The 144,179-nt window shown below is 27.8% G+C and overlaps 1 protein-coding gene across 1 annotated transcript; it reads left to right on the top strand.

Moving 5' to 3' along the window:
- Window positions 1–25,303: 25,303 nt before the first annotated feature.
- LOC129961837 (tachykinin-like peptides receptor 86C) lies at window positions 25,304–138,062 on the top strand. The gene is made up of 5 exons (XM_056075418.1): window positions 25,304–26,044; window positions 120,402–120,617; window positions 129,090–129,240; window positions 134,450–134,646; window positions 137,718–138,062. Exons 1-5 carry the CDS (start codon window positions 25,494–25,496, stop codon window positions 137,944–137,946), a joined length of 1,344 nt encoding a protein of 447 aa, XP_055931393.1. The 5' UTR covers window positions 25,304–25,493; the 3' UTR covers window positions 137,947–138,062.
- Window positions 138,063–144,179: the final 6,117 nt, after the last annotated feature.

Genomic DNA, 144,179 nt, shown 5'->3' with positions numbered 1-144,179 from the left:
CTGCCGTATAATAACATCTGACGTCTATTTACTGAATCTATTGTATGATCTTTTGCGAGATTTTTTGCGATTAATACCTGGTATAAGGTTAATAGCATTCGAAAATCGAATTTCTGTTTTCGACACGTTTGTACTAACCATCTGAAAAAAAAATGACACAAAGCTACACTTGTAGTTTAAAGAAACCCATACAAAATATTTAACTTATTGCATTTTTCAATAATCATGTTACATGTTTCTGAAAGTACAGACTCCTTGTTGGCTTTGGCTCAATACTTGGTAGTTGTTACACTACAGATACTAATATGTGTATTGAATTTCATCTATCTTACTTTCTTCGTTTTGTAGTTATGTTATTAACTTGTGGCGGATTTGATGTGCGAGGATAGAACCTGGGACCTTGTGGCTGGCAGTCCAGTAACATAACCAGAACACAAATGCATATGCTCGTGTAGTGTAGTTGTTAATTGGCTTATATGCTATTCACCACAAACTTGTATTTGAATAGCCTGACTGACAAACTTCTCTGAACGTATTTTGCTCAAAACTTAAAAGAAATCTACAAGTGGTGTTTAAAAACCGTGTACCAAATTTAATTCGTTTATCTCAACGTGTTTTTGAGTTATATTTGTCCCAAAGAGACATACAGGCATTTTTCAAAAATTTGTTTTTTGAACTCAAGGGGATTCAAAACTTGGAGATTCATCGAAAGTCCAAATTCGAAGTCAGCAATTTTTGCTCTTGATAGATCACTCCTTGATGCTCCTATTATGATAATCTACTTTTAAAGCAGTATATGTAGGATGGCGGGATTGCTGAAACGTTTCTGGTATGGTAATTGAAGGCAATGTTTAAGATGTCAGAAAAAATAATAACTTTCATAGATTTCCTAAGAATTACTTTTTGGGAACAGGATTTTTATTTTATTTCCAATGCTAATATTTTTATATAATTTTTTCATTAGCTCCAATTGTTTCCTATTATAACAAATAATTTTATATCTCAAAAAGGCTTTCTAATATTCTAAATGCAACACAATATAATGGAAATGCATATGATATTGAGTTTGATTCCTGAGAGGATGTGACTATTTCAGTTTTTATTTTACTTCTTATAAGTATAATTAAATATTTTAAAACATTTTGAGCAACTTTTTTAATTAATTAAAATAAATTATTACGCAACTTTTTGCTTACTCATCTTATAAAAAGATTTTTATTTACGATCCTTTAACTTCGAATATTGCACGAGAAAAATTGAAGTCATTAAAATTGCTATCCTAAGTGATTGCCTGCCTTTATTCATATAAATTTCAATTGAAATATGTTTTATTTTTAGGATTTTAATATGATCCTCTATCTACTGTATTTTAGTTACAGAAAAACAATAAAAATTGATTTGTTTCCCTTGTCCAAAGTAAAATTTTACAACTTACTAAATATTACATATACTTACTAAAATGCTTTGCAATAATTTTTTTTTATCACTGTGTCAAACAGTATTTCTAATCGTTTTGTCATGTATTCCAAGCAATGAATGAAATTATATATATATATATATATATATATATATATATATATATATATATATATATATATATATATATATATATATATATATATATATATATATATATATATATATATATATATATATATATATATATATATATATATATATATATATAAAGTTATATTTATTTCATTTATACCAAAATTATTAGAGTAATATTTAAATTATTTCATGAAAAATATAAATATCATGATAAAGATATATTCACTGTAATAGGAATCGACTTCTTTTTCAGCTAAACCATTATTTTCATGAAATAATAATTTTAAAACCATTAATTCAATAAATATTTTCGTTACAACAACAGAAAGTTCAGGAGAAAAATGAAGGCCGAATTAAGGATCTTCGAGATTTATGGATGAAATTTATTTCAATCATATCATTTCTGTACAGATTTTCTTTTATAAAACATCTGCGAATTACATGATAAATACAGAATAAGATCATTTTAAAATCGATCAAAAGCTAGGATCAACTTACGTATGTTCATTCAACTCGTAAACAAAATGATTAAATATTTTATTTAGTAACAAATTCTGCTGAAATTTTACTTTGATATATAATTATTAAACATACTTTCTACTTAGCTTGGACAAATTTTACTAATAGAATAATGTTTTAGAATAACGAACTAGAATGAAGGAACTAACAGAATGCATATCCTAGTACCCCTTTTCTTATTTTTAGGAATAATTCGTCTAATTGTACCATTAAATCGCTTATATTCAAATACTATTCTTACTACTTTCAAGGTATTAAAAATAATTTCTAATTTCAAAACAATTTTAAGTGTTTTTTATATTTTTTTTTGAAATTTATTATTGTAACCGGGGAAATGTTAATGTTGTTAGAAAAATAAAATGAAATTATACTTAATGTGCTATTGGGAATACAACTACGAATGTACGGTTGGAAGACGTCTAAATTTATGCAAATTACTGTGTGATTATCTCATCCGCTTTTTAAAATGATTAAATGATTCAAATGCCCTTTTCCTATATATATATATATATATATATATATATATATATATATATATATATATATATATATATATATATATATATATATATATATATATATATATATATATATATATATATATATATATATATATATCGAAATATATATATATAAATTCTACCACCATTAAACACTTCTATGGTATTAAACAAAATTTACTCACATTCTATTGAAAGATCTTATTCATTCAAATGGTTTCTTTTTAAATGTTATTTATATGGCAAAGCAAAACAAATTTTATTATTGCTTTCAATATGTTATCTTAAAAGCGAATAAAAAATGTTTTACAAATATTTAATTCCCAATCCAAATGTTTTTAAAATACACAAATATAAAAGACAAATTGCTGTATTTGGAAAGTAATAAAAGCTTGAGTTATTCTAATTTAAAAATAAAAATTTGAACAATTCTTTTGGATAATATTTTTTAGGAGCGTTATCTACTTTGAATTCAAAGACATTGATATTAAAAACGATAATAAAAGTAAAATTTTAATATTGGTTTTCTATGGTTTCCTGCTTGTAGAAGAAAATGAAGCGATAAAATGTGATTTTGCTTTAACTAAAAATTATTTTCTTTTCGTTCTTTTAAAAAGTCCTGATTGCTCTGTATTTCTAACATATTTTTTTTCTATCTTTTATCAGGATACTAATAACGAATCAGTGTACGCGTATAAAAAGTGGTGGCAACAAATAAAGGACTATGGTGTCTTAAATTAGTAATATAATGAAAAAACCTGCCAAGTAATAACTTAGAGTAAAATTAATTATCCAAATTTAATTATAAGTAGATTAATGTAGTAATTTAATTTACAGCATATAAAAAATGGCTAGCAAAAGTAAGACCATTAAGAACACTTGCATATAAAAAAAGTTATTTATTTTAAATATTTTTTAAATAACCTCTTTATATATGACTAATTTCTCAAATCTGAAATAAGATTCTATAAAAAGGAGTTATAAATAATTTGATTATTTTTAATGCTTTTTAATACATTTTGAGTCATGGATCACGGATTTCAATTAACAGAGAATTTTACTATTTTTTTCAGATTTTAATTGAGAATTTAATTTTTAGAAAGTTGTGTACAAAACTTAATAATCATTTTCATACCCATTTTTATTGCCTCCTTAAACTCATGTAAACCCATGGCAGTTTGGAGGTTACTGTTATGAAGCTATATTTATTATGTTCTATTAAATATACGTTTTAATACTTTCGAAATAAATATGCATAAGTCGTATAGAAACAGCATATATAACCCTACGGCTTTATAGATTTATTCTGTAAACGAATTGAATTTTACAGTTAGATGTATAGAGTAGTTATTTCGTATTTAAGTTTAACATTTATATCTTATTATCATGTAGACACCATTAATGTTCAGCTTGACAACATACTATGTCTGTTTGCAGTGAGCAAATTTGTCACTGTAATACTTAAATGGACTCATCTTGAAACTCCATTCTGAAAGCAGCAATGCCAGATTGTGCAATAAATTGATTGGTTTTAGATTCACAGAAAGGTAGACTTTTTCGAAAGTATAAATGTTGTTCTCAAGGGAGAACATTGTTAATCCTTGGAGATGCTACAATGAATTTTACGAACAAATATATCAGATGAACACAAAAGATATGTTCTGATCTTCTAAAGCATGATGCGCAATTGTAAGTAGAAATGTGGCCAATTTGTATTTACATTTACTGCCAGAGTTCCCAGAATTCGGATCTACTGACAATCGGACTGTTGTCTTATATCCATAGAGAACGGTTTTCAAATTTTTCACGCTTACAGAAAAAAATGGTGTAATGGGGAATCTCAAAAGCATTTCAGAACTTCCAAAACTACCCCCAACCAAATGTATCTGGAGCTTTTTTAAGGTTCCGAAAACCGTAGCAACAATGTGGCCAGAACTATGGTAGAGTTATAATAACCAATACTGGCCATAATACTATCCCTCCCGTTAGTCCTATCTCTGGTGGGAGAAAATTTAGATATGTTGTGCTACAATACCCACAATGGTAAAATTTTTATGTATTCTATTACAGGATTACTATTACGGAGATTGCTTTGTCTATCAAGGTAGGCATAGCAATTCCCTATGAAATTAAGGATTTAAAAGACATTTATTTTTTATGTCAGAAACATTCCATGGCATTTTTTGTCTCAAATTTAACTTTTTCTTCATGTTCAATTCTTTAAAACACAATTGTGTTCGGTAAAATTTGCTCAAGGTCATAAAATTCATACATGTTTTTCTTTTTTCTTTCATATCGCATTTTTCTCTTTTTCTCATTTAGAACAACTTGAACCTATTTTTAATATAATGTTTTAAATCAGAATAAAGTTTGTACTATATCTCTGAATTGCATTGCGTTAAACTTTTCATGAAGTCTTAGTTTATTAAACTTTTAAATAGAAAATTTGACGTACAAACTAGCTTCCCATATTTTTATCAATAAAAGAAGGCAAGAAAAATTACTGTCCGATAGGCGAACGTTTTCTGATGCCCACTTTATGTCCATAATGGTGCTTAAATAACCGTAAACATTGCTGTCAATGGAGCATAGACTGATAATATTTTAAGTCTTGAAAACAAAAATGGCTACAGCACAATGTAGCAAATTGATCAAATAACAAGTAACATTCCCAAACATTTAATATACCAATAATTCTACCAAAAATATTTTCATTTCTTTTTGTGATAGATACTGGTGATTGTATTATATTGGGGTGTATGCTAGTTATATGGTGATGCCTGCATTAGATAAAGATGACTATGTGATAGATTTTTACAACGATAGTGAACAATGTTATGAATAATTTCTGCCCTAGGTATCTTTATTCTTACTGGTACACACTCAAAAAAATGAGTTTTATTCTGCAGCATCTAGTTAACATATTTGCAAGAAAAGTGTTGATCAGTTGTTTTAAATAATAAGAAGATATATTTAATTTTAAAATTAAATAATAATGCATAGTATTCTCCTTAGAGAAAACGAGTTACGTTTTTTTCATGAATATTCTTCTACTTCAGTCTTCTCATAATGCCTTTGCTCAAAGGTATAATGCTTTAAGCAAAAAAGAAATATCAATTAATTTATCCTGAAACAGTTTATTAGAATGATTTCGATCTAGAAAGATCCATTTTGCATTTGCATTATACACAAACACACACACAGACACACACACAGACACACACACACACACACACACACACACACACACACACACACACACACACACACACACACATATATATATATATAATTTTTCAAATTAATTGTCAAGTTCCCCTGTGCATGCCATTTCGTTAAAATAATAGAAGACGATAATAGTGAAAGAAAAAAAAATTGAGACAAAATTATATAAATTTTGTTTGGAAATAAAATATTGAAGTTTTTAAACCACATCGAAAATATTTGAAAAATAATATTAAACTAGGGCATTAGTCTGAAGCAAAAATTAAATTACTGTTATTACTAAATGTAGAAGTAAGGCAAATATATTATTAGTATTATTATTACATTCTACAGAGTTGAACCAAAATACTAATAGGAATTGTATTAAAACTGTACTATAATGTATATGAACTAATATTTCTTCCAAATTTTTAATGATTTGGAATCTAATGAAAAATTTATTTTGAATGGAACCATAAAATTGTTTTAATTGATTTCATTTATTAAATTTCATGATAGAGCGTTCAGTTACAAAAAGAAAAGAATTCACATTATTCTGCTATCTAATTTCTTTCCAAAATCAGTCATATATGTTTGATATGATGCGAAACATTTGATAAAAAAAAATCTTATCTTCCTTTCGCTCTGAAATGAAACTATATTGAGCATCTGCTCAAGAATATCATTGTGTCATAAACTTTGAACACGTTACCTCTTTTCAGAAAAACAAAGTAATGCAACGTCTTAAGAAATCTCTTTTGATGTTTTAGTAAACCATAAAGGACTAGAAACCATGTTTATAAGATGGAGCTCGTAACTGGTTCATGTTTCCTGCATATATTGTGAAATGTCAGCGCTCTCGCCTTTCATAAAGAAAAATGTATCCAAATCCTAAGTTTCAAGGAAACTATCTATAATAAAAAAGATATGTTTGAAATTAAGTTGTCAAATATTGTTCTATACAAGAATAGGGATTGCAATGAAATTAATAATGCAAATGTATTCCCTTCTATCCAAATAACGAAAACCTCATTTCATATTCCTTTTTCAGTATCATATGTGTTTGCAACTGAAATAATGAAAAGCACATTATGAATGCTTTATTTTTAATTACAAAAGTAACATATTTTTGATTTTTCTGATTTCACATGCTTATTTAATGATAAAAGTCTGGTTTTATTGATTATGTTTCTTTTAACTGCTTCACAATTAATTATATGAAGCTTCGTCAAAATTAATCATAAAAAGGCACGTCATTTGATTTGATTTTAAAAATTTAAGCCAAATAATCAATTTTGTCAAATGCATTAAAAAAATAAAGATTTTTTTTTCCCGTAGTGTATGTCATTTTAATAGAGAATCAAATATGTAGAGAATTTTATTATGATGATTTATTAATTTCGTAATAAATAAATTAATATATCTAATCTTTAAAAACTTGCTCATCATCAGTCCTAATTGAATAGCCGATTCGGGAATTCTCATTTTTTTAATTTTCTTGTGTCGTCAGTAGAAAGTGATTGATCATATTTCAGCAACTGTTTTATGTATGGTCGATTGAAACGAATTCGGAATTTTGTTGGACTCAAGTTTCAGAACTATGCTAAATCAATAATACAATTTTATGAATAAGTTAAATTACATATTTGCCCACTTAATGTTCATATATATGTAATTTAAATATAAACCATCCTACGTAAATTTAGATGTTATTTTAGTGATGAAATGTTTTGTAAATATTTTTAGAACTCAATTTATCGCTTAGGGTTTTTTTTCCAAATTTCAGAGAGATTTTTTTATTGTATCTCTTCCAACTAGCAACAACAGCAATGCATTCAATGAAAAATAGTGTCTGTTTAATGCAAACACGTCAAATATAATAAAGACAGCAAAACTGGGAAGCTTATCTTTGAGATAATGTGTACCATATTTTTTCACCATAGCAAGTTTTCGATCATGGTTGAATGGGCTTCGTTAACGATATCAGATCTTAGTCTCCACGTTGTCTTAGTTATTAGGCAGATTTTCTCTGTTAAAGAGTTAAATAATTTTCTCTTGAATTTCATTTAGTTCTGAGATAAATATGACAATTACACCAATTATAATGTAAATATATTTCAATTTTAATATATGCAGTTTTATTACCATTTAATTCAAATCACTCGTTTTACCACTCCAATAAAATGAGTGATGTGCTTCATAAATTTTATCATAGTGAATTAACATTTATTTGTGCTGATATTTATATAGTATTTATTTGTACAATTTATCAGTTTTGTCAGAATGGGCTCGCTTAGCAACAATTTATTAACTAAATACTGATTTATTTACTATATGTGTTATTGTTAAGAAAATCAAAATCAAACATCTTGAAAAATGTTACAGTAGCAGTAACGCAACATTATAGTAACGCAATTTTGATTTTTCTTACGACTCTCTTAAAGTTCATAAATCATATTGTATTAGCTGCACATGCATTGGATCGTTATATATATATATATATATATATATATATATATATATATATGAGAAAGTAATCACTATAAGAACAATAACAGATTACTTATAATCGAGCCTCAGTATTAAACTATATTAGGATCAATTTTTCTGATTTACAATATTTTATTGTATACTTATTACAACTATTGAATCTACAAAGAGGCAACAAAAGCAAAAGATAAATGTTTTTTAAAAAATAAATTATCTCTTTATACCTCAATGCATTGAGTTAAGTCTTTTCTCTTATATATTCTGAATTTTTTTTTAAATTGTTGCTTATTATAGTTAACTTTCGTTGCTACACGTTTGGTGTATTCAAAGTATAAATAAATTACATTTTCTTGTATGTTTATCTGCGATTTCAGACTATATTCATTTGTTATTTTGAAATTGTATACATATACATTGTTTGCTTTTGTATTGTTGCCACATTGTAACTGAAGATTGTCGTGACTCACTTATTACTATTACTAGATAACTATTTTATTCTCTTTTATCATCATTGGCTGCATGAGAATTTTCGTATTGTTGCAACATTTTGCATACAGTAATAACAAATATAACCATTAAAGATTGATGAAACATTTAAAAAGATAAAGTAAGCACGGAATATCATATTGATATTTTTTGCCTATTCAAGCAAAAATAGAAGTTTCTGAATATGCGTGTATTCTTTTATTGATAATTTTTGTAAACGTCTTTCTAGTATGCTGAATTTCAATAATCGTCTTTATACTAAAAATCTGATACGGTAAGATATTAGTAACTATTATGCTAAAATCCTATTAAATTTTATTATTATCGAGCTTTAAAACTCCTTTTGTTGACAAAAATAAAAATACAAAGATATTTTCAAATTTTTATTGATTTGATTTTATGGAACAAAGCAAAATTCATTATCTAAAAGGCAAAAAAAAAAAGATTAATTTTTCAAAAGCTTAGAAATGATTAGGATCACAAAATACAAAGCATTTTAGTTAAACAAAGCTAAATAAGAAAAAAACATATAGTTTTTGCCATTTTAAACATAAATTTACTTACGAGGTAAAATTGTTTTTCTTTTTATTTTCCTTTATACGAAATAAAGAGAAAGTATTTTAATCATCAAAATATTTAAACACAAGCATGTTTGAGTCATCTCTCAGTTCGAATAAAGCACTTCTGGTATTAGATTTTCTGGTTCGTTCATCTGCAAACATGATAAAAACGTTTTAAGATAGACGAAAATAATTTGAAATATGAAATTAAGGTCATTTTTGGCAGATTTCTTCCATATTTTGAACGAAATCCAATCAAAGGTAGACTTTCGATTCATGTGTTCGAGTAGAAGTAAGCAATTGGAAACTCTAAAAGTCAGGTCAATAAAATTTCGTACGCAGTTTTAGAACATAAAATACAGTTATTTATCAAATTTTGAACTAAACAATAGATTTGACCATCTATTGATTTATATTTCCACATGCATGTTAACGTAACCCATACACGTAAGACTTAAATCAGGGAAATTTGGCATTATTGCATATGAGGTCCAGCATTTTATGTAGGAGATGGATAATAAGAATATTCTTGGTGTGTATAAAGGATAATTTCGTGGAGGCTGCTTTTTTTGCAGAAACCCAACATAAAAAAAATTATTTTTGAAAAATGCAAATATAGAAGAATTTCAAATGAAAAGATACGAAACGACATTCTGGGTATAAATGAATATTTTATTCAAAGTATATACCTTGGGCCTGAGCACAAAGATCCCATTGATTAACGAGCCGAACGTTTCCTTGCTCCCAGAATTCCTGTGGCCTTGACAAGATCCAGTCCTTCGTAGCTTCCTTCAGTTTACCGTTCGAGTTGAAACGCTTTCTTTTCAGATGTTTTTTCAGGGTCCAAACACATAAAATTCACAGGGTGACATGTCAGGGCTGTAGGGCGAATGGTCGAGCTACTCACTTGAACTTGAACATGGTCGGCTCAGCGCGTGTGACCCTGGAGACGTGTGGACGCGCGTTATCATGGATCAGAACGAACACTCTGTGATCAGTCCCGGTCTTTTGTTCTTGATGGACCTGCGTAGCCTTTGGATTGTCTCACAGTGCCCATCGGAGTTAATAGTTCTGTAAAAACATCTGAAAAGGAAGCGCTTCAACTCGGACAGTGAACTCAAGTACGCTGTGAAAGATTGGGTTTCATCACGGCCACAGCAATTCTGGGAACAAGGAGTCCTTCGGCTTGTTAATCAATGGGATCATTGTGCTCAGTCCAATGGAATACTTTGAATAAAGTCTTCATTTACACCCACAGTGTCGTTTCGCACCTTTTCAATTGAATACCCCTTGTATATATATAAATATATATTGCTTTAAAATTGTATTTAATTTAAATCTGAATTATTATAAACAGATTTTTTTTAAAACTTACATTAAAAAATAAAATTTCACTTTTTCAATATCTTGGCAAAATGCTGCAATTCATATTTTTCTTAAAAATAGGAAATGAAAAAAAAAAAATAGTTTTAAAAAAGGGACATTTATTGACTCAAAAAATTTTAATAATTTCTTGCTTCTCATTTGCTTTGTGAATGAATATGCGCATGCTTTCTCCTCTAAGCAGGTTTCAGCAATTTTAAAGAGCAGTTTATCTAGAATATGATATTTACCTATTTCATGTTCAGACATTTATTATGTTTTCAGACAAAGATTTTTTTATTCTTCATTTTATAATAATTTTTTTCCATAAACAAAATCAGTTTTTCAAGGTATATTTAATGACATTCAAGATGCGAAACATTTCATCTTCTATCTATACTTATATAAAACTCAATGTGTGTGTGTGTGTGTGTGCGTGCGTGTGTGTGTTGGAGCTCTACAGGCCAGACCGTTCGAAATACAGCTACCAAATTTGGCACATGCATACCTTAGAGGTCGGAAATGTGCACCTAGGGTCCCTTTTTTGAATTTTTAATTGTAATTTTAATTATTAATTAAAAACTAACTTTCCCACCGAAAAAATCTTTTCATTTCCCCACCGCCAAGTGAGTAAGGCTTCAATTTTTTTTTCCTTTTACGCTAAAGAGGATAGGCTTAAGAAATTTTCTACCGATTATTTCAAAAGATTCTATTTATTTCTTTAATGTTTGATGCATTTAAAATTAAAAATTGTTAATTAATCGATCTTTCAGATACATTCTGAAGTACCTTTGAATTAAAATAAAATAGAATAAATAGAAATTTCCAATCTAAATAAATAGAAATTTCTAATCTGGGTAGCGTTACCTCAACTGGTGTAGAAAATTCATGCATTTGCGTTACCGTAACTGGCGTTGAAAATTCAAGCATTCGCATTGCGTTCTGATTGTTGATAACTATTTTCAACGTACGCGGACTTGATTTAAATTATTCTTAGATTAGTTTTATGCTTTTGTAATTAAACTGTATTTATGTTAGTCATATATTTTTTGTATATGCTTATAGTTTTTTTAACCTATTTTCGGCCGATTATTTTAAACGATTCTGTTTATTTTCTTAGTGTTTGATGCATTTAAAATCAAACATTGTTAATTAATCGATCTGCTCATGATGATTTGAGAAAATTTTGTTGACAGATATTACATAAATTAAGAAATATATTCTTTAGTGCCCATAAGATTTAAATGCTCAATGACTCTTTATTCAGTAATCATATTATTAAAAAAATGCTTTTTTTCAGTAAAAAATTTTTTTTAAATTTAAAAATATTTTTTTAAAATTTCAATGTTATATATAAATTTTCTATTTATATAGTAAGGTTATTTTTAATTAACTGATGCATGCCAAATTAAACGGATATATATATATATATGTGGGAAAAGGCAACGACCAGCATTAATATTTGAAATATATTTATTAAGATTAAAGTACAAAGGACAAAACATTACTACATAGAACATAAAAGATACATGAACATGAGCTACACGTCTTGCAGTCTCACTGCCCAACTCTCGTCTGCCAATAATGGCGGGAAAGCATCACGTGATTAATGACGTGACGCAACATGGCCAGCATGGCGCCATACAGGATACGGGATCTGTCAGCGCTTCCCACATCGGCCATCATGACAGGATAGGCGACCTCGCCTTATGGTATACAGTACAATGAAGTAAATATATAAAACAAACAGCAAATACAGGAAAATAATTTGTAAAATTGAAATATTCACAAGATAAAACAAATAAAATAGTCATACCATCCGTGACAGCATAAGTATATAGCAATACAATAGCGTGCACTGGAAATATCGAATAACTAACTAAAAATAAAAATAATATTAGTGTTCAGCATATAGAAATACAATAACACAAAATAAATAGAATAAAAATCAAAGTCTATATCGTCCAAATATACACACACAAAAAGAAGGAAAATAGTTCTCTTTCTCTTTAAGTAGTGTTCAGTGTTTTCTTTTGAAACACAATTCAAGTGATATGTTCTATATTGCTGGACCATGGTTTCATATATTCTGCACAAGTTGAAGTTTTTGATGGTCCATCGAAGAAATCATACTTTTCAACATCGTATGTGTCGTTTGCTTTAATTTTGATCACTTTATATGGTCCGAGAAATTTTTGTTTCAATTTCAGACCAGGGCCAAATTGAGTGCGCTTGATTGCGACGAGATCATTCAATTGAAATTTTTGAGCATGTTTCCTACGCAGATTGTAGGTACGGCGATTTTCTTCTTGGATTTTGAGGATTTGTTGTTTTGCATCTTTACGGAGCTCATCACGCTGTTGGAGAAATGCAGACTGGATATCTTCGTTGACGATTTCGAGGATTTTTATATCATGCTCAGATTTCATTTTAGTTCCAAACAGAATTTCGAATGGAGTAGAATTGATACTTCGTTGAAATGTAGAATTAATAATTTGCTGAACGGAAGCAACATGGCTATACCATTTCTCAGGGTTTTCTATGGATAGCTTGGAGAGTACAGATATGATAGTAGAATTAAGTCTTTCTACCTGACCGTTTGATCTAGGAAGTCCAGCTGTAATAGCAATGTGGGTGATATGCTGATGTTCACAATATTCTTTGAATGACGTAGATGTGAAAGCGGTACCTCTGTCCGTAATAATCCTTGAAGGATTACCGAAAACTGATCTTTGGCATTCGAGCTTATTGAGAACTTCAGCGGTGTCGGTGGACTTGGTCGGGTAAAACCACACAAACTTCGTAAAGGAATCGATGATCGCCAGAATATGCTTATATTTCTTAGAAGTGCTGGGAAGAGGACCCAAATGATCAATATGGTATGTATGAAAGGGAGTATCGTCTTTGTCAAGTGGATGCAAAGTGCCATCTAATTTGCCACGTTTTCTGTTATTTTGAATGCATGTTACACAGTTGCGTATGCATCGTTCAATTTTCTCTTTCAAGTTCGGAATAAAGAATTCTTTGTTTAACATTTCCTGCGTGCGTTTTACTGCAAAATGGCCTCGTTCATGACAGGATTTAATAATGTTGGCCTGCATATCATCAGGTACGACAAATAAATCGATTCCGTCTAAGTTCTTATATAAAATGTTGTTTTTGACTATGTAGTTCTCGTAAGGTGCATTTTGAAGTAATGCTTTTTTAGCTGTAATATGCTCATCTGTCTGTTGAGCTTTGAAAATTTGAAGATTGACATAGTCTTGAATGATCATGCAGCATGGGCTTCGGCTAAGAGCGTCGACATGAGTCATCTTTGAACCGGTTCGATGCTCTATTTCGTAGTCAAAATCCTGAAGGTATAATGCCCATCGCGAAATGCGGGAATTCATTTCTTTTTTATTTAACGTTTTGACGAATGCATTACAGTCAGTGATAATTTTAAAGTGTGATCCGAGGATGTAAATTCGGAATTTTTTTAAGAGCTTCTACAATGGCGAGTACCTCCAGTTCATAGGTGGTGTATTTTCTTTCGCTGTCAGACGTTTTCTTGGACATATAATACACTGGATGGAATTTGTTATCATCTTTCGATTTTTGTAGTAGGACTGCCCCCAAGCCATCAATTGACGCGTCTGTATGAATTTCAATGGGACTGCCTTGATTAAAAATAGTTAAAACGGGTTTATCAGAAAGTAACTGTTTTAAGCGTAAAAACGCAGTTTTTTGCTGAGCTTGAAATAGAAAGGGGCTGTCCTTACGAAGAAGATCACTAAGTGGTTTTGCTATAGTAGAGTATGAGGGAATAAATTTTCTAAAGTATCCCGTAAGACCTAGAAAACGTTGTACGTCTTTTGCATTTTTTAACTCAGGATAATTAAGAACGGCTTTAGTTTTGGAGGGTGAAGGGAGCAATTTGCCGTGTTCTACTACGTGACCCAAAAATTCAATCTGACTATGCAAAAATTGACATTTTTTAAAGTTTATATCTAGTCCATAATCGCGAGCTACTTTTAGAACAGTGTTAAGGCGTTCGAGAGCCTCAGATTCATTATTTGCGGGAATGACGATGTCATCCATATACGGGAGGACAATGCCTTTTGCAATAAGATCACGAAAAACGGCATTTATGTATCGCATAAAGACAGGAGGACATGAACTTAAACCGAATGGCATATAACGGAATTGAAATTGACCTGTATTTGTGACGAAACTGGTGTAACAACGACTTTTTTCTTTTACCGGCACATGAAAAAATCCGTTACGCAAATCGAGAGTACTGAAAATTTTAGCATTTTGAAGACGATCTAAAATGTCATCAATTAATGGTAGTGGATAATGGTCTTTAACTAATTTACGATTTAATTTTCTATAATCTATACAGACTCTATGTTTTCCATCTTTCTTACGAACTACGACAACTTGACTAGTATAGGGTGAAGAACATGGTTCTATAATTCCATTTTTTAACCACTCGTCTATCTGCGCATTTACTATATCACGTTCGGCAAAGGGTAAACGTCGAGGAGAGTGGAAAATTGGCTCATCGTCAGTAAGCGTTATATCAAGTGCGATGTTCGTGGTTTTAGTTTTGTTAGGTTTATAGGCTAACAAAATCTGTTCAACCTCATTGCGAGTTTGTTTAGAAATATTCGGACCTATATCAAACGTGGGAGTTTCGGCAGAAATAGCCATTATAAAACTGTCAGTTTCAACAGGATCATCAGATTTAGAAATTTTGGAAAATACAACACCGTCAGGTTTAATTCTCAAATTTGCCTGATTTATTACGTCGCAACCTATTATTAGGTCATAAGTAGTACAATTATTAGGTACCACAGAAATAAAAACAGGAAAACTTTGTTTGTCAATAATAATTTCAGATTCAAAGGAACCTATTATTTTAGTTTGGGAAAAACCGAATCCAGTTAGTGTCATCTTGTTATTCGTCAACGGCGGCGATCCTAGTTTAATCCATGCAGAATGTTTTAGAAGTGTCGAAAAACTACCAGTATCGACTAATCCGGAAAGTGTATTATTAAGAATAACAACCTCTTTATGCATATTCGACGGAGAATGCAATAAATGTAAAGTGTTGACATTATCCCGTGGGGTAGAACTGTCATTCCGAGTAGTACGATGACAATCGGAAGATTTATGTCCGAAAAAATTACAAGAAAGACATTTAGGACCACGATTACGATTAGGGCAAGACTTTGCGATATGTCCAAAATCGTTACAGTTAAAACAACGCGTCTTACTGTTAGTCGGATTACTAAGATTCAATTTTGATTCTCTTTGTTGGACAGGGATTTTATGTATTGTATCACGTCTTTGGCAGTCATTAGCATATCTAGAATACGACATCTTTGAATTATTTGCGTTCATTGCACTTACGATAGTTTCGAAAATTCGTAATTTTTCTTTAAACTCAGAATAACATTTTGCACCATAAAGAATAATTTTATCAGAAGGAGAACCCTGTATCCCATTTATTGTGTATTGAATAACAGAGCATTCATCAATAAGGGTTTCAGACTGATTCGCAATTTCACGCATGGCAATAAAATATTGCATAAAAGTTTCATTCGAGCGCATTTTACGTCTTTCTAGTTGTTTATGTATTTCAATCGAAGTTACTTTATCGGAAAATTCATTAATGAATGCACTTTTAAAAGCATGATAGGAATTTAGATTTCTTTGAGAGAATAAAAAAGATTTAGCTGCGCCGGAAACTAATCTCTTTACAAAGATTAATTTTTGTTGTTCGCTTAAAGAAGGAAAAAGAGAAAAATTCTCTTCAACATCATAAAAAAAACTTTTAATCGAATAGGAATCATTTCCTGTGAAGTTTCTACAACTACTACAGAGATCGCGTAGTAAAAAACAAAACTGAAGGTTTATTTCATTCATCGTTTGTTTATTCGAGGGATCATTTTCGAGTGATTCCCTTTTGGCGCCAGTAATTAATGCCTGACTGTTATTTATTAATGTTTCGTCTGAAGTTACGGGGATGGGGAAGGAAGAATTATTACCCCCATTACTTGTTGAACTTTCGGTTTCAGAAATCTGTTGAGGAGATAAAGGTTTTTCTTCTGTTTCCGATAAAAAACTAATGTCTAGCGATTTCTGAAATTCATTTAAATTTGTTAGGGCTTTAAAAATATTTTCACACAAATCATCTTTGTTACTTTCGTTTACTTCTAAATGTAATAAATCAGAAACGGAGATAAAATCAGATAAAGAAAAATTATTCAACAACTCTTGTTTATGTTTTTCTACATCTAAATTTTCAAATCTTTCAAAATTTCTCATTCTTTTTCGAGAAGAATGGTCAAAATTACTGTAACCTAACACAGAGTTAAGCAATTTTACGGAATTAGTTTTTGCATATTTAAGGGAGTTAGCGATTAATTCAATATCGCCTAGTTTTAAAGACATTGTAATGAATTAAAACAGAACTAATGCACATTCACTCGGGATTAAAATTTAAAGGGAGAATGGAATAAAGTAACGTACTATACTATAAATTACAAACTTGGGAAAAAATTGCGCCTACCTGGTTGGGAGCAGTCGAATTATTCACTCTTAAAAGTTCCTTTTTTTTAAAGCAGCCAGTATATGTCAGCAGAGTTGCACAAGAACACGAAGTAATTGAACCTTTAACGTTTCCACTTGAATCATATCCATCCAAAACGTGCACTAACGTCCATTAAAATATCCACGGCAAAAATCCACTCTTATCAAAATTCTTAGCATCAATTTAACGTCTTAAATTGTACTAACGTCCACAGCTTTTTCAACAATTTGGCGGGATTTGCTAGGGGTATTCACGAGAAAGGCCGAGCCCCCAAAAATGTGGGAAAAGGCAACGACCAGCATTAATATGTGAAATATATTTATTAAGATTAAAGTACAAAGGACAAAACATTACTACATAGAACATAAAAGATACATGAGCGTGAGCTACACGTCTTGCAGTCTCACTGCCCAACTCTCGTCTGCCAATAATGGCGGGAAAGCATCACGTGATTAATGACGTGACGCAACATGGCCAGCATGGCGCCATACAGGATACGGGATCTGTCAGCGCTTCCCACACATATATATATATATATATATATATATATATATATATATATGCAGTTACTTTTTAGGAACTAATTCAAATAAATCTATTAGTGTTTTTTTTTATTAAATCCTCTATTTAACATTACAGACTAGTCTCTGTTTCCCCCATCTTAAATGGTCCTATAATTCTCTACAGTTGAGTAAGCGTCTTCTTATCGCCCCATTAAAGCGGCGTGGAAAAATGACATTCATAAACATTGATTAAGAAATTTTCCCAAGATTCTTTTAGAGATATATGAAAAATTCCAGACATAGTTTATATTGCCAAACAATTTTCCATAAAAGGCATAACGTTTTCCAAATGCTTTAACAAAATGGAATTAATTAAAAAAATTTGGTTAAAAATTTTATCTACAATTATGAAGATAATTATAGAATCTATTTTTTTTTATCTAAGTAATGCATAGATTTATTGCGTAGATTAAACAAGACGAATTTAACTTAGGTTATCTTGAATGCACAACTGACCAGTTAAAAAGCTGAGATTTTATCACAATATTCTTGCACCTTTGAGAAACAAATATAATGGTATATACTACAACTACTCTTATATAAACAAATATAAAAGCATCTTCAACTAATAAAAAACAATTTTTTTATCAGTAGAATTTAACTTCTAAAGATTTGCAAATATCTAAAAGAATTTAGCGTGATTTTTTTAACGCAATCTTTCTTTTTTGAATAATGATAGTGAAATGAAAATCTCAACACCCAATACAAGAATTAATCCTCAACGAATTCTTCAGAAGTTCTTATTTATAGAACTTCTTAGTTATATATATATATATATATATATATATACAGGATGTCCTAAAAGATTAGAACAAGTTTTTATTTCTTTAAATGTTGCAACTACCCTCAATTATTAAATATACCCTCAATTACAAAGTTTCATTAAATAGGATGACAAATTGCATGATAATATTTGCGCTTCTATGAAAAATGGTAGCAATTATTTTAGAAACGCCAGTTTATTCAATACATAAAAACTATCATATACAAAAAAATGGCCAAGTTGCACATCTATCAATCATCATGATTTGTCCGTCACTCATAATGTTGTTTATTTTGATCGGCCAGCAGTTGCAAATCTGACTTTATAGAGGTACATAGAAAGGCACATATGAAAACTGTATATTTTAGATATCCTGAATTTCTGTATAAGAAAATAAAATTCTTTGCTCACAACTGTGAGATTTCTAAAAGGTTGGCATATCTTTCAACAAGAAGAAACTTGAAATGCAGGTAATGGTATTGTTTGCTTGGTTGCAGAAGAATACGAGCGTCATTTTCTGCTTTCCTGGACCCTTCTAGAAAGTTTCATTATAGAATAGTTTAACGATAACTAACTAATAATTTTGACGATTACGAAAACTAGTTTAACAATAATAGTTTAGGATATTTAGTTTGAAGAACTGGACAAATGAGGGCGATAATATTTGTGACAATTTCAGTGAAAAGTCATGCTCGATTAGTAAATTTTTTTGAAGTCATGATGATTGAATGGTCATATATTTACATACGTTAGTTTTTCTTATTTGAATTTGTTTGTATTTCGGAATTAAATGATTTTCTCTAAATTTATGATTAGATCTTTTAAATTTAAAAATAAGCATATATTTGCAAATTTTGCATGCGCATCGATAAATGCAAGAGAAATAATTTGCTAATTGATATTATTACACTTTTGGATATTATATATATATATATAAAAAAATATTAACATTTTATTATCAACTTCCACCGAAGACAATATTTTTTCACACAATTTTCTATATAATTTAAAGTTTTCTGTTGGAATTGTATGCCTAGGTTCAACATTTAAGGGAGAGGGATAAATCCTAGTTCCGCTTTTTGAAACAAGCTCTGTAAATATATATTTTGACCTAATACACTTTTTAACCATGATTACTGGTGACTTTAGTTCTACGGAGCATGATCAGAGAAAACAGGCAGAAATCTTCTCTAAATAGTAACATGAGACCATTGTATTAAGCAGAATTTTAGAGAAAAATCAACTTGATGATAAATGAATTCTTCCTGAAAAATATTTAAATCGAAGAAATGTTTCCAACTGATTCACAGTTAGTCAATGTTCTTTCTGTACTAAACTGAGAACATTTCGTTTTGTGAAAGATGCCTTAGAATACAAACTCCACGTTAGGATGCCTGAGGTGGTGCATTTTCCAGCAGGTTATTATATTTTATGACATTTTTTTTAAAAATCTGTTAGAATTGAATTGCCCGAAGGTATAGCACACCTGACTCATTACTAGAGGGAAAGTTTTATTCGTTTTGCAAAAGACTGAATAAAACTTTTTCAAACCACAGTTCGTTTTTATCATTTTTTATAGAACACTTTAAGCACCTCGTCAGCGGAATTCTTGAAGAATTGCGATTTATAAGGGGAAATAAAGCTGCTATTTCTGCAGGCTGTTATCAAGAAATAAGGTGAATTTCTGCCGGCTGTTATTAAGTCTAATATCAAAAATGCCAATATCGCTTATCGCATTTCACAGAGTGAGATTACGTAATACATGGTATAAAGTGAATTTTCTGAAATACCAATAGATAAATTGATATTGATAACGCAAACAACAATCCATATTATTTTTTCTTTAAACAAACAAGTAAAGAATTGTTTATTCATGTGATTGAGTTTAATTCGAGAATAACAGTAGAGTAAATTTATTTTCCTTTTTTTGTTATAGAGATTATATAAAATAAAATAAATTAGGAATATTTATGACATATGATTCCATTGTTGTATTAATTAACATCTATTTTCAGTTTTTTCATTTCTATTATAATCAGGCTTTCATGCATCGATAAAATATACAGGATTAATTACATAACATGATAATAATTCAAGAATACATTTACTATTTTCTAAAATTCTTAGAATATCCATGTCTGTAACTGTTAAGTTTCATATATCAATCGAAATGAAAAAAAAATATTCTTGCAGATTCAAATTATTTTGTATAAACAGAATTATTTTCCGTGAATCTAATTAAATAAAAGTACTGTGCTTACAAATAATGTATTAATGAAATGCCAAACAAGATTTTTGTGGTATGTTTAAATATTTCATTTATAGAAATTACTGATTATAATCTATGTTTTAATTGTTCCTATTTGATATACATTCAGATACGTTAAAAATATGGCAATATTTAGTTTTAGTAATTCACAAGATTATAAGTTAAATGTAGTTATAATATAAACATAAAGACTCATTCAAATATATCAGTTTTACAATATCTAGCATCAGGACGAAGAATCATTGTAGATATTTTTGCAGAAGTGCTTATGTGAATAACAAATAACCTAGTTTGTTGCGGTTAAACTTTGAATAAAAAGCATTGAAAACTTTGTTATTTATTTATAATAATTTAAGACTGTATTATAGACACTTTGAATTATTACGAGAAAATCGAAAACAAATTCGTGAAGAAATGCTTTTAACATTTTTCTAAATATTTAAATTGTTACAGAGTAGATATTGATTTAAATATTCGTTACGTTTCATCTATATCATCTAAAAAATATTATGAATATCTTTCAAAATTGCAACTATTCGTTAAACTATTATGAAACATGTTCACATTTAACGTAATTTGTTAGCCAGAAATTCAGTTCACCAAGGCTCTTAATGTTTTAGAGAAGGCAGACGTTAATGTAAATATTTGAAATCAGATTTTTTTAATTAAATATCTCGTGTAATTACTTCCTTAGTTTTAATTTTACAACAAAAAAGATTTTCTGTTGTGTAAACCTATTTCTTTTAAAGAATAAATATATAATGCAAATAATAAATGTCAGATAAAATTTATAAATTTAACACAATATGATACTTAACCAACTGTTGAAAAATACATGTACCAAACAACACGTTTCAGATTATATGAAATCCAGTCTCAAAATTTGAAGTCAATATTGAATTCAATCCCCTGCTGGAGGCGTTTTACTTAGAGAATTCTTATTTGATGCATACACTTTTAGTTTATAATAGAATGAACTCTAAAAGTCATTTATAAGTATAATTTTTTAAGTATAATTTTGAAAATAAAATAGAAAAACTCTTTCATATAACCAATTGAAAAAAAAATCATCCAAGCACGGATGGCAATTATTGCTTCCGCACGTCATTAGCACTGAATAATGCTCTTAAAAATTCGAAAAAATAAGAGAATCAAGTAATACTGTCTGCATTATCAAGGAGTAGAAGTGTATCTGCACATTTCAGAGTAGTGACCCATGGAATTAATATGCATTATTTCTTCCTGCAGATATGGACAGTTTAAAGAATTTGTGTTATTCTACTTTTTGTGAGACGTACTCTCCATAACGCACATTGTGTATATCTACGTAGTATGGCTGAAAGAGTTTAGTATGAACTATGTACTTCTCTAGTTAACTGCGTCAATATTGAGAAATGTCTACGTTGACCAAGCAAACATCTCTTCAAAACTGAGTCTGTCTGAAATTCCCCTATGATGAGCTCTTGAGACGCTTGGATATTACTCTTCACTTTCATTATGACTGGCAGAATATCCATAGAGCATGCTTTGTTTGTTAGACACATTCTTCCAAACGGTTCAGAGGACTAGAAAGTTTTCTGTGAACTCTAAAATAAAGCCAGTGCATGCATGTACTTAATAGTCATCCGGCTAACCAGGGTCCCTTTTGTACATATACACTTGAATAATATGCGTTATCACTGCTATTTTGAGAGGCTAAATGGCTTTTCTTATTCCTGAAAGAGAAATTCGGGCGTCCCATTACTCTGAGGTATCTGAACTCGAATGATCTTAAGAGTAAGGATTAGACATACATTATAAAATAATGATTTAGTGTCAAGAACACATACATAAATTTATTTATATTATCATGTTTACATATACAAGAAAATACGGAAAAAGAGACCTACCTGTTGATAGATTTATCTTAAAATTAGATGCGAATCTGGAGTTTTGTTATAAAGTCATACGTCAACTTTTTAATATATAGCATATTATACAACTACATTATCATATATACTCTCACATAATCTCATAGATGGGTTGAGAATCAACATATTGAAATATTTGGTTTAATTTGACGCAGATGGACAATTTTTATAAGAATTTTTTAAGCAATTATTTTATTTAGCTCGTTGCGCTTTTCAGATATTATGTTCATATTCATGGTATGATTATAGATGGTTCGACTAAGAGGATCACTGGCAAAGGGTTTCATGCATTTCACAATCATGCGTTTTGCCAGATATATTCCAAAGATAATTCATTGACAGCATAATTTTAGTAATATCTTTTTTAGATTCAAGAATAGTGGAAAAATGAATCAATTCATCCAATATAATTTTTAACATTTTTAAATACCGATTTGGAAGAAAGATATTAAATTTAAAGTTTTAAATGAAGTATATTACACTTTATATTTTGTAAATCAGGATCTTAGAATATATATATATATATATATTCACACAGTAATCGCTCAAGTTTTTATTGCATTTCTCTTTGTTCTCATCAGCTTTGGAAAGTAACGTTTCTCCACTTTAAAAGATGAAAAGCAAGCAGAATTTATGCTTCTCATCATGTCACATGAAAATTTTAATTCGTACCGCTGCAACGAAAGTCAGAACTATGGAATTTATTAAGAGAAAAAGTATTTTACGAGATATCTCTGTGAGCATTACACATTGTACCAACGGCCACTTAAGAGCGGTGAATGCTTCAACTCGACTCATAACACCCCACCAAGTGGGAGGGTACGGGGTGGATCGATAAAAGGGGGAGTTGGACAGAAATCAACAGTGCGCAACTTCCCACTTCTGTCCCGCGAGTCGCGCTGGCCGGTCGAGTTAGCTTTCTTTGCGCTGATACGGACACCGGAAAAGTTAGCAAGCAGTTTAGAAGTGAGAAAAACACTTGAACGAATCGTTCAAGTCAATTGGACGTTTTTAGAGGTGCGTTTAAAAAACTGAAGGAAGTGGAGAATTTTTTTGTTTTTACTTCTGATTGGATTTTGGATTTTTTTCGCTGAAATTTTATTGGTGAAAGTAAGAAAAGAATATTTTTATAGTTGTCAGATATTGTGGTGTACACTTTACACATTTTTTTTTCTTCAGAAGAACAATATTATTATGTTTTACTTCAATTTTTTTTAACTTAATAATTATAATAATAATACTTCTTTATATTTATTCGTTTTTCCAGTCTTTTCATTATTAAATTTTATTTGTAAATCAAGGAAAAAAAAATATGTTATTAACTGTCGAACATTTTAACGCTTTTTAGTGATCAAGATCTATTTTTTATTTCGAAATTCGTGTTAAAATTTTTATTGCATTTATCATAAACTGAAAACTTTTATTCATTGATTTTTCGTCATCGTATCATAAATTTTTTTATGGAATAAATGAAGATATTTTCATAATATTTACGATGTTTTAGTAATATTTAAGCTGTTTTAATAATCCTCCTATACTAGTTTAAGTTTCAATTCCGTATCGCCTAAGTTGAATAAAATGACTTTTTTTGTTTTTGCTTTTTAACTTCGGAATATTATAATTGAGTTCATCTGTAGTTTTTTGGCGCAGTGCAGATTTTGTATTATAATTCAATTTGTAAAATTCCAAAAAAATATTATTGCAATAAACCATTGAATAACGAAAAAATTTAGTATTGAATAGATATTTAATCTTTTAATATTTAAACTTAATTTTCTATTTATTTTTTGAAAATCTTTTTTGAATCTGTGATAAAAAAGCAGAATTTTCTTTGAAAGAAAATACAGGAATTTCTTATAAATGTGAAGATTAGCTACTTCAATCATACTTTCTTCTGCACTATTTATTATTGAAGATATTAAAGATATTTTAAATAAAAGTTATATTCTAAATTATATAATGAATTAATTTACTTCTTATTGCACAGAAAGAATAAAAAAATATTCAGAAGTCATGGAAATGATAAAGAAAAATTATATTCGTCAAAATTACTAAATATAATTCATAAAACAAATTTTATATAAGAACAAAAATTTACTTACTTGTTAGCAAAAATAATTAATACAACATTAGTTCAATCAGAATAAAATTTAAATAGTTTAGACTGTTTGAAGTTATATGTATCTTCTTCTAAAAACGTAGCAGAATTATTCGATGATTAGAACTATAGAAAAACGTTTTTAAAATTAATAAGTTAATAAAAACAATAAAATTTATTGAAACTTTATAAATATTTTTGCTTTAGTGATTTCTCACTCTTTTCCGAATACAGTTATTTTGTAATTTGAATTAAAACAGTAAATAAATTATCGGTGGCTGAAATAATAATATTTTTTTTTAAATATTCGTAATGAAAATACCTTGGATTCAATTCTGAAGTTTTATTAAATACAATGTAATAAAACATCTCGCTTACAGCTTTGATCGGTAAAGCATATATATTTTTATTATTTTAATTGAATAAGTTACTAGAAATTGGTAATTTAATTTTTCGAAGAAATTGCCTGATTGAATTATTCTAGTAATGTAAAAAGCATTTGAAACTCATCAATTTCCTCCTGAACGTTTTTGGTGAAGTTTTAGCCGGAGTTAACGAGCTCCATTCATTACTGAAAATCTTTTTCAGAAACTTTAAGAGAACTTGAAAAAAAAACTGGTACAAGGAACTCCAAAATGGGCAACAGTCAACAAAAGGAGGTTGATCTGTTGGAAGTATATATGGATTCTCAAGAACCTGTTTTTAATTCAAATTCTTCAGGCTGCGAAGAAATTGTGAAGACTTACTACAATAATTCATCTTTGATGGAGTCTGTAAAATTTAAATTAGATGTAACAAATCTTAATTATTCGGAAATTTATTCGAGGTGTTTCAACAGTACAATTCCCAGTAATATATTCAATCAACCATACCTTCTGCCGTGGTACCAACAATTACTTTGGACCTTACTGTTTGCTATTATGATTATGGTTGCTATTGTGGGCAACTTAATTGTAATATGGATAATAGTAGCTCACCGAAGAATGAGAACTGTTACCAATTTGTTTCTCCTGAACTTGGCATTTGCTGATTTTTTACTTGCCAGTTGTAATGCGACTTTCAACTTTATCTTCATGCTAAACAGCCATTGGCCCTTTGGAGAGACATTTTGTGTCATCAGTAATTTTGTTGCCAGTTTGACTGTCTCAACATCTGTCTTCACCATTCTAGCGATGAGCCTTGACAGGTATGTAATTCAAAAAAAATATCTTTTAATCTTTATTTTCATTTCTTATTGAAAAAATACTCTTATTTTTTTATAATATATGTTTACAGATACAGTTATATACAAATGCAAATTCCAATGCAATTATTTTGTTACAACTATCAAAACATAATTTCTTTATTTAAAATTTCTGATTGAAATTTAAGATGATTCATTATTACGTAATCACCTCATTATATTATGATTATTGAAAATATCATGCGTTTATTGAAAATATTTTATGAAATGTGAAAATCTATAATAACCACATTTTGTAAAGTGTTTTACTGAAAATTATAAAATTCGTTTTATTAGCAAAATTTTATTATAATGTTTCTGATTTATTTATGATAAATCGATATAATATTTTGATAATTATTTGATGATGTAAGATGATTATGTGATGATCTAAGATCAATTATGAGTGTTTGAAGAAATGGTCATATTTAGCCATTCGAATGATTTTAATTAATAATTAATTGCTAGTTAATGATATGTGCGCGAAAGATTTATTGTAAAAGTTTCTTCATTTTCCAATGAATTATATAATGAATACGGTATAGATATTTCAAATGATCACTGAAAAAGATAAGAAAAATAATTTTGTGTAATATAATTTTGCTTTTTTCGATTATTATTGATTTTAAGATGTCATCAATTACTTCTTTGAAAAATTCAATATTTTTCTTTCATACTGTTTGTGAGTCATAAAATGAATTTTCATAAGCATATATCAAATTTTGACTACAGGTTATGACCATTGTTTAGCTGGAATTCATTATTTTATAATTTCATTCACCATGTAATCTACTGTTTGATTATTTTTCTTGAACTCAAAATTAAAATTGATACGATATTCCGAATAACACGATTTGAAAGACAAACACCGCATAAGTAGAACAATAAGCTTAATGCCATTTTATATTTATTTATTAACGCTAGAGTTATGGCAGCGGTCATTTTGCCTAAAAATCCAATTTAATTGAATTTCACTTTTTTATTTCTTATTTTTTTAAAATCATACGTATGGTCTGTTTGACCGAATTAAAAAAATATAATTTTTCTTGTTATTTAATGGACTACTTATGATGAAATATATGCGTATGCACCTGTCGCAAAGGAGATTGTGTATGTTATAGAAGTGAAAGTGAATAGGGTTGAGAGAGAGAGAGAGTTAAATACCTGCTTGAAATTTTCAGTCATCATATGATTGCGCACTTTATTTGTGTTAGAAATGTTGCTTTCAAAAAAATTCAGATTTATGTAACTTTATTTCGCTTTGAAAAATTTCAATATTCTAATCTGCAAATTTTGTGACCTATGTACCATGCCGCTTAGGAGCACTGATAAAATATACCTAATGAAAAGACAGACGCTACAAATGCTTGAAAGTCCTTGTGAAGATAATTTCGGTTCAGAAAATGAATCTAATTCATACGCCAAAAACTGGATTGTCCCTAGAATTGCATTAAATGAAACTGATTCATCTGATACGTGGTTTATTCAAAGTCAATATACTGAGCATTAGAAAAATTGGGATGCGGATTTTATAGTAGTAAGTATTTAACTATTTATAACTGTTAGTATTTATGAGAATTTTTTGAAAATAAATATTTACCCAAAGAAAATATTTTAGTGTCAGCTGTTAGTATATAAAAACCAATATAGAGACAAAATTCAAACCAGAGAAAGTAGTCTAGGGCGATCAAACAGAATTTAAAAAAATGATGAAACAGCACATGATTAATCAGTTTGGAAAATATGAAATATTTGTACCTAAAACAATCCTCAGAAAAACATTTTAGGAGAAATAGCAGGACCGACTTCGTATGTAAAAAATAAACTAATTAATGACCAAACAAGTAGTGTATAGCAAGTTTATTCATAAAAACATGTTATATCTCTTTCAATAGTGGACTGAAGAAGAAGCTCGTAAGTTCTCACAAATTCTAAATGGATATTTGTTAGTTCATAAGTCAGATGATTTCATTCCTGTACACTTGTGAGACAATGGCTAAGAGCAGATCCTTGGAAATTATGAAGCATTTGTGCTTCGACATGGTGGCAACTAGATCCAAAGGCTATAAATTGTTTCTTTTGCCTTTATTCCAGATATTTGGAATATACTTATAGAAAACTGAGTCATGCGTTATAAATAGATAAAAATTTTAAAATGGATGAACAATTATCTCCCATGGGGATTCGATGCTGATTTATTCAATATATGCCCTAAACGGCTATTAAATTAAGGCATGTGTTGGAAACGAGATTACATATAGTATTTTAGTAGTCCGGTTGGCAAAATTGCTTAAAAATTATTGGTAACAATTTTAAAAAGGTGTTGCCAACAGGGCAACTAAAATATTATATGACATCTCATTTCCAATAGCATGTAATTTTTCTACTGATGCACAGTCAAAATATTTACTGAATGTTTACCCCTATTTGTGAAAAAATGAAACAAAGTGGAAACAACCTGGTAAAATGGCAGGTGAGCATGTAGTTTATAGCTTAATTGAACTTTGAATTGCAATACTGAAAAAAGTCTTACAGAGCACTTTTTTTTTAATTTATTTATTTTGGAATTAGGGACAGTAGAAGTGTTGATGGCGCAATAAATCAGCAAACATAAATAAAGTACTTCGTTATATATATATATATATGTATGTGTGTGTGTGTGTGTGTGTGTGTGTGTGTAATATTATTATGTATGTAACATTATTTTTGTTGAAGCAGAATGCAGGTTTGAAGTCATAGACGAGACGCTGTATTTTTATTTCGTTTTATTCTCTCTTTAATATCCATCTCGGGGAACAGAAGTAAGAAAGAAGGGAAGGAGGCCGAAACAAATGATCAAACAGAAAGGCAACGGAAGTATCACTTTCACTCGAGACGTAGATTCATTGCGCTGTAATTTTTACACAGCTTCATACGTGAAATGAGATCAAGAAATAAGAGAATGAAATTACTATGGGCTAAATTAAGATAAACCTTTGGAAATTAATTTAGATTAAATTAGATATTAAAATATAATTACAATTTTCCTTCCACCGCAAGACTTGGAAGTGCATCAGGGCCCTTTGACACACAACCATACCTTACAGTGGTGTCCGAGTAAGTTTAATTTAAAAGTATATTGAAAGTGAGACCTAAGTTTCCCTTACCTTTACATTATACAAACATTAATACCGAAAACCCATTTAACATTTTATATTAAAAGCATAAAAAGACTTATATTTGTGAAAATATTATATAAAAACCTTAATAATCAACAGTAATAACAAAATATTAAAATTAAACAGTATATTGCACAAAGTTATTTTAACCATTTTTCTATAGAAACTCAGCGATTGAATTTCATTTAATGAAAACAGTCTATGATATATTTGCTTATATTATCTTAAAAGGTAGGAAGTCTGACTCAGCAAAATTATTAAATTAAAAAAAAGTATTAAATTATTAAATATAATATATCAATATTGCTATGATTTCACCCAACTGAAATAACAGTATGATTTATGATTTTAAGTAAAGTATTTTATCTGTAAATAAAAACACAAGTTTCAAAATTTCAGGTAAAAAACTTGGATATGAAAATAATACTTGCAAAATTGAAATATTTCATTTAAAACACTTGGAACTGAAACCATGAATATAAGATTCAAAAATATCTAATGAAGAACTTGGAAATAAAAGTAATAAATGCACGATTCAAAGATTTCAAACAAAACACTTATGAATGAATGTAACAAATGCAGGACTCAAAATACTCTTATAGTATTTGGGGAAAAAATATGTAATATAAGAAATAGTTGAGTAATTGAAGAAAAAAAAACATTTGTATTTTGTAAAAACAAGTATTTGGACACAGTGATAATAGAGGGAAGCTCAATAACTGTCAGAGGTGTAATAATTTCCCCTGAGGTATATATTACCTTAGTCTAATTATCATGAGCCCTTAAATATTAAGTATATAAGAATCTTGGCATGTTACTTTTTTCGTTCACGAGGTCTGCATGCATAATTTTTAAATAATAGATTTGAAGAAAATTAAAAAAACTCAATATTTTAAAGAAAAACTCATGATATTTTGAATAATAATATAAAAAGATTATTTGCAATTATATTATAATAGAAAAATGCCATTCAAAATCAAAATCAAAAGTACATAATATAAATTTTGAATTTCATCCGTTAAGTCAGTTGATGGGGGCTTATTTTTTAACACGAATAACTTTTTGATGAATCATGGAGCATGTTGGAACTTCTTGAAAATAAGCAGCACAAAAACAAGGAGAACGCATGGCCAATGTCAATACAGCTTTGAGCATTTGCCAGACTAATCACAGCTATGTTTGTAGTATATGTTTAGCAAAAATAAGAAATCAGTAATCTTTATAGAGTGCCGAACGGAACAATATATATAGTTATATAATTTTTAATAAGTTTATTTCATAATAAAATATTTGTTAAAGCAATTTTATTAATTGTTGGCTAGTTTAGAAACAATCAGCATGAGTTTAAATATTTTAATTCTTTTTTTTTGTGATTAATAATCCGTTGTTTACATGTGTTCCCTTATTAAAAAAAAACATTGTACGCTTTTTACATTACAAAAAATCAGATTGGCTACAAATATTAGATTTGACTTAATAATTAAATATTAACAAAATCCGCATCTTTTATTTTATTTGAAATAATTAAGCACAATGTAATTATAGATATATAGAACACGCCATGATATATAATTTTCTTAAAAAATTATTTAAAATAATATTATATGTTTTCCATACAATTTCTTGTCATATAATCTCTTCAAGTATTATAATGAATTGTTTCAGTTTGTAAACACATACCACATAGAAGTGAACTTATTTCATTATTCCACATACATACTATCTCAAATGTTTTCTGTGAGAAAATAGGAACTGTTTGCTAAAAGATAAAAATGGAAGCACGTCACATTATTATTTTTTTATTTGCAACCTACTAAAAATGGTATATGAGGATTCATATTCCATTTTGTAAGGGAAGGAATTTTCTGTGCGAATGTATATTATAAGACTTCGAAAATCATCTCCGATTTTTTATCCATAAAGAGTAAAAAAAAAAAATGCTTAGAAGTTCAACTCATTCTGGAAATTGGTTACTTTTGTGAAAAAAAAAATATATATAATAACAAACTTTTGCAATTCTTAAAGATATTTTCTTTCAGCAGGAAACTTCTCTCTCTTTTATTCAAGTAGCGATACAAACACACACACAAAAAAAAATATTGAGTGAAACGCAACTCTCCCGATGGAATTTGTTTCTTTCAAGCAAAATATTACAAATCATACTGCTAGTATTGTAGAAAGAAGATTTTTACTTCTTTTTTATTCAAGAAAATAAATAAAATATATAGGAAAAGTATTAAAAAAATCTCTCATTTATTATCAGGCATGAAACTTAAAATCCATAATCATAACTTCATTCCCCATTTTTTTTCTTTATTTAAATTTTCAATTTTAATTGATTTTCAACTTATTTTCTTGAAAGTAGAAGAAATTTTACTTTATAATTCGTTTCTCAAATACAAGTCTTAATCAATAATAGCGAGAATTCGATAATTGTGGCCTTTTTTCATCTTTCAAATTAGGAAATTTGTTGTGCAGAATGTTTCACTAAGGCGGCACTTAATTTGTGACTAAAATTTCACTTCATATCCTTTATTGAGTTGGATATTTCTCTTAAATTACATTTTGATAAAGGTTATAATTTTGTTTATTTAAAGATAAAGAATATTTTCAAATTATTAAGGTTCATTTTCAAAGATTAAATTTTTCAGATAAGAAAACCTTTTCGAATTTGTAAAGCTTCAGCTATATCAATTCGATTCTCATAATATATTAATATATATCAATATAATAACTATAAGTCTTTGAAAAATTACCAATGATGGTTTAAAACATCTCTAAGACCATACGTTTTAGAGCGTCACAGAACTTACATACTGTGAAAAATAAAAAAATACAGTGAAATACAGTAAAAAATAAAAAAATACAGTGAAATACAGTAAAAAATAAAAAAATACAGTGAAATACAGTAAAAAATAAAAAAATACAGTGAAATACAGTAAAAAATAAAAAAATAAAAAATAATACAGTGAAAAATAAAAAATCATTTTTTTAAAAGAAAAGAGAAGTTATAAAATTCATTTTCTTTCTCTCAACTTTTTACCCCCTCAAAAATTATAAGACTGCAGGTTTGATGTCGTTGTATATGCTCTAGACGAGTGAGTTTTCAAAAATCACTGTTATTCAAAGAAACATTTTTGCTGCAGATTTGCTTATTTGCTCATTTCTTTGTGTTTACGGTATACTATAGTTGTAAATGATGAAATAGACTTCTCGTTTCTTCAGTCTTGTCTCTTAGGTACAATTGCCACAATTTTCACCATAGTCAATGAGGCGAACAAGTATTTACAGATGCAGACCAAAATGTAGATTTTAACGATCATGTAATTTTTGCCAATTTCTTAAACAATTCAGCATTCAAACACATGTCTTACAAAAGCTTCTGCTAGTATAAATAAATAGGATTGTTGATCTTTTATATTTCTTTAATGGTGTATAATTGAAAGGTACTTCTATATAGGGTGATTAGAAAATGTCTCGCCAAATTTTAAGGGAGATTAGAGGGGATGGATAAAAAAGGATTCCCAGTACATTGTGTGTCATTGTGCATGAAGATTGTAGAGACCACTGTGTAGAGCAAACGAAACAAGTCGACAATACAGGATGTTGTCATTTTCCTTGTGATACTGGATGTTGTCATTTTTTATATGATATGCAGAACTTCAAGAATGTTAAACTAGAAGATGTACATCGGAGATGCAAATAGAGATGGGAGAGTTGCGTAAATGATTCATAGGGACGATTTCCTAACAGAGAAATACCGAATCCATAATTTTTCAAGCGAGTGCATGGAGGAAGCAGATCCTTCAATGTCATCAGACATGAGTTAGGCAGGCCTAGATCGGCGAGAGAACTGCATGTAGAAGAAGATATCTGAAGCTTGGTTGTGCACAATTTTTCCACAATCATGAGATCTGATATTTGTAGACAGGATGTGAGACAATCACTTGTATGGAAGATGCCGAGCGTATGCACTGATGTAGTTTACAAAGTGTGTAGTCACTGATACAGGCAGATTTTCCTCGCCATGTATTTTTTTTTAAGATGGCACATCCAGCAGGTTTAATTATAGTCCAACTTCTCTTCATACAAGTTATTAACTGATTAGGCAACTTTCACTTGAGTTAATGCATTGAATAGTCACAATATTCATGTTTCGAGATATGATAATCCGCCTCGTGTTTACCAGCTGATATTTAGTGTCAATGTGTGAGCGAGTATAGTGTTGAATAAACGATAGGACTTCATATTCTATCTCATAATTTGGACGGTCTGAAATACCTAATTTTCTTACAATAAATCTTGAACAAAACTGTTGGCAGTTGTGAAAGAATGTCATATTTAAGGAAGATTAGAAATGAAGACTAAGTTTTAAAAGGTTATATTTTAAAGACTGCAACTCTCAGATACTTGACCTTTTCCGCATGTAATAGACACATTTCTTGCATCTGATTCTTATACAGAATAATATAAGAAAGTACAATCACGAATTTGAGATAAATGCGTCGCCATGTCCCGAATATTGAAATTGTTCAGTATTTTCACGATGAGGTGACTCGTCATCTGGTTGAAGCAAGATGTATTAGATGAATTTCAAATTCATGAAACATAAAAAAAACTGAAATATGAAAAGTTATTCATTAAACACCAATAAGAAAAAGATGTTGCACTTTAGAGGACGACAATCGGATAGGATAGTTTTAAAAGTTTAAAATTGTACCATAATTTTTAAAAAAATTAAGGAAAATCAGAAAAACTGTAATTATGGAAATTCTAGAATTTAATGAAAAAATACAAAAAGATTTTCACTAATTAAGCTCAAAAGAATTAAAATAGAAATGTTCTGTCTTGAAAATAAATGATGTGAAAACATAAGAGAAAAAACATGGCATCTGAATTCGAATATTGAAATTTGCTTCTTTAGGGAATGCGATTTCCTCTAACAAGTAATATAGAGGCATAATCAGCGTTTAACAAACCTACACTGTCAGCAAAATGTGTTACTGTATCAAGGCATTTCGAAGACGCATGAAACGTGCAACAAGAAGGTAAATTGCAGCGTTCCATATCCCAAAATAGACATATTGAATCGAGTTGAGACTGATGAGTACAATTTGGACTTTCAAGTTGATGACTGATGAAAATACATAATATCTTAACATAAATGTTCTCCACTCGGAGTTTTATGTGATCTTATATCTTGTAGTAGAAAGAATTAATCGGATCACGAATGTCTTTACTATAAAATAGAAAACTGTCGATGGCTAATAACAATATACAGGTACTTTCGCCCACCAAAAGAGGTATTTGTCTTCATACGTATACTGAATGAATCAATTCTATTGATTCCTTGCGTACGATCGGGATTTGACAGTCCTTGGCTCTCGCCAAACAAAACTCTTCTTCGCTTACTTTGCACCAAACTCTCGGCTGATCAGAGAACTTCATTCACTTATAATACATATGTGAAGACCACTTTTTAATTGTCTATTATGAGAGGTGCATATTCTGGTAATATGTATACAACGTGCATTCGTGACGATTATATCCTTAATTATTCAAGATAGCAACCTTCCAATGTCTATGCATGAGAATTTCTGATGTGCATTCGTGTATCGATTCTGTGCCTAAAAGCAGGCAGTTGTAAAATAGAAGTCATCAACCACATTTTAATTTTTTGTTTTGCTGAATCCTTTAGATATTCATTTGGTTTAAAAAATGCAATCCACACTCATTTAATTCACATTTAAACCTCATTATACATTAAGATAAAATCTAGGTTGATTTTATTCACCCAATTGATCGTCATTTTAGTTCTTCAAATAAATAATATCGAATTTTGATAAAAAAAAAATATGTCAAAATTCTATTTATAGGAAATACGGATGATTTCAAAACCTGTTTACGAAAGGGGTTTACTGGTATTAAAAAAAACAGTTCCACTCATTTGCATATAATAATGTGATGTATGTTTAGTTTTTCATACTTATTATATAATTTAAACGAAAAATTACCTTTTTTGCCGATATAGTTAAGGTTCTAACTTTTAAAAAAAAATTATGGAATCCAAATTCTTACATGGAGTTAAAACAAATTTACTAACAGACAACGCCACTAGATATCATCCATAAATTTTCCTCCACATATTCCTTTGTAAAATTGTTTAGTCAGTGTACATCTAATTAATCTATAAGGTTTAATTTGCACATATTAGCGAAGTCAAATAATAAATCCTCATGAATATTTATTTTCGAATTTTGAATAATTTCGAAATTAAGTTACTTGATATTTCGAAAATAAAAATTAAATTGGAAAGTAGGCTGAAAAAAAAATGATTTATTTTTTTAAAAAAACACGAAAATTTCATAATTTATTAAAATTTTAAAATAGATTCTAAATTTATAAGAAAAATTTGTCTTATTACAATTTCTTTTTTGTAAATGATTTTTCGTAATTATTGATTCTATTGCTCGTTCACATCTTATTTTAATATGCTCATATTTTCTTCTTTTATTTTCAAATAATTATTATTAAAATATTTTTAGTAGAATTAATGCATCGAGGTTAAGTTACTTTGCGTATACGCTGCACTTTTCTTTGTGGAACACGAATATTTTTATTATATCCATTTCTTAATCAGAACAGCACTTCCTTTCAAAATATCTATGCTTTCTCAATTCTTAATATTTATTCTGTAACTTTTCAATACTTGCATTACGCATACAATTTTACAAAAGCTTTTCCGTCTGTCGGTTTCAAGATTTAGACTTCTGTGTATTTTTGAATGCAATAAATTGTGGCTAGGGAATATGTGAATTTCGGTGTCTTATTCTGACGAATGTATAGGTATATTTATTCACAGATAAAAAAAAACATTGAAGAGAGAGAAAAAAATTGAAAAGTTTTGACAGAAAACTGATATCAAAATCTTCAGATTTGCCGTTTGCCATATGGATTGACATGGCCGGATATTAAATCATTCCTTTAGCTGCTCACTTTGAGACAGGAATATATTTATGTTGGAAAATAAAATTCTTTTTGGCAAAAAAAAATGAAAGATTGATAAAGTTAAAGAAAACCAAGCAAATTTTTATCCGCAAAACAAAAAGAAGAAATTTAGAGGATTTTCAAATAATTAGCTCAGAATTTCCTACAGAAATGAAAGAAATCATAAATTAGTTATTCAGTTAATATGAATTTGGAAACAAAAATATTTGATGTATTGAAAATGTATACTGCTAGGAGTCAAAATATCTCAAACTTTCTTTCGGTTTTATTTATTCTTCAAATATGTATTATTTGTATGATAGGTCAAGAAATTTAATTTTACAGTTACAGTATAATCAAAACTTCCGGTGAGATGTTATAGACTAATATTGTTATTGGAAGCTGAAAACATTAGTTAATTTCCAAAACACATTTAAATTATTTAGAAAAAAATTCGTAAAATTACCAATTTAAAAAAAAAAATTAAATATATCAGATAAAATATTAATCAATTTGAGGTGTTTAATCAATAAGAATTCACTGGCAATCCTAGAATAATGAAATGTTTCAAAACTGTTGAAAGTACATTTTCATTACAATTTAATTCCTGCTTATTTTCATTGTCAGCATAACAAGAAAATCCCAAAATATTTTCTACACTCTAATCCATTACATTTAGTGACAAATTATCTTAAAAAATAAACAGTGCTTATTTTTTTAAATAGTAATTTATTTGAAAATTCATGTAAATAAATGTTTTTCTAAAATCTAGACAAAACTAAAAGCCCATATTCCCTTTTCTGAAAAGCTCACAAAATTTTGAGTTAAAACTTTCTTCCCAAACAGCATCAAATTTTGAGCTACAACTTTCCTGTCCACTTTACTCTTCACTCTGCTGTTTACCCACTTTGAAAATGTCAAATTAAATGGCTCGACCATTCTTTTAAATAGAAAAACTCTTTTGAAAAATATATACCTTCAAGTATTTTCACAAGTTAGTATACTTAGTTGACAGAATTTTTTTTTTCTTTTTCTTTTTTTTTTCCTCTTTTTTTTTTTTCATTTTTTTGTTACATGTTTGAGGCAGTTGTGAATATAAGTATGAGTCATTTCATTTATTTTTATTTATATTTGATTTACATTTCTAGAAATATTTTCAAGGAAAGGTCTTTACTTTCACGCAACTCATTTTTTTGTTTTGTTTTCTTAATTTTTTCCATACATTTTAGATAATACTTTCTAGCTTGGTATGGCTGCATTTAATATGCTGACTTCTCAATTATTCTAAATAAAAGCAATCCAGACTTATATTTTATCTTTCTTTGCAAAATATACGTATACTTTTTAAAAATTTAATTTGTATGTTTGAGATTTTAGTTAAAGTTTGCAGTCAGTTTCTTGAGACAAATTAAATTTCTTTCTTACAAACAGAACCAGAAAGTTTCTATTTTTAAGCTGGATTTTCGTATCTATGCTATGATTTAACTTTCAAAGCATAATTTGTTTTCTATTTGTCCTATAACATTATTACTTAAAAAGAAATTGGAAATGGTAGAAATGGAATTAAGACTGTCACATATTTGATCAAAGTGCAAATCGTTGTTTTTCACTTACAGTATTGAAGAATATAATACTTACAATAAGAAAACGTTAGTTCTGATTTATTTACTGGCATGTAACTTGAAAATTATGATATATCTTCATGATCATAATTTTTGATAGAAGACTTCAACCTGCTCATGCATTGCTCAATATATTTGCAGTTTCAAACATTTTTGATATATTTAAAGGTATAATTAATAAAAAAAATGTGTAAGAAAAGCATATAAAATTAATATTTTTATTATATATTTCATATCTTCATCTAAACTTCTTTACTTACTAGTATTCAGATTAAGTTAGTAGAAAAAATGTTGAACGTTTTATTTGGCATTGTTGTCAGTGCAATAAGTGCTTTCATTGGCTCTTACAGAAGCTCTGCAACTACAAATTATTTACATGAATTCTGTAAGCATGCCTTCGTACGCATATCCTGGGTAATAATTTTTGAAAATTAATAAATTAATTAAAATAATTTTATAGGAATACATTAAAATAAAAGATAATTAATTAAATAATTTTAAAACATTTATATATATATATATATATATATATATATACAAAAGTATTAAAATCAAGTTAATAGGAAAATAAAAAAAAAACCCAAAAATCTATATATAAAAAAGAATCCGGCCTGAAGACTTTTTCAAGGGCCACCTTCAGGCAGGGATTCAAAGAAAGGGATTTTTTCTGTGAAGGAAATGCAGACATTAGTCTAATAATGATTCCTCGTGACCCGAAAATCCCCTGAAATTAGGCCCAAGAGATATACCATTTTAACAGAAAGGAAAATACAAAACAACAAATTAGAAGAAAATAACCACTACTAAGTAAAAATACAATAAAATTATTATTGTATTTTTACTTAGTAGTGGTTATTCTTCTAATTTGTTGTTTTGTATTTTCATTTCTGTTCAATTTTTATTTCATTTTTTTGATTTTGCTGTTTACTTGATTTTAATACTTTTGTATCAATTCATCTGTGTTTTAGAAGTAGCTGCAGTTGCGCTCTCTAAATACTATGATGTTTCTTTCCTTTTCCTTTTTTGGTTTTAGTTTGAATATGTAATAATTTTTAGTTGCGATTTAGAAACTGTTTTGTTTCGTTTTCAAACTATTTCTTACTTTAGATGGGTTACTTATATATATATATATATATATATATATATATCGAACATATTTAGTAATATCTGGAATACAAGAGTTTTTCTCGGAATGTGTTTTTTTATGTAAAATCTTTTATTTTTAAAGAAAATATTTAGATACGATTAAGATATTGATTAAATATGTGTTGTTGTTTTTTTTCATTCTTGCCTACATATAAACTGGTTATTTAAGTAGAAAAAAATCATGAATGCACTTACTTTAACATTTTATTCGAAACTATCAGCTGTATTGCAGTATTCATTTTATTCGAAACTATCAGCTGTATTGCAGTATTCATTTTATTCGAAACTATCAGCTGTATTGCAGTATTAATTTTATTCGAAACTATGAGCTTAACTATCAATACTTAACATCAATACTTTTTGAACTTACACTCAGTTTTACCATGGTGAAATCGGGTCCGAGAGGACTCTGTATGGCACTGTCAGCTTGAGATCAGATAGAAAAAAGGCTCTAATAGATAATTAAAAAAAATTTGTGTATTTTTTAATAAATACGTGTTTTTCCAGGAAAGACACATATATAGATAAAACTTTCAAAGCAAAAATATTAAATATAAAGACATAAGTAAAGAAATATAGCGAAAAGCGCGACTCGAACCGAAGACCCGCTATAGCGGGTTATTCATGTTGTTTAGACCACTATTCTGCACTGCCCACAATTCGAAGGGGAAGTTCAATATACTCATTCTAATAGTTATCAAAAAATTTGTGTGTGTGTGTATAAAATCATGCTTTTTCAGGAAAAACATCTAGATAGATAAGCTTAAAAAAAACATTTTCTAAATATAAAATTTGATCCAAATCGTTTCCGAGATAAATTAAATAAATAAATTTATATACATATATACAACAATTGATCGTTTAAAGTTGTAAAGTATGTACTCCAAAATATTTATATATATAATATATAAATTAATATATAAATTTTGTAGCCAACATATCAATTAATAATTTAATATAAAAGACCTATATAACATCAATTCTCACCTGTGAAAGTTCATTCACTTAATCCGAAAATTGTCGCTTCTTAAAATCAAATATCTTATCTTACAGCTGCGAGATTTCATTACGAAAATGTCAAGTTCCTAAATCTGAGCGTAACACTTTGAAATTAATTACAGTTGAGTTACCAATAGATTTAGGAAGTTGTACGTGATTGGAAATACTCTAGGGCTCGTCCTTCGAATCACGCGACATATTAGTACAGAAAAGCAATGCGGACTTTTAAACTTTTCTGATATTTTTAGTTATTTCAAACATTGTATAAAGATTTAAATTGCTGTTGGTTGGCAGAATGAATTTTTTAAGATGCTAGTCAAAAATTTAGCTACGTTTAGCCGAATATTTTTAGCAATTAAAAATTTCTGTGAAAATAGATTATTTCAGAAGAAAATTAATATCTGATTTCAGTAATTATTTGTCAAATATCAAATCAAAACAATATAATATCATTCAAATATAAAAGAAACAATTATACTTTTAACAAATAGAAATATTCTGCAAATATTCAGATAAAAAAATATTGTTGCTATGAGATTTCTTTTCGGTATGCAGTATTTACGAGATATGCCAAGCCTATGGAGTGAAAAAGTATCAAAGAATGTTTTCAGAAATTGTTTATATATTAAATTATGTCTAGAAAATAAATGTTTTGATCTAGAAAAATTCGATTTTATGTTATTTTTATACATTTTTTATCTTTTTGACTTCCACAAAAGCGAAAAAATCCTTATTTCTAATTATGATTGCTTGTCATGCAGTCTGTGTCCATATGAACATGATAATCTAAGTGCGCAAAGAGTTCAGAGTTTAAAAAAAAAAACTATACATTTTTATCACATTTTGAAAAGTATTTCCAAGACAGTATTATCGGTATACTCACCCATTAATATGTCAAGTATGAAATTCAATAAGTAGATGGATTAAATTTATCTTACAATTTTATCACTAGAATTGTAAATACGTATTAATTTTTTAACTGAAAATACAATCATGCTACTGTCTATCGTAATGCCAACTTCTGTGCATGCAAAAACCTCAACTTTAATGTTAAAATGATTTGTTGTATGATATTTAAAAACGATTTTAAAGAGCAAAACTGCAAATCACTTTTGAAGCTTCAGTTAATTGAATAGCGAGAAAACGTTCGAAAAGAATTCAAGGTTTTTTCTATTCACATAAAGCGTCAATGTTGTGTAAAACTATAATGTAGATAGGAGAACGCTCCTATACGTTGTATTAAAACATGTTTCGAGGAACCATTTACAATCAATTCAAAGTGAAGGTTTTTAAAATGATTAAGACAATTTAAACTTTTTTATTCATTTGACTATTGTAAAAAAGTGCTTTTGCATAAAATTTCATTTTTGATGATGAATATATCATTTTATAATTGAGTTTAGGTGTAAGATATTTTTACAAACACCATGATAGACAAGATATTATTTAGCAAACGGGTATTTTTTTTTTCATTTTATAAAAGAACTAATTCAATAAATTAAATTTAGAAAAACTATCCCGATATAGAAGACTGTAACAGTCATACCGTTTACAGGGATGGAATAAATTTTGGTTCAAGGTATTTTGAGGTATGAGTTCAATAATCATGTGAGAAACAACATATAAGTTTTGACAGCTACGGTTACAGTGACAACATTTCAAAACTTTCAAATGACGACAACAACTTTTTTTTATTGCAATGCATTCTCCATAGCAAAAAATGTGGAACTGTACTTGCAGCACGAAATTCACCAATCGCTAGATAGACTAAGAAATAAAAGAGAAAATAACCAATAACAGCAGAGAAAGAACAGAAAAAAACAACATTTTATTTCTGCTTGACATGTTTCTACCACTTTAATGATTTGCTACGGCAGATGGTACCTAGAACCAAAGCACGATCCATATCGAAAAAAATCTGTTGAACTTCACGTCACTGTTAGGAACTAAATATTTATTTTCTCTTTCTTTCTTAGTCTGTATAGATCTGGTAATTCCCATGCTACAAATACCATTCCAAGGCTATTTATTGTTTTTTACTATGGATAATACATTCTAATAAAACAAGTTGGTGTTGTAATTTGAAAATTTTGAAAGTTTTTTTCACTGTAACTGTAACTGTTAAATTTTAATTGTCATTTCTCCTACGATTTTTAAGCGCGTACCTCAAAATACCTTGAGCAAAAATTTTATTCCGTTACTGTGAATGGTATGATAGTTACAATCTCATATGTCGGGATATTTGTTTTATAATAATTCTGTACATCTAAATATTTATAAAAAGATATCAAATGGCATGAAATAGATATAAAAGATAAAATAAATGACAATATAAATGGCATTTGATATATTTATTTCATTAGCGTAGACTTTTGAAATTCAAATAGCATATAATTATCAGCTACGTAGTGTTTTTAACAATACGATCATGAATTTAAATTCATTCACTTCCTATTCATCTCGGATATGATAATATTCACAAATAAATTACTTTTTATCAAATTGTTATAAATTTAACAGCAAGCATACAACTAATTTTTATGACTGTTAAGATGAATACTTATTTAATAAATATCTATATACATATTTTTTTAATATTTCAAAAACTATTTAAAATGAGAATTTTTCAAAACCGAATTTGCCTTATTCTTAATTAAATTATCTTTTTTGTGTGTTTTCTGTCACATATGATTTATCCAGGAATAGATATTTCATCTGGCGAAGAAATTCATTTTGGTAACTCTGAATATTATTGCATGTTTAACTTTTAATAAAGCATTTTTTTTATTGTTAAAAGCAGGAAAACTTGGAGGACACATTAACTGTATTGAGTTCCAAAGTGCCAGGAAAAATTTCCGAATATTATGCAGCTTTAAAAAAAATCTTAAAGACCAAATTCGTCATTGCAATGATATATTCTAAAACAAACAGGCAGAAAATTCATTAAACAAATTAATCAACATCTGCAGGTGAACAGATAAAAATCAGTTGTGAAAAGAAAATTTTAGCATTTGATTGTACTGAATGATGATGATAAATAAAACATCTACTAATTAAATGCTAATCTTAGCATCTATTATCTAAAAAAGATATCACAAAATATATTTTAAACGAGATATTTTTTCTTCATTGATAAAATTTACTGAATTTTTTTCATAATATTGGAAATTAATTTCCTTTTCTACAATATATTTACAACACATCACAGTCTTAAAGAAACCAATAGCCATTTTATACGAACGTTACTGCATAAAATTCACAAACAATCCCTCACTATAAATAAATATGCATGTGAATATAAATATTTTCAATAAACCTAAGAAATCGTTTCTTCTATGTTACCAAAATAATATTTTTATAAGTCAAATGTATACATATTGATTCGAGGCTTTTCACTTAACTACCATCAATAGTTTCTGAAGAAGAGAACCTACAAAATTATTTATACGCACGTTTCTCCAACTCAGGATCAATGTATAAGAGACTCTTTTTTTTTACTTAATGTTTGCCAGTCACATCAAGTTACCAAACCTTACTCACCGTTTGTTTGCTCCCAAAAAATCTGAAATGGAAGGATGGGAATTTCCTGAGGGAACGCCGTTTCATGTAGGATTTTCGTGACACAGGATGAGCTTCAGACTAGATCCTTGAATGCATAAAATATTTTATTTGATATTTCAATTATTATTTTTAGTTTGAGACTTTTTTCATTTTGTATTAAAGAAATTGAGTGAGAAATAAATATATGCTTAGGTAGAAAACGTATTGGGAGATCCACTAAAATTAGTTTAATTTTTATTATTAGAATAAAATTGTAAACAAATTTTAAACATAATTGTACAGTTTCTTGAAATATATAATGTACTTATAATTAATTTTAATAATTAAAGTAAATAATGATGACTATAAAGTAATTTTATATTCATCTCGCATTTAATTTGAAAAAAAAAAAGAAATAATGAGAAATGATTTAACTAAAATTATGAAAAGAATTAAGAAAGAACTAAAATTATGAAGATTAAAATTAGAAAATATTAAAGAAAATGCTTTCAGTATTTTAGTGCTTAGGAAATTCAAATTATTTTTTTAAAAAATATGAAGTGCTAAATAATATGACAGTCTAGAACATTTAAAACCGCATTTTGAGGAAGTTAACCTCAAATTTAAGGATATTATATGAAAAATTCAAAAATAAATAAATTGTATTAAGAAAGAGCTTAAACTAATAATAAAGATGGATGTGTGTATGTGTGTGTTGTCTCTGCTCAGTCCAGACCGTTTGACCTATAGCTACCAACTCTGATACCTTAAATGAATGAAATGAACAGTGTGGAGCTATATTTTTGAAATTTTTATTTTTATTAATTAAAAATTAAGCTGAGTTCTGGAATTTGTTCGCAATAACTGTGGAAAATAATGTCACAGAAAAAATAACATTTTACATCTTTAAAAAAAACGTCATTTAAATTATACCAATTTAATAAATGCACATCGGTTTTTATAACATTTTATAAATAATTCAATTATAAATTTATGTTATCATTTTTTTATAAATTTTGATGTCTAATTTCTAACAATAGATTATATTGCAGCCCTGAAGTTCAAACTGCTGCCATTGTTTCATCAACTGTCTGACTGCATGATTTTCTTCCATAATTAAAAGCTAAAAAAGAACTGTTAATATTTGTCTAGAGAAGGTTAAAAAAGTGGAAATACAATACCGAGAAATTTAATAGGTAGATGAATTGAACATTTACAATTTTCATATTGTTATGATATCATAGGAATGACCTCCACTGAAAACGTTCATATACACAATAAACAAAACGTATATAAAACAATTAAAATAAGATGGCTTTAATATCTGATAAATTTATAGACTCATAAGTTATATCTATAAGACTCAAATAAACGACTTAAATAAAATTAAATATAAGAAATATTCTTAGAAAACCAACTGGTGGTCAAATGCGACTTGTAATTTTATAATTTTGACCAGTAGTCTATATTAATGATAAAAATTAGTTTTTAATTAGGTAGTTTGTTAAACGAGAAAAGCCCCCTTTTTTTAAAAAAAAAATGGTTTCATTATCTTTGGTTACAAAATTGAATTGTTAAAAGTTTAATCTTAACTTATTTAATACAAATGCTTGCTTGAAGAAAATTATCTATGGACTCTGGAACTTCCGTCGTGTTTTTATAACTTAAATAATCATACATTTAATATGGAACTTAACTGATTAGAAATTTCTTATTAAAAAATGTGTCGAAAGTTTGTAGAAGAGAGAAAAAGTTTAACTTTGAAATAAGCATATAAAAATGAATTGACTACTAGGACTGGGCGATAACCGATATTTCAGCATCGCGATATATCGTCCAACACATATCTACATTTTTTCGATATATCGTGATACCATTATTTTTATTGCTATTATAAGTTATAAATAATATCTTTTAACGTATTGGCCGACCAGAAAAACTCCAAATAAAAGGAAGTTTCAATTTATATTTAAAAAATTATATTAAAATATTATATTTCAATTTATATTAAAAAATTGTTTTCTTTTGAATAAAACTGTTGCAATTTATAACATTGGGAAAGCAATAACTTACAACAGTTATAAATGCAAAAGTTTTTTTTTTTTCAATATAATAATTCTTAATTTATACATTTTACTGCTGAATTAGAACAAAAAAATCAATTTCTTCTCCATTCAAAAATAGGAAAACGACTTAACAATTCCAAAATGACATGCTTAAAATAAGTATTTTTATATATTAGAATGTGACAGTATTTACAGAAACATTAACAAAAATTCTGTATGAAGGTCAATAAGAATGAAGAGCAACAAATATAAACATTAAGCGGTAACCAAAATGAAATCGAAAGCATAAACTAAATGTGAATATCGATTTATTGTACCACGATTTATCGTGGGTGCTGGGCGAAAGTGGAATGATAATGGATTTTTTTTTATGCGTGTACGCTTGAGTGTGAAAATCGAACTGAGAATAAAATTGTAGATCTAATCTGAATTCATCCTTTTTGCTTTTATTTCTGAAGATTTTGCGATTAAACGAAGGACAGTCAACAACCTTCTCATGATCGCAATTATTTTTCCATAATGGTTCATTCAATTAGGGAGCAGAAAGCAGTTTATTCCAAAATAGCATGCTTAAAACAAATATTTTTATATATTAGAATATGAGAATTATTATACATAGAATATTAACAAAAATTATATATGAAAGTAAAAAGGGATTAAGAGTAACAAAAATAAACTCTAATAGATTACCAAATGAACTCGAAAACGCAAATTAATTGGGAATATCGATTTATTGTATCGATATTCATCTTGAACCATTATTCATGATCAAGATTTCGATGAATCGATATTATTTGAAAACTGACATCGAAAAATCAATTTTTTTCGATAAATCGAAAATTGGCACAGCCCTATTAACTTCATATGTAGAAATTAATCTGTTGTTGAATAATCAGACATAAAGCTTCTTGAAAAATAAGATTATTGTCCGACTAACTATGCCTTTTATTCTAATATGATTGATAAATTGCAAATAAATTAATGATTTATCGATGTGTAATTGTAATTACTTCTGCAAGAAATATTTATTATTATAAAAAAGGCGATCGAGTAAAGTAAATATTATTCTTGAAAAGAATCCACATTCCTATTATTTTCTTCAAATAAAATGGGGATTTAATGACTTTATATTTATTTTGCGAGTATATTCACGTTCACTTTATCAACAACATTTCTAGCAGAACAAATAATACTTCCGTATCTAAGTAGCCTATCTCTCGTCCAAATACTTGCTAATAAAATCATCCCCTTCTTTATACTTTATCTACATAATACATTTTACTCGTTTAATTTTATTTTTCATTTAACAATATAAAAACACACACCAATATTTATTTCTATACAATTTTATAAATCAGAAAATTAAATAAATGTACTTCTGAGAAAAAAAATATTAGATTACGACAATGAATTGAAACTCAACAAATGTGGATATTTCTTTAAGGAAAACCAATAATTATTGTGAGCATTCCGAATAATGTATATCGAAGAAAGTTTATATGTATGGAGATAAACTCTGTGCTATCCTTTGAAATATAAAAAAATAATCTTTAAACGTAAAGCCTTTTCACTAAACGCATTCCAGTTATGAATAATTTTATATCCCTATTAAAATGTCATTCTGATACTAAGGTATGTAAATTACTTTGCATCATAGCAATCCTTTTCTTTTAAAAAAAATGTTATACTGGTATTCATAGATTGAGAAATTGCTTTTAATTACGAAAAATATTTAGCTGCGTGGCCTTCAGATGGGTTGTAATTAAAAACAGTGATTAAAGGAAACAAATGTGTTCCACATTCTCGTGCTAGTCGCGCATCGTCCACATAATTATAGGTTCATCGGCATAATTGAGCCATTAATTTTGTTTCAAAGTCAACAACACGCTCTCCTGAGTATTTACTTAGCTAAAAGCATATTAAATATTCTTACTTCTTTTTTTTTTCTTTCTCGTATACATAATATAGAGAAAACATTGTAATCGTCAAAAAATTTGAAATCGGGGTTTCTGACGAATATCCACATATTAGACAATTGCTTGGGATAGAAAAACATATTTTTGGACAATGTATGTCTGTGAAAAAGATAAAAACGCTTTGAACTAAACGACTGAAATTTAGTACACAGTATCCATAACAAATATGTAGATTTGTATCAAATATTGAGGAAATTCCGTTCCGAGAAAGTCTGTCCATCTATTCTATGATTAATATACGATAATTACAAAATGAAGAGAGGTGGAGAGAAAAAAAATTGGCATACAGATTTGACATCTAATTGTGTAGACACCTAATAAAATTGAGCCAAATCTGACAAGGGGTTCACCGTCTATACTTTTAGAAACGTGATAACTGAAGAACACAATGATTTAAATATATCATATTTGGTATGGATTTTATGACTTCATTTGTAGTTTTGTGTCAATTTTTTGTTTCAATTGATTGGAAAAAATGCGTCAAGAACACAAATTCTTTTTTCGGATACTATAAACTGCATGCCAGTAATTAATCACCAAAACACTTGCTAAGGGGGATGTGATGAATTCAATAAAAATTATAAATTCACCCCCAAAAGTTAATATTTCGTAACAATTGCACGCCAATGCCATGTAGGGCGTTCTCTGGTATGACAAATTTATTAGATAGCATACTAGAAACTTTTGTGGGGGTAAGGTAAAACCACTCCTAATGGTTTTCACTTAGTTTTCTAAATAAATTTGAAATAGAATCAGATCACACAATGCAATAATTTATTTTTTATTATCTGTAACTTTTATCAATACTTGAAATATAAAAATTATTCAAACGAAAATTATTTCATTTTTTAGATGTAATATTATAACTAAATGTTGTTGCTGCTTTGCATTATTCTTTATTTTTACATTTTATATTTGATTTTTCGGGAATTTCTCTGTGCAAACCTTTTTAGAATTTACCATTTAACCAGGAAATGATTTATTCCCCGACGGTATTTATTTTTTTTATACTTTTAAATTTATGTTATAAAGAAAATAATATTTAGTAATGTCCCTTATTCACTCTCTTTTTACATGCTTCGTTTTGGTTCCTTTGCGTGTGTTTCCTTGGCAGAAATTACAATTAGATCTTTATTAACAAGGTGATATAAAATTTCGTTGATTTAAGTTATCCGTTCATGAATTTTTATATTTACATGTACATAAAATTTTCACCGACAGACGGTCAACCCTTTGGCTGATCAAAAAAAAAATAAATAAATAAATAACGGTTCACAATTTTAAAGAATCTATAGTTCGGATACTAAACCTGTGTGTTAAATTTTATAGAACCTAACTCGTGTGATTTGGCGTTATCGAATTCACTTGTAGTCGAAGTACCAAATAGACAGATTTCATATGAATAGATTTCATTCGAATATTTATAATTTGGACGTACGCTTATATCAAATTTTATCTGTGTAGCCAAATATGTGTTTTAATTATCGCGTTCCTAGACAGACAGACTGACTGTCATATAACTAGATATGATTTCAAAAATGTGTGTTTCTAATTCAGGGAGATCTGAAATGCAATGATACGTCAACATCCCGAGTTCGAATTTTTTATTGTTTATAATATTTTCTCTGTACTTTGTATACGAAAAAGTAAAGTATGTAGAATATTTTCCATGGAAGTTATTTTTTATAAAATTTTTAAATTGACAGGAATAAGGAATTTAAAACCAAAAATCTACAAAACATACCACTGCTAATTCAATCCTTTCGGCCCTAATGAATATTTAACGTCGCGGAGATCAGACTTCATTTCCTACGGGGTAAAAAAAAAATAACTAGTCACAAGAAGTATCATAGAAAGAATCACTTTTACAACGGATTTAAAAATGTAATCGTGCATAAGTCTGGTAATAAGGATTTAGAAGCACTTGATATAAAAGGATTTCCTTAAATATACAAAGTATAGCAAAAGAAGTTTTATCAAGTTTCTTGGTGCATCCAAAACTAAATGAAGCTTGAAAACAAAATGCTATTTATCGGTTAATTGAATCATGGCTCAAGATATGCTGTTCATTATCTTCTATCTATCAGCATAAAATTTACAGCCATAAATAGGAAGTACATATGTGAAATCTTTGTGAGGAAAATTTTCATCTGTGGAAGTTTTTATCTTGTGAAGTGTTGAAAGGCAAAATTTGCTGAAGTTTCAAAATTTATGGGTAAGTTACCGACGCCTTCTTTATAAAAAATTAATCTAATGATCTCGATATTAAATTTCATGTTTTCATAAAGAATGGCGAGTATTTTTGCATATAATCATGTAAAACTTTCACCATGGAGCAACTATAGTTTTATAAATTTGCTACTAAATGCAGATTTAGCAAAAAATAAATTGTCTACTCTAGTGAACTATGGATTTATTTTTCTGCTTCAAATATAGGGAAATTCGTACTATTGATTATGGAATTGTGATTTTTTTAATAAAAAAGAATACAGAATATCTATCTATGTATGCTGCTGTAAAAGACAATAAATGTTTCAGTTAAAATGTTAAAATAAATGTAAATCAACTTTTTCATATTGGACATTGTGATACAGTTGGAAAGCCTTATTTTCTTCCATGTATCTGCTATCGCATATCGAAAATGATTACAAATGTTACCATTCAAATCTGTTATTATGGACATTTCCTTCGGAAATATAATAATTAGAACTTATATTGGGTAATAATATGAAATCTAGGTGGACAGTTGTTGAAAAATTACGACAAATCACCTGTCATAATTTTTCATCAATTTATGAAATGCTACTTTATTTAAATTAGAGAACAGTTGTTTCGTTTAACAAGTGTTGCATGGAAGTAGCATTTTGAAGAAGATATCTTTCATATTCGCTGTCTTCTTAACGCAATCTTGAATTATGTTATGAAAGTTGTTCACTATTAGATACATTAGCATAACGTGTAATCATTTTTGGATGATTCCAAGATAATACTTAATTCCCTGACATAAATAAAATCTAATTATAACAATGTGCTCAATTCTAGGGACTAAATGTGATAACAATTAATGGCCGATCGACCATGAGATGGAGGTGGTTATAAAAGAATATTTGTTATGATGTGTGAGTTATCCCTAGCTTATACCTAACGAAAAATATTTCAAAGATGATATCTAAGCACATTTATGGCAGAAGCATTAAGGCAGATGGATTTGCATCGTTAAACACAACTAAATCCTTAGTTATGACTTCAATAGAATCGAGCTGTATGTTCATACTAAGAATACATCTGCTTACTCTATTTTCATGATCTCTTTTCGAATTTCGTAAGAACTAACTTGTAATAGCAGCAATTTTTAAAAGTATATCGTAACCATAATAATTAAGGAATCTAAAATAAATAAATAAAAAAAATCCCAGAAAAAAATAAACGTTCATTAAATTTTCTTGCTATTTTCAACGATATATAATGTTAACTATCTGGGAGACTAAGCTTCACTCGGCGGTTTCTGTTTTTGTTGTTAAAATCAGGTTTTTTTCGGAGAAAATATTTAGATACGAATCTCAAACTGATTAAAATATTTTTAATTCTTACCTCATCTCACATCCATCAGCGACATCTCACAAAATTTTGAGCCGCTATCATCCTATGGCAACAATGCAAGTACCACAAAAATTAACGAAATGGCATATGACATTGACAGTATTGACATTGACATTATATGACATTGTCAGTAAGAGAGCAGGCAGAAAAAGCCTCGAACAGTTAACTATTAAAAAATGGTTTTTGTGTAAAATCTTTTTTTTTTTTTAATTGATAAGATAGGATTATTTTTTAAGTTATAAGATTTATATTAAAATACTTTTAAGTTTCCTTGACGATTATCAAAAATATTTTTAAAATGGCAAAATATAGCCGCTAATAATTTAAATTCTGATTATCGCATTTTCTATTTGTTCCCAGTTTTCTTATTTCAACAACTTTCTTCAAATGTCCTGTCATTCAATCGATATTCTGAAAATAGTAAAAAGTACAGAACAAGTGTACTGTCAGAAATTCTTATCCTTTTCTTCATGCAAAGGGGAGTTAAGATTAGTTTAGTTATATTAACGTCCTGTTTTTAAGCAACACTGGGTCTATTTTGGGACGGACCTTACAATTTTTAATTGCTGCCAGATGGCGAAAACGGCATCAGAGCTGGGAAACCCCTCTCTTAACTTCTACACCATGCCATCAGGAGGATGTTTAGCCTTCACTGATTTAACTTGCACAGATCCGCTTACACGACGGTTCTTCAGTGGGAGTGGGTCTCGAACTTGAAACTCTCCGGTTCCGAAGACGCACCCTTACCACCCGGCTACGTGGCCCGCAAGCGATGTTAAATTCTTCTTCAAAGCCTCTAACGTTATTCAGATCAAATAAAATTTTAAAAACTTAGCATGCTTTAATTATAACAACCCAACTAAAAAATGATAATTTGCCAAAATATTTGATAAAAACTGTCACTTTTTTTAAATTTTATACCATTTTCTTAATATTTTTTTTCCTATTTCCGGTGGATGAATCACTAATCAAAAGAGAAATGTTTCAAAATTTCGTTTTCATGGTATAGCTCATTTCACACTTTTTTAAAATTGAACATTTCTTGCAGAAAACTGACTCCACGTACTGTAAAATATCTAAAGGTAACCAGAAAAAATTATTTGCATGTCACATATTAATTTAAAGGCAAGAACTACTCATGTTATTATTCAGCTTCATAAAGTTTAAAAATATAATTATAACCTTTTGTATTGAAAATATGGAAAAATATAGTCTCTATATAATTGTTATTATCATCTTACTGCCATAAAAGTATTATACTTGTTTTTTTCATATCACGTTATGATAGATGCACTTCGTGATGAATAAACGCCTTGAATATGATGAATCATCATTGTTATTGTATATTTCAGAAAAATGCATGATATTTTGCAAAACTATGATGACATGCAATTGTTATGGCAACATTCAAATATTTCAATAGGCGATTCATCATTAAAAATGTTTTTGCATTCAAACAATTTATTTTCAACAAACTTATAGTAGCCCCTAAAACTGGAATTTGCACATTACTTTTCCTTATTTGCGTGATCGTTTTGCATTGGTGTCATTTAATATATTTATCAGACAGAAAAATTGTGTTTTATTTTAAATTATTTTAAAATGTCCTTCCTTTCATAGCACGCTATTCCCAGGACACCATTTAAGCAAAACATTTAACCTCGTTTTCTTGTATAGTTGTTGAGAAATATTTTTTTTAATTACAAAATAAAGTTGGTTTTAATACTTATCCAGGTTCTAATATTAAATTTCCGAAAATAAATAATAATTTTTAATCAAAAAGCATGGTGTTATCATTAACCGAAATTGCTGAAAATGAAACTAAATCATTTATTTATTCTGTTTCATACAAAACATAAGTAATTGTATTACACAATATATTTAATTTTTAGAAATTAACCTAGTTTTTTTTTCCAAATATAGGTTTTCCCAACACTAATTCACGATGCAAAACAGGATCGCCTGGAATAAAACGATGACCATTAATCTTTTCACAGCAATTTCTTTCAATTTTATCAGAAATATTTTTTTAAGTAATGCTTTGTTCATCATAAATTATTACTTTTTTTTATTTAATTTCAAATTTGGGTGCAGTAAAAGATTTCTGTCAATTATTAAACATGGCGTTCGAAGCAGCTGCTACTATTTTCTTTGTCTTCTATTCTAATTCCTTGAAAAACATTCTAGAAAATTGTTTCATTTTGCTATTGAGAATATGTAAGAAGAAGAAATTGGAAATGCAGTGTTTCAGGAAGGTTTAATTTTCACTTATGTAAACAGACATTGTCTTTAGATAGTGTTTAGAATTGGTTTACTTGGCATTCTTACTTGGATTGTTTTACTTGAATAAAAGAGAATAGAGTTTAAAAGAAAATTGATTCATATTGCTGATCGATTTTAATATCAAATGCAAAATTTAATAAAAAAAAGAATGAAATATATAAAATGAAGATATTTTAATGAGTTGGATTTTGCATTATCCATTAACAAAGAGCTCAGACTATCAACTTTCAGATGGGCAGACATTGTTTTTGTTTGTTTAATTTTGTTTGTTGGAATTTTGTTTAAATTGAGATAAGATCTGTATTTATCCATTTGGCTTTATGTTTCAATTTGTTACTTACAGAGTAAAAGCGACGATTAATATTTTTATTTGCTATAAAATTTATCTCTCATTTAATTGTTTTTCAGATGCAAATTGAAAAATGTAATAAAAAAAGTTATTTTCTTTATTTTTCCAGTCATCATTAAATATTTAATATTCATCAGTTATTCAGAGCATATATCGAGACACCGAAATTAAATACTGGTGCTTAATTTTCAGTGAAACAATATTAAATGAAGATGAAAACCATTATGTTCGGTCTTCCCTATTCACGGCTCTATTAAGCATTGGCAAAATGCAGGAAATGGTGTTTGCCGGCAAGTACATAACCGTGCTAACGTCGCATCCAGAGTGTCCTATGAATGTACTAGATCTCCTCTCATGTTATATGACTAATTGGAAAACCAGAACAATGTGTGTCGAGACAATTCATCCCTCATCGCAAAATCTCAACAATAGTAATAAGATTCAGACACTTGTAACTTTAAGAGCATGGAGGTAAGGACTTTCTTTCCAAGTTCATTCCAAGCAATGAGTTATGTCCTTCATATTTTTGGCTTGATATCAAGTCATACATAACAATATGGAAACCTCTGAGCTTCGCCGTTTTGAAAAATTCGAAAAATATTCAAAGAATTGTCCATAGATACTTTTTTTCATCTACATTTTGCAATTATCATAACCTTTTTAACTATATTAGAGAGATTATTCTGGAACTGTTGTGTTGACAAAAGGATTTCATTTTTTTTTTTGCCATTTTTCTATCTGCAAAGACCATCAACGCAGGTCGATAATAGTAGGCACTAAGCAGAGAGAAATCTGCCCATGGCAGCAAGAGACTTAAATTCTTAAATTGAAGGGTAATACTTTTTACTTCAAGAAACTATAAAAAACGATACAACAGAGAATATCCACTGTCTGAGAGAATAGAGTTAGAATCAATTGGCCTTGAGCCCCGATCTTGTACTACAAGATTTCCAATTGATCAGTTTCTGAAATTATCCCTATCAAGCAATCATTTTGGAAGTAATGAAATGATGCAAATTGAGAAGAGTTATCTGAAATTCTAGGATGACAATTTTTATCAAAAGACAGTTTTCAAATTTATATCACGATGCAAGAAATGTCAGTGGAGAATATGTGGAAAATTTTGGTTTGGAAAGTTTATTTTTGGTACATGCTATTCTATGAAATAACATGAATGGATGATTTGTTTTCAGCAGAATTCTGTTTTTGTCCACGTTTTCCACACTATCATATCTCTATACTATGTTTCACAGTAAATTAACTTGATATATTGATGACTTTTGAGTAAAATAAAAATAGAACTTTTGATAACTTAAAAAAATAGTATAAAACTTTTGAAACAATGGGCAACAAAAATATTATTTCATCAAACATTTGAAATATTCACAGTGTATCATAGCTCTTTTTTTTTGGTTTTCTTTTTAAATTTATACGCATCTTTTAACATTGTACAAGCAGAAATAAATACTAAGATTTAAATATGCTTCTGATATTTTTTATTTACCTTGCACGTAGCTACTACTCTCAGGCTTTTAATTGAAGATTTTTGCCTCATATAAATAATTAATACTTAGAAGTAAAAATGAAAACCATAAAAAGGAAAGAATTTTTATAGCGTTTCTTTCTTTTTATCTCGAAAAAAAGATACTGAGGAGTAGTGATAAATGTTTATGGCATATAAAATATTAAGAACACCTGTTAAACGTTTTCTTCTGGAAACAGAGAACTGAGAGGATTTTACTATCTCTTTATGAAGGCGTTGTTCATTTGCGTTTAGAGAAACTATTCTTTTTAATAATTGTGTGGCATTTGTTTCGCTTTTTTTCCCACTAATATAATTTAGACAATCTTCTTGAGGTAATTGTAAATTCCACTCTAATTCTTATACATAATTTGCTACATATTTTGTAGCGATTGTTCCCTTTAAGCACATTTGAAATAAATGAACAATACACATCAAAGCACATCTATAACCTTCAGGTGTACGGTAAAAATAACTCCCACGTCACTGTTGTTATAACAATCGAACACTAGACATGAATGGATTAAGATCCTCCATCAAGTCATTGTCTACATCTATCACCTGCGTCCAGGTCAGGCATGCTCATAAAAATAAGAAATGTATGAGTTTATAAATATGTTTTAGATGACGCATCGAACACATTTATCAATAATGAAAGTTACACATTTAATTTATTTAAAAAAATAATATTATGTTCATAACTATCACCATTATTTCAAAGGGCGTACTAATATTTCAAAAAAAACCTATTGGAAAATAAACATCATTACAGTTTTACCGTCGACATTCATATCAGATAAAGCAATGCGCTTCAAATGGATTTTAGCACATGGAAGAGTGAATAATTTTTTTTTATGAAATATTACACTATCAGTTTCAACATTGACAGTTCATAGAAACATAATTAATGCTATTATATTTAAATAAATGGTTAATAGTATTTAAAATCGTGAAAGAAAAAGAGCTACCATTGTACAAGCATTAAACATCTATTGATACGGACTGTTTTAATCAAATTTACAATAATTTGAAAATGCAAGAATATTTCATTAAGCAATTTAATAATTTTTATTCACCGATTTAATAGTTTCAAATTTTCTGGAATATTCTCAAAAGATTGTATTCGCTAAATAACAACATAATATTAATTCATCTCATCATGAAGAAAAGAAATTTTTGATTGAAATGCTCTTACTCATTTTCGAATATCATTATTCTCAAACTGAGTTCGCATCAATTGTTATGAAATAAAGAGACTAAGCTTATAACAAAAGTCAAGAGAGAACTACATTAACATTAAAGAGGACTAATTTAACTACATTAAGATAAGACCAATTTTACTTCGGAAGCCAATTCTCTCTTATGTTACAATGGAATTGATGATTCAATGGGTTGCAACAAAGCTGTCTTGTTTGGTTAACGTTTCCAATTACCTAACATACAAGGTAGGAAGATAGGATTCTATGCATTTTCAGCCTTCTAATGTGGATGAAATAGAACCTTCATTGTTACCGTATTAACAGTCATTCGAATTACACAGCATCGTCAAGCACCATGGTCCGGTTTTTGTTATTTTTTACAATAATTTGTACTTTCAAATCAGCTAAATATAAAATACATTTTGATAATATGAATACAATCCGAAAACTCGCCATACAATCATTTGTTCTTTCAAATCAACGAAATATAAAATACATTTTAATACTGAAATTCGTTAGCAGCAAAATCGAAAGAAAAAGTTTTAGACATTTTAGCGCAGACTGCATGAACAGTTAAATAAAAAAAATGGGGTAATTTTAAGGATATATATATATATATTATATAACAGTGTTAATTAATCATATGCTGAACTTCTAAAATATATGAAAAAACGTTATAAGATTAGAGATTAATCTAAATACTTCATCAGTATGCCTTTTTTCGACATTTATGGAAGTTTAAGACAGGAGTTCATAAAAATTACGAAAAAATAAAGAGGTAGTACCTTGAGGCTATCGTTAATTGACAGCTTAATGTATGGAAAAGGTTTTTTTTGACATCATAGCGTAAAACAAATGCCGCTTTTTCTTTTACAACATAAACATAAAGTTAAATATCGCTAAAAGTGATGATTGTACCTATATTTTTAATCATATATTCTAGTTGGCTGCTTAAAGTTTAAAATTCCATAGACATAATTACACAGTTTTTATATAATGATTTTAACATATTTTATATTTAAGTTGACGCATTATCCAGCGATTTCTAACAAAACATTTTCTTTTAATTCATGTTAACTCATTTTGAGGATAAATGAATGAAATGCTAAGTTATAAATATTGTTTAATGTACTTATGTTTATTTATTACCTAATTTATTTTAAATTTAGGAACTTAGAAATGTTAATCTAAAGACAATTTCTTCATTTTCAAAATATTATATTATGAGAAAGTAATTCCTTTTCTTGTAGATTTTTGTATTAGAACTATTTGAAAATATGATTTAATACTTTTAATTAAATATTTTTTAATATAGTTTTCCTTCCGCATATCAGAATATTGCAATTAGAATATTATTTTGACAAAGTAAAGCGGCAAAAATGATTAAAGAACAGACCAAATTTTAACTTCCTCTACTAATAATAAAGAAGAAAACGTATGCACGCTTTTTCATTTATCTGTGTCTTTGATCAGATCATTCGATTGGAACTACTAAATTCATTAGAAATATATTTTTGAGAATAAACATCTCAGACAGAAATTTCCAAAATTTTAATTAATTAAAAATTAAGACCTATTTGGAATTTTTCTGTGCTAATTTCTAGAATATACAATAAGAAAATTAAAAAAAAAATTGAAAATCCAAAAAAAAGTTTTTAATAGTAGTTTTTTTAAATAATTAATGTCATAAATTCAATTAATAATTTTAAAATAATTAATAGTTTAATAGTTAATGTCAAAAAATTCGTGATGGAGTTTCTTCGTAGATTTTGACATCTTTTTTTAAATTTATTTTTCAGGAAAAATTTTAAATATGCTTTTTATTGTCGCAATGGAATTCAAGTAATTTTAATTATTTCATCAAATAATAAATTGTGTTATTTCAAAAAGAAAGAATCTGTTTCTTTTTGCGCGGTTTACATGAAAAAATAACAGTAAAATTTAAGTACCGCGGAACGATATGCATTGTTGAAATATAAATTACACACTCAATAATGTTTCTAAGGACACTATGGTATCCTAGGAATCGACTCCAATAGGAATGTACACACTAATGGGGAGAAATGTAAAAAGATAATGTGAGGCTTAAAATTTTATCTTAGTTCAATTAAAACATTAGATTAATTGCAGCTTACACCTCCAGCGAGCTAATTTGTCATTAAAGATGACTAGTAAACCAATAAAAATATTATACGATATATTTTACTATGTTAATCATTAATAATATAATAGCTTTAGCTCATATCTTAAATTTGGTGTTTAGTAATTCCTATTAAAAAGTTAAGTCACTTAATGTCTTTTATTTAACTAATTTTAATAAAGAATTATACGGTAGAAACATTATCATCATGCTATAATTACTTTAAGTACATTCTTTTATTTATTCTAAAATTTATTAAATTTAACTCTCTTAGTTAATTTGTTAATTTGCTTCATCTTTTACATACCTGATTTTTTTTTATAGAAAATCATCATATTTTCCTTTTTACTTACGATTTTATCTTAAGCGCATTTGTTTTTTGTTTTTCTGAGGATCCAAAAAATGAATTCTTGTCGATATCGCTTCTATAATTAAAGAAAATGACAAGAAAAGTTATTTCAACTCTCACGCAAACAAGTTGGAAGGAAATGAAATATGATTTTGAAGAAAGATCCACGAAAAAGACTCTTGTCTGAAAATGATAATGGTTTAGATTATAAAGATCCGAACTAGGTATTGAGCATGTTGCATCCCAATGCATGAGCAGATTAATTTTGTTTTGTGTTCAGGTATTATAAAAGATTCTTTGTAAGTGACACACATAAAAGGGTAACTGGAATACTAAATGAACACCTGTTGCTTTACGCAGCCACTCTGGTTGTAAAGAAACTTCTTTTAGTGTCTGATGCAGAGAAGAATTAATTATAATAACAGAGTAAACATCTTTTACTTCTTGTTCATAATACATGGTATCGAATAATTCCATTATAATGGTTTTAATTAAAGATATATACAGGAGAAATATACATACGGTAGTCACATGATATCATGAAAAATATCCAATTTTGGAGAAAAAAAAATTATTTCAGGCATTTAAAATTTTAAATATGTGCTTAAATTTATGCATTATTCAGAAGCTACTAGATTTTTTAAAATAATTGATTTGACACAATGATGCATAGAAATCTTTAATAACATAAAAAAGAATTAAATAAAGGAACAAACATTTTGGCTCAAATAAATCTATTTTCACAAGAAGGAAAGGAAAGGTGTTGAAAAGTTATGTTTCTTTTGTGGTACTTTTGAACTAAAATTATGGTTTTGAACATTCGTATTGCAATGGTTGTAATGCAGATAAGGGAAATAAATTGTTTGTAGCACTCAACTATGATTTCATTTTAGAGACACTTTCTTAATAAATTAACCAGAAAACTTTCACTCATATGAATACATTATTTTGGTCCTGAAACTGCATGAGGTATGTTATAAAACAAAATATGTATTGTGTTGAATGCATCATTTAAACAAAATGTATGTGTATCATATGTTTGTAAATATCATAAATATCCATCATAAAATACAAAAAAAATTCATTTTCCAAAATATTTTATGAAATAATTTATAAATAATTAAAAATTTGTAGTATACTATTTGTGTCTTCCTGTATAATATATGATTCTTTCTTTAAGGATTTTTTAAAGTAATTAATTATTTATTTCAAAATGGAGATAAATGCATCAGGAATGAACTTGCTCTATTTCAAATTTCCATATTAATTAGTAGAAAATATACCACATTAATAGAGGTCAAAATTAATTTACAAATTAAATTTAAATTAGTAGCAGTTTATTCGTATTTGAGTATGAAAAAAAAAACTAAATCAATAGTTCACGTAAGATAAATTAGCAGTTTAACGAAATTACTGAAGAATAAATTTTTACGGCGATAATGATGGAGGCTGCTTTTTTATATTTCATTTATTTAAATCCTGTAAATTTGGGATTGCAAATAATCAACCCAAAGATTTAATTTTATAATTTTCAAATAAAATTAATTTTAATTCCAATTAATATTGAAATTCTATTGCACATTTTAACTAAATGTAAATTTCTATACCTATAGTAAAAAAAGAAATGAAGAATATATTCATTCGATAACTCAAATTTCATTTTAATACTGAATCACTAAACTGATTTTGAGAAGAGAAAAACAGAATTTTTTTGGCTTTTGTTATGTTTAATAGACGAAGCTTATTGCAATTGCTATATCGATAACACTTTAAACTTTTCCAAACTTAGTTATTAGAAAAACTCTACAGAAGAATTTTTTTTTTTTCAATTTTTCCACTTACTTCTCCTATCCGTGTTTCTTTAGAATCTGCAATACTAGAAGTTCTGAAAACAACTATTTCTGACATACTGGTTTTCCTCTATGCAAATTCGACAGACATATTATTATTTCAGGAGCTGAATTCATTCGGATTGTATAGTATATAGTTTATTCATATCGATGTTTGTAGAATATTGCTTGATCACATTATCAATATGGCAGTCATTGATGTAAGTTTTAAGATATGACAAAGACACAGGAAGAAGGTTTTGTCTTCTAGATAAGTAGTCTGACATTGTTGAAAGATTGGAGAACACTCAACGCATCATCAACGAATATCTAGCTGCAGTTGGTTTCTTGGTGGGCATTTTCTGGATTTCTCCAATCGATGTCCAAACATGGATAATCATAAAGTTTTAAACGTCGGTATGGCACACACATCAATGAAGTTTCGTGAGTTGTCAAGTTCATATGATACCCAAGGTTTCCAAGGTAGCTATGATCAACAGAAGGTGTCATATTCTTTTAACGTTTGTGAAATTGATTATTGAACAAGTTAAATTATTTAACAGGTTTGAATGATTTAAAATAAATTTACGAAAAACAGCTACATACAAGCAAAAAAATTATAATTTATTTTTTAATGCTTATGAAATTGATTATTGCACAATTTACCTATTATATAAAGCGATCATAAGAAGTATACGAGGGAAAAGTATATTAATATCAAGGATGTCCTAACGAAGTCGATTGCGTTTTATTTAATGAAGGAAGAAAATATTTTCCATTTTAATCAACATTTTATTGAATAGAAATTTTCAATTTTTTGTGAATCATTTTTATGAACGCTCTTCATATTAGCATTCACAATTCATAAAATTAAATTCAGAGTGATTTATGACTAAAACTTTTAGATTATCATTCCATTTTTAAATACTACTAAAAGGTATTTATAGAAGTTTCCAAAACGCATTTAAATTTGCTTCCGAAAATTGTGACCATACTTTCTTCTAAATTACTTTCCCATTTCAAAGAATGATCCCTTTTTTTGTCAACCATTAAATTCAAATATCGAGATTCTATAAATAGACTCTTACTCGAGCAACTTGTGATGAAACTGTAATAGACTGACAATAATGTCTTTTGAAGTCAAAGAAATGTCGGAATTGTAAAGGAGTAAGACAATTCCTTGATCCTTTCATTGGAAAGAGATATGCTAACAAAGAGAGGCACCGGTAATCGCAACACTACAATAAAAATAGAATTCATCCATGTCAGCAAAATTTGATTTCCTTTTCCGGAATAAATGTACCTTTTCAAATCCCGTTTATTTGATCGTTATGCATTCTGATTAATAATTGAAAGCGGCACTAAGTTAGCCTCCATTTTATTGTCAGGAGTTATTTATAATTAAGTTGTTTTAATTAAAAACATTCAGATTCTATATTTGCACATAACAAAATCAAGGAAAGCATAGGCTATTTTCTGCGTTTGAAAAGCTAGAAATAATTTTTGAGTGACAAGGATATCATATGAATTCGGCGCAGATTACATTATATACTTCGAACATTCTGAAATAAATAATTGAAAACTCAAATGCCCTATAAATTATTTCCGAAAATAGCATCTTAGGAAAACAATGTAAATGTATTTGATTACCATTTTCAATGGGAGTTTGAAATTACTAAAGTAGCAAAATATTAACTGAGTTACTAAAACCATTAAATGGCGCGAGTTCCTTTAAATAATCCTTTTGAAAAGGTTAATTATTTCAATTATATGAATTGTGGCAATGTGGATTTGGGTAATTCTAATGTTTTTAATTTGGTTCTTTGGTACTTTGAAACTATTATCTGGCTCCTTGTTTTCTATTTGCATAACGTTAAATTAGTGTTCGCGGTTTCAAATTATATTGATTAATTGAAACAAAATTGAAAACCATAAAAGAATCTTTCTGTATATGTTGTTTATTTTTTAGTTAACTATGTCTACACATAGTCTATTTTATTTAGCATGGTGATTTAATCGAATAAAATAGCAATGAAATATTATTTTTTGTAAAAAAAAATATTAATATGTTAGATGTTACCATTGATACAACTTTTCTGTTTTATTCTATATGCAACTATTCTATTTTATACAATAGTAATAAATGTAAAATGAGCTATATCATTTTAATGTTGGAATCCTCTATGCATTTTCTATTGAAAGTAATAATTATTCATATAAACACAAAAAGGGAGTAATTAAATTCGATAGCATTAATTTAGATATTAGTTTAATTTAAAGTGACTGCATTGTTTAAGTCCATATATCCTAAACCAGAAAAGATATAACGCTACATGAATGATAAGACTTAAATGTTTATAGAAATTTATTAATAGGAAATACTTTAATAAAGGAACCCTGAATATAATTGCATGGATCAAAGCTTTTATTGACAATAGACACAACGAATAGTTCATGTTAATCAATTAATGACCAAAAGCAACAAGTAAATGATATTGAAAAGGGAATATGGCATTTCTTTCAGAGTGTAAATTTGCTATGAAAATTTGCAATTTGATTGGGTATTTTTTTAATAATATAAAAAAGTCAAGATTAAATATTAATATATTTAAAAAAGGCATAAAAAGTCAATGATTAGAAGAACATATTAAAAAATAATGCTAAACTTCCAAAGTTTTTATTTTAGTTATATATATTTAATTTAAGAAGTGCTTAGTTAATTAGTACTATTGTTAAGAAGAAGGTTTTGGATATAATTTCAGGAAAAAAAATCGCAGATGAAAAATACTTTACTGCTTAATACTTTAATAATTATTTTGAAGAGTAATATTTTATAACTAATGTTTCATTAACTATTCAGAAGTCATTGCGGTGTTTTGTTTGAATTTATCTATAATAATAGAGTGCACTCATAAAAAGCATTCAGATGACAAAGTAATGCTGAAAAGGCTAAGGCGTTATAAAAGCATAGATATTATAGGCGGCTTAAGGAACTAGGATAATGGTTATATATGGAAAATTTTAAAACCTATTTTTGAAGTTTAAGACATAGGTGAATAAAATGGGTACCTAAAACTATAGCTTTGTATTTCTCAAAACAAGAGAAATTGCCCGTATGTCTTCCTCATACGTACTGACATCTAAACAGCCATACTCCAAACTCACTTTAAGCTCATTTGTGCTTTCCAAAGACTTTCAATGCATCATGAATCATTTATACGTTAGAACATTTCATTTTCTACACAGTAGGATTTACTTAAAGAGATTAACTTTCAAATAGTAAGTTCTTGAAATTTTGTGCGCTCTGAAACAAATTCATGCCTTATTCACATATAAAATATTGGGGTGAAATTTACTTTGGGAAAGGGAATTACTTCTCAAGATGCATTTTTATTAGAGAAAAACTTTGTAATTTTTAATCAAAAAAAGACAATTTAGCATTATTTACAGTTATTTTTTTTTTTAATTAAGGGAGATACAATCTTTAAAAATAAATGAAAATTATTTTAGTGCTGATTATAATTTTGTTCCATAAACTAACAGTATTTATCGATGCGAAACTAGTTATCTTTGTATTAGAAGATTAATATAATGTATTTATCATTCATAAAATATGAATGGTAATTTAACATTTCGTTTCAATTTAATACGATATATAATATTAAAAATATTAAAACATAAATTCTTTAGATTTTGAAAGATGTTTCATTTTGTGGATGCCTAAAATGTGTAGAAAATTTTATTCTAGACTTTAAAAGATTAAGCAGTAATAAATGAATCTTTGATATAAATTCTCTCTTTATATTCATATTCTAAATTTCATATTTTACATGCAGGAGACAAGAAAAGATATATATGTATATATATTGCCTATTAAATAAGGCGTTGAAAATTTTATTTTTTAGTTCTGCAAAACTATTGAATAAATAATGATGTTTTCGAATACATATAATAATAATGTTAAATAATGATGCTTTTTAATTCAGTATGTGTTATTCAGATTCACTGATTTTTAATTCAGATTGTTCATAAAGGTTTGAAGGTAAAATATGTTGCAATGCCTTTCTTTTCATCTCGGTAGCAACATTCCTGAAAATTAAGTTATAATATTTTCACTACAACAGTGCATTTCTTATCGATAAAGTTAATGATGTTCGAGATAAATTTTTAACGGATGATGTTTTGTACAATAAAATTTTCATTGATGATGTCTTCAAGATTATATCAAACAAAAATAAATACTTAAAGTATATTTAAACATATTTTTTTTTTTTACATTTGAAAACATATTTTCAATTATTAGCCCTTAACTGGGGACGTGCGGTCTGTGAGACCGCTAGCGGTGGATTTTCTGTCACCCCTATTCTATTTTTAGCTCAATTCAATGGATTGATCCTGTAGCTTCCTGTTTTGTGATCTTCAATACACGTGCACTTTTTCAACCGATTTCAGTGGATGCTTTTTAAAATAATTCAGCTGTTTCTTCGAGCGCGTTCTCTAAGACCGCATCTCCCTGTTAGTGTCCCAGTGATGAACAAAGCTTAACAGATGGCGCTTAAATTTGGATCCCGAAATATCATCCAGTTTACTGATCCTTTTATGAAGCAGTACTCCAGACACTTTTAAATAAAGCAGAAAGTGATTTTAGTCATAAGGATAATTGTACAGAAGAGATTTTCGATGAAAGTTCGCATTCAACTGATTTTGATATGTATGCTCAAATATAATTAATATTTCTAATGATAACGTATTTTGAAAAATTTATAAAATATATTAATATGCCATGATATATATATATATACAGAATTTATAGGTTGATTTTTATACTAGTTCTTAACCTGTATATTTAAAATGCCCTAGAAAACCGTACGATGAAAGTCACACAAGCCGATAAACAAAGGGCCAATTTTACCCACTGTCATTTTTTTTTTCATATAATTGTTGAATTTTAAATTATATTGTCTGCTATATACCTTCATATACTGTAAAAAATAAATATGATTTAAAAAGTAATGTGTTCTTTCAAGAATATTATTTATTGTAACATCTAATTTGAGAAGAAAATGTATGTTCTAACACATTTACTTTTTTCAATGATAATATATTTCAAAAAATTTCTAAAACATATCTATATATCAAGAAAAATATCTGCAAAATATATTAGCAGTTTTTCATACTAATACATTCATTAAAAAATTTAATTTGAGTGTAAATGAAATGCGGTCTCGTAGACCGCACCCCCCCCCCCCAGTTAAGTCCTAAAATTTCACCTCCCCGGTTATGGGTTAGTATAATTACTAGCTAGGAGTTTTAAGTTGAAGTCAGTCATTTTGTTAAAAAAATTTGCTTTTCTCTCAGGTTTACTATAATCCCAATCTTTCACTATTCTGTCTTAATCATTGTTTTATCGAATCTTCATTAGCCACTATAATTTTCTAAAATAAAAAAAATAAAAAATGTTATAATTAGAAGTCTCTCGAATAACAATTAACCGTTATACTAATTCGGCAACTATGTAAACAATTAAATCATTTCATAAAAGTTTGAATGGGATTAGTCAATCATCTATTTTTTCTATTAAGATTTATGTTTTATTGTTATTTATTTCCAAAGCAATCTATACTTACTCAGAAATTTTAATTCAAAATCCTTATTGTACAAATATCAGTAGTAAAGCGGTGTGTAATAGATCGTAAAGTGAAAGAGACCACAGAAAATGGTCTATCGTAATTTCTTAAGACTTCTCGCTATTACTGACGACCCTTTCTAAATCAAAACTTATAAAGTAGCCACTGGCTGATTTTACGAGGTATATCTCTTGTATGATTGCATTCTTTTCCCTGTTCTAGACGAGTTTTCTATACAAGATGCCATTTATTTTGCTTATACGTATAAATTCCGATTGGTATCTCCCCATTCTAGACACTAGCATCATTCCATGGACCATATCCTTCCTGTAACAGCTGCTGTTTAGATTCTATGGTTGTTAGTTTTGGGCAACTACTTCCTAAGTACTATTCTTCAGAACCATTCGAACGTAGAATTTTATTTACTTTTTCTACTTTCCATATGATCTCCTAAAGTAACATAGCTTTTATTCTTCTTTAAAGAAAATTTAATTCTAAAGATTCTAAAACCTAATATTATTGTTAGTCCATTAAACTTTAAAATAATTATATACTCCTTTTCTAAATATGGCTTCAGATTTACACAGACTTTGAGTATGGATTACAATGCTGGTAATAAAAATGGCAATCGCTAAAATAGCGAACAGGAAAGGAAATCAGGTATACAAATCTATTTTTTTTCAAACTTATAATAATATAGTTATTTTGAAGGACTTTTGAGTTCTATATAAAAGAAACATAAAGAAAAAACTCAATAATAAAGACACTGTACATTTTTTGAAGGAAGGAGACATATGTTGCGCGTTGAAATCACAATTAATGTGTAAAGCAAATATTTTCTTTCCTCCTTCTATTGATATTCTGCGATAGATTAGAAGAAAAGTCGTGACAGAAAAAAATCTAACTAAATTCTATCTCAAAGCACGAAACTAATGTCATTCAACCATGAAAGTAGTTTGGTTATTATAACTATACCAGGAAAGAAAGAAACACCCCCGTTCCTTTCTAGGAATCCTTTTATTGCATTCCTTTATCTATTTTTTTCAGGTGAGGTTACTTTCTCGCTTTTCTATGCTATGCTTGTCCTTTTCTCCATATTTTTTCAAGCCACAGTTTGGTTTTTTAAATTTTGGAGTTGGACACATTAATAGGACACTTTTATTTGCAATTTTTAAAGAAGTATTCTTTCCACCATTCAATGTTCTTTCAACTGTACCTAATAAATTTCATTCAAATTGAGCGTCGACTTAAATGTACATTGCAAAGATTTAAAAAAAAAAATATGTTTGCATATTGTCGCAAAAGGAAGATCTGCGCGTTGTCAGTATGTCCTCAGGCGTAAAGTACGCGCTTGAAAATTCTAAGTCGGGGTTCAAGTCCAAGCCATGTCGTATTAATTTAAGGTTGAACTTTATTTTGAATTTCCCATTATTGATTTGTTAATGTTCTAGAACTTTCTATAATATTCTTTATAATTCTAGTTTATTCTGTAAAGATATAAATTCTGAGTTCCACAAGCCTTGGAGTCAATTCTTCGCCTGCATGTTACGAGTTGCTTAAAGCTAATAAACTTGATGTAGTGTTACTTGTTATTCTTTGCATCTTCGTAACAAGTTTGGTGGAGACACCGGATAAAAACCAGTTAACCGTGGATTCTGGTGATAGTACTCGTTCAAACCGTCGTTTAAGATGATTACCTCCTGCATTTAGACTTTATTTTCCAGAATAAAGAAATGAGAAAAAATGCCCGAAGAAGTGAAAGTAACAACTAAGGAGCCCATCAATATTTCGGAGAGAATATGAAGAAGATTCTAGCAAATGGTGGCTCAAAGAATACAAGAGAGTGGCTAAATTTAACAAATGGGACGACATGATGTGTTTAGCAAATGTTTTCTTCTTCATCGATGGCATAGCAAAGCAGTGGTTTATTAACCATGAGGATGCCTTGAATTCCTGGGAAGCATTTGAAATTAGACTGCTCAACTTTTTGGTGATCAGCAGAAATATAAGAAGAAAGCCAACGAACAATTAAAATATCGAGCTCAACGCGAGGGTGACAGTACGCAATCCTACATCTTAAGCACCTTAGAACTTTGCCAAGAGGTAAACCCCCTGATGCCAGAGAATGAAAAAGTGTAACACCTGATGAAAGGAATAGACCGAGAAGTGTATGACTGAAGGTATCTATCAGGTACTATTAACAAGAGAGATCACCACAAAAGTCGATTTTATAAAATGGTGCAACTTCATCAAGGACATGAAGCAAAAAAGTGTTGGAGGACGAAAATTCGAAAGACTATCCAAAGTTTTACCAATAGCCTCTGTGGATGAACCGACCTAATATCTCTAATACGCAGGATTGTGCAGGAAGAAGTCCAGTGGATGATTAGACCAACAGAGGAACCCTTGGAAGTACATGCACAATTATTGGAAGATATTGTACAAGAGGAAGTTGAAAATGAAGGTTTGGCACCTGTTTCTTCAAGACTAATGGAACTCCACCAACGCACCAGTCAACGCCGAACTTACACTGCTATAGCACAGAGGCCTCGGTCTATTCCATCGACGCAACCCACAAAACAGGCTAATGGAGAACGATTGACAACAGACCAGTTTGTTTCCATTGTGGACGTCCAGAACATGCAGTACGTTATTGCAGAGAAAGAGGAGCTATTTTCATTGACCGCCGACAGAATCCCACAGAATTTCATCCAAGCAACGAAGAGGGTTACAGTAGTCAATCCTCACACAGTCCATCTCTTATCGATCTCCAACACGTCACCCAAGATCCCCGTCGCCCTATCACAGATTCAGAGAATCTCCCATTCGTAGAAACGAGGAAAACTAAGCAAGGCGAACTTCCTGGGAGGTGAGACCGCATACGATGAGAATTGTCCATATTCCGCAAGATGTTTGGAATCCACCTCGACGTAATGATAGATAACCTGCCGATACGTGCTCTTGTGGATCCTGTAGCATCTTTCTAGGTCATTTTAAATAAGTATAGCCAACATTTAAAGAAAGCTATGTTCTCTGATGACATAAATGTCGTTTCTTAAAGTCACCAATGGAAGTTTTCTACTGCTAATGGGAAAATGCATCCTACGAATTGTTACAAACAACTTAGATCTACCGTTCGAATTTGCAATTTTGAAGCATTGCCATCATGACGTTATACTTGGATGAAACTTTCTAGAAGCTTCTCAAGAAGTCGTAGACTGTGGTCGGAGTGAGCTGTTTTTTGAAGACGTTTATCAAGAACGCTCAGTGCCGGGAACTTGGAAGTTGTGTGCCCTAAAAGACTGCACTTTGGCTCCACGATCTTTAACTGGAGTATCAGTATCAGGAGTACATGTTGGTAAGGACTCCAACATACTTGTAGAAGACAATAAAAATTTTCTATTCACAAAGAATATTGCCTTACCTACCACAATAATCTTTTACCATAATAATAGAGGAGAAATCTGGGTCACAAATACGGAAAATTATTCCTAAAGGAATGTGCATCGGTTATGCTGAGAGTCTAGATGAAAATAATTAATGCGCAATAACGGATGAACAAGATAGTCGCAGACATCGACAGACATCGGAACTTCTTATCAACTATTCGCTTATGGTAGCACCTGATTTAAGCGGTCAACAAAAAGACGTACTTGTGAAAATTCTGAAACAGTTTTCTGGAGTATTTACCGAAAGAGACAAATCTAAAACTATACAGACGAAAGTCAAACACCGAATTAATCCTGGTGATCACGTTCATATTAGTCAAAGAGTTTACAGAGTATCACCAACCGAAAGGTGCATAATTCATGAAGAAGTAGAGAAAATGCTTGAGAAAGGTATTGTATAACCATCTGAAAGTGCATGGTCAGCTCCAGAGGTTCTTGTGAAGAAAAGGGACAGCAAATGGCGATTTTTGTAGATTATCGTCGATTGAACAAGATCACTAAGAAAGACGTTTATCCTCTACTTAGGATTGAAGATACACTTGACTGTCTAAAAGGAACAAAGTTATTTTCTGCTCTGGTTACTGGCAGATTGAAGTAGACGAAGCAGATCGAGAAAAGACAGCTTTTGTAACTCTAGAAGGTTTATATGAATTTAAAGTCATGCCGTTTGGACTGTGCAATACGCCTGCGATATTTGAGAGAATGATGGATAATCTTCTGCGCCATCTAAAGTGGACCATATACCTTTGTTATCTAGACGATATCATTTTTTTCAGAGACATTTGAAGACTACCTTACTCGGTTAACGACTGTTTTGAAGTACATTCAAGAAGCCTGCCTTATATTTAATCAAAAGAATTGTCTTTTCGGTGCTCGAGAAGTTAGAGTACTAGGCCATCTTGTATCCAAAGAAGGAGTCTCACGGGATCCCGAAAAAGTAAGAGCCGTAAGCAATTTTCCAGTTCCGAAAAATGTGGAGGACGTAAGAAATTTTCTGGGTCTCTGCTCATATTTCCGAAGATTTATTAAAATACTTTGCTATCGGGATGAACAATTGCAACTTCTGTTAAAATGCAGCACGAAATTTAAGTGGGGTTCTCAAGAAATGGAAGTGTTTAACGATCTGAAGAAAGCACTTACTTCTGATCCAGTATTAGGAATGTACGATGAAATTGCTCCGACGGAAATTCATACGGATGCTAGCGGCTACGGTGTCGGAGAAGTTTTGGTTCAGATACAAGATGAAGTCGAAAACGTCACAACATACACATCCGGAATCTTGACGAAAGCAAAAAAAAAAAAAAAAAAAAAAAAAAAAAAAAAAAAATTACTCTACCACTGAAAGAGAATGTCTTGCCGTGGTATGGGCTATCAACAAATTTCGGCCGTATCTTTTTGGAGGCATTTCACTGTTGTTACAGATCATAATTCACTCTGCTGGCTCATGAGTCTCAAGGACCCTTCCGGGTGACTTGCCAGATTGGTATTTCGACTTCCAGAGCATGACTCTTCTATAAGGTTTAAGACCGGTAGGAAACATAAGGACGTTGATACACTCTCTAGAAATTCGGCGAAAGAAGAAATTTCTATATCAGATGAATTTATTGCTGCCGCTACTGATATGAATTTAACCTTAGAAAAGAAAAAAAGATCCAGATCTCGCAAAAAAAAAAAAAAAAAAAATCTTTCTCAAACCACCCCATCTACTGTCAAGAAAGAATTTGAAATAATTAATGGCATTTATACAAAAAGAATTTTGATCCGGAAGGAAAAAATTGGTTACCAATCATTCCCAAACACCTACGTACGGATATTTTGAGATATTTCCATGACGCTCCTACAGCCGGACATCTTTGTTTCGTAAAAAAGTATGACAGAATCCGAAAACGATTTTACTGGCCGTTCGATCGTCGATATGTAACACATTGCTGTGAGTGTCAACGAAAAAAATCTATTCTTCAAATACCTCCAGGACGCTTGCTATCCCACCAGTTATGGCACCCTTTCATCGCATTGAAATCGATCTTCTTAGACGATTTCCAAAATGTACCAGTGAAAACAAATGGATCATTGTCTGTACAGATTTCCTGACGCGTTATGCAGTGACAAAGTCGTTGCCAACAACTGAAACTCTTGAAGTGGCTATATTCTTGCTTGAAAAAGTTCTATTGAGACATGGAGGTCCTCGAGAAATTATCACTAATATTGGGACAGTCTTCCAGTCGAAACTAGTTTCATCCCTCGTCGAACTGTGTAACATCAACCATCGCAAGACGACAGCATATCTTCCACAGAAAAATGGATTGACAGAACGCTTTTATAAAACTTTAGCTGATATGTTATCCATATATATTGATACCGAACATAAAAATTGGGATGAAATTTCCATTACCATTTGTAACATTTGCGTATAATACTGCCAAGCAAGATACCACTGGTTTCACACCTTTCTATTTATTGCATGAGCAAGAAGTGGAGACAGCGCTAGACACAATGTTAACATTCTGCCCTGATGACGTGGATGACAGTTATATTTCAAGGATGATTTTTAGAGCCTAAGAATCAAGACAATTGGTCAGACTGCGGACTCTGGAATCTCAAAATAAAGATCGCCGATGTTATGACTCTAAACATCGAATGGCATTGTATACCCCTGGAGATCTCGTATGGAATTATACCCCTGTCTGAAAAGTCGGTCTCTCCAAAAATTTCTGAGGAAGTATTTTTGTCCATATCAAGTAATTAGTCGGTTATCAGATGTGACTTATGAAGTTCAAGACTTTGATCCCTCCTCTCGAAGATGAAATCAAAAAGATATAGTGCATGTTTTTCACATGATGCCCTATTATGGGGCAGAAGAGCAAACCGTAAATGAGGATGAGCTAAAACAAGATGCTATTGGTGAGGAAAAAAACTTATACACTGGACGCATGACTCGTACAAGAATGAAAGGTCTTAACACTGTTTTTTTCAGCGAGTTTAAGAGGGGAGTAATGTCACTAAACGAAGATCTGCACGTAGTCAGTGTGGTTCAGTGGTAAAGAACGCGTTTGCAAAGCACAAGGTCGGGGGTTCGAGTCCAAGCCAAGTCGTATTAATTTAAATATTGAATTTTAATTTTAATTTCTCATTATTCATTTATTAATATTCTTGAAGCTTCCAGAGCTTCATATAACCTTATTTATAATTTTAGTTTATTTTGTAAAGGTATAAATTCTGAGTTCCACAAGCAGTGTAGTCAATTCCTCGCCTGCATGTTACGAGTTCCTTGAAGCTAATAAACTTGATATAGTGTTACTTTGTGACTTGTTATTTTTTGCATCTTCATGGTTTTTTAAAAAATTATTATTTTTTTATATTGATGAAATAAAGAGGCTTTTTTTTGTGACAGGTTGAAATTTAATATTCGAATTGTATACGTGATACAGATTTTGGTTGAATAATTTTCTAAACGTATTAACTAAAATGTGAAAGATTCTTTATAGGTCGTTTAAGTGCTAACAATTAAATAGTCTTTTGCCTAGAGGAAAGTTCAAAGAAAGTTATCAGGTTTTTTTCTGGTACAAAGTTTAATTTCATGAGTTTTGCGGAAGAAGGAAATTGATGAATAAGTAAAACAAATCTTAGTAAAAAATGTATTAAAAGTTTTAAAAAAATCATAAGTAACATAAAATAAAAGAAGTAAAAATTAATAAGTTGAGAACATTCTATCCATGAAGTAAAATGCAATTTGAGTTCTGTAAATAAGAACACTTTTAATTTAAATAAGACACATTTAATAAAATTTTAATATTATTTAAAAAGTTGGAGAAAAATGATTATTTTTGTTCTTTATATTGTAATTTTAAAATTGTTTGTAATGTAATATTAATGCAAATTAGAACAAATTATTTGCGCAATGATGAAAATAACAAGCAATTTCAATTTTTTAATATAACATTTTGATAAAATTTTGAAATCAAATTGTGGTTCGGAAAACTGATTATTAAATGCGAATTTCAGAAGAATTAATCCAAGGAAAGTTGATTGTTTCAGTATTCTCGTTTATATGAAAAGCTTTAAATAGAATTCTCTGAGAAAGTATTTTATGAAGTAAGATTTATAGCAAACACTTCAAGAATAATTGCAAACCTTAATCTCTAAGGGCTCATCTATTCTTTGATTACATTTTTTGAGTTCAAATAAATTGGAATACGGCTATATTCCAAAGCGAATAAAATAAAGGAAAACAGAGAAACATTATTATTTTCTGTACCTTTATTGAAAAACAGCATAGACGGAAGTCATCTTAGACAATAATTAAATTCTAATACATGAAGAAGGAATGCGATCTTTATTCTTCGTTTCTTTTGCAATTTTACTGCATTTATAAATCTTAATTAATCTCAATTCTATGCAGAAGAAAATAATTTCCAAACAATGGATTTCAGGGAAATATGTTTGGAAGATAAAAGAAATTTTACAATCCATAAAATTTGCATCTAGAGTGGTTCATAAGATCTGTATTTAAATAAAATCAATTAAAATGTCTCTACTTTTTTATTATTTTTCAATAAATTTATTAAATATGTATATCAGAAATTTTAAAAAATGATTCTTTATTACTTCATTAACCTTTTATTTTAAATAATTAATGGCTAGTAATTTTGAATTCAAAATTATTTAAAAATGATAACTTTATTTTTAATGCAAAGTTATGGCAGCCTTAATTACGTTTAATGACTGTGCATACAAATCTGTCTACGAAAATGCAGGTATCTTATCATGAAACAATTCCAAAAAAATGTACTTATATCAAATTCTGAGTTCTTATTGATTCTTTCAATTAATCAAAAGTATTAGGAAAATCCAAAGAACGATCCATATTTGAACATTTTTTTTAACATATGAACTATTACATATATTGTTAAAAGTGAATTACTCTATCATTTCTTATCATTCGGAGTCACCTGGATAATAATAATTACGGCATCAACACAGGAAGAAAAAGTGGAACCTTGAGCTCTGTAACTGACTCAGGCAAACAAGTCTTTCAAGAGGAACACCTCTCCATGTCAGAAGAGGCAACTTAACCTTACATAATTATTGTACTATCGATTCCAGGTGGAACCCCGAGAGCAATTACTAACACAAGCCAATAAGTCATGCAGTAGGAACATCCCAGCATAGAAATGGAGACAATTTAACCTTACACAATTATTATACTTTCAATTTGCCTATTTTTCTCACCCAAAGTCATTTCATTGATAATATCCACGGTATTAACACAGAAAGAAAACGTGGAACACCGAGAGCTATTACTAACCAATAAGTCATGCAGAAGGCATCCCGCCATGGTAGTGGCTGCAACTTAACCTTATACAATTATTACACTTTCAGTTCTTCCTATTCACTTATTATTATAATCCAGAGTCATTTAATTGACAATAATCACGGCATTAACGTATTAAGAATAGGCGTAACTTTGAGAGATATTACTAAGACAAGCCAATAAATTTTTCAGAATACATATCTAGCCATGGCAGCAGAGGAAACAACCTTACTCAATTCTTAATTCATCTATTCTTATCATCCAAAGACATTTCATTAATAAAAGTCTCGGCATCAACACAGGAAGAAAAAGTGGAACCCTGAGACTTATCACTTATACTGATTGACGAATCTTACAAGGGTTACAGCCCGGCATGAGAGGTCTGACATTTTAAACTGACACTACTAGTATATTTCCAAGAAAAAGGAGAATCCATTTATCCAATGACCTTTCTTCCATGCGCTCGTGGAAACCATTTCTCATTGAGACCACAAGGTAACGATATAGTAAGATGGAATACATTGGCAAAAACTGTTATAGAGAACACATATTAATTAATAACAGATAATAAAATAACAGCAGTTAAAAATATTTATAATTTGGATTCAAGAAATAATCATGCAATATGTACAGTAAATAAATTGTAATAACAATAAAATAATAATATAAAAATAAAAATGTCATTCTGATAAGCGTGCGTACAAAAATACATAAATAATGTTGAACTATTTAATTTAGATATCTGAAGAAACGAATATGTATGAGTTAAATTGGTATGAACATTTTTTTTTCAAAACTGATTTCCTTTTACAAATTAATTAAGAAACAATAATTTTGGTGAATTTTAATAATTACGACATAACACATAGTCGAAGGTAGTAGCTTCAAAATTTAATTTCATTCTTTTCATATTGTTTCTAAATCCTTAAAAGAAGTATATTAGATAAAATTCTGTTGAAAAATGAAGTCTTTGAAAGATTAATTTTATTTTGTGCACGGTCACATCAAGAGTCTATACAGATTATTCAAACAGTTTAGTGATGTTCAAATCAAATTTAAATATGAAATGTAAATTATAATTATTCTTTTTCTTAAATTATTATATACCTCTTATTGGCATGCTACGAGTGTCTCAGGAATTCGAAGGCATCCTTTTCATCTGTCCTCGGTTTAAGGTTTATCACAATACAGAACTCATGCTGCTTCAGAGTACCACTCAAAGATAATTACATTAATTTACAATTGGTAGAATCTTACACCACTGTTTCTCTATATTACCTAACAAAATTTGTGATAGTGCTTCCATTATATATGTATATGGCCACGACCTTCCCTATATCAAACAATGCAAAAACCGGGATTTCCACACAACACTGTATAAAAATAACAATCACCTACATTACATTCTCGTAATTCCTTAGTTGCATAGCGGTTTTGATATTACATAAGAAGGATTAAACATGATGAAATAGGAGCAGTAACAATGAATTTGATGGACAACACTAGAAAGAAAAATCAGCTTAAGAATTTATTAATATGAAAATGGCTTCCTCTTTTTTTTTTTTTTATCTAAAAACATATCGGGTAGAAGACAAATTCTTTCGCCTCAGGCAATGTTAGCTCCTCCTGAGGTATAACAAGTCATAATAAATGTCAGATCTTGTAGGCGCAGAAAAGCTGCATGATTGAAGCTATTTCCTACCGGATAATGGAATGAAAAATTTCTCTAAGATTCTAATACTCGAGTAATGCGTTATGGTAAAACTGGTCAAAAGGATCTAAGTGTATTTGTAAAACAAGTGAGGAAAATATTTGAATATTTAAATTACAATTATGAAGCTGTTTGAAGCCTTTAATAGCAAAACGTTGAGTTTGTTGATTAGCCAATGAAATAATTTTTATTTTCAAATGAAAAATACTTTTTTTTTGCACCTGTAAAGAAATATTTTTCTTATAACTCCAAAATATTTCATTACACTATTTTAAAACTCTAAATCCTATGGCACTATAGTATTATTATGAAAAAAGTGTTTCTTTATCTATCTATCTATCCATATATATATATATATATATTGAATTGATTGAATGTTTATAAATTTCTCTGAATGACGAAAATATGTGTTTCTGTAATAGTTAATTAGTCAAATTTCAATAGCTAGTAGTCACATCATGGCTTCATTTTTCCCTAACGCCCTTCATTAATATTTCATTAATATAGATAAAAACAGTCGCAGAGACGAAATTTTATTTAATTTATTGTAATACAATGAAATTTCACTTCGCAAACTCATATTTCTTATAAATTTTTCAGGGCCAAAGTCATGTTCGATAAATGTTAAAATGTTTTGCTTTTATCTTAATTTTTTTAATAACTAAATATTTCGTAAAATTCTTTTCTAACTCCAAATTTAGAACTGAAGATCTCTACTATTTATATAAATATCATCAGTATATTTCATACTAAATTCGTATCAGTATATTTATAATATTCCTTATATATTTAATGTATTTGCAGCACATTTAACCATATGGAATAAACAATTAAAAGCAGCAGGAATGTTTCTCTCGAAACTTTCACGCATACTTTCTAATAAAGTTCTTCCTCCAGCATAAATTTATCGATTTCGGGCAAGGCCGGGAACGACAGGAATGCACTAACTTTATTTTCCCTCGTATGTTCTTCACAATATAGTAGGGAAAATCTCATGTTTATTAACTGCATGCAAATGGCGAGAAATAATTAGGGGCGTCTTAAAATCATTGGCGTAATTCTAGCGTTTTTATTGAATATAATACGATTAATTGAATTAATTGCTGACACATATCAAAAATGCAAATATGCATTTTCGATGTGTTTTGTAGTCACAGGATTCTGTGAACAATTTGATATATTTCAGAGTCTCCATTTCTGAATTATCGCGTTTGTATTAATGAGAAAAGAAAAAGAAACAGACGGTCAATTTCTTAACAGATTTCGTTCAAAATTTCAAGCGAATTAACATTTTCCATGATAAATGTATGTACTTAATTCTACCCTTCCAACTCTTTTCGTTTTGTAAGCATCTTAGCGATTTGCAACAATCTGGAAGAGCGATATCCTCTGGTTGGATTTCGTTCCAAATTTGACAGAAATGAACAACTTTTCTGTTAAATATGTATCCCAAATTTCATTCATCTATCTCATATCATTTATGAATAATCGTGTTCATATATAGACAGGTATGAATCGAAATAATAATTTTTGGACTCACGGCGATCTGAAACGTGGAGATTTGTCAATATCAGTGTTCGAATTGTTATTGATAACAATACTTTCTCTTTGTATGCTTTGCATATGAGAAACTAAAAATCACTACGAGACGCAGCTTAACTAGAAGATTCCATTAGAATTTCGTAAATAAAGGAGAATCCAGAGTTTGAGAAGCATCAGAAGACAGTCTAGTATCAGCTTATATGCATATTTAACGTTCAGCATATCAGTTATTTTTATTTCAGAATCAGAAAATGCTGCCACAATTAATCAACAAATTACAGAATATAAAAATTTCAATACTATTAAAATAAATGTCAGTGAATTATTTTGGGCTGCCAAATATGCGCAAAGTTATCTTTCAAGCAACGGATTTAAGACGGTTGACAGAAGTAAATATTTCTTCTAAATCTTCAATATTACCATCACTAGGTCGGTAGCCCTGAAGGACATGCAAATTGAGACCACGAAGGGTGTTCTACATTTTGAACGATTAAATGAAAACTAGAAATAGCACAATTAAAAATTATATTTTTCCACATAAAGTCCATTCCGTAAATATATTTTTTTTTAAATCTGAAAAATAACAAAATATATTTATCTTTTTTTTTTCTCAAAAAATGCATAGGAAACTCAAAAGAAAAAAAGTATTGAAAACCAAAAGCAATTCAAAACATTAAATTATATTTTTGAGTGACAATGCATTTATTTTCATTGTACTTTTGTGTTATGGATTACTGAACATAAGGAGTACTTTAAAGAAAGAAGTTCTTCGATACCTTTCATTATTGAAAACACAATTTTCATTAAAATCTTGTTTGTAATGATAAATAATTATATTTCAAGCCATAAAATAATATCCAAGCTATTATATAAAAAGCTGTATATTTAAGCTAATAATAATACATAAGAGTTTTAACAATCTTTATGGTTAATTATAATACATTTTTTATATAATTTTATTAAAATATAATTTTTATTTTTCTATATTATTTAATTTTATTTAATTTTTTATTTAATTTTCATATTTTATTTAATTTTTTAATTATATAATTTTTATAAAAATCTTCTTTTTAATAATTACCATACAGCAGTATACAATCTATATGGTTATTTAAAAAATATATTGTAACACATAAAAATTTGTTAATGAATTAAATTATTTAAAGCTTGAAATACAGGAAAGATATTTGGTTTAAATGATTCTATAATTTTTTTTTAAATGTTGCTCGTAAACATTATGTTCATATTCTTTGATTAAAAATTTTATGTGCATAATATGTTTTTTTTTAAATATTTGCACTATATATTTGACATGTTAAAATTTGGCTTTTCTGCCCATAATCCTTACAAGCACACTAATTGGACTAAATAATCGTGAATTTTATAATTATTATTATCTTAAAAAACCAGAGAATAGCAATTCCAATATTATACATATTGTATCAGTATATTTCTAAGAAAACCAAAATTCAGAACGTGTTGGTGTTTATTTATTTATTTTTGTCATTTAATGGAAATAATAAAATGTATTGTACATATTTCTAGAAAGCAATGAAATTATTATTTTTAGTAACTTATCATGATGAAAAACAGTTTAGATTTATTTTAAGTAATTGAGCTTTCAGCATGTAATAAATATCTAATGAAAGAATTCTAGTTCAATCACTTAAATGTGAAATAATTAGTATTAAAATAGTTTAAGAGGTTTTATCAAAATGTATTATTAATCATTTGAAATATTTTATTTCAGAGATTGCATTCATTTTTAGAAGATGAAAATAAAAGGTGTAATTCAAAACAATTATATATATTTTCTTCCTGTAAGTTACTTTTCATACAAGTAGTTCATTAATTCACATAAAGAAATTCAATGGATTTAAAGAAAGGTGGAGAAAATTATATATGCCTCGAGTATCTTTCGTTTTAATGGACAATTGTTATTAAACAATGATGGAATTCTGGAGAGTGACTACATTTAGCTTTCAAACAAGATAATTTTTTGTGCCTTTCATATGATATTCTATGCTTCATTTGTGTAGAATTATTTTATATTTGAAATGATACCTTTCTTTCTATATCTATCTTCTCGTATATACGGAATTTATAACTGAATCTTAAAATTCAACACTCATAAATCTTTTTACTTAATATTTAAACTTAACTACCACTCTTTTAATTTTTATATATATACTAATCGCCTCAGGTGATAAATTGGTTCTCTAAAAACGTTATTTGTATTTTATTTCAGATAAATCGTTTACATAAAAGTTCATCTCCATGATTTTGAAATTAATATTAGACCTTTGAGGAAACTATGGACATTGATTAGCTTAACTTCTTTGAGGCGGTCGATGGATTGGTCTAAAATCGCTCGTTTTTATAAGATAGCAATATTCAAACGTTCCTAATCCTTCGCATTAGTTGCAATAGAGTGGATATTTCCTTTTATTAAAAAATATTCACTTTTGGCGACGAGTTAGTTAGCTGAGCATATTTGCCATATTTGATTTCAGATAAGTCGTTTTTTTAATTCCAGGCTTATGATTCTACCAACATGTTTAACATTAAAGCCGTGTTATTTTAATTGTCTTTTATATAAGCACAGTTGATTAAGTGTATGAACAGTTTTAATGGAGATCAGTCAAATGACATCATGGCGCTATTATAAATGTAAATATCTAGTTTAACTGTCACCTAAATTTCACGTTATTGTAAATATTTTTTATTTGTCTTGAACTGCACAAAAACTAAAGCAGAGATCTTTTTCTTTAGCTTCCAACAATTGGAAAGACTTGTGAGATCAGATATTTGAAGAAACAATGGAAATTATTTGAACTTTTGGGCAACAATTTGTGTGATCTATTGTTGGAAATAAAGAAAAAAATATTTCACAAAATTTCAAAAATTCTACAAAAGTTTGCAGGATTACTAAATTGTCATCATAAAAAGATATATTTTAATTTTTTAAATATTTTTGTAACAATAATTTCAGAAATTATTGCGGGAAAACGTTAATATTTAGCTTAATTTTTAGTTAATTAATTTTTAAAAAAAATTATCCCTTCGAGATGCACCAAAGATATGCATGTGCCAAATTTTATAGCTGTAGGTCATGTTGTCTGACGTGTGGAGTGAAAACACACATACACATACAGACATGCATTCATCTTTATTATTTTAGTGTAGGTATTATAATAAATGTGATAAATCTGGTAATTATTCATACATCAATAAACGTTTCATAACGAATTAAATATTTTTTTCCATTTATGATATCTTGAAATTGTTCCACGAAATCGCCTTAATAAAAGTAAATACAAAAGTAAACTGGGGACATTTTTGCTTTTATTTCAATGTGAATACTTTTTAATCCAATTTCCTCTTTGGAAATTTAATTAAATAAGGTAGAGAAAGTTTTCAGGAAATATTTCTAAAATAAAATGGATTCTATCAGCAGGATAAATTCAGCAGAAAGAAATAACGCCTTTTTCTTAATTTCGTCAAATTATGTTCAAAGAAAGTAATTAAATGAAACTAAGAAAAAAAGTGTGAAGCTTAATGACATTAAAGAAAAATAAGACGTAATGCAAATTGAATTTCGAAAATAAAAGTGAAATTTTTAATAGAGTTGATATCCTTAACTGTTATTTATTTTAGTATGGATTTCAATAGCAATTTCAGTGATTTTCATGAAATCTGACAATTTCCTTTTTGGAAAAAAATTTTAGCTTTATCTTAAAAAAGATTAAGAGAAGTAAGATATTAATTTCTATTTGTAGTATAAAGTTTATTCAGTCACTGGAAAACAATTACAAAGCTACTGAAATGTTTAGAAATTTGAAAATATAATTAATCTCAAATATTTTGAGGGATAATTTTCAGTCATAATCTAATGCGTGTGTGTGTGTGTGTGTGTAAGAAGCATAACAAATCTAAAATATTCCATTTACCTGCTTGACTGAGAATAAGAAGTATAATAAACTGTAATAATTCTAATCTAAGAACTTATGTGACTTATAAGTTCTATATAAACATTATCGCATTTTATTAGACTGATATTTCTATATTTTCAATTCTGTTTCAGAACTTATGCTTCAGAGCAATGCACTTTTGAAAAAGTTATGAAAACATCTGAAAGAGCTTTGCAAAACACTTCCTTAAAAAATGGTACGAGATTAAAGTAAGAGGAAAAATGGAAACAATCAACAGTAGAAGTCTCTAGTGAAATTTTTACTAAAACCACTATTATTCGAGCTTCTATTTCCATAGAAAAACCTAACGTCTTTACGCTATTTTGAAATAAATAGTAAAATATGATATTATATTCCTGAGATTTAATTGTTTGGATAAAATTTATGATAATAATTTTAAAAAGCTCAAAGATAGAGTTACGTGTTCTTTTCTATTGTTGTTGAGGAAAGGTTTGCTACTGAGAAAATGCTATGGTTTGACTGCAAAAATTATCTGAAAAGAGCTGATATAATCCAGAAGAAATTTACTTTGAACTAGAGGGATGCCTTTAGAAAGCTTACATCGTAGTCATCATAAGCTGAAAGTGATACTTGCCAAATAAGGATAAGCCATTAAAGATATCAGATATTTCTTATAAAATATTGAAAACCCAAGCAACAGGGAAGTTGAAGGAATGATATAATTCCATATTTGGATTCTTATATAGCAAGCTGAAATGAATTTAAGTCAAGCATATTTTTGCTTACTTTATATTATTGATCTAATTTGAGAAATTAATTTCTTTAAATGGAACTCAGTCATCATTTCTTAAAATATTTTTACTATAAATCACATTTTTCAAAAAAAAAAAAATCGAACATTTTTTTAGATGACAGATAGATTAAAAATAAACTATACACACCTGATTCTTATAAATATCTTCTTTATCAAGATATGTTCAATAATACTTTATGGTTGAAATGCCGTATTTTCTTCTTTAGTCAGAAAAATTAGTCCATTATTTCATCTAGCAGAATAAATTATTACATTCACACATAATTTTTAGCATTATGTTAGACAGTTGAACATGTCTAATTATATTTTCTCCTTTCAATATTAATAAAAATTTATTAGGAAAGTACTTTCCACATGGAATTGAATAGTAGTATGTCTTTTCAGATAAATTAATCATTTATAAATAATTATTACTACATTATTCGACATTTCTGCATAATTCAAAATTAGTAAAACAGCTACAGTTGCTAGCGTGCCATTTTATAATTATTCAAATATATCAAAATAAAATACCATTAATCAATATCAATCTAATTAGAATGCTGATTTGATTTCTAATTACAGTTTGTATTCTAATTAAAATCTGAAGCAGATATTAATTTAAATTGTAAAATTTTAAATTCATCAGATTTATTACTTTCCACATCCATTAATTTCAAAGTAAAAAGTAATTTGGGTAATAGATATGCAAGTAATTATTAATAAAAATATGAAAAGTAAATTTCATTATATTTGACTAATTACATTTTCCATTCAACAATTCGTTTTATACCCCACAATTGCCTCACTGGAAACAAGCTCTGAGATTGGGCGAACGGAAAGGTAAAATTTTCATTTAATTAAAATTCAGAAACTTTAATATAAGGCTCAAATCATCAAAGAATTTTGAATTTCTTTCACAATTGTAATGTAATTTTGTGTAACTTCCAACAATGTAATTTTAAAACTACCATTTTTTTAAAAATTGTTCATGAAATTTCATTTACCAGTCATTATATCAATTTTAATTAAATTAATGCAGAACTTTTGATATACCAACTAAATTGCAGGTAGATTCATAAATATAAATTAATAAATTGTATACAGAATACATATAAGTATCCTGTAATGAAGAAAAATTCAAAATTTCATTGGCGTTTTCATTTACATATCGATTTTTATTAAAAGGAAATGATATACATGTTTTTAAACTGTCCGTATATCCGGTATGCATAATGTAATTAATTTCTCATTTCGTTCATTCAATGAACTGCTCTTTTCTTTATAGTCAATGTTAATTTCATTAATGCAAGTTTTTGATCATATCTCAAAAAATATAATATATATAAATAAATTAAAATATCAAATTATATAAAATATTATAATATAATATTTATATAATATATAAATATTATACTAATTATAATATTATATAATATATAAAATTATAAAATATTATAATATATTATAATATACTCACCCGCGTTCAAAGATATTTAGTTTTATGATTAAGTGGTCTTTTGTAGTTTGTGTTTGTTCTATTGTGGTTTTGCTTGGATTTGGAAGTAATAACTTGCTTGATATTGTATAATTTATTATCTTTTATTTTTGTGATACTTATTTTATCTCTAAGGCCCTCTCTATCTTATCTCTAAGGCCTTATCCCTAAGGCCCCTCACAGAAAAAATCCCTAATTTGAATCCCTGCCTGAGGGTGACCCTTGGGAAAGTCTTCAGGCCTGATTCATCATTTCTTTCATTTTGATTCTTTTGCTATTAAACTTAATAATTTAACCAATTATTTCTAATTTGGTTATATATATATATATATATATATATATATATATATATATATATATATTCTTTTGTTTTCTGATCCCAATCTACTTTTTCTATTTAATTAATTCAACAAAAGTTCTAAGATTGCTGAATCGGCTAATAGTGGACAAGTTCTCACTTTCCGAGAAAAAGAAAAAATATTGCTGACTTTGAAATATTGAAAACAGATTCTTCTAAAAGATCTTTATGATTCCCTTACCTGTGGTCGACGCGTGTAGAAAATCTCTATTAAAATTTCACAGTATATATATTCACAGGGATAAAATTTATCTTTAGCTTTTATATATATATATATATATATATATATATATATATATATATATATATATATATATATATATATATATATATATATATATATATATATATATATATATATATATATATATATATATATATATATATATATATATATATATATATATATACATATATATATATATATATATATATATATATATATATATATATATATATATATATATATATATATATATATATATATATATATATATATATATATATATATATATATACTGTATTATTGCTCTGAGAACATAACTATTCTTAAATAGTTGTGTTTTGATAGCTCAAGATGTCCATCATGGAAGATATGATATTTACGACAAAAGAAGTGTTTGTAACAAAGAAGTGTTCTGATATTAAGTAAAACAGATAGAAAATTGGGAAGAGTATAGGAAAACATTATTATTTATTCTATCCTCAGAAAATCTTCTTTCAAGATTCTAGCGATTTGTAAACGATTTCTTAACCTTTTGCGAAGTTTACAGAAATATTCCAAAAAATCATTATTTTTTTTTCATTCTTTTGTAATGTTTTTTTCTTAAATAGATAAAATCTTCCTAAGGAAAATTTTAATAATGACTTACAAAGAAGAATTAAGATGCTGCTCTTCTTATTTTATAATACAAAAGGTAATCTAATCGTAATAAAGTCAAGGATTGTGGCGGATGTAAAATATAAAGAAAGAATAGTATGTAATAGAAAAAAACTATGGTGCATGAGAATTCACAAACAGCGACTGATGTCTAATTTTTTCAGAAAAATCTTATCGAATCTGCATAATGGGGTAAGAAATATTCAGATATGAAATGTATGAAATGGATTAATTTTATGATAGTAACCATTGAAATGAATTTTCTTTATTAAGATTCTAATATTGATTAATTTTGGAAAGGAATTTCACAAGAAACACCAGAACATTGATAATTAATGAGTCTTAGTATTCAGAAATAAAAAATATGTTTACATATTTTTGAATTTTTAATTAAATAAAAATTAGTTATTAACATATTTTTTTCGAAGATCATGTTTCATTTTGCTGCATTTACATTTTTTTAAATAATTCCAATCTTTGCAATAGAAAATCTTTGAAGTATAAGCACAGAAATTAAGCATATTGCTGCAAAAAAGGCGAATGCCAACCAATTAAATATATTTCAGATGCTTCACTGTAAAATACTTTATTCTAACTGAATATACAGGCTGACAAGAATGATAATTTACAAGCTTAAAGAAAAATGGATCAGAACCAGAAACAAGTCATTTCTGCAATAAAACGTAGAGTCACATGCACATCTACTTAACTATTCATCACAATTTTATAATTAATAATATTTTGTTGAGATAATCACAAATATCAAGTTGTAATTAAATAGCACATTTAAATTAAAAGAAACAAAACCTATATTCTCGGTGATCCATTTTATCGTATTAAATCGTTATTAAATCGGGTAATTTTTACAATAAAATTTTCTATACCAATATTTAGCCCAAATCATTTTTCTTTTTAGATCTTGCGAAATGAAAATCATCTAACTGAAAGAAAAGGTCTTAATATAAAAAAAATGTCATTATATTATTAAAAAGACAATAATTACCAACTGAGACCCGATTTAATAATTAAATAATTTCTTAAAGCTGCTAGAAGCTTAAAATTCCATTAAAAAGATTGAGGAAAAGCTGAGGAAAGGAGATATGAACAATACCATCGGAGATATTACGAAATTTCTGAATACCTTTATTTTAATCAAGTATAATTTATTTTCAAAATGTTGGACTCAATATTATATAAAAAAAAATTAAAAATGTTTTTAACTTCAATAAGATTATTACTACAAAAAGAATAACAGGAATATGTGAGCAATTAGTTTTTACTAGCAATGCCAGATTTATTTCTTCATTTATTATGATAAATTTTCTTTCGTGATATTAAAATTGAAATTAAATATACGAACAATGACAGTCAGAGCTATAATCTATTTTTTAAATCATATCTAATTACAAAATTGCTAAAGAGAGATTTTTAACCAGGATTTAGTGAAATGAAAATGTGAAAATCTCAGCAACATATTTTTCAGAAGTTTTAATCTAAATATTTATCTACTTGCAGTAAAAATATTAAAATTGTATTAATCAACATGCCTTCCAATATTAGTGTTACTACTAGAAATCCACTCTTTCAAATGGATTTCGTCAAAACTCATTTAGAACGAAAATGGCACTTAAATATTTTATACGGATTGTTTAATTATGGAGGTGCAAATGTTGAATTCTGAACAAGAGATTTTTATTCAGAACGTATATTCATATTAATAATATAAGCTTTCAAAAGTACTTGAAAAATGAGAATAAAATGAAACAACAAAATCATTTGAAATAAATCGTATAAAAGATAAAGAATAAACGAAAAAAAGCTGAAAAATATGAACTCAAAATTGCTTCTTCACGATTGTACGTACCAGATATTAGCAGATAAAGCAGATATATATATAGAAATGGATTATAATTTAGTTCCAAATCGAATGAATTAGAATCTACATTAGTTGTGTTTAAAACACGCTGTCCGCCGTTCTGGCATATGGGTAGCGCGTCTTCCCCGTGATCTGGGTGTCCTGGGTTCAAGTCCCGATTCGGGCATGGTTGTTCTTCATATGTTTCATCTGTGAGATGTGTAAATGTACCCCCTTGTAAAAAGGGGTTACGCAAGCGAATATAATAAGTGAGTACTATTGGCCCTAGTTTGCGCTAGTAAAACAAGAGACACTCCCTTGGCTTAAAATTGCTGACATTATGAGCGAGCTTGTCTATGGCAAGTGCCATTAGAAACAACAACAAAATACTCTGTAGATATTGTGAGGCTCAAATATAGAGAAGAAATACTCACTCAGCTGCTCAAATTTAGAAGGTCCATTCCCTTTGTTTCGAAATCTGATCTTACTTAATGAATGAGATATGTCCACATAAAATGATTTTAATTCTGACATAATTTAATGTATATTAATGAAAAATTTTTATTGTTGTTTCTATTACGTTATTTAATGGAGAGGACGTTAAATTATATTTAGTTCCTTTGGAGTTTAACTTGTATATGATAGCATTCAATAAAAATAAAATACAAAACGTTAACGAGTCACAAATAGCAGACGATTTTATAAGATTTGGAAGAACAATACTGTAGAATATTGAAACTGTGAAAAGTGCAAGACCTTTATTATAGTGATTAATATTGAATCCTGGCATTGTACAATGTACCTCATCAAATTAGTCCCAAATAGTATATATATTCTCAAAATTAAATCTAATTACCTAATCGAGATTGGGAACAATTAAATTGCTTAAAGCATCGCTTATTTGTAAAACCAATTTTTTTTATGTATCTGTTTTTTACTTATATTTTCTTCTTTGTATTTCTTTATCGTGAAAAGGTTCTAATCAATTTAGCCTTCAGGCCCTCGAACTGTGATTGTTGATTATAATAACTGCATGTTTGACTCAAAACGAACATTTCTACATCTAAATTTGGATGATACTTTAAATTAATTTTTTATTCACAGAACCAAATCAAGAATGCGATTTGTAGTCAAATATAATGCAATTTTATTTACTATTGCTAAATGTTAGTAAAATTTTCCGTTTTAATTACATTAATATGATAGTTATTCAGTTGGCTCCAGCACTATTTTTGCAAAAATCCGAAAACTTGTTTCATTTTTGCATTAAAACTCAAAAGATTTTCATAATGCCATCATGTATTTAATCGCATGTTCATTTTTCATAGTAATGAAAGATTTTTTTCCCTTAGAGTGTGTAGTTTACATGGATGAAGTCACAAAACTGATAAATGCAATGCAAAGTTTAAAGGTTGATGAACTTGATAGTTACGTTTAATTAATTACTAGGTTGTTTTAGAACTTTAGAAACTAACGTTAGTAAGATTGTCCATACCCACATAAGCATAATACTAGTAAAGCTATTAAAATAATATGGTTTTTATGTCTATCCCAATCTGACGCTTAAAATTGATTTAATTATAAAAAAACAAGTTACGCATTATTAAAAATACGTAATTTGAACGGTAAGGCGAAATTATGCACGGGGAATATTACCCGTGAACACCGATGGTTAGATATCTAATCTAAAGAGAATAATTTCAAACTAATACAAATAATACACTAATTTCTCCCCTCCCTAAAAAAATATAACTGTTTTGAAACAACAATGCTCCTTTTCTTATCTATAACTTTTAGTCATATGTGCTTTAGAAGCTTTATTCATGTATTATCCACCCCATTTAATCTTATACTGAAAATTTAATTTACCTATCAAATTTCTTTGGTACACAATTCGTTCTTGAGATAAGCATAAGCACTTGCTCAATTTTTTCACTCTTCCTTAATCTTAGATTAAAAGTTAAATTAAATAAGGGCCTTGTTATTTTGAAACTTAGAGCTTCTCCAATATGGTTGTATTGGGCACTTTAATCCGATTAAACTACAACATTATTTAAATATCTTAACTGAAATAACTATTTTCATCAAACAAGATTCTAAGATTATATTTTTCGAATACCAATATATTTAGAAAGTCTATTTTGGGGAGGAGATAGAGAAGTTGGGTACCAGTTCAGGTGTCGTCTTAATCACCTGACTACGGCTCAAAATTACGAGTTCCATCCTAAAATAGAACTAGCGTTGCTTTAAAACGGGGCTGTAATATAACTGAACTGAACTGAAATCACCACTTTACAGGGCACATCACTTAGATCTGTTTGGTTATTTCAAGTTTACCCATGAAATCAGGTGACAAATGTGTCATTCATATTTTCTATCGACATTGATCTTCCAGGATATAGATTACTAAAATTTTGAATTATCTAGAGTATAAAAATACAATTCTAGTCCCAGTATTCTCACAGTCGAAAGATTTTATCGTGCTTTATTTAAATATTTTAAGTTGTATGCAAAAATATTTATTTAATAAAAACAGAGTATCACATTCTAAATGAACTTTTATTAAAAATTGTCAATGATTATCTAAAATCATCCGTCACCAAAGCTAGTAGTCTTTTTTTCTAGCTTCATTATTATTTCTAAAATTGTCATGTGATTTTCGAGAAACTTGAGAGAAGTTTTAAAATAACACAGGAATAAAGAGTAAGAAATATGTACCTTTAAAATATTCCATTTTAAAGATTATACAGCATAAATAGAAATAGAGAGCTTATTTTAAGATGACGCAGCATTCAAAATAAAATACAAAAGACTAACTTCCCTTAATGATCCAGATAAAAGCCAATTAATTGAAATTTTTTGACACATGTAGCAATCAAATTAATTATCTCAATTCATACTTTTTTATTTCTTTAAAGATTTTTCTGTACTTTGAGAAAAAAAAGACTAGAAAGTGGGCTAGAAAGAGTTCAGAGGTAAAAAATAGACTAGAAATATAAATAACATTTTAAAACTTTACGAAAAATGCTTAACCACTTAACTGTTTTGCCCGAGTGCCATACGTGCATCGATTTATCGAATTTTGATAGTTGCAAGCAAAAAAATAAGCCATTCATGTTTATTATAATTCAATATTAAAATTACTTCAAATACATAGATAAGTCAAGTATGCAATGGATTTCTATTTGAATCAAAATAAGAAAATATTCCCAAAATAGAAGGTGTCATCTTATTAGATAGTAAAGAAAATGAAACAGTTAAGGGGTTAAAGGGAAGATAATAAAAGAATTCACATATGTAAAAAAAGCACAATATCTATTTTCGGGCACTATTATTCACGCCAAAGGTTAATATTTTGCAAGTATTGTTGGCAATTGGCATGTATTTCCATAATTTTTATGAATCTATTTTTAGTTTACTGTCTTATAAAGTATCTTAAATAATAAGTGATAAATAAGTACTGATAAACATAGAAACTATTCTATAAGTATTGGGAACTTAAAAGGCAATGAGAAGAAAATAGGAATTACGTTGTTTTTGCTGTTTAGGCAGTAGACATAATATAGAAAATTTAACGGAGATACAGAACGTATTATATATTATTAATTTAAAATATAATTATATTATGTATACATTGCGCATATTATCTTGTTTTTGCTGTTTCTTTAGAAAAAATCACAAAAATGCTATACATAATTTTAATGATTTTTACGTGAAGAACCAAGGTTATATTATGATAATTTTTATCTCAGATATATCCATATATATATAGAATTTTGTAAATTCTTCAAAAAGTTATTTAGTTATAAATTATTAAAATTTTAATCGTTTTATAGAATAATTATTTAAATAATATTAATACTAAATATATTATTTGTAAAAATACAAAATATTGAAGATTAATTTACAAATGAACGAAATTAAACTATATATAATTTTAATATAGCATTAAATCAAAGAATTTACTAGACGTGGAAATTTTAGTCTTTCTTTACTTATAACAGATTGCAGAATCTGCTAACATTGTTCCTTTTTTCAGTTTAGTCGCTGATAATTAAATTGTGCTGCTTAGAAACTTCAGTATGTAACTATTAAAAGCACGTAATCTGTTCAAAGATAATTGACTAGACAACTGAAAATGACAGGTTAATGTATATGATGTAACTTATATAACTTCCTTTAAGGAAATATTTGCAAAGGCACGTGTAATTATTTTACTAAATTCTAATTTAATTTTCGTATTTTATTAAACGCCTGGGGTAATTAAATGTAAATGAATACATTGGTATTGAAAAATATGACTTGGACTAAGATTTTTTTAGTGCAAATTCTTTTTTTGCATATAAAATAACTTGGTTTTTAAATTTGCTTCTTATTGTTTTTACTCTTCAAAAATAAAAAAGGAGATAAAAATCCCACACATGCCGTTAATTCTTTATACATTTTGTTTGCATTTAAGTTTTTACGGATTTTACAGTTCAACAAAATGATTTCATGCTATTCAATTTCTTCTCACAGTATTAGTATTCATCTATATAGACATACCATATAGCATTAAGCGCAAGAAAATCATTAAACAATAATAAAGAAAACGAAAAAAGGATAAAATAGGAAACGATTCTCAAGGAATATTTTTCGACAGGATAGGAAATTCCCCACGTATCCAAAAAGTTTAATCTTATGTAACTACAAATTATTTAATGCTAAAGTGAAGCTATTTATATTTTATACCTTCCAAAAAATACAGCGGTATTAAGAAAACGAAATTATTATTTAAGAAATGAGAATTCTTAAATTCAAAACATATGCAGAGAGAAAGCATAAAACTTTTTTGCAAAAAAGAAAAAAAAATCGGTTTAATTGAGAAAATTATTAAGATGAGACAGAAAAAAAAAGATTCCTACTGTTTTTCACATGCATAAAAGAGAAGAAGAAAAAGTTTGTAATTCATAGTTATCTCCGAAACTCCACATCTATATAACGAAAATATCTAGCGAAACAAACACAATACAAAACAAATAACAACAACAGAAATACGATCTCCCCCCATCCCACCCCTCGGCCCATAGCAGTTTAGCCAAATTTTATTTCATATTTAAGCCTCTCATTCCTAATATCGTTTCAGTTCAGTTACTTCAAAATACTGCACAGCCCGAGTTTTTCTTACAAAAATAAGAAATAATTTTTAAAAAAAAACATCATTTAAAAATCGGAATAGCTGCCTATGTTGTTAAGGGGTTGTTATACAAAACAGGTCACCACTAAAAATACATGTTTGAATGCTTTTAGAAAAATCTTTTTGTCTCCTAAATTCATTGAGTGAGTGTCTTTAACGAATAAAGCACAGACCACAAGTATTCAATCAATCACATTTAACAGAGAAGAAATGTGATATTTGGACGACTCGGACAAGCATATAGATTCTTTGGAAGGACGATAGGGGCCTTTCTTTATTCAAAGAGTTAATAAATCCCATCAATGTTCAGAATGATATGAATTTCAAGTCAAATTAGTGATGCCCTGCTCGTTTACAAAAGAAAATTAAAAAGAATTACTTCACTCCTCATTCTGTATTTGAAAATTCCCCTACAGAATCAACAATTACAGTGATTAAATGAAATAAAATACTTAAAGTATCGATTTCTGCTAATATCTTTTTTTTGTAAAGTTTATGACTTCTCGATATATTATCAAGAGTCAACTGTCCTCTCTACTTCACTTTTCGAAAGATATTACACAGAAATTCGCACAACTTCTAAACATATTAACTGGTGCGATTTCTACAACTTTTGTTTCCAACTAATTTAATCACTTTGCAGGCAGAGAAAACCAATCAAAATACTCTATCTTTACTATACAGTTATAAAAGACACTTTATTTTATTTTGATAATTAGTGTCCCATTAAATTATGCCAAATGAACATGTTAATGCCATTAAAATACCCGATGATGGCGTGTAGTTATCACATTTGCATCTTTTGAAAAATGAAAAATTGGTTCGAAACACACACAAAATGACTCTCTTTATTATATAATGATATACATTTTTCAAAGTGGTTGAAAATAAAAAAAAAAATGGTATACACAAGAAATTTATAAATATATTTAGCTCAACGAATTTATTCGTGGAAAATATTTTGAGAGATCAAATTCGAAAGTTTTACAAAATATGACAATACTTGAAATGGTCAATAAATACACTCGCTGAGCAGAAATTGTTCTCTTTTCACGTGATAAACAAATTACACGTCTTTTACGAATTTTCTGTTGGTGAATTTATTTCAGTTAGTATTTGAAAACTTTTAACATTGAATACTGTTTTTAATAATAAGCATGGTGTAATTTTTTCGTATTGTTGATGCTTTTATTTATTTATTTATTTATTTTTGGTTTGTTTAGCCCAATTATTTATTCTATTAATTCTCACTTAAAAACATGACATACTGTATTTTTATGAATATTTTTTTACATAGCGTAAGTTTTCAAAATTATCTTGTCAAAGTAATAATGATTATTAATTTTGTAAATCTTCTGAAATCGTCTCATGAAATAGGATCTGCTATTTTGCTGTTGATATAGGATCTGCTACTTACTTCGCAATCATCTCTTTGGAATAACTGTGTGCATGCTTGAAGCAGTTATACTCACTAGTGGATTGTTCTAATGCTTAAAAGAGGCTAGCAGGCAAGCATGGGCATCGATTTTAATGGCTAGAAAGAATCCACGTTTAGATGCGCTTATCATGCATATGATAGTTAATGGGATTGATTCAATCACATCTACCAACATTTATTCACCTACCTCAACGAAAAACTAATAAAAGAAATTTAAATAAATAAAAATAAGAGTTTTATAATAATAATACAGCGTTCTGATTTGTTAGTTATATATCAAATTAGTTGAATCGTCAGATTTGTAGTGCGTCACGTAGGTATATGTTCTACAAGAGATGTAATAAAGATGTAAGAAGTATAATTTTTATTCAATTAAGAATCAATAATGATGTAAGCAAGATTTTTATTAAATTTTTAGACAAATATTCCGGTTTCCATTCTTAATTTATATTTTCTTTGTTTCCATTGCTTAAAAATGCATTATAATTTATTTTAAGGAGATTCTGTCCTGACGGCAGAATCACTGCTTTAGGACATGGCAGGACATCTATAGCATCTGTCATGCCCACACGCCTGGTGCACTTTTTGAGAGAGGTTTTAATGTTATTTCCCTTTTTCTACAAATGAAAACTTGAGGGGAAGGAAGTTTGTTTAACTGACGTCCATAAAATTAAGAAATTACTCTTGTAGTAGCATTAGCGCAGTTTCAGAACCGAATGAGGGCCTTACAAAACTATAGGACTTATAAAATTTATCCTTTGAATTGCTAATCTCATAAATATGATTTATATGAGACTTTCGTATGAAAAAAAAGTAGACGAGCATCAATTAAAAGTTGACGAGCATAACTTTAAATCATCTTTAAAGCGTTTCTTTAAACTATTTGCATTTTTGCCGGCATTTTTTACTACAGTCATCCGAATGGACATTTGTTGAATGTTGAGAAAAGCAAAATAACGAATGTTTCGTTTCAGTTTTTGCAGCAATCATTCATCATTGTACCACGAATATAAGAATAAATTTTTTATTCCTCACTGAATTCCTTGCAATTTCGTCAATTCTTTGACAGAATTCATTTTTACTAAAATACAGTGTTAATGCATAATATAGAAAATACACACTAAACGCACAACTCCAATTTAATCCAATGCATTTCTTGAAAAAGGCAAAAAGCCATGATGGCCTACTGCTGTAAAAGGTTATATTTAAATAAAACATATATAAGTTATATTTGACATATGACTATAGCGCTATATAAACTTGCCCCATTTTATTTGAAATTAAAATATTTCTTTACATTAATTATTTTAAATTTATTAAAATAATCTTTTTCTCTTATTTATTTGATATTCTTATCTGTATAATAGGATTTTGATATTCTTATCTGTTTCAAAAAGTTTAATATGTTTATCTGTTTGATAAGGTTTTTATATTATTTTCTGTTTGATACGATTTTGATATTCTTATCTAGTTGATAAAATTTTAATATGCTTATCTGTTTGATCACATTTTGATATTCTTATGTATTCGAAAAATTTTAATATGCTTATCTGTTTAATCACATTTTTGATATTCTTATGTATTCGAAAAATTTTAATATGCTTATCTGTTTGATAAGATTTTGATATTATTATCTTATTTCAAATTACGTAATCATTAAATATACGAAAAATGAAATTGCTCTTTTATTTTCATTTTTTCCCTAAAAAAACAGTTTATCGCCTTGCAAATGTTTTAATTACTAGCACAATGTAACATCCAATAAATTAAATATCATTATTTTCATGCTGATAAGGTCAATTATGCAAATCACGGCAAAAACAAATCATTCCATCGTCACATAATGGACCGGTAAAATTCGAGGATAATTATTCTCGAGAGTCTCATTTTCTTAAGCCTTGTTTTGAAAACTTACCCTAGGAGAATATTTCAAACTCTTTCGGCCAACCGTGTTTTAGATTAATTCTTTACTTTAGCTTTTGCCTTGAGTTTTCAAGAATGGATAATTAACCAGTTTCTTGGTACTAATCATTTTAAACGATAAGATACTGGCGATAATTAATTTTCTCTGAATATTATAAGTGGAAACTATGATTCGGTTCGCAATTCTAATTGATTTAAAAGTAAACCTTAGCCACTTTTTAAATCAATTTCAAAATAATATTTTATTTATATATGTTTTTACTAATAAAATATTTTTAAGAATATTTATTAAGATATGAATAATATCTGAATTTCTATTATTTCAGGTAATTCGTATTTTTTATGAAGCTTCACAAGTTCATCCAGATCACATGCTCATTTTTCACGTATAAAAATTATTACTAAAAATTATTATTTTTATTTATCATTATTGTTTATAAATGAATTATTAATATAAATTTATCTTTCTGAATAACGAATCTAATGATGTTTGCTTGTAATGTAATGATCTTGAAAAAAATTAATTAATAAGTAACATAAATGTAGAAATTTTAATTATGAAAATATTAAAATTGCTGAATTTGCACTGATTTCTAAAATAATTCCAAATTAAGAGGATTTAAGGTATTTATTGGTTAAAATAAATAAACTTATATATATTAATCGAAAAGAGAGAAACGGAAATAATAAAATCAGAACCATAAAAAATAGAATTAAATATGAATCGTCTTTTTTTTCTTTCTTTCCCTCTGTTATTTATTTATTTTTATTTTATTATTATATATATATATATATATATATATATATATATATATATATATATATATATATATATAGGTTGGGATGCTTTGCCTTTCAGTATATTCTCAAAAACAAAAATTCGCATTTTGTTAATGACAGTAGAAGACAGTCCAGTAATCTGGGTTAAAAACATTTGTGATTTTCAATGACCATTGAGTTTAATAACTTTCGAGGGAAAAAAAGGATTTATTTTCCATTTGAACATTGAAGATTTTTATTCCGTTTTTATTCTCATGAAATACAGTTTAGCAATTTTATCTACTGGATGTAAGATATAGTTTAAAATTTATCACCTTTCATTTTTATTTGCATTTGAAAAATTCATGGATGCATATAATATATCGACATAACTAATTTTTGTATTACCAAGTAAAATCACATTCCAAATTAATATAAATTTTATGTTAAAGGATTTTAACACTATAAAAGAATTGGGCGACGATTCTGAAAGGTGCCAATTGCAGGTATCTTTCCAAAGATCATTAATCCTACTTCTCAAAAGTGTCTGAAGATGCCTAAAAGGGTTCAAAATAAATAACAATTAGTAAGAAAATCAAATATATAACATATCTTAGCAATATGAGAGACCAGACATGCCTAGTAGAGTATTAATAAGAAAATTGAATTGTATGCTAATAATAATATATATAAATTCTAAATTGATACATTTTTCATATATTGTATTTAGGAGAGCTACTTCCTATATTGATAATTACTTCGTTACCATTGAATAATTATTTATAATTCAGCCGTGTTATGAAGCAACACTATTGCATTTGTTAAACGTATATATAGATCATTCAGTCGATGACATGAATTGAAAGATTTATTAAAAATTAGTAAGAAAATAATTTTTCGTAGGCTGAAATAATTTAAACATATAAAAGAAGTTTTGATAATTTCTCTATGAAGCGTAATTCATTTAGACTTTATCAAATGAAAAGTGATTATAATAAGCATTCCTGGTGCACATAAATCATATTATTGCTTTTTATATCACATTAAATGATAATTATTATACATTGAATTCCTATAACACTATTCTCAATTGAAAATCTATGCTTAAATTATCCAATGAAATGTCTATTTATAATTACCTAATCTAATTATCTAATATATTATCTAATTATAGTTTTCTAACGAAAAATAATGATGAAAATCAATGAACTTTTAAGCTAATTGACAATTTAGGAATTTTTCAATATCTGCAGATATTGAAGATTATCATTAAATTGTATACAAACATTTTATATTTGGAATGGTTGACTAGAAATCAAACGAAATGGCAAAGAAAAAATAAAATGTTTGAGAATTAATGCAATGAAGTAAACTTCTAGAAAATGACAATATCTTTATTTAATTTTATTCATAGTTCTTTCCAAGAAGTATTGAAATATAGCTTAAACTAAACTGTGAGGCTGAACTTCACCGCCAAAAGACATTATGACAGTGAAGTTCATTTGAAGTTTGGTATTTACACATTTTATCATAGTTTATCATAGTCTCAAAAGGCGTTTAATTCTGTGATCGTCATTTTTAATCATAGTATGTATTCATAAAATAACATTGATATTTTATCTGGAAATTTCATCCTGTTTGTAAAGGCATTTTTTTATACTGCTTGCAATTACATTGCAAATTACTATGTAAGACCAAGCTTATGAGAAGAAAGTAGAATTATTTTATCTTAAAGCCTTCTTCAAATATTGAATTAATATTTGCGTGAGAAAACTTCCACTTAATCACACAAAATACATGTAATATTACAATGCATTTATAAAGAAAAATGAATAATTTAAAACAAGAAAGATCTTTCCAATGAACCGCGAAATACTTTTAATAAACCCAAAAGCTTTTCAAAGATTAAATTATAGAAAAATTCCAATTGTATTTAATATGTTTTAATTTTTAAAGCAATCAATATTTGTAATTAAATTACAGGAGTAAATAAGATGAGAACGAAGATTTAACAGAAACTAAGCCACGTAAGGACATTTTACATTACTTATGGCATAAAGAAAAATAAATTAAAACTATAATGATCGTGAATGATAACATCTTTTCTAAAAGTGATGTCAGTATTTTAATTTTAATATGTGAAATGGTGAGTTGCATTAAAACAATATATCGCAATCTTTTTTTTTATAAGACGGTAACTATACCCCTTTTTTCAATAAAAGAAATGATAAATTAATAACTTATTCAGATTTAAATAAGACAAGCATCACAAAATGTAAAACAAATAACTTTTTAAGAGAATATTTTCGAGAAATTGAAATTCAAAACAATACTATTCACTTCTGTTTCATGTCTCTACTAATAAAAAGATGAATGTGTGTGCGTATTCACAAACAACAAACGAAATCGCTATTTTTAAAATTTCACAATTAAATAAATATTTTTCATGAATTTCCAGTACATTACAATGCCTCCCCGAAACTCAAACCGTTTTGATTCACTCATCAAATATATGATAGCGATGTTTTTTCCATTATTGGCAGATGAAGGAGAAAGACACTACTTTATAGTATAGTTTACATGACGAATAAGAGAGAATTTACAATCCCGTGAAATTTAGAAGATAGATACACATTTACATTTACAGTTTTGATAGCACTACGATATCACGGGACTGCTCTCTATTAGAAAGATTCATGTACGCTGTGAACGGAGCATATGAAAAAAAATTAAAATAACATAACTTTAATATCAGACAATTTCAATAAATGATATGAAATAATATCTGAAAGATTTAACTAAAATGAAGTATAAGCAACATCTAAGCCAAACCAAAGGCGGCTAGTTTTCACTTTCTCGTGCACGGCAAAAAATTCGAACTCGAAATTTTGACGAATCTCCACATTTTAAACATTCCAGAGCTCGGAAAATACATTTTTGGAAACTGTCTGTCTATCTGGGACAAAGACGACTCAAAAACGCTTTGGGCTATACGGCCAAAATTTGGCACAGGGTCTTTACACCAAATTTGTAGATTTTTATCGAATTTTGAACAAAATCTGTTCCTAACAAGTTAGTCTGCGCGGTTATTTGAGTATAAATTAACACGATATCTACAAAACGATAACAGCTAAATGAATAAAATTTGGTATAGAGTTTATTATCTATATTGTAGACACATATCAAATTTTGAGCTAAATCCAACAAGGCATTGACCATCAGTCTGTCTGTACTTTCAGAAACATTTTATCACAAGAAAGCAAAAATGCAGTTACTTATCAAATTTGGTATTTGATTTTCTGCGTGCAAGCTTAGTTCCATGTCACATTTTTGTTTTTTCAATAGGTTGCTAAAAATGGGCCTAAAGCACAATATCTATTTTCGGACACTATTATTCGAATGCCAAGGATTAATCGCCAAATAACTCGCCAAGGACCACACGATATATTCAATAAAAATACTATATTCACGCCAAAGGTTAATATTTCGCAAGTATTGTTGGCAATTGGCATGTATTTCCATAATTTTTATGAATCTATTTTTAGTTTACTGTCTTATAAAGTATCTTAAATAATAAGTGATAAATAAGTACTGAAGTGGTTTAGAATATATGAAAAGGCTTAAAGATTTCTTTTCTTACCTATAATATTAATTGTCTATTCAAGATAGTAGTCCTACTAATCTATTATTCTATTTCTTTTTTCTTGAGTACATCAGTACTTAAGTTAGAGAGGATTTTTGTATTCAGGAGACAAGTATGATTTCCAGACAACATCAGGTCTGCCTAACTATTTCATTTTATTCTCACAGTCAAATGTTCGGTAATCACCTCAGTCCTTTGATCAATGTTTTAGTCCTGTTTGATTGAATTTCATCACTCTTTTGAAGTAGCCTAACTTTATTTATAGTTTATTTCTACTTAGCAAGATTAATGAATCTGCTAAGTAGATGATTAAATCGATTCATTTATCCACTTGGGGCATTTGCGTTTCAACAAAGAATTACTTAATCATATAAAATCTAAATAAGAGTCTATATGGTGGTATTACAATCATATTCTTTTTTAAAGTAATTACAGCAAATGCCTAAAAATTACTTTTGTAATTATAATTAATCCATTCAAAGTCAGGAAAGAAATATTTGTCTTTCTGATTAAAATATTTATAACAAATGACTGATATTTAAGCCACATTATAAAATTGTCTACACAACAGTAATATTTTAATAGTTAATCAGTGATATTGTGTATTTCAGTATTGATCACTATGTTTTAAACAAAACTAGAATTTAATATCTTAGAAAAAATAAATTATTTTTTTACTCTGCTAATTAATTTCTTTAAAATTTCGCATATTATTTAATAAAACAGAAGTAGCACATCATGAGTTTTTAATTATTTTTGTCAATGATATTACAAACCTCTCTCGCATATCAACTGTACACAACTATCTCACATACTAATTGCTTCTTTATTACTCTGAAAATAAAATTATTGTTTATATTTATAAAAGTTTGTACATGTATTTGTAGTTTCCAGATAAATTTATCTGTGTACGGCCATTGCAGTCCTCACATATAGTGTCATAATGGTGACTCAATGAACAAGAAGCCCTGCCAAATGTAGAATAATTCTTATGTAATATTGTGGGTGGTATAGAATAATGTGTCGCATGTATTTGCTTATAATATTTTCCTAATGATTGCAAATAAAAGTTTAGCTTATCATGAAAGAAAACAAAAAATATCACTTATTGTAGATCTGCTTTTTACCTTTAATACACTCATGTCCAAAATTAAGGTCACAAAAATGTTTTTCAAAGTAATTCTAAATGGCTACCAGTAAAATTTAAACAAATTATGTTTTATATATTGTCAAAGACCGGTGACACGATGTTAACCTTTGTTGTGGGAAAAAATGTTGTTTAGGACTAGTTTTTGATGAACTACTGAAATTAGACCATTTAGGCATCTAGAAATTTTGCCTGCAATTTTGTGAATATTTCGTTAAAACAAAAAAAAATAACCTTTTTCCAGAGCGAATGAGTTCCCATGATCGTTTAGACGATTCCTTGAGATGGAGAGCCGTTGGCAGGCTTGAAGCTGGGCAGTCTCAAGCGGAGGTGGCTCGATGGTTAGAAATGTCACCAAAAGTGGTATTCAGGTTGTGGAATCAATTTCAAACAAGTGGTACTGTAACCAGGAAGGCCGACCAAGGCCGTCGCAGTGCAACAACGCCTGCTTAGGATTGCTATTTGGCATTAAGCGCACTACGACATAGGCTGACAACGGCTCCTCAACTTGCTCGTGATCTTGCTGCTGCGTCTGGAATAAGAATTTCCAGACAAACAGTATACATACGTCTAGCAGAGAGTGCCCTTTATGCCCGGCGACCAGTTGTGTGCGCCCCTTTGACTGCATCCAACAGAAAAGTCCAGTTGTTGTGGTGCCGAACATATCATTCTTGAGCACAGCAAGAATGGGGGCGTGTTCTTTTCAGTGATGAGTTGAGCTTTACCACACAGTGACACTCGTCGAATCTTCATCTGAAGAGAGCGAGGAGCTCGCTATCATCCCTCCTAGGGAAAGAAATTGACAGATTTGATGGCAGAGGAATCCTTATCTGGGGTGGCATAATGTTGGGCAGTCGTACACCACTGCACGTCTTCGATGTGGGTACTGTCAATGCACATCGCTATAGGGATGAGATCCTTGAAGCATATGTGAGGTTTTTCCGGGGTCTTTTGGCCCAGACTTCATGTTTATGGACGGTAACGCGCGTCCACACAGAGCCCAGATCGTTGATGATTTTCTTGAGGAAGATGATATTCGACATATGGACTGGCTCTCAAGGTCTCCGGATATTATTTCTATTGAAAATGTTTGGGATGTTCTCGGAATAGTCATTGCACAGCTTAACCCGCCTCCTAATACCCTCCAAGAGTTAAAAGCCGCACTTTTGGAAGATGGACTTTGTTGCCCCAAGCATTTATTGACACCCACATAAACAGCATGAAAGCTCGTTGTGAAGCCTGTATAGCAATGAATGGTGGTAACAATCCATATTAGACAGGCTTTTCCCAAGATAAATGCCTTTTCTCTGATTCATAATGTAACACTTTTTGATATACCCTGTTTCTTAATTCCCAATTAAAATCTTTTCTATGTTGTTATGTGTCTATGTTCTTTCATCCATTGTAGTGTACCTCTGTGCCAAATTTCGTTGCAACACAGTGAATAGTTTTTCATTTTCCACAGATTTTATGTTTGTGACCTTAATTTTGGACATGAGTGTATAATTTAAGGAAATATGAGAAATTTAAAAAATAACTAAGCTTTACAAAAAATTTTAATAATTAGAATTTCTCAAATTCCCGTGGGAAATTTTTCGATTCCCGAGACCAAAATTCTATTTCCTATAATTTTTCAGATGTTTTGTGGACATTATCTGAATATTTTTCTTTAACTTTAACTTGTTTTCAGAAATTTGTTTATCGAAACATGTTTATTATATGTCAATATTCTATAGAAACATCACAAAATATATGGAAATATATTTCAATAATAGATTTCTATAACTTATTTATAGTAATATATTGTGCAGAGAAATTATTGAGCCTTTTTAATTGTTACTTTGCTTTGTATCAATTATTTAACGCTAATCTATCTATAGATATTTTTAACAATACACGAAACAATTTGCAATATATTTACTTCTTTGTTCAATATATTATATAGGCGTAGAAATCCAATTAGTAAATTCCTGTTTTGTAAATCTCAATCAAGTTGCGAACACGTCTTTCTCTGCTAAAATTCAGAGTACTTACGCCTTTCTTTGTGTCAAATGTAATAGGATTTCCTACTTACAGAGTCTTTGCAGTTATCAAACCTTTCTTCTCGTTAATACTAAATCCTTCCCACGTCAAACAACATTTTCGATCTCAAATAGACTGCTAATTTACCTTTTCTGCAAAAAAAAAAAAAAACTACTGGTAACTTTTTTTTACTCAAAATTCTGGTTTAAATTCTATTTGTTCCCCTGATGTAGTTTCTTATAGGTTTTTTGTTACTATTTTATCTATGATTCTCTTTCTGAAAATCATCAGAAAATCTATATTTATTATTCATTTTTAGCAGTAGCTCTAAGAGAGCCACAGACATATTATCGTGTAAGAATAGTGTAAACTATTGATAGATTTAATTAATTTGTTAATATCAATTTTGTAGCAGTATAAAAGATAGATTTTTAATAGTTATGAAATGCGTTAAGGATTTTAATAAATTCAATACTAACTGTTTTTGCTACGAATAATTAAAATTTCCCTTTACTATAAATAACCCCAACTGATGAATACAGCTTCCTTTCAACGATTTATGACAAAGTGGATGTGAAAGAAAAGCCTTATAGGCTCAGTTTGAAGTAGCTTCTAATTTCTAAACACAATAATGTAATTTTTAATAACTATAAAAAGGAAATATTGTATGAATTTTAAATAAAGTCAGCGTATTCACGAATTACTATGATAAAAAATTCTAATTAAGAATAAAAGTCACAACCTCAGTTACCAATAAAACTACGCATCTTAACTATTCAGAAATTATACACATTCAGCTACTCACTTCTTTGGGAGATTCTTCAATGAACGCGGTAAAACCGAAAAGTGTACTTCGTCCTTGCAATTCCCAATTAAATAGGCTACAATTTACGCTTTAATCAGCTGAACTTTTAAGCTCAACTATAATTAGTCTTAAGCCAGAAGCTGAGTTTGTTGGAAAGAAACTTGAAACAAATAAGTATTGTATAATTATTTGGATTGTTAATGAAGAAATCATTAGCTAAATGAAATCTTTAGCTTTAATGTTACATTTAGCGGAAGAAGTTAAATACAGTACATTGAAACCGAAATAGAAGTTTGGTGTGTTGTATTTTAAACATTTAGAGTTTCGGTTATAGTATAATACTGCAGGAAAAATAAAAAAGATAAATTGACACAGAATTTGTTCAATTGAAAATATCTAGTTGCATTGTGAAAAGTGTGCATTAAATCAACCAAAATAAAAATGTAGAGGCACATGGACATACTTTTATATATATCTATAATTTAAAAGTATTTATTTTTGAATATCAAAAATTTATTTATTTTAATATTTTTTCTGGAATTCAATAAAAAATCATTACTATGATAATTCTCCAATTAAGTATTTTCGTGTCTATCGATTATCTATCATGTTCTAAACCACCGCATTAAAAAAATTTCAGTTACCGAATTAAATTTAGTGAGCTTCCCGTATTGTTGTTAATATCTGAAAATTAATATATTAATTACTGGAGGAAGAACAAAAATAAATTAAATTAGGTAAAATAATAAAAATAAATTTTTGTCAAAAATTATCCATTTATTTAAAAAGTGTGAAAGGTATGCAACTCACTTCCACTTCAATTCCATTCCCTAAGAAGAGTTTGCTATCAAAGGAAATTCCAGCCATCGCTCTTCAGCAGTTTGTAGGACATAATTCCGTGGAACAGAGTGCTTACATCTGATTTATGAGTTACCACAAAAGTTTAATTGTATACAGTTAATATACATCCCAATCTTTCAAACTGATTTCCACTGAGCTCCAAAATGTGCTTTACTAATTACACCAAGTCCTGGTCATTACCTTCTCAGATGGCAAAGTTAATTAAATAGGTGATAGGATGTAGATAAACAGATCCCACCAAATTAATATTTTGTACATTACAGTTAACTTTTTAAGTAACTAAGTGGACTTATATTTATGAATTATTTATGCATTGACTTTTATTCAAAATTTAATTTCTTCCATGATACGATCATAGAATGCACTTCTTTGTACGTCTAAAATAAATTTCTAAAATTGCACTCAAAATTCAAGAAATAGCTTCAATATGCAGTAATAAAAATATAAATGAGGGAAAGCAACATACAAAGGGTGTTCAAATGCAAAGGTACGAAACAACACTGTGGGAAAAAATGTGTGTGACTTTATTCAAGTAGGCAAGACGTTGTAGGATTGAGTCCCGTCACGGCCACACGAATTCTGGGAACAAGGAATCCTTCGGCTCGTTAATCAATGTGATTGTTGTGCTCAGGCCTATGACGCATACTTTCAATAGTCTTCTTTTATACCCACAGTGTCGTTTCGTACATTTTCATTAATAAATGATCAGATAGATTAAAAAACTGTGTAATAATAAAACATCAGACATATTATTCCGAAGATAGAGAAACAATTATGATGATGTTTTCATCTTATATATTTTAATATGGTGACAAATATTGTTTTATATTTCTCATGGAAATTAAATTAATCATGAAAGGAAAATGCAACTACATTATGTAAATTAACCCTCTTTTCTTCTTCGGTTTATCCTTAATTCTTATGGTGGTTTTATTAAAAGATATTCTTAGGGTGTTTATTTATTTACATTTGTTTTGAGAAATTTCATATTTTAATTCCATTTATAATTTAAGAATCAGTTTAAGAACATTTAAATATAATTCATCTTTTAATTTATTTTAATATATTTGTATTAGTTAAGTATCAATTTTGTCATTACGAAAACTGATATCCTTTCATTCAAAACAGTGATCTCTTATAACTGCTTATTATTATTTCTTAAACAATCATTTTATATTATTATTTTCATTATAATTAACAAAGAAACCGCTGATTGTCTTTATTTGTATATTATCTATTAATTAAGGCTCTCTTTATATTTATGTATAAATAAAAATATAGATATAATCATTATAAAAATTAATATAAGAAATTTATTCAATACTTATGAAGAAGAGCTTCTTGTAAAACTCAGCAGTTAAAATTGAATAATGCGACCTTTAATGCTTTTGATATGGGATATGACGTAAAGAGTTTTTTTGTTTAATCAGAAGAAAAAAAAAACACTCTTTTAAGCAGTTTTCCTTTAAAATAGAATTTCCAAGATTTCGCAATTAAAACCGTAGAAAATGAGACAAAATGGTGTAAGGAAAAATCATTTTAAAGTGAAGGAAAAAAAGATTTAATGCATTTGGTTTTTTTATCGTCTGACTTATAAGCAAGATAATCCTTAAATTCTTGATAGCATGAACTACACTAAAGGTATTTTCTATCTCCTATTTTAAGACCTTTGATATTCTTTTTTTGCAGCTTTTAATAATAGATTAAAGTGCGCTCAGTCGTAAGTCTTTATTATGCATGTTCGGTTGCTGCAAACCATATCAACAAAAAATCAGAAATAGTCTATTAAATTGAAGCAAAAATAATGAATAAATTATTATCTCTAAAGGATTTTATAAGAATTAATCTACAAAGGGAATACCACTATTTTTAATTAGCTGAATATTAATAGTCAAATTCGGCGAATAATCCCTCTTTTTGGTCTATTTATAGGGCATAAATATCATTGTAGTGTATAACCAAGATAACTGTGGGGAAGGAGTTATAGCTTCTTTGAAGTTCATTCGCTATTGTTTTAAAATTTAAACTTTTGTTTTATTATGTAACTTACTAACTGTTTTCGAAGAAATCTTAATTCATTAAAGCATAAACTTGGCAACTAGTGATAAATTGGATAGTCAGAGAATCTTGCGAAGGAAAGGAAAATCTCTGTTTAAATGAAAAAAAAGGAATCATTATATATTGATTGAAGATATCTTGTTAACTAATCACGGAAGTTCATTTACAGAATCCTCAAACAAAAAAATAATACCTTCTCTCATAGTAGACTCTGTTCCTATCCTTTTAACTCCAATTGTCTTGTGTTTCAATCTCTACATGTAAATTTTGCATCACAAGTATATAACATAGACATTAAGTCAATAACATTGGGAGGGAAGTCGATAACGTAGGACAGGGAAGTCGATAACAAAGGCAGGGAGGTGATAACATATGGAGGGTATAAGTCGATAACATAGATAGGGAAGTCGATAATATAGAGATTAAGTCGATAACATAGATAGTGAATTCAATAACATAAACAAGGAAGTTGATAACATAGAGAGGGAAGTATGCAACGATTTCACTATTCAGATGTCGTGAACGAGGCATGATGTAGGAAAACGTGATCGGTAGCCGATTGTAGCAATTGTTTCGCTATTCAATAAATTGCATCTGTTATAGATGTTCAGAAAATTTTGTTCATTAAAGAACACGCTTAGTATCATAAACATTATTTTCGAATGATACTTTTATTAGCATATTGAAAAATTGATATTTTTATTTCACTTTGTACTTTCTTCTGATTTTCATCTAGAATTTATCATTGTAAATGTTACAGTATCTTCATATCCATTCGTTTTTAAATTCACTAGCTAGTGTTATCGCACTTGCGTAATCAAAAAGTAATTAAATAAATCGATTAAATGATAACAAGATTTTTAAAATGTTAAAATAGTGTATTAATATCAATAATATATAAATATTCAAAATAAAATAATCTCAAATGAATGTAAAATATATTTTACAAAATTTGACCTTTCTGGACATGAAATTAAAAAACAGTGTTTAATGTGATTTTTTTTTCTTTTAAATATGTTTGTGTCATCCAAAATCATGATATAGATCTATTAATTAGAACTATTAATTTTCCATTTATCTGAGGAATTAGTAAATGAACATATTTTATATCGTAAAAGACAATTTATTCTCAAAATTGGAATGATGAAATTATTATTTTTTGCTAAGTGCTCAGAAATACTTTGAGAAGTTTTCATTTTTTCAAAGACGCACTCTCAAAAGCAAATTTTTATTCATTCTATTACTAAATTTATTCTATTGCTAAAAGTTTCACAGCAATTATAAGATTATTTGCTTTATATTTGATGAAAGTATTTCAGATCTGGTATTCATAATGCTATGATAATCTAATTTGGTTGAATAGTAGTTTTAGTAGAAATCTCAGATGCGATCCTCGGGAGGTTGGCACTCCATGAGGCATGTGATTGCCCTCAATATAAATTGGGCTATCACATATCTTCTCTTAGAATTCACTAATGAACTGTTGAAGTCTTGCAGGATTACTGTCATTGATCTAACAAGAGTGGTTAATGGAACTAGGAAACGGAATCTGGAATTCTCAGGGTTTTAGTGACGGTCAGATTGAGGTTTAATAATTTCTGTAAACAGGCAGCGATTTATCTATCCTATTGTAAGAATCTATGTCTTTTATTAATTCTTGTTTGATGAACTTTTGAAGTTATAAAACAGCTTCTTAATTATTTATTTTTAGAATTTCTCTTATAATACCTATAGAAAATGCTTTTTAAATATTCTATCAAATATAGAAATCTTATTATAAATAACCCAAAATCCCATACGTGAGTCAAATTTCTCACATAGGAGAAATATTTCGAGTTAAAATCTGAAATATTTCTCTTCTGTTAAAAAGTTATTGGAATTTCTATAATCAGTTTGATGTTTTATCTTGTACATTCTTTTAAGGCCTTTAAGGTTAGGTTTATTAATACAGCTATAAGAAAAATGGGATAGTTTCATCTAATTGATCTGTCTGGTTCAAATTTACCCCCCCCCCTTCTTTAGATTCCTTGTATAAAAATCAAAATATATGAAGATTAGTAGGAAATAGGATTGTAACGAATTTTCAATAAGAGAAAGGATTCAATCACTTCATTTTATAAGCAAAAAATAATGTAAATATGTATTCCTTTAATTTCTCTAGATTCCTTGTATATAAGCTCTAATAATGCTTGATCCAGACAGCAAGGTTATTTTCTTTCCCCGTGTTCCATTAAAAATATAAATTTCACAAGTTTCCTACTAAGAATTCAATTCTAATCTATGATGCAATTGTAAAAATTTATACGATTTTTACTGTCAAATGATAAGGTTTCATAATTTGTATGTTTCAAAAAAACAAAAAAAAACTGGGAAAAAGCTAGACATTACTTACATTCAGATACCGCATAATATATTTAATAATAATTTAGTAATAATATATTTAATAATATTTTTGAAGTTCTGTAATTCTTTTTATTTTATCCTTGGACCTATAGTTGAACGCATATTTTGTATTATTATACTAAATGATTTCAACAACCCTCGTATTTGTCTCTTATACGGCACGAATTATTTATAAAGACAGGGTACAATTTTAATTAAAAATTAATCCTTATGACCATGTTTCATTCGTTGATATAAACTAATTCTGAAGATATTAAGGTTCGTTGTTTTTTTAATGGAATTATTGTTTTAAATAAAGAAAAAACTGAAAAATTCGTAAAAACAATAATAATTTTAAATATTTTTTCTATATACTTAAAAAAAATAACTTAGCACTAATTCTAAACTTGATTCAGTGTAACAGTGTTTCAGATTCATTAGTTATCATTAACTAGATAGTAAATGAGGTTCATGGTATGATAATTCAAATTAAATAATTATTTAGTTGTTCAAATTTTTTTGCTTATAAAATGAAATAATTGAATCATTTCTCATATTGAAAATTCGTTACAATTCTATTTCCTATTAATCTTTATATATTTTGATTTATTGGATGCATGTTAATGCTTTAAGGTTTTGATAATTATGCCATTTTTAATTGAGTTAGTATATACGTATATATGACATAACAGAACCATAAACATTGTTTTTTCTTCACATTTAACAATATTTTTAAAACATTTCTTCAAAAGTTTGAGAAGTTATATTACTAATAAGCATCCAAAAATAAATCTTATTGCAAATTGAAACAATTTTAAACTTTTTATTTTCTAATTCTATCACACTAAATCTTCTACTTGGAAATGTACATCGTTGATATATCCACTTGAAATATAAGAAACACATGCAGTTCATAAAAATTTAAAACTTCCTCATAGCATAATTGTTTATTTGGAAGATTTTTTTTTTTTTTTTTTTTTTTTTTTTGCTTTCACTAAATCAAATGTAAAATATTCTTAGTAAAATATAGTCATTCTAAACGCCTCTAATGAATCCCGGAATAAATTGTTCATAAAAGTGATTTAGAGCTTAAAGTCGTTTTCTTTGATTCATTGATGGCTCTGGTAATGATTCTTCGTTTTCGTGCGTTTGTGCAATACAAATTGTTATTTTATGCAAATATAAAAATATTCAATCTACAGGAATTATCTTTAGCAATAATATTATGCTATTCCATTTATTTTAATGGAATAACACAATCATTGAAATAACGACGTATTTTACTATATGCTTACAACTCAGTCAAGATTCGTAATGAAATAAAAAAAATATATGTTTTTCAAAAATGCAGCTATTATTAATTTTATGCAATATACTGTTCTCACTTTATTTCAATGTAGCTTACTTAATTATGTTCTTACTTGCGGCTTATTGATACGGCAAGAAACAGTTACAAACGTAGATATTATTTGAATTTATTAAATATTCATGTTTCATATCAAATTAATATTAGAAGTATGAATTCTGAGAGAGCAATATTACAGAACTTAAAGAAAGCAATATTACAGGACAGAAATTACAGAAATCAAAGAAAGAATGGTTTAGTTTTGACATAAGTTATGTAATTACTGCTATAATCCTTATTTTTGAATTATCGATGAATTCTAAATTATTAAAATAAAGTGTAAAGAAGACAATCAAAGAAAAATATTTAAAAAACATTTTTTTATACTGTACCTTAAAGAAAGAATAAATATATTTCAGAAATTAATGCGCATGTTCAAATAAAATAAAAAAAATATTTAGTTTACAAGTTTTATGTTACTGCTGCGGAAAATGAAAGTAATGTTAAAATATTTTGTTTACAGTTCGTTAAATATTACATACGACTGTTCTAATTCATTTTGGATTTTAATTAAACATTTTCTATGCCTTTTTCCAACAATTATTTTAATTTCCACCTTCTTCACTATTGCTACTTTAAATTCTAATACAAAATCATATTAATTCTTCACACCTCAATTCTTAATGGATATTCTCTATAATTTATTCTTTTGTAATTTAAGCTATTTATTTGACTTTATTTTCAGTTCATTGCTTGATTGAAATTCTACTTTAAATCCCTTATAAATAAAAATCCAGCATTGGTCGAATTAAATGGAAAAAATTAAATTAACATGCATCTGCAGATCAGTGCACGAAAACAGTATTGTATTTCTAGATTAGTTGGTTTCACAAATGATTAATTTGTCATTAATATTTTTACGTCTGTTGCTTATTAATTGTTTCTAGAGAAAGAAATTGGCACTGTGTATAAGGAACAAACCTTGGATGGCATTGAAAAGACATGATGAATACCAGCAAAATCTGGGTCAATTCTACATTAAAAAAAAGTTACGGAAATGTAGTAAAATAAAGTATTGATTTTCCACGTTTATTTTTAGCAATACACTTGGTGATTTATCACTGCTACTAATAAATATAGACATTCTTTCTATAGGTCTGAACTTTTACCCACTTTTACCATATAGGTATACCTTGGAGGATTATAATGAGCACCTTGGGTAATTTTTCTGCAGTTGTTATACGAATTTTAATAAAAATTTGATATTGCAATAAGAATTTTGATGAAATACTAATTGAATATTGAAGTATGTAAATAATTTATACATATGAAATAAATAATTATTCTTAATACGGATATATTTAATGTTATAGCTTCGCTAATTTACACATATGAATAAGAAATTGTAATGCAAAGTTTTAATTGAAAAAAAAATTGATGTTTTTCACGATAAATTCGTAAAATAGTATTGAAAAAAAAAATAATTTTATACCGCTTCAAAATTTCAAAAATATCTTTCAAATATGTCAATTTAAAAATTGTGGATATTTTTTTAATGTTGGCAATTTTTTAATTAATTTTTTTGTCTCATTTCGAACAATAAGTAATTTTGTTGTCCTGAAATACAAACCATTTTCAATATTTGAGCAATTATTTCATGCTGTCATGTATTTCCATTGTGGAAAGCTAAAGAAGAGAGATTCTGTTTAGCATCTGCGTAGTTTACAAGGCGAATACTGCCGGTATGATCTCCCCACACTTTCTCGCATATTCTGTAATAAAACTGTTATCCCTTTCCCTCCGCATAAAATTGGGTACGATACTTTGAGTAAGGTCTCGAATATTTTGCTTGGCACTGGCGAACAATTGTTAGTAAAAACTATCCTTTGACTTGAATTTATTATTTTTACTGAATCTATCGGATGATCCTTTGCGATTTTTTGGTAATTATTCCTGGCATAGTACTTGAATTAAGGTTTTAAACCTGCTTTTTCAAGCGATTGAAACGAAAATCTAATAACAAGATACAATTATAGTCAATAAATTATCTACCAAATTTTATATGTTTAATTTTTTTTTTTTTTTTTTTCGTTTTTGAATTATTTTGTTTGCATGCTTGTAAAAGTATTGACTAACAGACGGGCAATATCCTGACATATGTGGTTCCAAATTTGAAATAGATCTACTCTGTAGAAGATAAATATTAACAGACAACTAAAATATAAATTTAGCTGTCTTAAACTTAACTTATATTCGGACAACAGGCTCCTTTTGAAAGGATTTTGCTTCAAAACTGATAGAAATCTACAATTTTTTTAAAAAGACCATTTATTAAATTTAATCTGTCTATCTCAACACATTTTTAAATTATATTTATCACAGACGGACCGACAGATATAATGCCAAGAATGGGATTTTCGAACTAAGAAAGATGCTTATTGCGGTCTATTCGAATAATTCAAAAATTGTGTTCGAACTCACCGAGGTTGAAAACCTGTAAACTCTTGAAATTCACAATTTACTACATTTTGACAATCAGTATATTTTCTCTGTACTTCGTGTAAAAGAAATTCGGAAAAGTGAGTTTATATTATAACGAAAATTAGAAGATAAATGAAGATGTTATTTACATTTAAAATATCATTGTAAAATTATGCGACTGATTGCAGTTAGAAATCCATCCATTCATATACAAAATGAACAGAGCAAAGGTAAGATAGTTAAAATAACACAATTTAATATTTTCAATTTGGTGGACATGAATGAAGGAATGAATACTGATTATATTCGATTTAAGCGAATATAACCAATATCCCTTGGTAAACCATGTCACCAAAACCGACTAATATTCAATACAGATAGAAATAAATAATTGAAAATGAAGACAATAAAAATAATAAAGAGGTCATAAAATTAGAACAATTGTTGGAAAAAATGCTGCTAAAATTTAGATTACATAAAATAATTTTCATGACAATTATTTTATAATTTGATTTCTTGTAAAATTGTTTCCTCTTTCATGCGTTTTCTGATTTTGCGAAAAGCTATGAAGTTATCAAGGAAATAATTAACTGAATATCAATATAAAAGAAAATATATTGTTCGATTTTTGTTTTATATTAGAGAAAACGTTTGAAATAATTACTGTAAAAAATTTGAAAAAAAAAGCAGTAATGACTGGATTAGAAAGATGTAAGAATTTTATCAAAATAATCTAAGTAGGAATTTTATATTAAATACTTAAGATTTTTTGAGAAATTAGACTATTTCTAAACTATTTTCAAAATTCAGTAAATACTGTCAGAAGTTTAAAAAAAAATTAATTAAAACAGCAATTTTTTTCATCATCTGGATAGTGCATTTTTTTTTACTTAATATCCATAACAATGTTACCACAAGTAAACTACTTGAGAAAAATAAACTAAAACAACATTAAACATTTACTTAAAAAATTCTACATTTTGTTTTAAGAAATACAGACTTCAAGGTATCTTGAGTCATCATTATGAGAATCCGTGAGTCAAATGTCATTTCTATAAATGTGTTAGATTTGTCTGAACTCTGAGCATATGAGACATGCACACCAGGACTTTCTTTAAAAAAACTATATATTTATTTGTTATTTTTTTAATATAGAAAGCATTGTTTAACTAAAAATAAATAATTGCATTTCTATAACCTTAGTAAAAAAAATGTATTTCAACGTCTATGGGATTTTCATATACATCAGAAAATTTCTTTAAAAGAATTTTTACTTTAAGAAAGCTGCCGTTAAACTTGAAGAATTGCTGAAAAAAAGGAAAACAAATAGCCACGTACTTCTAACAAAATGTGAAAATCTATAAAATGCGCATCTATCTAACTTCAGTATTGTAAGCAAAGTAAAACATAGTGAGGTAGAAAAATGGTTTGCCTCCACTCGTGGGAGAATGTCAAAATGCTTCTGCGGATAGAAATGCCATGCTTTATTCATGTAATGCGAATAGCACCATTCTATTTTGAGCACAGCATATTTACAGCGGTGTAATTGAAAAGCAGTTTTTAACCTTAATGGAAGTACTGTCACGCAAGCTATGTCTGATTTATGACGTAAATATTTTACATTTATGGAAACGGTTAACTTTATAGCAGATATTTTTTCTTACATCAATTTCTAAAGTATTATAACTTAAGTATTTAGAAGTATTAGAAGAAAAAGGGGAAGCATATATTTTTCTCATTTTTGTTTAATATTTCAAATAATTTTATATAATTTTTCTTATAATTGGAATATTAGAAATAATTTTATAATTTGTATTGTGTCTTCGAATTGTTGATGTTTATTTATTATTTCTCTACCAGCTACATTGGGCGATCAATTTGACAAATTTAATAATTGCAGAAAATTAGATTTAAATATTGATTTCCTAAGCAAAATGATTTTGAATTTCAAATATTGAGAGACAGACAGTTTATACTATGTTAGAAGCCGTATGTCATTCGGTTTACTGTTAACCGTTTCCCTATCATTCTTTAAATATTTTCAAACATCCAAATATATAGCCAAATAGAGCAGCGTATTTAAATTTCACCATTTTTGTGTTCTAAAGCGAAAGCAAAGAAAGTAAGAACAACTGAATTCCAGAATTGAAAGTATTCCTTATAATACAATCCAGTTAAGTAAGAAAAAAAATCCTCAACTTTTGACTATCAGCTAAGGGAAATAAACTTGAATGCAACATTGGTTGCAACGATGAAAGCGACTTGCCTTTTCATTAAACTATCAAATATATTTTAAGTTATATATATATATATATATATATATATATATAATAACTTAAGAATTAAGGTTGAAAAATTATTTTCTACAGCAATATTTTCGAGAAAAAAAATCTAAAATGTTGGTGAACTTTTCAGTTAATTGGATTTCAGATAAAAAAAATTAAAAAAATCTTATTCTCCCATAATGCAAACTATCTATGTACCAAATTTGACAATTCTAAACCAAATGATCGGATTCGTAGAACGCCAACACACATACAGACACACATATACTTTCTCTTTTATAATTAGTGGAGATAATGGAGTGAATTGTCTTCAATTTTGTTTTAATTATTTTCATTCCGATACTTCCTTTTTCAATATTTTCTAGGGCTTATCTGACAAAGTGAGAATCGTATAGTTTAAAAACAACCCGCTATTATATACATTTAACTGTTCTGCAGCTCATTTAACTTATGAATATCCACTTGTCTTACGCAATTTCTTGAATCAGATTTTGGAGAAAGAAAAAAGAGCAAACAAAATAAATTAAATTTACTTATTGAGAAAATATGCAGTAAATTTGTAATCGTCATGGCTTTTTGTTTTTTGATTGAATAATATACTTTTCCTTTGAATTATGTTGAAAACAGTTTGCAAGAATACGTTTGTCATTAAATGAAGAGAATTAACAAATTTTTGAATACGGATTTGCTTCTGTTATTCGTACATCATTTCCTAGTATTCAAATAAGTATATAAAATAATCCCACACCATTTTTTTGAATGGTTGCGAGTATTTCATAAAAAAACGTAATCCTTCAAGAATATGAGATACATGTTTTATAAATGCTTTAAAAACATTGAGTGAAATGTATACATAGTATGTATCCGTGGCTATTATTTTCAGGAAAATAAAGCCCTGTCACAAAATTATAGAAAATAAGTTTAGGTTTATTAAGTCTGGAAGAACTGTTTTATGACTTTAAGTCGATTTCTCGGTGACATTCTGAAACTTTTGAATAACTGATAAATTTGAGAAAAAAAAATTCCAAGCATTAAATCGGTGCTAAATATTTTAGTGTGTTGTTTTCAATATTTTATGGTGCTATATAATACACGGAATATCGCTGTTAATAAAAGAAAGCTTAATAATAAAGTAAAATTTGGGTAGGAAGGAATGGTATACTGATGCTTGCCGAACTGTTTGATCTACAAATAAAAAAAAAATTGAGGGAAATATATTTTGTTGTACAGAACTGGCTATCTCAATTTTTTAAAATAAAATTTTAATTGATTAAAAATTATTTTGAGGCTTTTTTAAAAAGTTTTTTTCTAATGCATTTCTGAAAATATTACAGAGATAGGGTTTTATGTCATTTTAAAACTTGAACTAAAATATCTTTAAATAAGGAAATGTCATAAAAATATGTTTTTCCTGAATTTTGGCAATTTTTTAATGCATTTGTACATTGTATTTAACAATACATTTCATTGCAGCAATGAAAGGCGAGTTCCTTATATTATTTTGACATATAATATATCAGTATATGTAAATATTGCCATGTGATTTTCTTCCACTGTTAGAAGCTAAGGATTATGCTTATTTTCAGCGTTATTTACAAATGCAAGCAAAAGGTGAAGTTCCAGTATCGTTCTTGACTCTATTCCGAAAAATTACTTCCTTTTTTATGCTTAGATGCATTATATTTAATCAAGCTTTGATCCTCAATACTGAAATAATCAAACACATTTCAATTACTATGTGATAGTCAATCATATTTCTAAGATTTAAGATTCATTTATAAAGAATAATTAGAGTTAAACAGCTTAATGAATATATGCTGCGTCATTCAAACCACTTAGAAACTTCTCCAGTATTATTGAAATAATTGAGCTTTCAAATGATAGAGCAAATTAATCCATATGATAGGAACAGTAAATCAAAAAGATATGCTCCAACCATTTATACGTGATCTTCAGTCAACACTTATGATTATATATGCAAAATCGTATTCACTGAATTACTTTATGAAAATATGTATTAATAGATTCAAACAGAATTCTGCAAAGAAATCTTGTAGATTTTAAAATAAAATATACAAGCTATTCCAAGAAAATGGAACAAGTATTGCATTTAGGTTTATAATTGCAAAGTTTTATTAAATAAAGGGATGTATTTTATGGTATTGTATGAAAACATTCTGAAATTCTATAGAGGTTTATATATATATATATATATATATTTGTGTGTGTGTGTGTGTTTTACTTTCACTCTTCAATGCACACTCCAAATTTCATGCTTCTATTTATAAACTCTTAAGAGAGAAAGTTTACCTTTAAATATATGGGATTTATCACATATTTAGATGAAAATATATGTAATTTATTTCAGAAATGACATTTTATGCAATACAGATAAGATGTCATATGTAAATATTTGTCTAGTAGTACATCATCTAATATGCAATTCTCCAAAGATGATTTCAAAGAATTTTCTAATCACCCATAATGAGGTTCACTTTGATTGGTTAAAGTTATTATTTCATTCACTTCTTTTTTCAAAGAATTGCAGAAAAAATTCAGAATTTGGAAAATTAAAATATCTTAGAGAATGCCAAGCAAGAAAATAAAATTCACTGCACAAACGTGAGTGCTTTATAAGTGAATGTCAAATTTCCATAATAAGGAACATTCGGATATGTTGATGATTTATGTTGTATGTATTCATAATGCTCGCTTATTTGTAGAAGAATATAAACATCGTGTTTCGAATTCCCAACATCCATCTTGTAAATGTGTTCATAGAATGATTAAAAACAAAAAAATCATTACTTTCCTTGATGGGAACAGGAAGGATGAGATATTATATATGTGATACAAGAATTGTCATTTTTCTTACTTTCCAAGTTACCATCTTGGTAATTTATTAACAATCATTACAGAACATTCCAAATTCTACAGTGTCGGAAATAATTCTGGGTAATAAATAGAATCCGAACAATATTCGTGGAGACTATGGGCTGTTACAATATTTATTTGGTAACTAGACTGTCGGTCTCGAAAAGTTTGCAGGTGTGGCCTACTTTAAATACAATCAAATCCTTTTTTTTTTTAAGAAATATAATTTTGACCGAAGAATGGTACTTTATTCGAGATAGAAATATTTACCTCCAAAGCTATTACTTTAGAAAAGGTAAAAATCAATGCTTTATACAAGAGATAAATTTTTTATAGATGTCTGGTATAGCAGATTTTGAAACTTTAGTTGGTTTTAATTTGTACAACTGCATGCTGAATGATAAATGATACATTCAAACAGTTTTGGTTGGCATTATACATGAACTAAAAGATGAACTAGCTTTGGCTGTGTGTGCTTTGTAGATCTTTCTCAATGGATTCAAAAACACTGTTTTTTAGTAACAATTGATGAACTCCATTTCATATACGCAATTATTGTTAAGAGAAGGCAACTTTATACAGGGGTCAAAAATGTTAATTTTGATTAAGATTTTAAGCACTTAATTTAATTTATTGTTTAAATTACATCCGAATTCATCGCTATTTTCTGTTTTTGCCCTTATAATAATCTTTCGTTTTATTGATATTATTCTTGAAAAAATTATTACAAAATTATCTTTCAAACATGGATTGGATGTATAAAAATGGTTTATTTCAATAAATTTGTTATTTTATATATCAGCAAACCTTACAGAAAGATCGTAAAAAATTAATTCTTGTAACTTTTGATTATCTCTCTCTATAGAAGCCAAAGTATTTTCATTCATTTGGTAAAATGGTGCAAGCGCATATTTGATGAAATGTTGCAAGTAGAAGTATATACCTAATTGCACTAGTTCAGAAATTTGCATTCTACTTTGCATGGCTGATCATTAATCTATTACTAATGTTCATACACCTGTTTATGCGCTTTTTTTTTTAATATGTTTTGTTGACTCTAACTAACTTTGTGATATTCCTAATCTTTCCAAATACATCTAGTAGTTCTTAGCAAGAAAATACTATGGAAATAATTAAAAAATTCATTCCCAATTCATGATGCATATCCTCATATGGATTCCAGAAGCTTGCTTGTATTGATTGCTTGTATTCGAACCCTATATAAGGTTCGAAAAAAAAACATCATAATCACAAATAATTTTTATTAACCTATATCTATTCATTTTATTATCTGAAAACTGTGTGCTTTATTCAAGCCAGTATAGTATAGTAGATTTCATATATACAATCTTTTCTGTTCTTAACAAGAAGCTAAGAAATTTTGTTTTATTACTTTTCCAGGTTTGTTGCCGTGACTCGCCCACTTCGTCCTCGAATGTCAAAATGTGTCGCCTATTCCATCATCTTGTCGGTCTGGACTCTAAGCTCTCTGTTGTCATTACCATCTCTTTTATATGCCACTACAATTACGTACAAATATGCCGATCAGGGTCATCGGACGCTGTGCTACTTAATATGGCCAGACCAGGCATTGGGAAAATCATACACAGATCACGTGTAAGTAATTAGCTTAGTAATTTTCTCTATATTAGAGTTGTTCAATGACATAAAAAATGTTTATATAGTTGGGAACTCAAATATAAAAACAAAACAAGAAAAAAAAGTGTTATTATTATAAAACTCTAGATTAATGCAAAAGTACAAAATTATGCAATATCATTAAATATCTAACAACCATGACCTCATTTCTACCGTTCAAACACGAAAACTATAAATTTAATTGAAAGAAATAGTGGCCTTTCACCTCCATCATATCGCACTTAGATCCGAATGATGCCCATCTATTTCCTGAAAGGAGCAACTGTCTGCGATGCCAAAGTATCGATACCATTGAGGAGTTTCAAAGGAACATGAAGACCCATCTCAAGAGAAGAAATGGAAATAATTTAATATATCAGCTTTATGATTTCTAGTTTTCTTATTACATGACTTCTATTACACTGATAATACCTTTCTAATATTTTGATAAAATTGTATTTATTATATTGATAGTTATATTTATTATCCCTAAAATATTGTTGAAAATTAAACAAAAAAATGCATGTTACTCTATTGAATTCAGTTTCATGAAAAATATATCAATATAGGCATGATAGTTTGATCGGCATTCGCAACTTTGTCTCTTGGAGAGGAAAATATGTTTGCAGTTCTATTGCAGTAATATTGCAGTTCAATTATAAAATTTTCATATAACATTTGAGAATTATTTCCTTGAGATGTGGTTCTATTACCGAGGTCCCTCAACACATAAATGTTATTGTCTTGTTATGAACTCGCTTAAATGCGTGACGCTCTTTCTTTCTCATTTTAAAATGAATGTCTCTAAGAAACGGCTTCTTCTTCTGTTATGTATGAGGATAAGATTCTGTTTGTATACACAGTATTTTTTTTCGAGCATTTGTTTACGTAAATGGTAATAAAGATACAAATGACTGCAAAATCCTGCTTGAAAAATGATGCAAAGAACACAAATTTATTAAATAAAAAATTATAAACTTCTATAATATATTAAAATGAATTTGACACATTTTAATATAATTCTTTTAACTGGTGATTATTGCAGATATTAATTTTGTAAATAAACTTGGTAAACAGAACATAAATGTTAATTATAGTATTTTCTTCAGAAATGTCCGAATTTCAGTATTGTGTAAGTGACTTGACTTTCCAATTCATTATTTGCATCTCCATGTTTTTCTATAAAATCAATTTTAATATGCATGTGCTTAATAAAATGAATGCCCAAATAAAAGAATTAAAAAATTTAGTAATTAAAATTCATATCAGGTTATTTTAATCAATCAATTTATATTGTACTTCATGGATTTTTAAATTTCAATATCAAAAGTCATACAAATTAATTTGTAAAATCGTTCAAGCTGCATTCGAAGTTTGAGACTTCAAATTTAGTGGATCATCATTAAACTACAAAGTGTATACATTTATATTATTTCAAACGCATAAGAGTTAGTTATGTTAATTTAGTTATATTAGTTATGCTAGTTAAAGGATTTTGAGAATTTCCTTTAAAAAAAAACACTGCATATGTGATTTTGCATTAAATTTTCTAAAAAGAACACGGTTTTATTTAACAATAAATTTTTAAATAATGTATAATTTTATGCATATAGTGTTAAAAATTAATAAATTGAAACTCGTTAAATCCTTCAAATAATTTAGAATAAAAGAAACTGTAGTTAATGGGGAGTATATGGAAAAAGTACTCTTCAACTACACATTATCTTGTAATAACTTACATTTGGTTAGGCTGAAATGATAATTATTTTTATTAGAAATTTATGTTTAAAAAAAGCATCAAAATATTGGAGATATGCTAGAAATTCTCTAAAAGCAATTTTTTTAGCAATCAAAAATTGTTTTAATAAAATTGTTATTTTCTGGTGAATAAAATCAGTTTTTTTAAAAAATTTTTCTTCGACAACATATTGCTGAATATCCCGTAACTGAGAATTAATTTTAATAATTTTATTGCAATTTCGATGTTTTTCTTTCGATATCAAACAGAAGCGATATTGTCACGACCTTTGCATATTCAAAATTAGTAAAATTCTTAAGAATATCAGAGTGTGTCTGAAATTCATTAATTTTCTTCTGATTTATAATAATGTTATGAATTTCGCAAATATATAAATTAAATATTCTAAATAAATATAGACTAATAGTTTGATTATAAAAGAAAAATGTGTGTTCAACTCTTGTTTAGGTAACATATTTAGTTAAGAAGGAATTAATGTAGTTAGTGAAAATTAATACATTAATAATTTAAAACAATTTATAAAAATAAAGTTATAATTAATTTGCATGTCAATAAAATAATCATATTATATTTCTTCTGTCAATTCATAATTATGAAGCTCTAATACATTTTTTTTTTTATTTCTGCAAATACATCAAGGATGATTCCATTTATGAGCTTAACAGCAGACAAACGCAAAATAAACCGTACAAGTAAATAAACGCAGAGTAAATATGGTTAGAGAGAAAACCTAAATAAACATGCTGAATAAAAGATAAAAAAAAAGAAATGTAGCATGAAGGCGTTTATGAATGAATTCTGAAATAAAGTACATTACCTAATCCGTTTGATAATAAAAGACACTCTTCTTTAAACATATATCCTAAAAATATTCTTCAATATACATTTAACAAATAAAAGTTCAAAATAAACCATGGAAAGCGAATAACAAAAATATATAAAAACGATGTTCCAAAAATGCGGAACAAGATATGCACCTAAATCTATACTTCTAGATACAAAGTTTCATTAGAAAACATGAGCAATTCTATGAAAATACTTTTTCTTCTGTGGAGATTGATAGCAGAAAGTTTTTAAAAACTGAATTTTTGTATGTCACACATGGTATAAAAGTGTCGATTAGTAAAATGTTTCTCTTACCTTCATCTATGTTTTTTTCATGTACCCTGATGCTTCTGTAAGAACAGTCATTCCAGAATGCATTACTCCAAAACCGATGTTATATAGAATAATTCTAAATATTAACAGGCATCCATACAGTATTTGTAGAATGCATGGGTTGATACGGCATTTACATGGGCAGTTACATTATGGAAATTTAGAATCTTATAAGTGTGTCCAAGCAAGTGCAAAATCAAATATTACTTTTCAGAGAAAAACAATTTTGAGTGACGAATGTTGCTTTAATCGAGATAGAAATATTAATTCTCACAACTATGAATTTTGTAACGGTAATTGTACTTCTTCGTAGAAGTTCTGTAAGCGTTTTGGTGGTTCTATAAATGTATGGTGTGCCAATTTTAAAAACACTTTGGTTGGTTCAATTTTGTACAATAGTATGTTGAATATTGACTGATATAGTTAAATATTTTTATAGACATTTTTCCGAAGTAACTGATGGATTGAATTTAGCATTACACGCTCTGTAAATATATATCAATGAATTCAAAAAGTTTATCCTTAAATCACAAATTATGAACTAACAATTTTGTTAGAAGAACGCTACTCTGTATAAATAGCGAACGGGTTCATTTTGAAAAGTTTTAAGGACTTCACTCAATGCATTATCTGACCATTTCATAAAATTTGATGAAAAGAAATGCGTTATCATTTTTTGACTCAGTCTTTAAAATAATCTTTCTTAATGTCTGTATATTATCCCTGAAAATTACAATGAATCTCCTGCTCTAACCCTGTATGAAAAAATGACAAAATTTGTCTTTTAATATCTCAACAAACTTTACAAGGAAAATTTATAAAAAAAAATTTATCTATCCAGATGAATGTATGAAAAACTTTTTACTCACTGAAAAGTTTCCATTATGGAAGCCGTATAAAGCTTTAAGGTTTTAAACATTTACAGCCGCAATCTTCAAAAGTAAAACTATTTTCATACATTTAGGGACCTATTTAATGACATTTTGCAAGTAGAAGTACAGGTTTAATTAAGAAAATTAAAGAAACATACATTTGTTCTCTTTTTCTGGAACTCATTTAAATAATATGATCCGATTTCTTTATTTAGAATGTATATAATGGACAATTTTGGAAAAAAGAACGAAAAGGATTATGTATATTTAGTAAAGGAAAAACTATGTATTTAAATGAATGAATAAATTTCATTCATTGATTTCTCTTTTTGTATGAATTAATAATAAACAATAAATTTCTTAATACAGTGAATATTATGCATTAGTATAAAAACATTTTGACTTCATTCGCGCATTAACGTATTGTTAAATATTTCATCGTTGCGTATTTTTGATAATCAATAATGTGATATATTATTAAAGCAATGTCTATGCGATAATTTTCAAAGAAAAAAAACGAAATAAAGCAATCCAAATGAATCTATAAAGAATGAAACAATGACGGATTTTCTAAAAATTTAGAATTTGAATGAAGCACGTACTTTATATAGTTATTAAAAATTCTGAGAAGCCTTTGTGTTATTATGTTTTTTTTTAAATTAATTTTTCTCTTCTGTTCGATATTTATTAAACTTCACTTAATGTCATAAGAAAATTGAAATCTGATAATTAGTTCAAATAATTTTTAAGCAAAAAGTTTTATTAATAAAAATCTGGAGCTTAGCAAAATATTTAAAATACTTCGAAGAAAATTCACAATATTTTAAATTTAAACTATTCTTTAAAATTATATAATTACCTAGCGTAGCTTTTGATGTGAGCACCAATATATGCATATATTCTAAAGTAATACTTTTGAATATATTTAACAGTTTTGATAATTTTAAATAAATTTTGTCGGTGAATAGACAATTGTTTTCATAAATGTTTTCATTTATTATGCGTAAAAATACCAGAATTGTAAAAATAAAATAAACAGAAAAAGCGACACATGTATTTCAAGTAAACACTAGTTTTATAAGAAGCCCAGTCAAATTAAAATAGAAAAATAAAATGAAGCAAGGCGAGGTAAGAAATCAAGCTGTTGCGAAATTATGGCTGTTTACACTGTCGTCTGCGAAAGTTTGTCGCAACACCTGTTGAACAATTTGAGATTGGAAGTGAGATGCAATATATTGCGTAAATATGGTAATATTGAAATTTTCGAATCATAAAATTTCTCAACATGTCATAATATAGTTGTCTAGAAATTGACAAGTTTTTAATTTCCGTAGAAGTCATCTCTTCATGAAAATTAAAACAAAATATTTTTTTTAAAAAAACATTCTTATCATTTTTTTTATTTCTGTTGTAATGGATATTTAGTATTTCTTTTGCAAGATGAAAGTCTTTTCATTCAGTTTTTGCAAAGTCCTTACATAATATCTCTATTTCTCAACAAAATAGCATATTATTCTTATTTCATATATGACAAACTTATAGTTTTGTACACGTTATTGAATTATTACGCTATTTGGATAAATCTCCTAGTTGTTGAACCTCAATTTGAGCAACTCAGCATTTTTTCTAAAAGTGAACGTTCAGACATCATCTCTCAAATAATGATTTCTTTGGTGCTAAACTGCTGTTATGTTCAACATTATTTACTACTTTGTTATAAGTTAAGTTTAATGATTAAACGGTAATGAATTTATTATAAGAAAAATATAAAAAAAATATTAAGAAAATTATCCTCAAATTATGTAATTGCTCGTGAATTAAATAAATGTGGTAATATTTCTTATGCTTTTAAATTGCTATATCTTTTCTTAGACATTTTCTCTTTGAATGTGCTTTTTATTTTGCAAGCTTTCGGTAAAGTTATATTTTTTGCATCAAGTAAAGATTTTGAAATGGTTTATCCATATCTTTTTTTCTTTATTAACCCTTTCTAGGGCCGTGTGAAGTATGCTTCCCACTTAATTTATCAATCTTTGTATGAACTTATGTAGTTTGGCATACGTTCTGACAAATTTTTTTTAGAAAGACAGAAACTTAGATGTTTTAGTTATTTATTTTACACAAAATGATGTGTCTTGATTTGGTATTTAATTATGAATTAACCAAATTAATTAATCTATCAAATTAATTTTTATCTAATAAGCTAAATGAATCCCTTTTCTTTTTATAATTTCAAGCCTAAAAATATTTTAACATAATATAACTAGAAAAAAATGACCCTTTAAAGGGTTAAATGATTTGATGTTGTGTAATACGGTTTCAAGTTGACTCTACTTTTAGCATTTTACAAACGGCCCCAAAGTAAACGAATTGACGAATCTCTTCAATTTCGATCTTTCTGAGTTTGAAAATCTCATTTTTGGCATTATGTTTGTCTATCCGTCTGTGATAAATATAATTTGAAAACGCATTGAGAAAGACTGACGAAATTTGGAATAAGAGTTTTGCACCTTTTTTTTTTTTTATTTCTATCACATTTTGCTCGAAATGTATTCTGAGGAAGTTCGTCTTTACGTCTGTTCGAAAATAAGCGAACACGATAACTACAAGCGAAGGCAGTTAAATAAAATATATTTGGTGCACAATCTTAAACGTTGATACCTGTCAAATTTCGAATTCCATTCACTTTGGGGTTGAATTTCTGTCCATCTGTACTTACATAAGAATGTAATCACTTTAGCTCAAAAACACCATGAGTGAATTATCTGAAAGATGATATGTGATTTTATGACTACAACTGTAGTTTTGTGTCACATTTTGATTTTAATATCAATTGATTCAATATTGGTTGGGAACAATGCGCTTAAATCAGAAATCAGATTTTCTGATAATTATTGATGATTGCTAGGAATAAATTGTCAAAAATATCGTTGAAAATTACAAGAGAGATTCGATAAAAGTGGTAATTCAAGTTAAAAGTCAATATTTCGTAAATATTGCTAGCCACTGTCATGTAAGGTATTTGCGGCCTAACTCAGTGTTCACAATTTCATGCGAGAGGAGAAGGAAAATAACTCTATTAGAGAGTATCCAAGGAAGATATGGAGAGTCTATTTCCTCTAGTTTATTCATTGGAGCTTTATATAAAATTCTTCAGGTGCGTGAACAATTTCGTATCTTTCATAAATGATAGACATTTCATCCTAATTCATGACTATCAAAATCTTTAACTTGAAAGTGGAAATAGGATAAAATCAAAGATATTGAACTTATTTTCGAAAGCCCTCATCCCCCCCCCCCAAAAAAAATTATAACATGATAAGATTTTAAAACGTGATAAAAATATTTCAAAAATATTTATTAAAATAACCCTACTTAATCTTCAACGAAGTTGAAAATATGGCGAAGAAACATAAATAAATAAATAAATACTTGAATTGTTTCTCTTCATTTGCACCATGATGGAAATTTTTTTTATTAAAAAAGAGAATGCATTAAAGTATTTCTAGAAATAAATATTTAAATATAAAAACTTACAAATAAAAATAATGATTCAGAGCATATCTATATCATTTCCATCATAGGATAAAATAATTTTAAGAAAAGGGAAAACATCTGATTAAAAATTACAATCATGCATATCAAGTTAAATGCAATCATATTTCAAAGCTTTGATACAATATTCCTGTATCTGATAGAGTATTAGTAACTAATACAGATACTCTCTCATGAATTAGCTGCTTAACTTCGATATCGGATAGTTAAGAATATTTTTGAGAGGGGAACAGTTAGAAAAGAATTGTAAATGGCAGAAAAGTATTAACAATAAATATGACTAATGAAATTCAACAGATTTCTCACTTTTCTACGAAATACTGTAGGCGAATTTTGTACTCCGTTTTAGTGTAATGCAATCAGATCTTAAAAACTTTGATTCATTGACATCTTCTAATTTATAAAAGTAGACTCATATGATATCACAGAATTTTGACGCGTGCGTATAAGGCGTGCGTATACATGCATTATAAGGACGCTATTATTTTTAAAGGCAATGTTACTTAAATGGACATCTAATTTTGACTGGCGAGAACACCTCAGTCCCTTTGTTTCATTATTATAAGTTATCCGGCATATATTATAGTCATGAAACCATTGATATTGCTGAAAATGCATCCTTTTACATACTGCGATGACAATCCCATATTAAAAATGTACATGGATAATTTATCATTTAAAGTGAATAGTTAATTTAAACAGTCACGTTATTTTTGATTCATATGAAATTTCTTTCTGGAAATAGAAATATTTTAGTCTAGACCATTTTCATTGTGTTTCTATTTGAAACAAATTTAACGCTTTTTTGATATTCATTGATTTGTTAAAATGCATGTTATTAAGATGTTTGTCTTTAATGAAAGGAACCTAGTTTTTTTCAAATTATAAAATAATTAAATATTTATTTTCTTCCAATATTTTCATAAATATATATTACATATTTTCTTTCAATATTTTCACAATATTTATTCTGCAATACCTTTACAAATTATAAACTAATTATTTATTTTCTTTCATTATTTTTAAAATATTTATTTTAAGTACCTTAACAAATAGTTTTTACAAATTATAAAATAATTAAGTATTTATTTTCTTTCGATATTACAGGTACAATATTGTGTTTCTTGTCGTAACGTACATCATCCCAATGAGCTGCATGGCAGTCACTTACACATGGATTGGCTGCATACTTTGGGGAAGCAAAGTTATTGGAGAAAATACTGATCCTCAAAATCATGTGATAAAATCGAAGCAAAGGGTAAGAATTTTTCGTTTCGATGAGTGTTAATTGTTCTTAAATATGTTTTTTTTTAATATGGTAATTGGTAAAGATAATCGAAGATACTACAAATTAACGAATAATCTTGTATTAATTTGTACAATGAATACATATAATCGCTAAATCTTTGATACATAGAAAGTGCATTTAATTTATATATTTTTCCTGCCAATAGAATCGAGTTGCGTTTTGTAAATCCTTGATATAAATTCAAACACATTATAGAATGATGTCAGTAACTGATTCTCATTGGCTTAATTTCTTTTTAAATAGGTTTCACGGAATTAAGTTATTTGTATTATTAAAATTTTTCGTTTAGGAATTTCGACCCATATTTTTTGTAATATTTTTATTCGTGTTATTACTAATCCTAGGTGGTCTGGGAAAGCTAGATAATTTCCATAAATCCAAATACTTCCAAAAAATTGTTGGATAAAATCGATAATTGAAGAAAATTTTAGTAAGGAAAAAAGAAAAGAAAAACTATTTAGGAAGATGTTTTTTAAATGTTAGCTTTCTCTGATAAATTAGCTGCTTTCCTGAATTCAATATTTTGTTCCCTTTTTGAAATTTATTTTTGGGTTTAAACTTATTAAATCGGTAATTTTATTTCATTGGTTATAGAAAATAGATTTTCTATATTTTTACAACTACCAATTTATATTTTTCTATACATAAATACAAATTCCCCCCAAAAGGAAGAAACTTTGCGTTTCCAGATTCTAGAAATGTTAATAAATACAATGAATTATTGAATTAATTTGATTATCCATTCATTTATTTCGGACATAAAATCATGGTATTTAAATATTCTAAAAAAATGATTATTTTCAAATTCCTTTTTAAATTAATATTTCAAATTGGAGAATAATTTTTTAGCCAAAAATCAGTGGTTAAAATGACGGAGACGGATAAAATAATTTTAACCCTCTAATTCTAAATATATTTCGAGTTCATATACCTCAGAATGCTGAACAACTCGGATTTCTCCTTTAAGATAAGCAGAATTCCTTCCTTTTCCTAAAACCCGCAATGACAACCCATGTTCTTAAGAGATTGACATGTAAAAGGGGATGCCTTTTAACTGATGGCTACAAAGAAAATATAAGATTTGATATCTTCTGAAAATCATCAGAAAACTTCCATGTCCTCTAAAACCATCCTCTAAACAAAATATACTTCTTGAGTATTCAACTTCACTTAATCACTCTTAATGGCAGAAGAACAAATTTTCAGTGATATCCATGCCTCTCGGGCACCCGTTGTAGTTTCGTTTAATGGATATTCGAGACCTTACAATACTTATAGAATTAAATGAAAATTTAAATAGCATTAAAAAATATTTTAATTTTAAAGAGTATGTAAGTACTTTCTTTTTTATGAAATTAATTTAATAATTTGTGGGAGGTAAAAAGATTTTTTTTCTAAATAAAGAAATATGCCTTAAACTTATACCACATCTAATTCCGATAGAAGAAATTTTAAAATTGAAAATGCCACTTTTGGTTGTTTTATTTTATCCACTTCTGTAAAACATTTATAAAGCCAAGCCGTTTCAGTACACAATGCTTTGTTTGCACAGCTTGCATTAGTTATATAATACAGTTCTTCTCTCTCAAAAAATCTTCGGCATATTTCTTTCGATGCTACAACAATATAGAACTTCGAATTGGTTATTGTTGAAATTAAATATACAAAATCTTCAAAAAATCATGTATTGTGGTTATGTGGTTATGTTGTGGTTCAATAATTATGTATTGTAGTTCTCAAAATAGCAGCACCGTATTTCTATAAGCTGAGCGACTAAGTATGAGCTACACATACCAAGACTACATATTATTCAAGCTGTGCCTATAATTAAGGGCCACATCTATAATCATAAAATATTGTCCAAGTATTTAATACTGTATTGGCTATGTGCTATTCAATAAGACCATTTGAAACGCAATTCAGCCTCCAAATACTATAATCTGTAGATAATTTCCAAACTTGAAACATCACTATAAGATTATATATCACTTGAAAAGTCGTGATAGGAGAATAAGGAATAAATTAGTGTCCGCTATTAAGATCCTAATAAATCTTTATCATTTTTCTTGATTATGGACTCTTTTTAAACGAGACAAATATGTTTGAATTCCACGAAAATATCAAAACATAGGAATGGAACTATTTTTCTATGCACATTAAAATGTTTTAAAATATGAAAAATAAGAAATATGTTAAACCTGCAAACATAAAGGAGAAAAAAACAGTTAAAGTTTTTAAAAAACTGGAAGGTCTTTCTTTGAGTTTGTGCGATCTTTTTGAAAACATAAGATTAAACATTTTAAATATTTCGCAGATGGCATTTAAAAATAATTCACATCTGAGTCTCTCTCTCTCTCTCTATATATATATATATATATATATATATGGAAATTTAAAATGTAGTTACTTTTTCTTTTTTATTATAAGATATTGAAATTTTATAATGCAACAAAATTAGTATAATGGAATTTTGTAGTAAAATTATGAAACATAAAAATCTAATGCAAATAAGAATATATTATGTTAATAAAAATAAATTTTATTGGAAACACAGAACACGCACAGTTAGAGCAAAGCCATACATTAAATTTGGAAATTTATAAAGCAATTTTTTTATGAAAAACTATGTTATAAATGAAAAAAAAACTTAGAATATTTTAATAGTTTACCCTAGTTGTTAGCCATGCGACTTATTCAATTTTATCATTCTTTGTAACTATTTTTTTAGGAAATTCAAGCCTAAAATTTCCAGATTAGAAAACTCGAATCCATTCTAAAAACCATATTGGTTATCTAAAAGAAATTCAACAAATAAAATATACTGAAAATTTTTTATGACTGTAGAAAATATTTTCAATCATATCGTCAATGGAATGTATTATTGTAAAATCCGCCATCTGCTGGTAAACTATTCTTCAGTATGAGAATGTGAAATTGCTCGCAGGCTTTCTATTTCTGTATTGCCCCGAGTTTATAACATACAAAAGTTTGAACTCTCTTTCACTTTTACTAACTTTTATTTGGAAAGCTATATAGCAAAAGCAGAATATACAGAGTGATTTCAAAGCCATAAAAAGTCACTATTTGTCCGACTTTCTAGAATTATTTGCTGTCTAAACTTTATCTGCATTTTTTTCGAGACTTACAGTATATCAATTGAAAACGACCAATAGTTTCTGGAACCTGCTGTTTTCAAATAAAAGTTGATGACAAATGAAAAAGAATCAGAAGTTATTTTATGATCCACTTTCAATTTTTTAAAGGAAGATAATGTTCTTACTCCATTCATCGAAACAAAAACAAATTTCGATTTTAATTTTAACTTTTTAAAATACCATATTATCTTTATTAATCCTAGCTGTATTTTAAATGTTTAATATATTCATAAATATATCCTTTCAGAATGATACATTCATATTAAATAATGGTTAAGTTTTCAAAATAGGATACGATTCATTTTTCTCCTATTATGCATTAAAACTTCTTGAGAATTCAGTACATCAATCCGGTACATCGAATCAGAAAAAAATGAATCAGATTACTTTGTAGAAATAAATATTTTAAAACTGTAAGAATGCTGCCAAAAATTGAAACATTATTAATGTTAAAAGCTTCCATAATGTAATATAATGAATTCTAATTGCTATGTCTATTGGAATTTCGACACTTGTCGGTATGTTAAATTCCTTTCATTTAATATACAGCTTTCTCTAATTAGAGAACCTTCCAGCATATGTAATGCTGATTAATATGCAATTCATCGTTTATTAAACTTAACCATCATACACGGTTTCTCCATTTAACGTGTAATCGCGTGAGACAATTTTAGATACCTGATGTGGGTATATTAATGTAATATAACGTTTTGAAACAGATTACAGTACGCTATGATTTGTTGTATCAATAAACAAACAATGCAAGTTGACACATTTTAATTACGCCAAGAAAATAATTGATGAAGAATGCGCGAAATATTATTTGTCTTAGTTCATGCGAATGAAGAAATTTGCAAGCTGTTAAAGTGAAATATAACTTACGAAATTTGTGATTAACAGCTCATGGATTTCAATTTTAATAATTGATAAAATGTATTTAATCATTTTATGCAATGTAATTAAATATACTGACTTTGGAAATTCTTTATGGAAAAATGCTTTTAAAAATTATTTTTAATTGAATTGATATTATTGTATAATAGTAAAATTGAATGACTTCATTTTTTTTAACATTTATATGAATTTCTTATATCCATATTTATTATTATGGAAACGCGATTTTAGCAAAATCTTTTGAAACATTGCTTATAGTTTTATTTATTCCTTTGCAATTATGACATTTAAAATCAAAAAGCATAGGAAATGTATTACTGGTTTCACAAAATCTGCTAAAACATTGTTTACAGTTTTGTTTATTCTTTTAAGCAAATAAAAATAAAAGTCAAGTTTAGGACTTTTTTTGGAAGCCCTTTTATATAAAAAAAAATGTGATTTGTTAAAAATAATAAATTATACATGCAGTGTTTACAAAATATTATAGAAAATGTATTTTTATGGAATTATTTATAATGAACATATTTTAAAACCTACTCATGCGGATGTGATTTAATTATTGTCATAATGTATTATTCTTTAATGTAATATTATAATTTTTTTGTTGCATTTTTTATCTATAGATATTAGATTTAAAAAATTCAAAGAAAAACATTGAAATTTATTTCTATTATAATTTATCCATTCATAATTCATATCTTTATTGATTTAATGTTATTTATTTATATGTATATATATATTCATTATAAGTATAAAAAATATATTAATATTTGTAAATAATTTATATACTCAAAAATATTATTCTCTCATGAATAATAAGATTAGATAAAAAAATATTTTAAAAATTGATAAAACTATATGCATATTTTAAGAAAATAAACGATAGGATTTCTTTCTTCTGTACCAAATATTTTTCTCCAAATTATTTAGTATAATATAGAAGTTTAAATGTGTTCACCAGAATATAATTTATTAATTTAGTGTATATTTTTGACGACTAGATGCATAATATTTATTATTTTGAACTGTTAACAAATTAGAATTAAATCATTTCTTGCCATAATGCACTTGAAATTCAATATGTAAAGTAAAATGAATTTATTTTTCAGGTTGTGATTATGCTTGTTGCTATTATGCTGCTATTTGCTATTTGTTGGCTACCTTACCATATCTACTTCTTGTATACCTATTACAATTCAGATATTCTTCAAACTCATTTCATTCAGCATGTATATCTTGCTATTTATTGGCTTGCTATGTCAAACTCTTGTTATAATCCTATAGTATACTACATAATGAACGCAAGGTAAGTAAAGTAATATTTTGATATTTACCTGCATATAATTTAAACGAATGATTTCTTAGCATCAGGTAGTTACATTATTCATGGTCAAATTAATTTGTTTTATTTCTGGGATTCTATCACATAATTCAGAAGAGAATTTTATTTTACAATTTTGGAGTTTTGAAAACATGTATACCATAATTGTTAAATTTGTAAACATATTCGTCACTCTTTACCGTAATAATAGTAAAAATGTCAAAATTCAAATGTAAATTATTTTGCAAATGCAGCTGTAAGTTACGTTACAACGGAAAATTACGAAACCTTTTTATCAAATTCTTCGTTTTATGACATATGTCATTTGTTTTGACACATATTGCAACTTTTAGCTTAACCTAATTATTAGGAATTACAGCTATTTTTCTAATTTTATCCGTTGATCGAAATTAATTTTTTATTCCGATCAACCCGTCATAAAAGTAAGTTGAAAAATAAGAGAGTTTGCGACAAAGATTGAGTTGTGATTGACCTGTTCTTGGTGTTTAAACGAAAAAATGCAGAAAATTGCAAATATGTTAGCTGCAAAACAATATAAGTTCAAGAGAATGATCATATCAAAAATTTGAAAATGAACATAATTATCAAGGGGTATTTTATACTGATGTTGATGTTTCTTGAAAAAAAAATCTGTAGACTTAAATTTCAAGATCATGAAGGAAAAACTTGAAAAACTGAGAAGTATTACTTTAAACATAAGAAATGCCGTAATGTTATCAATTCATGCCATTGAAGTTGCTATTCTATACTGTACCAAATTTGGAAAAAAAGGAAAAAGTCGTAAAAATAGTTCCGTGCACCATCAAACAATTTCTCAAAATAAAGAGAATATAAAAGAAAATCTTCGCAGAGAACTGTTCCAATCAAGAAATTAAAAATGCATTTACGAAATTATTGAAGAATCCAAAAACTATCTGATCATTTAAAATAAAATTTCAGTGTAATGTTTTTATTTTATAGTTTTATTTAATCTATTTTGTTGATAATAAATGTTGCGTGCCATTTTTATTTTCCTTTGATACTATTATAATGGGACAAATTAAATCCATCCAATGTTGTTATTACGATGTACTAAATTAAATTTGTCAACTGCTACACTCATTAATGGAGAAAGGAAGTAAGGTTTTAAGTTTTCAGAATTTTACATTTTTAAACTAATTTCTTGAAATATCTATTTCCTATACCTAGCTGAAAATTTTCAAAATTCTACTGTACCTGATGAATTCAATTCCTTTTAGCAAAGCATAAAACTTGGTAGTCCTATTTTCTTCATGCAAAGAATTTCATTATTTAGAATTGTATTGATTACCCTTTTCTTTTTCGGGTTTTAAGAGTTTGAATTTGATGAAATTTATCTAAGCGTAATTAATTAATGCACCCAATTAAAACTAAATTTTATCTCGAAATCCTTATAAAATTAATTTCATTCTCGATTAACAGACTTAACTTGTATTTAGCAATTTAACTGTGCCAAATCTCTCGAAATTCCAGGAATAGTAAGAATTATCATTAACTAAAACTGATATTTCCAAACATATGTGTAAAATTACCTATATTAAATTTTCTGTTCTCAACTTTGCAGAGATGGAAATATTGCTCTGAGAAATAATTAAATAATTAAATTAAATTTATTAAGGGATTGTTATTATGCCAAAGATAGCATTTTTGGAGTATTATATTTTATTATAATAATAACAATATATACCTTTCTAATGCAAGGAAATTTCGGGTAGAGTATAAACGAAAGACGCATCAGTTGCAGAAAAATAAAAGCGATTTGGTTGGCATTTCGGCCACATCTTTAGACGGCCATAATTTATTATATAAAATTATTGCAGATCAATATGAAAATATGTCTCTGTGTGTGTGTCAATCAGAACTTATTTAAAACAGTGAACCATACTGATATGCAATTTTTGCATTCTATTCTGAGGTCTACTTCAAAATCTTCTATACAATTTCTGATGTTGAAAAAAATTATTTCCTTATATATTTATCCCAGTAAAAGTATATTAATATATGATAATATGTAAAATAAATAGATTTAACTCGCTTCCGAAATTATTATTGTTCAAAAATTATTTATATCAGACATTTTTGTTTGAAATTATTTATGGTGCACGTTTATTGCTTATGTAATTTAAATATTGCTATTAATATAAGACATTCCAGTTGGCAATTGTTTAATAAAAACATATTTTTAAACGAATAAAAATATAATATTTTTATGTATTTATATTCACGATAGTTTATTTGGTATCTCAAACTGTGAAGAATTGTTTTAAAGCAAATATTTGCATTTCCAAATTCTCAGTGTGAGACTAAAATTATTGTACACAATGAAATCATGAAATGAGATTGTAATAAATTTAATAAATTAACCCTAAAGAATAAAGAATGAGCTTAATCCATCTCGAGCGAAATAATACAAATATAATTCTGTAATTCCCGGATAGCAATGAGCAAAATTAATTTGTGATATAAGTCAAATACAGTACACAAGCTTAATTTTGGAAATTAATATTTATCTTGAAAGTTAATAAAAGGATATCACGTCAAGATTTAGAGAAATAAACGATAAATTAGGAATTAGAAGGAGGATTTTATAATCACATGAAGAATGTAACATGCGAATTGATTCCACTGTAATGTGAAAATAGAAGACTTTCGATTTCATATACATTGACTTTCGAATAATACTAGAGAAGACTAGAAGGTATTAAATGAAAAATACTTTTCCTAATGTTTTGTTCTTGAATTTAAGCCAGCTTTCACATCATAGCTGTTAAAAATTATTTTCAAAGTTATTCATTGTAAACTACGTCATAAAATCTGTAGTTTTGTACAATCATAATGTTCCATTTTACCGATCTATAAATTTATATTCTTTTAAACTGAATTCAAATATACAAGTGCTTGTTATTGTCTAAATTAGATGTAGTGTTGCAAAAAAATGCTCTCAGCAAATAGCTTTTTTGTCACGACTTTCAAAATATGTAAGATGATCTTCCTTTAATATAATCATACATTTTCAGATTTCGTGGATATTTCCAAGAAGTGGTATGTGTGCACAGAAAAATGAAACCGTCTGAAGTCATAAGATTTGGAGAAACTGGAAGATCAATTCCCCTCACAGCAAAAGCATCCATTATAACCTCCAACAGAACTCGGTCGTGCAGATTGACACATCCTCGATTTCAAAGAGAATGGGACCCTGACTGCCACGCGAAAGGAACTACAAATGACCTTGAAGCTGCAATTTGAAACCACTTTAATTAAACTACCAATTTCTATTCTCATAATTCACAAATGTAATGATTCTGGATGAGTTGCCTCACTCGCGAAGCACATGTTTTGAAGCTTTCGAACACTTCGCTCCTGTCAAGCACTATAATGATTTCATCTAGTTTTAAATGTGCAAATTAAGACTGAAGTTAGTGCAGAATTTCAATTAACTTTGAGAGAATAATTAACTATTAAATTCAGGCATTTCCTGTTATGACTGAATTTGTATAATTATCTTCATGCTGGATGGTGTTTCTTTCTGTGTATTGATTGTGATAACTAAGCAACTTAATTCAATAAATGTTATTTGTCTTCGTAATTAATTAATTTGAATTCTGTGAAATGGATAATGTTTCCGACAGCATATGTTTCATTTCATAAGAATTTATAATCGTGAGCCTCTTATCTGTGATTCTTTCTAAATTATATAAATCGATTTCATCTTATATTTTTAAATATGTTTTTTATATATATGATGTGTGTGAAAGTATGATCACAAAATTTAATTTTCTTCGAGACAGTTTTTTTTTTCTAACAAAAAAGCAAAAGAGAATCTTTGATTAAAAAAAGAGATGAAAAGAAAATTTACATCTTTATTACATAAAATTACTCATTAAATACCAAATCCGTGATACAAATTTGAACTATGAAGTATTTTATCTATGCGATCATTTATTCTTTAATTTATTAATATTCAGACGTAGATAGTAAACAATGAAGAACATTAATACTTTTGAAATGTTTTCTGAAAGAGGTTTCTAATTATTCTAATACATATTCTTATAATTAAATAGGGTTGTGGCTTTAATTTCCAGTATTTCACGATTAATTATTTTTCTAGTCTAAATTCTACTATTCTGCATTTTAATGAAATTTTTAATTTCTGATGTAAATTAATGGTGAATAAATATTATTTAACACCGATGAAATGTAAAATTTAAAATTTCATAAATGTGAAAACAGTTTAACAAAGATTCTATTTATGCGTAAAATAACAATAGGAAGATAATTAATTTTGTTGATAAATTTTCTTATTACACCAATCTAAGGATGAAGTTATTTTATCTTTAACACTAGTTCATGTTTCTAGATTCTAATCTCTTCTTTAATCTTTCAAATCAATTTGTTTTAATAATAATTTCTTTCAGTTCTTAAAAAATAAATAAATAAGAAAATCAAATAAAATAATTTTAATTAATTTTTAGTCACATTTTTTCTTATAATGAGCAATATAATTTTGATTACCGAAATTAAATTCAATCTAATTTCAGCGCTCCACATATTGCTTAATCATAGCATGTTGTTTTCCCTATTTTCATTTATTTCAATGCTGTACGCGCATTAAAATTTTTTCAATTTTCTAAAATTAATTTTTTTTATTTAATTCGTTAAGTTTTATGTATTAAGTATTATGTATTATGTATTATGTAAGTATTATGTATTAAGTAAGTATTATGTATTATGTATTAAGTAAAGTGTTCCTACTCTAGGTCAACGTTTATGCATGCCCGTGCATTAGTGGGCTTGGCAACTTTGTGTAAATTAAAAGACTTTATTAGATAATGGAACCTAGTTAAATATATTTACCGTATTTATAACCTCATACAATGAAACCTAGTTAAATATATTTATCGTATTTATAACCTCATACAATGAAACCTAGTTAAATATATTTACCGTATTTATAACCTCATACAATGAAACCTAGTTAAATATATTTATCGTATTTATAACCTCATACAATGAAACCTAGTTAAATATATTTATCGTATTTATAACCTCATACAATGAAACCTAGTTAAATATATTTATCGTATTTATAACCTCATACAATGAAACCTAGTTAAATATATTTATCGTATTTATAACCTCATACAATGAAACCTAGTTAAATATATTTATCGTATTTATAACTTCTTACAATGAAACCTAGTTAAATATATTTATCGTATTTATAACCTCATACAAACAAAACTTAGTCAAAGGAAAAATAATAATAAATTGTAGTTGCCTGTACTGGAAGTTGATTTTAAGCAATGAAAGCAATTTGGAAACAGAAATTTCATGAAGGATAATTAATAATTTTAAATACTCTAACTAATAAAGATGTTGAATTCATTAATTTTATCGTTTAACAAAAGTTTAATTTGTTTAGAAGTTAAGTAGGTAAATTTTATTTTATCTGGCAAGTTTTTTTTTTCACACATTTTATCCTGATTTTTCTAAAATCATACGAAATTACACTTAAGAAACTGCAAAAAAATCTTAATTTACTCACAGCGTTTCTTCAAATAAAATATTCCATATATCAGAGGCCTCAAAATCCAAAGGAAGAATTAGAACAGAGACGCTGAATGGTAACATAACGGAAAGGAGTGTAGCATTGATTCTAGAAACGTGTTAATGCAAAGACGTAATTTCCAGTAATGCAGAATTTTTGCCTTAAATCACAATTTCAAGAATCCTTTAATGAAAATAAAGAGTAAATTCCATTGAAAAAATAAATAAGATAAAGTTAATTTTAATTTAATTTTAAGGATTTAACTTTAACTCTTCATTTCTAACGAAGAAAAAAAATTATCTTTGAACTTTTCCTTTTTATTATACTTTTTTCCATCTTTATACATCGACTTGTTCCAAATCTTTCGAACAATAATGGAAGTATTTTCACAAATTTCTTTATAAATTTTGGAAAGAATATGCAACGGAAGTTATTAGATAAAGAATAGAGAATTCTATTCGAGAAATAGAGAACTTAACACTTAATTCTATAAACACAGATAAAAAAATAATAATAAACATCCAACTTTAGTTACCTTACATGATTTCTAAGGTACATTGCAACTGAGGATATTAATATTATTCTCCCCTTTTTTTTTATCATTCACCAATTTGCAACTTTTTAGTGATACAGGACTGATTTTTTTTATGAAAATACTCTTTAGGAAATATTTAAGAAATGTAAAGTGCTACAGCTGCACACAACTGTTTACTGGATAGAACTGTAACATATCTTCGAAAGGCTCTTGATTATTCGAAATATTATTGCAGAATAAATCAAATATCTAAGTCATCAAAAGTTATTTTTAATCAATCCATCCAATATTGCTAATAATACATATTAATCAAAAAATATATAAAATTATTTATCTTCCTTTTTATTTCTTAAACAGAAGAACAGATTGCGAAAAAACGCCAAATTCATATGACAAGATCATTAAATGTCAGTTTTTCCAGTTACAAACGTTACTGAATGTAACAGAAAATATATATATTTTGCTTCTTTCATTGCAAACTGTGTATAAAAAGCTAAATCATTGAAATTTTTCGAAATAAACAAATATATATTTATACTTATAATCTAATTCAAACAGGAATTTTCCCATTTTCCAAAAGACAAATTTACTTTCATGATTAAATTTTGATACAAACGTGTATATTTCAAAAGTCCGGATTCTCTGCGAAGGTAAATAATATTATAATCTGTAGAGCGTTTTTAAATATTAATCTTTCCTTTATCTGTATTCGGAAAATAAATTGAATCACTTATAGAAATATTTTTGAGGAAATTCATTATTCAAGAAAATATTTATATATAAAAATTTGTTTTCATACTAGCATATTCTTCTTTAAAATAATTATCCAAGATAAGAATATATTATTCTAGATTTTAAGCATTGAATTGTAAATATTTTATATTTTTCTGTCTTGAGAAAAAACAGTTCTGCCGTTTATTTAAGATTGTTCTTGGACACTCACTGAAAAAAATATAAATATTATAAAAAAATATCCCTTGACAAAAATCTACTTGGCCAGGAAAGTTGAAAGTGAACATTTAATTTATATATTTTATACACAATTTGATCTTTCCAAGTAAAGTAAAATAATTTTAAACTTCAACTGGGGAGAAGTCTTGCTTAGTCATATTTTAAAAGGCTGACAGTTTTCTGTACATTGTGCTACACTTCCCAATTTTCAATAATATAAACTGAAATCTTAAAAATAATAGAACATAAAAATATTTAGAGCTAGCATGTAAAATATTTTAGCATTGAAGGTGTGAGTGCTAAATTATAAGTAGTAGCGAATATATTGCTTATTGTACTTAAAATAACAAAGAACTGAAAATAGCGAAATTCCCGTTCGACTTAATAAACAGAAATTTCAAGTTAAAAAAGTGAAAAGGAATTTTTTATACTCCCGTCTGTTTAACAGGAAAGTGGAATAATTTTTACATTTGGCTTGAATTTTGAAACTTTACTATTTTGAAAAAAGAAATATAAAATTATAGTGAATTCAGAAAACTACGATGGATCACATACTTGATAATTATACCTTAAAATTTAAATGTCATTACAACATTATTTAAATCTTCAAATATTTTATTAAAAAATGTGCCTGAAAAAGTAATCTATTCAATACGAAAAAATAAACTGGATATTTATACCTTGATTGGAAAAATGGAATAAAACACAGTACACTTAATTCAGGTCAATGTAAATATCTGATTTATATTTGAAATAAAGGTTTTCTAATAAAATATGTTTATAAAATGTGTGAAAGTTAAATAAATTAAAGATAAAAATATACGGCAACTTAATTGCACCATTAAGAAGGCAATTTATGATTATAAAACTGCATACAAATTTTATATATATAATACAATATTTTTATATATATAAAAATTTTATATATATAATTTATGTCATATAATACAATTGGCATATCACTAAAATGCCACAAAATTTCTCTTAATATTAATTGTTGTTCCAGTTAAAATGTCAAAATGGTTTCTCTAGACCCCATGCCCTCCAGATTATATTTGACTTACGTTTTGTAGCTCTATCTTCAATAGTCTTTCATATAAAGTTTCAAAATGAAAACTTTCAAATTTATAATTAATACAATTGGATTTTAATAGTATTCAATCTTCTTCAGGTTTTTTTTTGTTTTGTTTTTTAATTCTTCTCATTATATATTTACATAAAGAAAAATTGATGGGAAAATAAAATAACAAAGATGATTGTTCTGAAGGAAATAACTCCTTTTTTTATTCGTTGGATTTTTATTTTTTTTGCTTACAAAAAATTAAAAATTATTTTTAAAACTATTTCATATATCTACCTAAATTTTTTTGTCGCCATTATTTTTTTTATCAGATATCAGTTTATCATTATTTTTCCGCTATGGATGAAAGTTTTTATTTTCAGAAAATTTCTTACTAAGATATCTAAATATGAATTTGCTTAAATAATTGTTATTTTTATATCCATTGCAAATTCATTCGAAAATTATAATTTCCAGGCATTAAAATACCTTGACTGAAATCATTGTTTTAATGCTCATTTTTAGTCAAAATTAATGAAAACTAATTATTTGTGTTCACTTCCATTGTTTTTAAAACTCAGGCATTTTTTAAAAAAAATATTTTTGCTATCTGTTTCTAAATCTTTTATTAAATTAGTTATACATTCTGAGAAAGAAAATTATCTCCCCCCAGACATTATTTTTTCGAAATTATGTAGAAAATGACTGAACTAATTTTTCAGTCATTAAATAAGATTTTTTTTAAAGAAACACTCTATAAAAATGCTTAAAATGCTCATTAATTAAAATTTTATAATCATTGCTTTCGAATACAAATATTCTTTTTGAATTTACGTTATTTTATATTATATAATTTTTTATTCTATTTTATTCTGAGCATTTAATCATTCTTTCATAATTCGAAATTTTCTCATTAAGCTTTATAATAAAAATTGATTTATACGACTTGGAGCTGTGAAAAACATTTCTTTTTTTGAACTCTTTTGAAATACTAGGAAACAAATTGTATACGCTCACAATTTAATTCAATTCTATTAAAGAAAATAATTCTTTCCTATATTCTTTGATGGTATATAATCATAAGCGTACATCTATTAAGTTCTATTACGGTAAAACTATTTTTCACATTAACTGAATTTTGAATGTTACAATTTGAAATTTATATTATTGGCTATACGAGCTGTATTCTGGGTAAGCCAGTAAGTTGATAAGTTCCGTGCTTATTGAAGTAATGATGGTTCATTATTTTTGATTGTGACCATTTAATATTGTTTTGCCTATCGTTGACTATTCTGCATTAATAAAAAGATGAACATTTAATGGAATTTAAATTATTTGCTTAGAAAATCGCATTTTGGATAAGAAGCTAACATTTGTACAAATAT

The sequence above is a fragment of the Argiope bruennichi genome, chromosome 2 (assembly GCF_947563725.1).
Source record: "Argiope bruennichi chromosome 2, qqArgBrue1.1, whole genome shotgun sequence".
NCBI classification, from domain to species: Eukaryota; Metazoa; Arthropoda; class Arachnida; order Araneae; family Araneidae; genus Argiope; species Argiope bruennichi.
The sequence above is the reverse complement of the archived record's forward strand: the minus strand, read 5'-3'. Positions and strand labels throughout refer to the sequence as shown.

What these genes read in the sequence shown, in the direction of transcription:
- LOC129961837 (XM_056075418.1), top strand. Translation starts at nt 25,494, where the DNA reads ATGGGCAACAGTCAACAAAAGGAGGTTGATCTGTTGGAAGTATATATG. An exon ending in TGATAAAATCGAAGCAAAGG is followed by an intron (nt 129,241 to 134,449) that starts GTAAGAATTTTT and finishes TTTATTTTTCAG; the next exon opens with GTTGTGATTATGCTTGTTGC. An exon ending in TACTACATAATGAACGCAAG is followed by an intron (nt 134,647 to 137,717) that starts GTAAGTAAAGTA and finishes ATACATTTTCAG; the next exon opens with ATTTCGTGGATATTTCCAAG.